Raw genomic sequence first — 137,424 nt, 5'->3', positions numbered from 1 at the left:
GTCTCCGGTTCCGACCAAGGCCACGCCCTGTCCAAGCCAACTGGAGGAGGTGGCTTAACAGGCTGGAACCCGAGTTGAGGGTGAAGCTCCTCCCCAAAGCCAGAGAGAAATGTTGAACTCCCACAAACGCATTGCGGCTGCGCCGGCAGACGCAGGAATGTCGGGTTCGACCCATCATGGCTGTCCAGCCAAAAAGAGAATTTATGGTTTGGTATAAGATGAAGTTAAAATGTCCAGTTTGTGACATCATGCATCCGGATTCCTGAAGCGGTCAGAAGCACAAAGACGCTTCACGTAGGAAATGGCTTCAAAGAAGTTGTGCTAATTATTCCGGTGGAGGCTCATCACAGATACAGAAATATCAGCTTCTGACCAGCAGATAACCTCCCCCCCCCCCCCCTTCTCCCCGCCCACAGCGCCTCGTTTGACTCGACGGTGCGTCTCTGGGACGTCGAGCGTGGCGTTTGCATCCACACGCTGACCAAGCACCAGGAGCCCGTCTACAGCGTGGCGTTCAGCCCCGACGGCCGCCACCTGGCCAGCGGATCCTTCGATAAGTGCGTCCACATCTGGAACACGACGGTAAGCCTCTGCTTTAAACGGGAGCCGGCTCGTGACGATGGAAGCTAAGTGGCGGCGGCCATTGGTGTGTCTGTGCAGACCGGAGCCCTGGTGTACAGCTACAGGGGCACCGGGGGCATCTTCGAGGTGTGCTGGAACAGCATCGGGGACAAAGTCGGTGCGAGCGCGTCGGATGGCTCGGTAAGCAACGCTTCGTTACTCTGTACCCGGGAGGACTGAATACACAAACGGCTGCGTGTCGTTCATGCTGCTTCGCTCTTTACCTCCAGGTTTGTGTTCTTGATCTCCGGAAATAGCAGACCGGAGGCTCGTTGGTGAATCCTGGAATGTGCAGCAACTTGCCTGCTTCTGACGTCAGCAGACAAACTCGTTGTTCAAGAAGGAAACCCCCTTCCCCGGGGTGGGGGGGGGGCGGGCTGCAGCAGCTGCTGACTTCAGTGCAGTTTGTCCATGTGTGGGGGTTTTATTTTTATGATACACATGTTTGAAACTCTGGAATCCGGCTAAGAAGACTGGACCGAATCCAACGCCCTGGGTGCATCCATGTTTTAAAAGGTTTCTAATGAGGAAGTGGCGTCATCCTCCGGACCACCGCCCCCCCTCCCCCCGCCCCTCCTCCCGCTGTTAACACAGTGATGGGTTTTACACAGAGGAAAGCGTTAATGAGACGCACGTGTTTGGCTGTGAAAAGGTGACGGATTCCTCTGAACCAGTGTTGCGGGATGCTGAGCCTCCGGGCGTCGCCTGGCGACGGGATGCTGAACCTCCGGGCGTCGCCTGGCGACGGGATGCTGAGCCTCCGGGCGTCGCCTGGCGACGGGATGCTGAACCTCCGGGCGTCGCCCGGCGACGGGATGCTGAGCCTCCGAGCGGAGAATAGTGTGAAGAGCACTTTCTTTCTCCACAGAAGAACTGTTTAAAATCACATTTGAATGTGCCGCGAAAAGATTAGTGCTCAGCTCGCGTTTAAAAGCGAACGAGAAGCTGGCTCACGAACTGTCCTCCTCCGACCTGCTCCATCCACTCAAGGTCACAAAAGGTCATCTTGTAGACGAGATGTGAAAAGTGTTGTTTACGAAGAGAATATTCTCCCTTTCGGATGTAAATTTAACAATGTAAAGATATGTAAATTAGATTAATACACAGACGTATATACTGTGTATATGTGTTTCTATACACTTTATTGCCACCCTGAAGGGGCTCATTAACGGCCGGCGCTGCCGCGCCTCTGCTGACGATGCGCCCGGAGACCGCTCTGCATCAAGCGTGCGTCTGGTCAGCTGTTTGTGCCGTTTCTTCGTGTTCTTCAGTGAAAAGGGTGAATTCTCTGGTGAACTTCAGACGCAGGAGGGGAAAGTCATCGGGCCAGATAACCGCTCCAGTAAAAATTAACTTCATGTTTTCTCTTTGGTTCTTTCCTCTGAACAAGTTTCTTAAAATTCAGTCCGGACTTTGTCCCGAGGGTGACCAGCTGATCGGATGTGACGTCATCCAGGTCGTCTCCTGCCTTCCTCCGCTAAGACAAAGGCGGAATCTTCAGACGCTCACCACCGCTTTGATTTGATTTTTGTGCACTTTTCGTAATTGGCCATCAAGCAAATTTTGCTGAAAGTGAAGGGCCTCTTTTTATTTTTTAATAATGACTGCTTTTGTAGCCGCTGATTGATCCTTTCACATCAACAGAGGGAGCCGGTCCTCTTCCAGAGTCGGCCATCTTTTGATAGCAGCTCGGAATGCACAAAAACACAGTTTTTGGCCCCTGCAAGTTCTCCTACACCTTAGGAAGGAGGGGTGTTCAGTTGGTTGCGGTCTTAGCAGCTCGAGGCCACTAAATCCCAAACGCTGGACCTTCTAATGGATGGTTTGTTATTTTCTGACTTCGGTTGAGAGCCATTATTGTCTGTGTCAGACTGAGGCCTTTCTTGGCATGCGGAGGAGACCAGTACGGAGCAGGCGCTGGGACGGCTTCTGTCTCTCCTGCGCCCTGGTCCAGGGTGGGGGTCACATGTTTCGGGGAAGTCATTCAGTGGCTCAATAATAAATCACTCTATTTTGATATCAGAAAGTGTCTGAAATTGTGTTTGTCTGAAAATGTTCTATACACCTTGGCAGTAAGAATGACGGTGACAAAATATATTTCAATATTGTGTCTTTAATATCGAATTTTTCTTTTGCAAAAATATGAACAGGTAGAATTGCATTAACGTTAAATCACATACAGTTGTGCTTATAAAGCGCTTTATAGCGTGTGCATCACAAACCAGCATCTAATTCAATGACTTTACCAGGAGACCCTTTCAAGCGTCAACCTAGAAGAACATTTCTGTTTAATTCCAACTAACGACTTTGCGGCTGCACGTTTGATCCGATGCTGATAGCGTTTAAATGTGGAAATGACAGGAAAAGAAAGGGTTTAAAGAAAGAAATGAAATCAAAAGGCCAGTTCGGATCTGAGAAAATCTCCACAGGTCAGAGGAGACAATGTAAAAAGTAACTCGTAGGGAACATTGTCACCAAACGAAGGTGGAGGATCAGCCTTCCGAGTGCTTCACCGAGTTCTCCAGGGACTCGTCATCAGCGTCGTCCCGTAGCTCGCCGGAAATGTGGAGTTCAACTGTGCTCGACTCTGAACCTGGCAGGACAAGATAAGTGAAAGTCACTGGTGATCATGCTGTTTGTTACTCCATTGATAAGCCTGTCCTTTTTTGTGCACTGATTGACAGATAAATGGTCATTTCTGCAGGGTGGACATTTTTCAGTGCAGAAGGTCACAATTTGCACACATTCTGAAGCTGTTCAGTAAAAAAAAAAAAAAAAAACACCATGTTACTGTGCATTCTGGAATATGCAGAAGGATAGCAATAAAAGAAACACACCTGATGCAGAATGTGATTTCATGCTACTATACTTCAGAGCAGCAAAGAGAAACTAGATTAAAGACGATTCTGCATGGCTTTCCCATAATGCGTGTCATTGATTCATTTTCCATTGTGATCTATCATCCAAAAGGACTCAGAGGAGGGCCTCCATGATCAGACGGCCCCACACATATTATAGGATGCTGATGGGGGGGGTGAACTCCAGAGCCTCACCAGCCACTGAAAGCCCCGTTACCTTCCGAGAGGGCACTGACCCCGTCCGAGTGGGGCTGCCCGTTGCCCACGGAGCTCTTCTTGGCTTCCTGGACGTGACTCTGGTAGAGCAGAGTCGACCCCACCAGGGGGTTCTGTCCCGCAGCATTAGGCCCTGAAGTGGTAACCGAGTCCCAGGCCAGCTCCCGCCTCCGCTGCAGGCTGAAGTCCACATCAAAGCCCGTCCAGCCGTGAAAGGCCAGCGTGTTGAGGAAAGCCTGCATCGGGTTCAGAATCGCCTGAAGGAGTCCAGATGGAGAGGAGCGTAAGGCATGCAGGCATTTCTACAACGAGAGCTCTTCATCCTGCACGATGAAAGCTTCCACCCACCATGATGAACCATGTGATGAGGGCTACGTTTCTGATGTCCCTGAAACCGGGGCCGCTGATATCCGCCTGCATCTCCAGGTAGAAGAGCAGACTCTCGTTGACGATGTTGGGAATCCAGCTAAACATAAGCGACGCAAATCAGCCCGTTTTAAATCCATTCGGCAACGATTCGCTCCCGTGAAATAAAGAAATCCATTCAAGTCGAGTTTGAATCTAGAACAGGGAATGTCACATGCAAAACTTAAAGCGCTGCGAAAATTCGATTGCTCTCGGTCGGCGTTACCATTTTTTGTTTTTTTTTTCATTTCATTTTCTAACCGCTTATTCCGCTATCGGGTCACGGGCCAAGCTGGAGCCAATCCCAGCAGTCAATGGGCGAGAGGCAGGGGACACCCTGGACAAGCCGCCAGTTCATCGCAGGGCAACACAGAGACAGACAACCAGCCACACACACACTCACACCTATGGGCAATTTAGCGTCACCAATCAGCCTAGGCTGCATGTTTTTTGGAGGTGGGAGGAAGCCGGAGAACCCGGAGAGAACCCACGCAGACACGGGGAGAACATGCAAACTCCTCACAGAATGGCCACAAGCCGGAGACGAACCTGCGACCATCTCGCTGTGAGGCAACAGTGCTTACCACTGCGCCACCGAGCCGCCTCGGCGCTACCATTTAGTACCAAAATGAATACAGCCCAGATGTTTAAGTCAAACTAAACCTGCGTTCACACTGTGGTCCTGTAAAGACGTTGCATCCCACAAAGAAGTGTCAAAACAACATGTGGCTTTCCTCCCGGATGTCTTCTTGTCACCGTGAAGCCGCCACGCAAGCAACAAACTAAATGAACCGAGGCTGGCCTGGAGACGGTTGGGAACAAGGCACCTCGTGAAAGCGCAGCATGATCAAACCGATTATAACATGCTACTCAGTGCGCTTCAGTACGTGGAGTAAAGTGGTTCCAATCTTCTGAAGAAAACAACGTCTTTAATGAGATCATTCTGGGTGACGTACCAAATAGAGAACACCAGCATGATTTTAAAGAAGCGTATTTTTATCTCGTTGGCCAGACGCCGCTCGTTTTCCGTGTAGATTCCTTGTCGTCCTTTTAGCAAAGACGTCACTGCGTTGGAAGGAGGAGAGACATGTTGGGGACATTCCAGCGCACGTACAGTTCATGTCTGACCTGACGCACAACTTCCTGTTTGAGAGATTGGAGACCTGACCTGCAGACAAGGTCCGGTTGAAGAAGATGGGATTGGCCAGGAAGACGAGCAGCATCGGTGCGTAGGTGGTGACGTAGTGCGGGACGGCGTGCTCGAGGCCTCGCTCGCAGCTGCATCAGAAGCAACAGCAGAACAGCATGCAGTGGGAGTCGCGTTGACACGGACGTGCACGGACGTGCACAGACGAGCTGTCCTCGTGTGGAGGAACAAAGAGTCTTACTCTGAGATGGACGGGTAGTACAGCATGGTCACGCCTTCGATGCACAGCAGCACGGCCAGACCCCATGTGATCGTGTGGTAGAGGATAATGGTGCTGGCGAGAGAAACGAGTCATGAGGCCGAGCTCACGGCCTCAGTTCTGTGTGTGAAAGATGATATCTGCAAGGAATGTAGCGTCGGGGGGGGGGGGGGCTCGAAACACAAGACGTGAACCGTGGCGATCCGACTTTCAGACCACCGTGTTGTAAATGGAGTTGTGGAAGAAGCATCAGACTCGACAGTTTAAAGCCCTGTGCTACATATTTGTGTGTGTGTGTGTGTGTGTGTGTGTGTGTGTGTGTGGCGCCAAATGGCATGTGAGGTTCAGAGCACCTGAGTCCTGCAGATGTCTTCACCACCAGGAAGACGTCAACGGCGTAAAAGAACGTCCACCAAAACGAGGCACTGACAAACAGCTGGATCCACATCTGGAACAGAAAAACAACACTAGAATCATTAAACATGGAGTAATGGGGGAGTCTCCGCCCGTCCATGTCTTCATGCAGGTACGTCCATGTCTTCGTGCATCACAGCAGCTGAATCAGAACGTCTTCAGGACCAGACAGGACGACTGGCTGCCCTCCACGTACCGCCGTGCTGACGCAGAAGGCCTCTGGCCCGACGTCGGTGCCGTTGGCCGCTGAGATGCGGTCGGCAACGTTTGGCAGGCCCAGCCACACGGATGACCTCACAATAATACCTGAGAGAGAGAGACAACACACGGATGACCTCACAATGATACCTGAGAGAGAGAGAGAGAGAGAGAGAGACAACACACGGATGACCTCACAATGATACCTGAGAGAGAGAGAGAGAGAGAGAGAGAGACAACACACGGATGCAGGAAGAGGACAAAGTGAGTAATGCGTGCAAAAAGGCTGCACTTTGTTTGTTTATATCCTTTGAATAGCAGGTTATGTCATGGTAATACCCCCCCCCCCCCCCCCCCACCAGGTGCGTTTCATGAGGGTGTTTCCATTTCCTACTACTTCACTGCCACATGGGGAAATAGCCCCCCCAGAATGTTAATGTGATGCAGATTTCCCTCCGTTAAGCATTTTATTGGTTTGAAGTGTTTCATATAGCTCACTGGGCGCTAAGTACACCTGACACGCGTGACGTCATCTGCCCTCACCGGGATGGGGGGGGGGGGGCAGCGAACCAAAGATGAACGCAATTAAAACTGTAACTACTGCTTTAACGATGCTGCGTTCAAATCCACATGTGCCTGCAGGAAAAAGAAAAACGGGGTTCCGTTATTATGAGTCATTTCAGCTTTCACGCAACGCAAGATCCCCGTGACTCATTCTTTTGTGTAGCAATGAGCTAATTCACGAGTGTGCGTGTCGAAAACACGCGAAGCTAACCGCGGGGGAGGCTTGTCTTTCTCGCGTTGCCGTTTAAAGTTTTACTGTCTCTGAGCAAGCAGCGGATGATTAAAACGAGGTTCTCTTCTCCGGCGGTGGATCACATTTAAATGCTGCCTAATGCTTTCCGGTTGGACAGCTGGATGTAGTTCAACGCAAAGAAAAGTTATACGTTACATATCTGCGTGCGTAATAAGCGCCAACATGCAAACAGTTAAATATCTGCGTGCGTAATAAGCGCCAACATGCAAACAGTTAAATATCTGCGTGCGTAATAAGCGCCAACATGCAAAAAGTTAAATATATGCGTGCGTAATAAGCGCCAACATGCAAAAAGTTAAATATCTGCGTGCGTAATAAGCGCCAACATGCAAAAAGTTAAATATCTGCGTGCGTAATAAGCGCCAACATGCAAAAAGTTAAATATCTGCGTGCGTAATAAGCGCCAACATGCAAAAAGTTAAATATCTGCGTGCGTAATAAGCGCCAACATGCAAAAAGTTAAATATCTGCGTGCGTAATAAGCGCCAACATGCAAAAAGTTAAATATCTGCGTGCGTAATAAGCGCCAACATGCAAAAAGTTAAATATCTGCGTGCGTAATAAGCGCCAACATGCAAAAAGTTAAATATCTGCGTGCGTAATAAGCGCCAACATGCAAACAGTTAAATATCTGCGTGCGTAATAAGCGCCAACATGCAAAAAGTTAAATATCTGCGTGCGTAATAAGCGCCAACGCGCAACGCCGCGTTGCAGCGACCGCCCGTCACACGTGTCAGGTGTTCGTTCTGTACCTGCGCATCCCATGACGTCACACAGGCTGATGATGAAGAGTATCCGCGAGGAGGACGCGGGCCTCGGCAGCGGGTACTGCCCGACCCGCCTGTACCCCCTGCGTTTGGGCAGAAGTTGTAAAAGCGCAAAGAAGAAGCTCAGAGCGGAACTCCCCAAACCCAACCCCGCGAACAGCTCTGGCTGGAACCGGACCACGAACTCGGTCGCCGGATCCCGGTTCGGGCAGCAGAACGTCTCCAGCCGGGGGGATGCCATGGAGACAGCGGGACGCGGCGATGGGAGGAAGACGAGGAAGACGAGGAGGAGAGGAAAGGACTCGGTGCACGGCCCAGCTCGGGGACATCACGGGGTCGGGCCGTCATGCGCTTCCATTTAATCCGCGCAGTTCTGGTTTCACTGAGCCGCAACGCAACGAGCCGACAAAGGAATGCTGTGTGACGTGGCGTGACGTGGAATCAGCGCCAGTTGCGTCAAGCTGCTGCGTGTTTTACGCAGTTTATACGCGATGCAGCGAATGGATTAAAAAAACAACAGAGAAGAGGAGGGAAGAGGAGAGGAGAGGAGAGGAGAGGAGAGGAGAGGAGAGGAGAGGAGACTAATCTGGATTGAGACAGACGTCTGGAGACGGTTTGGAGCTGGACCAGGTTGTCTCGTTAAGATCAGTCAGGCAGAAAGACCTGAAAGCAGCAGAGCGTTGCTCTAAAGCTCTAAAGCTCTAAAGCTCTAAGGCTCTAAAGCTCTACATGAAGCTCGTTGTCTTACAGCTCCTCTCTCTCCTCCATGACGGATCAACACGGCATCCTCGATGCTTGTCCCGCTCACAGTCGATGGTTCCAAGACCCCAAGATAAGACCTGAGGCTGTAACCCCCCCCCAACCAAAAGATCCATTCATGGCATACATAAAAGGCTTATTATCCACTGATCTATTTAGAGCCTCGATTTGGACCCTCTCAGGCCAGATGTTTCACAATCAGCAGCAAACGGCTCTGGTGCATCACTTAGTCAGCAGAACCATCAGCAGAGACACTCTCTGCCCAAACGGGGAACTCTCCTAGCCTTGGAGACGAGGGGGACAACCTGGGAGACGAGGGGGACAGCCTTGGGGACAAGGGGGACAGCCTTGGAGACAAGGGGGACATCTTTGGAGACAAGGGGGCAGCCTTGGAGACGAGGGAGACAGCCTTGGAGACAAGGGGGACATCTTTGGAGACGAGGGGGACAGCCTTGGAGATGAGGGGGACAGCCTTGGAGACAAGGGGGCAGCCTTGAAGACGAGGGGGACATCTTTGGAGACAAGGGGGACATCCTTGGAGATGCGGGGGGCAGCCTTGGAGACGAGGGGGACATCTTTGGAGACACGGGGGCAGCCTTGGAGACAGCCTTGGGGACGAGGGGGAGACGCAGGTAGTTGGACAAACATTTTTCATGAGAAAGGACACGCTACAAACACTTAAATGTGATTTTATTTGAGGACAGACCAGCTTGTCCCACGAGGAGCGTCCAGTCAGACGGGGACAGACTTCTGTTCTTAACTGGTGGAACTCGTTTCGAGCCACTAAACCAGTCAGGTCTCGGTTCTGTGTTTGAGCAGAGTCATTTCCCTTCGTCTGACTCGTCCCCGTCCGGACGCCGCCCGTCCCCTGCTGGAGAGGATGGGTGTGGATGCACAGTGTCAAATTACACACAAATTACAGACCTGCTGAACCGGCGGCTCCTCGTGACGCTCACGCAGCCCGTTTCCTGAATAGAGACGTTTTGTTCGGGAGGAAGTTGCATCACGGCAGCTCTATTGAAACCAGATGGGGGACGGACGGAGCGTCTTTAAGGTCTGAGGGACGGTCCGGACGGGGTCTCAGCACGGAGCCAAATCGACTGGGCGATAAAGCGACGTTTCTTTGTGTGTAACTTTCCACCGTGATGTTTGCTGAGGGCAACGAGCCGCCGCATGAGTCTCCATGTCAAAGTGGGACGGCTGTGTTCTTCTCCAACCCTTTGATGAGCGGTGAGTCTCTGATCCCGCTGCAGCTCTAGAGCTTCACAGAGCTTCAGTTTGTGTGACTGCCGGTTTAACTTCAGATGTGGAATCCGACTGGTCTCCGGTTCACGACGCCGCCTTTAATGGACGTCTCCTCGCCCTGCAGAGACTCATCGCACAGGTGAGGCGTCAAAGAACACACAATTACAGGAGAGGGGTTGTCGGTCTGAAGCCCGGTGTTTGAGCATGCAGCTCCGCTTGTGCTCCACTCTTTTTCACAGGGTGCATGCGTCAACCTGAGCACTCTGGACGGGGTGTCCCCCCTCCATGGAGCCTGCATGCAGGGACACGTGGCTTGTGCCAAACTTCTGGTGGAAAAGGGAGCAAATGTCAGTAAGAAAACGTCTTCTGGATATAAGATGAAGTTTTTACACGTTCCTGCTCTGATCATCTGCAAATCATTGTTGGGGGGTTTGCTTTGTGTTATTTCATGTTAGTTAGAGATTTACCAAACACACACAGACAGACACGCACAGTAACACATTAACAAACTAGAAAACGACAATCAGAGATTGCAGACCCCGCCTCCAATAGACTATTGGATCTTGTGAGACAGTAAACAGGGCTTCCGGATCAGAGGGGCCAAACCTGCTCTAGCTTGCTGCTCCGGAATGTACTACAAGCCATCTTCTGGACTCTTTTTCCCATCATGCCATTCGTGTCCCTCCCTCTTAACGTGGCAGTTTACAGCACAGGCACGATTCCAGATGTAAAAATAATTCTAGAATCTGGATCCAGATCTGGATCAACACCATTCTCGGGGAGGACCGAGCCATGGACAGAACCTTGCTTGTGTAAAAATTTCAAGTCGATTGGGTTACTAGTTTTTGAGTTATGCACTCGGACAGACAAACAGACAAACAGACAAACAGACAAACAGACAAACAGACTGACAAACAAACAGACAGACAAACAAACAAACAGACAGACAAACAAACAGACATACAAACAAACAGACAGACAAACAAACGCACCCAATTGCAATACCCTCGCCTCCGCTTCGGCGAGGGTAATGAAACGCTGCACAGACAGTGAGACTCGCCACAGGAGGACAGGACAGGACAGGACAGGACAGGACAGGACGTGGTTCCCTGCTCACGTATGACCCGGTTATATACGTCCCGCGGGTAAGATCGCTTTATGTCTGATTCCTGCTGATTTCACAAAACCCTCATGACCCGCAAGGTCGTGGTTCCCTGCTCTCCGGCATTGGTGGGTGGAGGACGGCAGCCATGACAGCTGAGAAAACGCTGTAATAAAAATCAGGCAGTCAGCACAGAGAACCATGCAGCAAGCGAACGCCTGCATCGCCTGATGTCTGTTAATTAACACAAATGTACCCCCCCCCCCCCCCCCCCCATCAGGCGAACAGCTCCACCGTGGGTGGAGAAACTCCTCTGTCAGAGGCGTGTGCCCGGGGACACGTGTCCTGCGTGTCCCTGATCCTTCAACACGGAGGGAGCCCGTCGGGAATCAGCCACTCCAGCTCTCCGATCCACAGGGCGGCAGAAAAAGGTGGGACCCCCCCCCCCCCAGGATTCAAAGCTCTGACCTCATCGTGATGTCACTCTGTCCAGGTCAAACCGAGTGCCTGGAGCCTCTCGTTCAGCACGGCGCAGACGTGGACCAGCACATCAGCCAATCAGGTGTCCCGCTTCATGTCGCCTGCTCCAATCAGCATCTGGGTACCGTGAAAAAGCTGCTCCGACTCGGTAAACAAACAAACACATTCATGCATCGCCTGCATAATGTGTAAAAGCTGAAACTTTGCATTTTGACAATTCGTCAATGCTCAGATTGTGCTAAGGGGAACGCTAGCGCCACCTGTTGAATAATATCATTTTCAACGCTGGACTGTTGCTTGTAATAGATTACTTCCATGCCAGAATACCAAAGGCTGCTGATTCAAGATTGCATGACCTGCAGCAGCGAAGACATGACTGACGCTCTGCGGGACAAAGTCCACAGCTCCTGGTGATGTGAGGACATCGTCTGTCTGTCCCTGCTCTTTCAGGTGCTAGTGTGAACAACTGTGCGTCTGGGGAGTCCCCGCTGCACACAGCGACTCGTCTGTCCAACCCCGAGTTGGTGTCCATCCTGCTGGACCACGGGGCCGCACCTTCCCTGAGGAACAACGAGGGCAAACACCCGCTGGACCTCGCCCCCCCTGACAGCCTGGTGGCGCGGCTGCTGAGACAAGGAGGTACTCAACAAGTATAGCATCGTCGTGAGGGCCCCCCCCCATTACTAAACACGTGCCGGTCGTGACTCCTGCTTCTCCGCTGCTACCTGCCCAGGAGTGTCTCCTCTGATGCAGCTCTGTCGGTTGCACATCAGGAAAACTTTGGGCAAGCAGAGGTTGGCTGAGATTCACAAGCTTCACCTTCCTGCAGAGGTGAAAGAATATCTTCTCTACCATTCAGAGCCACTGAGCAGCTGACGCGCAGGAAGCGTTTCCCTGCGCCGGCAGCAGGGGGCGCACTTGTACAGCGTTGCGAACAAAACCGCGGCTCATGGCTGAAATGGTATGATTAAGTCTCTTCTTCTTTTGTTATAATCCAATTCTCAATATCAATATTAACTTTTATGTGAGAACTTTAAAGTCTTTCAGCAACTTTTTTTTATCATTAAATATTCACAAACATTAAGATGTGCATTTTTTAAATCAGAATCTTTTCTCATAAGGTTTAATATACTTTGCAAAATGAATGTTTAATAAGATTTTATATGCTAAACTAATATTTTTCTTATTATACAAGCCTCTGCATTCATATACGCGTGTAGCTTTGCAGCAGCGCTGCTCTTCCTGATGCCGTGTGTTCATTATTTTAAATAAATGTGTCCTCTAGGACAAGGGACAATGATGATAATAGTAAATAATAGTTAAATCATGTTTTTTTTATATGAAATGTGATTTCTACTGTTTATAATGCACTCATTAAAAACTGGTAATACGCACTGTGTACATTGTATATATACATAAACCGTATATTTGCATGGCATTTGCATGGTTCTAAATGACTCAGCGCATTCATGTTCAAAGAAGAGACTCCTTTTCACCTGGATCCATGTTTTTGGAGGGGGAGAGCGAGCCGGAGAACCCGGGGGGAACCCACTCAGACACTGGGAGAACCCAAACACCCGACGCACCAGCTGAGACGCACCAGCTGAGACGCACCAGGCTCTCCCACTCCGTCTACCAACAGCCGTTACTGGGGATGCTCTCCCAGGACGAGGGAACCACGACGCTTCACTAGAATAGAATGAGCTCCAGAACAAACAACGAAAGGCCACCCTCCGGGAACGACCGGCTTGAGGCAACCAACAGGGTCCACTGTTCGGACCCTTAGATATGACTCGTCCTGGTTGCGTCGAGCAGGCTCCGCCTCCTGCAAACGGCGACGCTCGACAACCTTAGTTTACACATCAGAACAACAAGTTGTGATCATTCCCTGGCTCCGAGCAGGATCTAGTTACAGATAAGAGAACGAGGCCACAGTTGGGTTGTGTGCCCCCCCCTGCCCCCCCCCCCCCTCCCTTCTTCCTGCAGTAATTGCTTTGGTAATTTTAGTCTGCCAGCGTTGGGTTGAAACAAACGGACAGAGATTTCCTCTCGCTCCTTCTGGTCTGGGGGGGGGGGGGGGGGGTTCAGACACTTCCTTGTTTTCACATCGTACTACCGGTAATGAGTTTATTAAGAGAGCGCACGTTAGCGGAACAGGAGCCGCTGTAGTTTCTATTAATGCTCAAATAAAAACGACAAACTTTAATAAATTGGTGAGTATTTATTTACTGTTGTTTATATTACTGCAATGAAAAAAAACATACAATATGATCACAAAAATACTATCTTTTGCAATAAATACACTTTTATCGATCATCATCAGCCTTAACAAAAACAGTGTTGATTTGATGCCTCAGTCTTTAAAGTGTCTCTGTTGTACTCTCTGTTCCTATAGCGACGCCACAGCCACTCACAGGTCCCTAGCGGCAGCCCTCCTCGCCTCCGTAGCAGCAGCCTGTGAGGAGGAGGAAGAGGAGGAAGAGGAGGAAGAGGGGGTTCATGTCAGGCGTCCCTCTGCTGGTCAAGATGGCTGCTGGGAAGCCCCCAGCTGGAAGAGCCACAGCAGGTTGAGCATCACGAGGGTCAGCACCAAGCCGACGAGGACCTTCTGCTGCCACAGACACGCGTTCAGCTTCTCCTCCAGCCGGGAACTGCAGGCCATCACTCGCATGAGCTGGGGGGGGGGGGGGAACAAACACCGGTTCAGTGACTTATTGTCGTTTAATGAAAGCCAGCGACGGATCCCGTTCTCACGCAGAAGGACAACAAACTCATCTTAAGCACACAGACTCGACGTAAAACATCCACAGACACATATTCAGTAGATATTAAATGTGTTTCATGCAGAAACAAGTAAAACGATGACAACTGGTGCTTTTAAGCTTTTAAGGCTTCATTTCTGTAACCAGTAGCGAGTGGAGGACGGCTGGGATGTAATCAGGAGTTTCATGTCGGCAACGAAACGGAGCAGCTATTTGTTCAGGAATGATTTCAGCGAGTCGCTGCCAGGAAGCCAGTCTCACATTTATGCAGCGGAATGCTAAAGTCAGAGGCGAGAACGCGCCGGCGACGCTAAACAAAGGAGTGACGATAATTATGAGAAAGCTCATCCCAAGCATGACTGACCCGACGTGCAAACCACGACTCGTGAGGATCTCTGGTGAACATGCATTCATTGATGTTCACCCGACCGTGTTCAGGCATGACATCCTGGATCGAGGAGTATCCATGCGAACAGACGCCGCGTGAATGAGCGGCCGCGGCTCGTCCTCCGTGAACTCACCGCCGTGTTTAGTTCCTGTTGCTCGTTGGTCTCGGACTCCACAGAATTTTCTCTGAAAAGACTCGGTGCGGGTTTAGCCCTCTCCAGAACATGACAGCGCAACCTGAGGAAGGGGCACAGCCCGATGAATGCAGGTCTACAGACCCAGCAGTGAACAAAGAGAGCCCCCGCCCCCCCCCAGTGTCAGACGAGGGTGAAAGGTCAGCGCAGACACACCTGTGTTCCATGACCTTGGTTTTCGGTACTTCTCTCCAGAACTGTGCGAGCTCTTGCGATACGGCGCTTTCCATCTCAGCAGCCATAACCAAGAATCTGTCCTGGGGAGACGCCTGAGAACCTGCATGAAAAAAGAAAACGTTAATGGAAGCTATTATGTTATTATTGATAAATCCAAACTGTTAACAAATCTAGCGCAAGACAAGACATTAGTGGGGGAAAAGCAAGCATATAAAAGCTGGTGGGGGGGGGGGGCAATATAATCCTGATTCCTCTGAGTCATGTGCAGAACATCAGAACCGACAGCTGACTTTGAACTCGCATTCCGCCTGGCGGAGTTTATAAATCGCTCTTGAATTAAAGTGTCCCTTTGTGAGGGTTCGAGTCCGTTCCATGTGAGGGTTCGAGTCCGTTCCATGTGAGGGTTGGAGTCCGTTCCATGAGGGTTCGAGTCCGTTCCATGTGAGGGTTCGAGTCCGTTCCATGTGGCCGCTCGGACCAGAACCGTTTGCAGAGCTCTACTTTGTACCTCCATGTAGAGACACCACTATATCCACCGACGCCCCCGCTTCACAGCAGCTGCTGCTGGGCTTCACCCGGTACTTCTGCGGTGCGGTGGTGCGGACCTGTGGAGACACCAGAACAGAACCATCAGCCAAATCCTTGTAGCGGGTGCACCTTAAACGCAAGCGCAGGCACACACACACACACACACACACGCGCGCTACTCACCTTAAAGGCCACCTGATTTTTGGTCACATTGCTCAGAATAATGAGGCTTTTCTTCTCCATCTCCTCCGAGCCTAAGCTGAGCTCCTCTGCAGGGCTGCAGGGAGAAGAGGAGCATCGAGGGAGTTACGTGAGGAACGGGTCCGGATGGAAACTCGTGGATCGAGTCATTCTGTGCATTCATTGGCTTGCAGTCCTAGCATGCTTTGTTGTTTCCACCTTTCATGCCGTGCTGCTACACCTCTCGTCTCTGCGCGGTGCGATTATTCGGTGGCTTATAGCTCTTCCTTCACCGCTGATCTGCGTCAGCGAGTTCTTCCTGCAGGCTCTCGTGTGAACATTTCTCAGCCGTGGACCAGCTGTTTGCAGGGCTATCATTTTTCAGTTCAACAACAATGACTCCTCTACTCGACAGGCAACGGCGCTCGCCTTAAAGCTCTTCTCATTTTAGTTGGGAATGAGCTTTTGTGGCAGGAATAAGAGAACCACGAAACAGCAGGTAGAATTCTTGCGGAGCTGAATGAATATCTGATCAAAGAATCGACCCGTTGCCTTTACGACTGTCGGGTTTACTGCTTGTGTGACACGATCTCAGATGCTTTTTCTTGACCCTTGTGGATCCAGATCTTGACGCTGCATCTGGTTGCATTTCTAGTCGCAGCCTCTCGCATGCAAACAGGATTAATGACTTTTATAGTGGGGACAAAAACCGGGTCCTTGGGGCCTGATAGAGGGAACAGACAGACAGACAGACAGACAGACAGAGCTGTCGGTGCTCCAGAGGAGGCCGGACCACGCCAGCATCTGAATGGGTCACCGTGACATTTGCTGGTACCGGCATGTTTACACACCGCTGAAGGTGCTGCGGCCCACAAGCTGGTTAATTAACCATCCAGACAGCAACGTGACAACGGGGAACAGTTCCCTGCTGAATGTTTGCTTGGACTGTCTTCAAGTCAAAGACAAGACATTTATTCATGACGAAGACGGCAGTAAGAGGAAGAGGTTTGCATTTCATTGCTTCTGGACTTGGACCAATTAGAACACATTTATTACTTCTTACGATTCCTTTTGATGCAGCTCGGCTTTAAGAAGAACAACGATGCGTTGGTTTCTTCTTCTTCATGTGTTCCTTTCTACCGTAAAACAGCTGCTTTGTCTGGAGCGTAACATCAACAGTCTTTGAGCTCTGGGAACCTTTGACAGGCTCTACCCCTCCCCCAACCACAGCTCAGAAAGACTGCAGGCTCATTTAAATCTGTTTATCAGTAGAGCTCACAGTCCAGCGCTGTCAGAGCTGTCGCCCTCTAAAAACACAACTCAACATTATTCCTGAATGTGGTGGTTTGATGTTTGTAATGTTAGTGGATTTAGAAACAAGGAATCATCAGTAAGGTTCATCCTCTGGGTACCAGGAATGGTTGAATAAAGATTCACAGTAAATCATTTTAGCATTACTGCCAGCAGAAAGGGAGACTTTTTCTCAATACTGAAGTTGGAGTGGAGGGAAGGCGGGACGACCCACCTAACATCAAGCAGAGGCCCTCTGAAGGTGGTCAGAGGCTTCTTGAGTCCTCTGGTTCGGTTTTTCGTGTCTCCTTTATCGCTGTCCTCTGACCTCAAGCTGTCTTCCAGGAAATTCACCTGGAACAACAAAGAGCATTTATGATACTGATAAAGTAAGGACGCGACTCTTATCGCGCTCCTTCCCTGAACATGAAATGTTCGGCCTTCGCCCTTCACGTGGAGAAAACTATCAGTTAACGAGTCTCGACAGAAACCACCGTTATTAAAATAGACGCTTTGGTGAAGTCTTCATTTGGCTTTTGCAGAGTCCTCCCTGATGACTCATGCAGACACCGAAGGAAGAACGGGCAGTAGGTCTATAGAACCAAAAGAACCCATAAACTCGTGTCTTTGACCTGGAATAACCTTGACCTTGAGTAACTGAAGTCCAACCAGAGCAGAAGTTCTAGTTTTGTTCCTAAATGGCTTGGCTGCAGCTGAACTCCCACAAACTTTGACCCAAATCAACCAGACTGATCAGGAGACCATGAACACGCTGACGGCACGGAAGTCGTGAAATGTCAGCAAGAAGAGTCGACCGTAATAAAGCGGTTTCACAGCGACTGTGGCGCCGCAGATTGTGTTAGCAGAGGCTAACACAGGAGGAAATGGGGCAAAGGTGAGCAGACCTCGTGTGTCACGGGAACATTTATGACTCAGAAGGGAAGCGTGCCGTTTGCTGGACGAGCAACGAAACACGCCTTCTCTCTGAAACGTGTTGACTGCCATGCGACCGCCACAATGAAGACACCAAGAGATAATCAGCGGCTCTATTTATTCACCGTTTTAAAAAGAGAGGGCGACACAATTAGGTGCTCTTGTGACTGGACAATGTGAAGCACACTCAAGTGTTAGTGAAAAAGGTCTACTTGGTGTTACACAGATGTGGAATAAATTACAGAGGTTTGTTCGTTAGTGCTGATTTTGACACGTCTCATAAAATCACATTACAGATTAACAAAGAACAAACTAAATGGAGAGAAAATCATGCACAAACAAAAACATATTAGGCCACATTTAAACAACAACAACAACAAATTCTACACATTGCGTGTAAGATCTGAAATTAAAACACAAATGTTTTTTGAAGATTTGTATAAATCCTTGACGGAAGGATTAGTGAAATGTTCATTAACGAGTGTTTTCTGATTGCACCATATATTAAGACACAAGATACATAATCAGCTGTCCGGAGAGTCTCAGACCGGGTCCAGGACAATGTGAGGACACACGATGCTCGTTAAAACAAAGTTAGCTTGGCTAAGTATGCAGTACAAAGGGTTAATAACTTACTTTATTAAAATGGTAATAATCTTAGCAGCGTCTCATTTAGGGTTAAAAGACAATTGTTCAATGGCAGGAGTTCTCGCTGCTCTCTTTGAGGCAGTTAGAGGGAAATGCGACTCAGAGTTTACCTGATATAGTGCAGAAGCTAGGCTACTTCACTTAGCCTACGTCCCTTAAGAACAAAGTCGGAAATCGTGTGGTCTTTAAACAGCGCGTTGAAATTTGGAAGGTCAGATTGAAATGTGTTGGTCCGGGACAGGCCAAGCGATGAACATGGCCAGGTGTGGAGATGACATCTGGCATCAGCTGACGGAGAGGGACGTGCACTCGCTGTCATTTAAAGCCACGCGAGTGCACCTGCCTTTCCAGCCTGGTGAACTCTTCTGGACTCTGAGCTCCACGTATGGAGGAGATCCTACACTGCCTTACTTCCTCCAGCCCTTGTTTCAAAAGAGAGAAAGAGGAAATTAGCTTCCTGAAACCGCCAAGTCGCTCGGCAGCACCGTGGTGCCGGGAAACCGGAACAAGTCAGGTTCGGAATGAATGCAGGCAGTGGTGAGAAAGGGGAGGGGGGGGGGGGGGGGTGTGTAGATGGCTGAACGTAGAGTGACATGGAATGCACTCAGACAGGCTTGAATTCCCAGATTAATTCAATTCCACAGACACAACACAAGCGATGAGACAAAAAAAGTCGTATTCACTAGACCAGATGAAATGGGTTTGTGAAACTCAGGCAGCCCCCCCCCCCCCCCCCCCGTCCTTGCTTGTGAGTAACCGAGGCTTTCTGAGCATGCCCCCGTTCAACCATGATCCTAACACCCCTTCACAGACAAGCCGTTCACCTGGGAACTCTTTCAGGTGGTTTTTGGGTAGCAACTTCCCAGAGCGGTGTTAAATTCAGAATAAACACGTACTTACAAAATCGTTAAATGCATCGCCTTTGTGCTGTTTCACAACACACAAATGTTTCTGGAATAAGAAGACATTCAACAGCCTTCCGTTAACGTGTCGACAGGAAGTCACGGGAGGAACAGCGAAAGCTGGATCGGTTAACCATTACCTTTTAAACCTGAATACTCCTCAACTAGCCACAGAGGAGCTCTTGGTGGTTGTTTTTTTTATATTCTCACACATACTTAAACTCCCACATCCTCACTGTGTTTGCATTATTACTGTTGTTTGGCTAGTCGATCTGGTTAGACGGATGAATATTTACCGGATTCCTCTACGCAGTTAACAGAGTTTAATAATGAATCAAGCAAAAACAAAGAACTAAGAGGGAGATCTGCACTTTATGTCTCCAGACTTTGTGAGACTAAACTGCTGTGCATGAGCGTTGTGGTCACAACACAGGCTCTGCTTGCTTTAGGCTTGTGGGATCTAGTACACAAAGTTTTGTGTACTAGATCTCTCCATTGGATAGCGTTTGTGTACTAGGTCTCTCCAGCGGATACAGTTTGTGTACTAGACAGTGATTTTCAAAACCTGTCAATAGTTCCTATAAACTGCAGCTCAAGCGAGTCCTGGTTCTCATATCCAGTAAAAGTAAATAGCTATGCTTCTATAAAACATCAACACAATGATGATAACATCAATGCTGCTCTTTGAAATAGATCCCCTCAGATGACCCCTTTAATTCTCTTCCTCTCTCTCTGTATGGTGCAGGACAGAAAAGAAGCTGGATAGACTATAAGGCGAGGCTGGATCGTCCTGTGGGGAGCGAGTGGAATACAAACTTGAAGCAGGTACCTTTTTGGGCTTCACAGCAACATCAGAGTTGTAGCTGGACTCCAGGGCATCCTTGCTTTCCGTGTCCTCCTCTTTGCTCTCGGTGTCGTCCTCACTGAGGACCGGTCCGTTTTCACAGATGGGCGTCTGGAAGTCGTCATCAGGAAGAGGAGGGTAGCTGTACCTGAAGGAGTCCTGCAATGCAGGAAGAAACAATGTAAAAGCTTTAGAAAGTCACGACTTGCATTTGAATAAATATGTCGACACAGCTAGCGAAGAAATGAGAATTCATTTCTCACAAGAGCAAACACAACACAAACGTTCCATGTCCGGAAGGCAAGATGATGATCAGGACTTCATTTGTGAACAAGCACAGCAATGAACCTGACATCATTCATTAAAACAGTTTAACGCTTAATGTCCCAAACAAAGAAAGCCAGAACAACCTACCGTTCCACCCAAAGAAGGTGGGAGGTACTCGGCACCTATGAACGATTGGATCTCGGATTTGGATGCGAACTTGAGTTTGCTGATTGCTTCAGGGCCCAACCAGGACCTCACAATCTTCCACGCAGCTGAAATAAGAGCAGTGTTCAATAATTAAGGTCATATTGAAAATTGAATTGAGATGAATCACAGATTGACCTAAAACTCAACACGATTGTACACGCTGCCCCAAGAAGCTCCTCCTCACCATTCATGATCCAAGGCATATCCACGATGATCATTTTGGCTAAAAAGAAAAACGAAAAGAGAATAAAAACATTACAGCATCTGTAAATCGCTTCAGATTAATGAACACATGAATGTCAATCAACAAATGTTGGGTGCTCATGACAACCTTTGTTACTTACATAAAAACTTTGGATAATACACTTTGAAGCAATTGATTATGTACTTCACAAAATCCATGTCCTAAAATAAAGCAGAAACAGACGCCGATATTAAAAAAGAGGCGTCCTTCATTTATAAACGATGCGCTATGCATTTACAACAGGGCGAGTTCCTCTGAACAATGCACAAATATTCACCCTTGAATAATAACGCAGAGAATTGATCTGTAATTTTCTCATCATGCCATTGTGTGACTTTTTAACCATTTCATTGCATTCTGGATTAGACTGGCCACTCTAAGCGACCGTCGGATTTAAAGGCCACTTTAATCTCCAACGTGCAAAATCACTTAAGAGCATCACAGCTCCTGTGGAAAGACGAGGATATCGAAGTATTTTAACAACTAGAAAGTGCAAGCAAATGGTCTGTAAATAGCGTGAGAGTGCATCTTATTTAACAAGGATGGAATTCAAATCAACTTTTCTGACAGGTGCGTGAATCTGACTAGACAACGAGGTAGCAAGTCCTGATTCCGGTGCGACACGCTGAAATGGTGCTTCCTGTGAAGCGGCCTCGTCGGGTACTTACGATATTACTGATGCCGGACTCCGACATGTCGTACACAACAGTGAGAGGCAATCCCGGTTCTTTTTTCGCATAGCGCTCCAGCCAGAAGGCAACATACTTCTTCTTGTCTATAACACTTTTTGCATCCTTGACATGCAGCTTTACTCTAAACCAAACTAAACACAGAGATTAAAAAAAAGGATTACATATTAGTTGTTTTGTACAGTTTTAATGGAAACAATATTTTGTCTAGCTGTTTATAAGGACACAGTTCATATAACAGATCTGTTATAGAATGGGTACATACAGAGCTTGTTGCCCTCCTTGTCGTAACCGTGGAGATACAAGGCGCCTGATTCAAACATCCATCTGGGAATGACGCTCTCAGTCAGATCTGAAACATGCAGGCAGACACACATTACACTGTTAACGACTGTGTTATAATCTAATCTCTGGGTATACAAAACATGAAAGCGATGAATAAAAAAGGTGTAAATGAAACATTTTAAAATAGAAATGTATACTATCTTCTAGTTTTAACTCTTTTGCCACCACAAACACACAGTTGGAAGTACAGCGGATCAACAACAACAAACAGTATGAACCACAAATCTGCACAGATGTGCTTTTCCTATGTTTCTGCAGAAAGTCTTTCATTTGCTTTTAATTATGGGGTAGCGAAACGGCAGAGGGCTGCCACGTCCTGAAAACCTGAAATGTATTGATCTGACAAGAAACAACACCAAAAAGATCCACATCAAAAGACACAGACCCCGGCTACTAATGGTTTTAATAAATTAGATCACCTAAAAATAACATTTGTCGAGCCTGGTGAAAGAGAAACAGTGGGGACTGTCCTCATGGGCAGCTTATGAATGGCGGCCATTTAGATCTGATTAGCAGTGCAAAGTCGACCAACGCTCCGCGTCACATGATGGCAGCGTCAACACTCCTAATTTGAGCTGGAGGGGATTTTGAACTTCAATTGTATGTAGGATCAGGAAACTGAAACGTGTCAAACTCTTGCATTCAAGGACTGGCCAGATTCACAATCATGGTTACGAAGTACATAACAATGTAGCTCAAGAGTTTACTGAAAGTATATTTTTATGCAGAATAGCAATGCTTTTTGTTATTTATTTTCATGATGATTAGTTTGGTGCCAGTTACTTGTAGGGAGCGGATCAAAGAAAGCTCCCCTCCAGGCTTCCTACCATTCACACAGAACTCTTTTCTCCACTGAAAGCTTTCATTGATCATTTTCAAGGCATCGTCAACGACATAACTCCTCCATCTCAGATATCCTTCCGCCAGAGCGTCGTCGCTCTGCAGCCTCTCCACGTCTCTGGGGTCATACGAGTCTGGAGGCGGAACACAAACAGGTTCACTCACATGACGCTCAAAGGCTCAAAGGCACAAAGGCACAAAGGAAGTTTCGCTTTCAGCCGCATTCCTGCATCAGAACGCTCGCTGCCTCAGCCACGGTGGTTTTTGTTACTGTGACGTGAACGCAAATAAAGTCCACCTCGAGGCCATATTGTTTACTCACAATGTTTCCTCATCTAAAACTATTGATTGCCTTCGATGTGATAAAGAGCTAAAGTTAGCCGCTGAAGCTTATCTGAGCATTTAGGTCATGTCAAGTAGCGTTACCGGTGGTTATAACCAGTACACATTAAATGCAGAGTATTTAAACCTTAAATAACACAAAGTTCAGAGGAAAAAGTTCCCACTATCTTCTTTAAAGTAACCGGTTTACCTTGAAGGAACTCGTTTTTAAATCTCTGCCTCGTCTCCTGGATTTTCTTCTCAATGTCCTGCGAACATAGTTTCCTCAGATTAGACGGGCCGCTTTGAAGACGAGCGGGAACGCGTTCTAATTATAACACAATTATAAGCTCACCTGATCCCCTCCGTGCTCTTTGATTTCAGCCATCTTCCGCTGTCACCGGCTCTCTGTCCCCGTGTGGGAGTTCCTCGTTAGCGAGCTATTAGCCGACGCTTAGCTCGATGAATCAGGGCGAAGTGTGAAACTGACGTCCTGTCGCAGCCATTTTGGTTCCCGCCGTGACCACGCCTCTCCGCTGGAAGCGTTCTTTTATGATGGAGACCGACAGAAAGGCGTTTATCTCGTTGTCTGCGTACTTTGGTTCGTTTAGCAGAGAGCTCCACATAAGCTTTAGCTTGATGACGTCGACTCGCTGCTGTTTGTTTACTATCTCCCCCTACCCACAATGCACCCGGAGACCGGAAGTGTTTGACTGAGCTCGCGCGCAGAAGTGACATGCTGGAATATGGAGGCTCGCTGTCTGCTTCCGAACATTTTAGCTTCCTGAGCTGAAACAAGAACCCGAACGGGGCGGACTCGAACCGGACCGCGTCTCCGAGCGTCGCTCCCTGCGTAATGGAGGGCTCGCTCGGCGGAGGCGCCCATCAACCCCCCCATCGGCTCTCCCTCTCCGGAGGTCTGCTGTCATTTGACTGTAAACGAGCCAAACATGGCGCCGAGACTGTGCTGACGTTCCGCAGGCTTTCATTCAGACGGGAGGACGGCGGCTTTCTGCAGACCGCGACCGGAGCGGCCGCCATCGCCGGGAAGAGGTCATCAAACGTGACTATTGTAACGTGCCAGTGCGCCCTCCACGTCCAGAGGAGAGCCGTCACGCCGTGCGTGCTCGTGATGAAGAGCAGCGAGAAGATGGGCAGCTTCCGGTACAGCCTGCTCGCGCTGAGCGGCTCGCGGCTGGAGCCCTGCGTGGACTTTAAAGTCCCTTATCGGATCGTGGACGGCGTGTGGATCCTCCGGGGGCCCACGGTGCTGTGGAGCCACGCAGGTAAGACCTTCTACGTATCCCCGCAGGCCGGGGAGGTGAGGCAGACGCCCGGCCGGCTGCCCCACGCCGTTGTTGGAGAGCTGCCCCTTGACGGGGCGGGGGTGTTCGTCCTCGGACTGCCACCCCCGTCCGGACCGCGGCCCCAGAGCCGGGTCCTGGGCTGCCTGGTCGACGGGGGCCACACGTTCGACGGGGCCATGCTGTTGCCTCACGCCTACGTGCGCATCACGACGTGCACGCTGGTGCTCTCGGCCGAAATGGACGGCGACGGCGGTTTGCTGAGGTCTGCCGTGGTCGCCGCCACCTCTCTCCAGCAGCTGGTTTATTTTGAGGATGGCGTCGTCAAGGCGATCGGCCACCTTCCGTTTGAGCAGCCTGAGGATGTTCAGGTTGTCGACACGGGCAGAACCGGCTGCCTGCTCGTCGTATCCTTCCGCCGGGGCCGCGCGTGCGCCGTGTGGAAGGAGACGTTTCAGGTAGGCAACGATGAATGTCGCCGCCGAGTCCAGCTGCGACGTTCACTCGTGAACCTTTAAACTCTCAGGTTGCCGCCCGCTGGTCGGATGTCGGCTCGGTCCACGTGGGTGACTTCCTGGGATGTGGATCCGACCAGATTCTGTTGCTTTTTACGGATGACGGCGTGACGTCAGGTCCGCCGGGCAGGTTCCTCCTCACAGACCTCTGTGGCGTTTCACACACGGTGAGACGGAACCGCCTGTCACCGTTTGCTTTCGCGACGGATGTGAGATTCACGAATGGATTCTGTCTTTAACTCCAGCATTGCCGGGATAAAGACGCACCGAAGACGCCGCCTCCTCCGCTGGAGAACTATCGCCTCACCCTTCAGGCATTGGAGTCGAGGCTGCAGGTGAGCGTTGATAAACCGAGGGCTCGTGTTGTGTTTAATATTTGTAGAAAGCTGTGACTGATGAGGCAGAACTGGACGTCGAGTGTTTCACTTTAATGCAGCGTTCCTTTACGTCTTAGCTTTTATTTTACCCGCGTGTTTCGTGTCAGGAGTTGTTTAAAGTTACTTTCCATGCTCATTTTCTGGCAGCATCGTGCATTCCAGGTGATCTGACATCTCCCGATGTGTCGGGATCTTGTGCGCTTCCTATTCATACGACTTCCTCCGGGTTTCGTCGTGTACCGATGGATTTATTTTTTCCTGCACCTTCCGTGATGCTCAGGTACGATGATCTCTTTTAGAGCGGGCTGAGTGTGCTGCAGGAGCTGCAGAGGGAAGCGCGGGTGACGGAGGCGGTCCTCCAGCAGGCGCTTGGCGTCCTGACTGATGCGGCTTCAGAGACGACGCCCACTCTCCCTCAGCCTGAGCAGGTAACGCTTCCTGCTATTTCTAGACACCTGGGTCTGAATAGGATTTACATTTATTCAACTTTTCTCTCCTCGAAACACTGAGCTGTGTTCCTGTTGCCCCCCTCCCACACACCCCCCCCCTCAGTTCGACTTTGCTCCAGCAGCTGTCACTCACGTTAGTCGTCATGTTTTAGAATGGCAGCTGACAGGAGGCCGAGGCTCTCGGCGTTTCTCAGAGAAAACAGGAGGCAAATATATGGAATAAAAAGTTTCCCATCGCTTCAGTTTGTTGCTCGCCGTGACATTTCAGTATTTTTATTTCCTATTTATATGATTTAAAATCCCTTTGTTGCCCCGTCCACTGGCATTTCCTTGAAAGGCTTTAGCAGTCAGTCAGACATCCTTACTGGCTGCGCAAACACCCAACAAAATAAAAGTTTTACGTGTCATGAGAGGAGCCGTTTATAAAAGCAAATAGCGAGATAATTATGCTGCATTTTGACAGGACGTTTCCCTGCAGAGAGCATTTACAGCAACAAATGAGCCGTTGTTCAAACCGAAGCGTCTGAGATGAAGTGCTGCTGCTGTCAAAGCTGTCACACACTTGTCACTGCTAATATAGACATTTTACTTTCTGTCCAGGAAGGCCTCGTCGCTCTGTGGGACAGCGATGACGAGTCGAAGCCGGAAGCCTCGGACGGCGAGGCTCGAAACACGCCAGCGGCGCCTTCAAAAGCCCGAGTGGAGAAGCTGTGGCAACGCTTTGCCGAGGACCAAATGGTTGTGGGCGTGACGCTGACGACCGAGAGCTCTGCGTAAAGATGACTTTGTTTTTAACACAAGTGGCGTCTAACGCGTTCTTATCTGAACACTGGGCTGTGAACCGTCTGTGAGGCTTATCAGGTCGAAGTGTTGGAGGTAAAAATGAATGTTTCATCCGACAGACTGCATCACTGACGCCTGATATCGTAAATCAGAACTAAAACATCACGCCATTTTGTTGAGGTGGATCACATTTCGACTGGATTTGGTAGAAGCGCCGGGGTTGCGTTTCCTTCCTGATAAACCCGACGCCTGCGCAGACTAATTAAAGATGCATCTTTGCTTTCCCCGTGTGTCTGACCTTCACCAGGAGACGGCAGGGCAGCTAGGTGGTCACCATGGAAACTATATTTTAAATGATAGTCCAAGGTCACCGACATGCCCATCCACCTGTTGTAGCTCTTTACAGAAGGGACAGAGAGGCCATGTTAATCTCGCCTTTTTAAACGTGCACGTTCGCTCACACACGTTGTGTTTTACATCGTATTGCCTCCTGTCCCTGTGATATCGGATTGCTGGTGATGCTTTATTTTTGTTCCAGACCAGTGGCCAGTGTGAGGTTATCCATTCTGACGGAGACGGGCCAGAGCTCAACGCCTGCAGTCACACAAACTCGGAGCCAAGTATTCTGGCTCCCTGCGCCCTGCTCCTCGTCATCCTCATCCTCCTCCTCCTCCTCCTCCTCCTCCTCATCCGTCTCCGTGCTCCCGGAGCCTGCAGCCAAAAGAAGCAGGCAGCACACTGATCCCAACGCGTGCAGGCTGGCCGTGACTGCGGCCACCAGGCTAACACCTCTGTTGAACTCTGGCTGTGTCAAGTGCTGCGTCATGCTTCATTACACCCAGAACGAAGATGCCTGTGCCTTCGTGAGCAGCCCGACACCAGTCGTGCTGCATTGTGGTCAGTTTGCTTTCGACATCCACAGCAGCCTCCAAACTCCACTTTTGAAAAGCCCTGAGGTGAAAACAGGTAAAAATCACTCATGCTCATTTCTTGAGATTTAAATTCAGACGCACAGATCTCCACGTTGGTCTAATTTCTGTGCCCAGATGAGGCGAAGGAGGACTTGCTGTGTCTGATGGCGGTTCTGGACCACTGGGTCTTCCGTATAGACTCTCCAGATCACAGCTTAGGTGACGTACATGGATGGATTCAGAAAAGATTGGGCTGCAAGAGAGTAGAAGTGAGTCCCCAGTATCTACTAGTGGATCCTCCAGGACCTGCTGCTGGCATGCTGCTACACTGGCAACCGATGACTCCTTTCCAGGGGGAGCTGTCTGTCTACTCCAGGTAAATCAGGCTGTCTGTCTGCTCCAGGTAAATCAGGCTGTCTGTCTGCTCCAGATAAATCAGGCTGTCTGTCTGCTCCAGGTAAATCAGGCTGTCTGTCTGCTCCAGATAAATCAGACTGTCTGTCTGCTCCAGGTAATTCAGGCTGTCTGTCTACGCCAGGTAAATCAGGCTAATCTAACAGATGTTGAACTTCCATTTCCTTCCTTTTTAAAATATGAACATTTTACATTTTCTTTATATATTCCGCACCTTTGATGGAATCAGAATCTCGTGGAACAGTGTGAACCCACATGCTCGTGCGTGTGGGAGGTGAGTCGTCGTGCAAAGGAACAAACAAAGCAGGAGCCGTTGCTTCACGGAGAAGCGCTTTAATCACTCTTAATCTGCCCTTTTATATTCTGCTGCCTTAATGCCACCTTCATGGATATTTTATGAAGGCGTCTCCTTGGCTTGCATAATTTCATGGTTATGTAAAGTGAGGAGAAGCAGAATAATTGACGAGATGGCGAGGTTCTCTATTAACTTTCTAGCTGTGATTTTTATTCTTTGTATTGGTTCTAATTATTTTCTCAGAGATTCTTCTGAACTCGTCCGCTTCTATTTAAAACATCTGACAATGTGCTCCATTTATATTAATGAATTCAAAGTTGACGAGGTTTTGAAGCTGACAAGGCTGCGTGTCGGTGTGATAGTCCACTAAATATCAGAGTGATTAGGCAGGCACGGTGCTTAGAATGACAAATTCTGCGAGCAGACCGAACAGTTCGGCAGGCAGCAAGCTGAGAAATGACAAAGTGGGACGTTTTGAAGCTTTGTCCACCATGTTTTAGTTGAACGTAATGTTTATAATGATTAAGTCGAGCTTCTGTTTCTTTGCAGCGAGTTACAAATGCTCCAGTTCCTGGACTCGCTTTTATCCTACCTCTCCGTGTCCTGCTCCATCCATCCTGTGAAAGGTAGAAGAGGAAAGGGCGCGGCTCAACTGTTATCTTTGGCATTGGAGAAAGAAGTGGTGACGCTGGGGAAGCTGTGTTGTGAAAGAGAGGAAGAGGAAGAGGAAGGGGCGGAGGAGGAGAGGAAGAGCCTTGGACACGAGGAGCCCCCTGAGCCGGCTTCTGTGACGGGCCTCCAGAGGTGCAGGGAGGCCTGGCAGGCGGAGGTGGAGCGGAGCAGGAAGCGGCTGAGCCCCCTGGTGGAGCTAGGGAGGTACCGTAGGCTGGCCCAAAGCCTGTCCCAGGTCCAGCTGGATGTGGATCTGGCAGCTCTCTTAGAGACTCAGAGAATGTTTCTCAAGTAACGCATGCGTGCTGCGTGTGTGCGTGCGTGCTGCGTGTGTGCATGCGTGCTGCGTGTGTGTGTGCGTGCGTGCTGCGTGCGTGCTGCGTGTGTGCATGCGTGCTGGACAAACAGGTTGTATCAACGGTTAATAGTGCACCGTGACACGGGTAATCAATAAAAACACGTATTATCATCTGTTAACCTGCCCGTCTCTTTGCGTTTATGTTAGTGTCTGAGTGTCAGTCGATTCCCGTCGGACCGGATCCTGATGCTTCCGGCGATTGGAAATAAAGTCCTGAATTCAGTTTCATCTGTGAAGCTGACCTGACTCCGCTCTGCTCGGTGAAATAACATTTGTCTTGGCAGGATCTACGTTTTGCTGAATATCTAAGGTCGGTGGCGACTTGTCTTTTATTGCTGGTGGATTTATTTTATTTTATTTCATTGATGTTTTGCACCTTTAATGACCATCTCTGGACCTGCTGCCACACGACTCCCATTAAACAGGTTCATTCAGATTTTATTCTATCGGCTCCAGTGATTCCCGGTTCATGATGGCTCCGAAGTCACGAGGTCAATTCAGCCATCATGTAAATGTGAAAAAGAAAATGACATTTCGTTGGTGTTCCCTTCGAGCCCTGTCTGCCAGAGTAAAATATGTGGTTTGCCCGTTTACTTCCGTTCGCTCTGAGTGGCGGCAGATGGCTGTAGGGTCTCTGCCCTTTGCTGAAGTCCACTCACTTTAATGTGGAATAGAAATGTGACAGATGTGCAAAGTTGCTGCTTCCATGAAATGACTCGGAGTCTGAAGATGGCAATAATCTTCTCTTCGTATGCTAATCTATTTCCATTTTTATGAATTCAAAAGTCATTTCAATTTACAATTATATTGTAATTATACAATACTGTCAGTGTTTCGTTTTGATTATTACCTTAACAGAAATGTTTTTATCTCACGACTGCTGAGCTCACGGGAGTTATCTACGTTATTCAACACCCATTCTGTCTGATGGTGACTCAGACTGAAATGTTCAGAGGAGGAAAGTTTTAGTCATATTAACAGATTCTATCTCTTTCTGACATAACTGTTGCTCAGTATTTAAAGAAACAAGTATTGCACCACTGTAGTATTTGCATGCTTGCTTGGTTGTCCTGCAAACCCTGCGACCTTCTAACCCTGCTATCATGTTTTGTGAAGGCTCTTCTTTTCTAACATGGTTAAGCAGCGCTTTAAAAAACGAGGTTCTAATTAAGTCAAATGAACATTTATTAACAGATTATTAATATTATGTTAATACAATAAATTATTATATTGGTTTGACTTTGTATTTCTTATTTGTATTAAATCAATCAATCCACTTGTGCTGCTGTTGTGTTGCTATGGTGATATAAGGGCCACCATCCTGTTGTAGTGCAGAGTGTAAACTCATCCCACAAGAGGACGCTTCAGAAGATGCTCTTGTCACAAATTAAATGTGCAAATACTTTTACTTCATGAACCAGTAAAGCATCAGATCTGACACAGTTTTAGTTTTCTTCTAACAATTTTGAATGTATATTATCGATAATATTTATTTAGTGTTTTGATTTTTTTCTGAAAGTGTGAAATGTTTGGAACATGTAGGTTTGTTCATGAGAGTATTTCTGAAACCTGGATGGAATGGCAGCTTCTTTCTGAAGACCTGAATCCCAGAGTGTCTTTGCAAGCATCCTGTTGGAACCATAATCCTCTGCAGAAAAGCAGCCTTTGCGTTAGCACAGTGTTCATGTTCAGGCAAAGTCATGCAACAGTGTTCTTAATTTCCCGCTTTTCTCTCACACTGGTCCTCTCACTCGCTGTGTAGTTGCCATGGCAACCATCCTTTCTCGCTTCTCTCTCCCAGACCTCGCAAAAGAGCCTCGGTAAAACCTAACGAATGACGGAAAGTTGCTTCCCTCTGAAACCCAATTATAAGACGCAAATAATTTCCCTTTCATATGCAGAGTCATTTCACAGAGACCTCTTGCCTCTTCCTTGTGCAGTAATAAAGGGCAGAGATGCGAGGCTGTGTTGTTGAAATGGAAGGTGCTGCCATGTGAGGATCTGTGTTATTGATTTGTTTATAATCCCCATGTTTAATGCCAGAGCTTTTTGATTTGGTCACGTTTGTGTCTGTAAGAATGATGGGGCTGCTTATTTGTGGCTTTTGTCTGAGCTCGCATGCTGCAGCGTGAAATAACTGTTTCTGTATGTGAGCTCAGTAAATCTGATACCATGCATTAAAAGAAACTCAACGTCAGATTAAATCCAGGGTCACCCCCAGATACCCAGAGATCATGTCGTTCCTCTCGCCCGCTCTGGGATATTTTCATCATCTTCATTTCCAACATTTTCCAACGGGAATCTCATGAGAAAGATGATTCAAGATGACTGGAGTAGTAGAGATAATGTAAATATGGTGCAGTCAACTTTATTGATGTACAGATCAGTAAATAATCGCATTCGGCGACAGAATTCAACAAAGGAGTTCTTCACGACAGGATATCGAGGGTGTGATGATGATTAGCTGCTCTGTACCATGCCTGCTCGTCACACCTTCAAAGCAACGCTGGCGTCCTTCAAACAAACATGGCGAGTGAAAGGAAACAGTCCACATCAGAGGTTGAGGAATTAAAAAAAATCTTCTTTTTTTATAAACATAGCATTTCCTCCATGACAATAAATGGCTCATCTGACAAAATCTATAAATTCTCAAACCGTAACGCCTGTAGTGTCGTGGAAACCGACAAATGACAACGCTGAGTAATGCAATGCACGTTTTCACAATCTCGAGACGATGCATTAGCTCAGCTTTGGTCTATACTTTGATATCTGGAATATATGAGCTTTTAAACAAAAATATGACATTTCAATAAAACCACATTGATATTAAATAACATCAATTTTGTTATATAGCACATGAAACAAATTAAGAGATAAAGGAAACAACAATAATCACCGCCGGGTGTTGGCCTCTGGTAAAAAGATGCAATGATGACCTCTAAACGAGAGACGTTTGAAAAACTGGAAAGCACTCAGAGTAAAAACCTCAGAAAAAAAGACTCCCGTGTGTTGATGAATTATTCATGCATTTTATCTGTGGCACGCCATCTTCTTCTAAACAATTATGTAATGGAGCTGACATCCAGGGAATCTGGTACCCTGCATCCTGGAGGGAGAGCAGGAGGCTTCGACTCTAATCTCAATGATGGACAGTTCATTTTGGAACTTTGACCAACACCAGATTTGATGTGATGGTTCCTTGGACTGTAGCCAACCTCTCTAGAAAATATCACTAAAACATGAACAATGGATGTACAGTTTCCAGACTAAATCAATCCTGGAATAAATGTTTACTGAAGATGACACCGCTTTACTCGCTCTGCCTCACGCCTCATTCCCTTTGACTCTGGAAGCCAAGAGTTTTAAACTAAAGTGTTATTTTGCATAATGGAAAATCTAGATCTCACCTTTTACTGCGACGCAAAATGAATGTCAATTCTTTATCTACACCGCTATGCTGAAGGCAGTCTCGTGTTTCTACCGCTTTCAGATACATTGCAGAGAGCAAATGCATCTTGCCCCCCCCCCCCCCCCTCCAAATAGGCTACATGCATTAATCTCCCTGATTTGGATTAAGATTCAGCTCTGGATCCAATGACAGCGGGTGGTGGATTGTAATGCGTTGCCCGTGCCGAGGGATTTTTATTTTTGATTAGCTAAAAGAAAAGAGGAAGGCCATATGATGCCATAATGTGAAGCAGAAAGTGAAAAAGTGATCCAGGATCTGCATTTGTACCCTGATCAACCTTAAAATGCTTTAAAGTCCAAGACTCACAGTCCACATCTGAGCAAAACACACACAAACTGAGATATCCTTCAGAAACACAAACAGACAAACAAGCAAATCTGGGCGATCACATCCGACTCAGGAAGTAACAGGAGCGGCAGAGCGCCGATCTCATCAGACACGTGAAATCTAAGGCCTCTGGTATTTTGTGAATATCCAGTATCCAGTTTCACATCTGAATTTTCATTCCTGAAACGCGAGCTGCCTGCCTGATATCTGAAGGAAGCATCTGCATGTGCTTTCTGCCTGTATACTTCATATGCTCGTTGTACAAACAGAGATAATGCCGTCACAATAGCACAATAAAAAAAAGGGCAGTGCCGTTGATAGGAAACAACCTTTCAATCACAAACGTCCTTGAGGGTCCGGTGAAGCGACTTTACAGCTAGGAATCCAAATAGAGTCCGTCTTTGTTCATTCACAGACGTCTTCTCCAGCACGTTGCTCATATTCATAAACATTTCTACACGCAGTACAACAAAACAAAGAAACCCTCCGTCGCAGGAGCTTGTTGGCGGGATCGCGACGCCTCATCCCTGAAAGAACCCCGCGTGGCTCACGCCGAGGCCTCGCCGCTCCTCTTACTCCACGTTTCTCAGTCGGAGAAACGAAAACGGATGGTATTCGTTCAGGGTGCGCTTCTTCAGTCGCTGTGGATGTCCTCGTGCCTGATGATCTTGTAGGTGACCCAGTAGAAGACATTGAAGATGAGGAACGCCAGCGGGAAGGCGGCCCTGGAGATGGTGTCTATCCTCTTGGCTCTGTCCACAAACTTCTTCCTCATGGCGTCCACGTCTCTGGAGACAGGCGGCTGAGAGCTGGGAGCTGGAGCGGCGTTCTTAACAGCTGAGCCGTCGCTCTTTGGCAGACACTGGCTCATGTTGTAGCCAGCAAAACTGAAGCGGCCTTCGCGCATCTCATCATCCTGAAAAACACAGGCATGGATAAAGTTCATTCAAGTTCAAATTCTGCAGCTCAATAACGTCCGCCAAGGCGAGGCGGAGCTTATGGAACCGCCGGCGTCTGTCTGTCGGTCTGTCCGTTAGCAAGATAAAGAATCAAGATCTTGATGTTGGAAATGTTGGGAATGTTACCAGGAATAGATGTTTACATTTTGGTGATGATCCAGAAGAGATCCCGGAATCTGGATCAATTTGAATTTTTTTTAAAAGTTACAGTAAATGGAGCTTCAAGATTTGTTCCTCAATATCTCGGTTGATTATTGACCGATGTTTATGGAATTTGACGCAGTCATGTAGGGTGGGGGGCCTCTATCTCACCACCGAATCTCATCTGGATCTGATCCAGAATTAGCTGGATGAGACGCCAGCTCATCGCGGAGAAACTATTTCCAGCTAAAAGGATCAACAGAAAAGCTGGATATTGAAAGCCTACCTTTTGAGTCCTCCTTTGTCTTCGCCTCAGGCGAAGGAACTCTTTCTGTTGCCTGGAGACAAAATTAACCCCAGCATATTCCAGCAACGCAGCAAATACGAAGAGCAGACACACGGCCATCCAGATATCAATGGCCTTCACGTACGAAACCTGAGAGGGAGCACAGAGTCGGCCGTTAGGTCTCCCAACAGATGCAACATGAATGATCTACCTGTTGATCGCCCTCCCTCCCTCTCTCTTCTCATTAACTGTGATTCGTAAATGACTGTAATTACAGGTAACGTATATCACGGCTGCTTGTAATGGCAGTAATTGCAGAGGCATAAATGGCTGCTAGAAAAACTGGCTGCCGTATTAGTCTGTTCCTTTAGAGCTGATTTAGATGGGGGGGGGGGGTAAAGCTGACAGCCAGTTCTGCTCATAAATTTGCCTAACTTCATGACAGCTGATTAGCATGCGGGAAAAAACAACTCTTAGGGTGCTTAAGGCGTCGCAAGTTATTCGTTTTCTTGATTTGAAGCTCTCAAGGGCTCCTCTTTAAATATTTATCAGTATTCCTGTCTTTTATGTAACATTCCCTGACGTGGTGCCGATTGATGTACGGAGCGATTGATCCTCAAGAGCCGACTGTCGGTGTGTGCAGCATCCTTCATCGCATGGAAACATGTCTTAATTATTCATAGCTTATAATACAATAGGATATTATTATTATTATGTTTCATTACATGCTTATGTTCAGTAAAGTTCTGACGTGTAATATAACCACTATGACGAAATACCTTCATTAAAACATCCTTATGACTTAAAATAATTACTGAAACATATTTTTTCCGGTCCCTGGGGTGGGTGATATCACAACTCTCTAGACATTTTTAATTAAGAAAAATAAAATACCTCTAATAATAAAACCGTATTAAGAGTCACGCCAACAAGAACTCATGCATAATTAATTAATGTTTAAACATCTGAGTATCCATAACGGCCATATTCTATTTGTTATTCCAAAGCTTCAAATGAGTGCACACACTCAGTTCCTCACTAAGGCTCTGAATACAGACATTATCTCACGCCTTTACATTTGTCTTTTTCAAATATATTCCCTCTGCGTGCGTTTCCCGACTGCCCGCCTTGTATTTGTCACAAATATGCATTACTCATGCACAGAGCGGTGCACCTTTGGAAGAGACGCCCTGGAGCCGGAGCTTTGGGTTGTCATGGTGAGCACAGTGGTGATGCCCAGCGCCACTCTGGCGGGAGCGGCATCCATATTGATCCAAAAGGATACCCAAGAGAGGATGACGATGAGGAGGGACGGTATGTACATCTGGATCAGGTAGTATCCCATCTGACGCTCCAGGTGAAATTTGACTTCTATGCAGGTGAATTTACCTGTTCAAGAGCAAAATAAATACAAATGCTGATGGGTTTCAGTCACCATTTAAATGTGGGTGTGTTTTTGACCTCTGACCCGTGTTGTAGTGTTTGGTGCAGTAGCCCAGCTCCTTCTCTTCGCTCATGATGAACTGCGGCAGCGTGAGGCCGTCTGACACCTGAACCGCTCCGTTCTCCAGCCACTCGAAGATCAAGTCATTCATGGTGTAGCCAACTAGGGACGGGAAAGAACCGACAGGTCACAGTTCAGACCTCCAGCCCACGCCCGAAAGAGCAGCGACGACTCGGAGGAAAACAATCCAGTGCTCACAGCTTTCCAGTTGCATCGTGCAAGTCTGGACGTCCATGGGAAAGTTCTTCAGGTCCATCGGGCAGGACAGGATGAGAGTCAACCTGAGGAGGAAGGGCAGACACAAAGAGCGATGAATGTCGAATGCAGTTGGTTGTTTTTGGTGCTATCTGTGCGCTTCTTTCTGCTGTTTGACAGAGTGCCACGCGTCCTCCAGCGGGTTCCCATCACACGTCCATGACTGCAGTCTCTCTGAAGCGTCGTGCTCTGCAGCCCTCGCGCTGTCATTTTCTCGGGAATGGAGCGAGTGGCTAACCACCGCTCACCTCTCCCGCTGACCCGGCGCCGCTCAGTCTCCAGCTGCTCCCCAGATGGACTCAGAATCAATCTGCTTCTGATTGCATCACTTCAGAGAAAATCAAATGCTATGTGGGATTGACGTTGTACTGAAATGGAACCCAACACGTTTTTATATCTTGTATTTAGTTCTGCTCACATTCTGGTTCTGGCAGACCTTTGAAATGTCGCTTAAGCCATTTGGGTTGTGGATCTTAGAGTCCACCGAGATGCTACCAGATCTCCAGGATGAATGAATGATGAACATGAAGAAAAAGCCCTGTTTTTAATTCTCATGTCAGATTCTGAACAAAAACCCTGAGATCAGCTCGCCCTATTCAGAATGTTACTTTATAAAAAAAATAAAACCTACATGGCACATGGAGAGGTTCTGTCGTTCTGTGAATTACACCGTTTCAAAGGAGCGACCATAATGAGGAAAATCTATTTAAAACTGTCTTGTGTCCCGGCAGTCTTTGATGTTTAGGAGGAAATTGTCGGCCGTGTCCTGCGGTGATCCATTCAGAGCGTTTTTCACTCAGGAACGGACCCACACCCGGACAAAGGCAAACTGGGTGCTGTAATTGTTTTTAGAATTTTCTCTTTTAATCCCAAACCACCAACAGCAACACGTGACCATCAAAGCTCCCAGAGCCCACTGTGATGTCTTACATAATGTCTGGTTTTGGGTGACAGTCCAAAACGCACCGATTTTAGGTTTTGTATTACAAGAGACAAAGAAAACTGGAATACAGTATATTCACTTTTCATGAGATAAAAGGCGTAAAACGGCTCGTTAGCCTTCATCTTCTTTTCTAACTGATCATGACAAACCCTTCATTGTTGGCTTTTCACCTCAGCTGTAAACTCTTGGGTGATTTTTAAGGTAGTCGTTTATGACAGCCGGTCACCTGATGCTGTAGAGGACAGTACCATCCTTGAAGATCCGCAGCAGCTTGTTGTCTGTGGTGACGTCATGGAAGTTGGCTCCTTTCTCATTGGCAAAGAAGAGATCAGGCTTCCATATGGAGTCCAGCATGGACGGGTCCAGGTCCAGAGAGGAGTCTGGGTATTTGCTGTACGCCAGCCGAGGGTCGTTCCACTTCTGCCGCAGGAAGATGTTCACTCTGTAATCCTGCAGAGATGACAAGCAGCTTTGTATTTTCAGGGTTATGAGAATGTTTAATGCATTCAATATTTAAATTTGTTATTTCTTAATAATCATTCTAATGTACAAACACAGACATCTCAGCATAGCAAATATACTCATTTCCACAAATTGCTATTAAAAATGGTGATATACGATTTCCAGACAAAGTTTGCAAGTCAATAGATGCACATTAAATGTTATAATACAATGAAATGCCCATTATACATAATAATCATAATCAATACTTTCCCTTTTATACTGTAAACACATTTTACTTTTTTTTTTACAATTTACATTCAATAATGAATAAAATAATAACAATATGCTTAAAAAATAATAATAATCCATGACCAAGAATGGTTTTGCAATATAAAAACATTCAGTTTGACAAATTAAATGACGTTTGATGAGTGAAAAAGAAATGCATTGTACATTTGACTAAACGTCTATCACCCTGCTTTCATCGGCAACACAGTATATAACATTTTTAAATGGTTCAGATGTGCAGCTTGATGATGATCAATTATTGGAAGTTGCATTGACAAATCACTGACAGATTGCCAGATTGGGTCCTAAAGATGGACGTGACAGTGCAGTTAGCACTACCGTGCTAAGTTGCTCAGGCTAATTGTTGTGTCATGATGATGAGAAACCCTTATGTTGACATTTCCTCAGCATATAGGCGGTTCCAAAATATTTGCATGTGTAATTTCTCTGCCAGTCTTTTGAGCTCCGACTCCTGCTCAGATTATCATCCTCCATTCATAATCTAAATCGTCATTAACACTCGTTATGCGTCCTTTGATCCGGATGCATTACTGCGCAGCCTTGCAGGTTTTAGATTTGCACCCACAAGGCAGAGGGATGCCTTCACATCAGCTTGTTTGAAAGCCTCGGCCTTGCAGAGGATAAAGACAGGAATCAATATCAACGTCGATAGTTTAATAGAAAAATACCAGCAATGAAGAACATCTGCATTCCTCGTGGACCCGCCAATACGCCTTGATGTCAAAAATAAGGTATGAATACGAAGGCACAGGAATGGAAAAATGTCTTTTTCTAAAGGTAGAAAAGGTAGGCATGAATAAAATGATGATGATTCAGCCTTAACTCCTCAGGAAGGGTCAACGCTCGACTCACCATTGTAGTTTCTGCTATTGAACCAAAGCTGTTGATAAATATGTTGCAGGTAACGTTAACTGGTGGACCTGCAGGTTGAGGGACAGATAACACATCAGCGAAGAGCGGAACGCACCACGGCTGTCACTGCATGCAGCGTTTACGGGGTGACCCGTGAAATGGGATGACAATAACAGGAGAGGAAACAGCCGTCAACTGGGCTGGGGTTTGGAGAGATTCAGGGAAAGGTACATTTGTTGCTTCCCAAGCTGCTCTCTCGCTCTGTATGTCAACATGCATGAGTACCGACGAGCGCTGCTTTTCATTTTTAACATTTGGTGGGCGCGCCAGGATTGGGCGGTGACACGCTGCACCCACAAACGATCAGGTAAAGCGTGAGAGGCGTCTGGTCGGACTGAGGAAGAGGCTGAAGAGGCCGCTATATGAATTAGGCTTCTTTACACATTTTCTATTGTTGAGTCTATCAATCAATTAAACATGAATTGATCGTGAAAATGCTCAGTTTGCAGCCAGTCACCACATTTTTACATCCAAAATTGAATGGGAACGTTTTGCTATCCAGCTGTGAGAGTAGCAGAGCCCACATCTCTAATGAGGAGTGTCGTTTTTACGCCAGAGTGCCTCCAACTGGAAGCTCTTTGCACGCCTCTGCAGGTTTTAACATTTAAAGTCGCAGCAAATCATTTTCCTCCGTCTCCGACTGAAAATTGACGCTGTAAACTCTTCCCAGTGCCTTCCCCCTTTGCTGTCCTCATCAATATTGCATGACACTTGGTATTAATATCAGCCTCGGCTTGTCTTCAGGTAGCTGCAAGTTAACTGCACAGGCAGAAAAACAAACGCACAACAAAGTGAGCACAGGAATCTAGGTCAGCCTTCAGAAACGCGCAGTTCAACTCGCTTTTCAAAGTACATGACTTGCAGGTTTGCAGCCATCATCTTCTGTGTACATCACGGCAGATTCAGCAAACGTGTTTGTTTCCTGCCTGCCGGGCAGTGAGCAAGGCAGGAGACAAGATTTAAAAGGGGATAAGCATTAAATATCCTCACGCCTTCATTCTCAGCGAGCAGCCGCCTTCCCTGCATCCCAACTGGTATCAAACAGGCTGCCCTGCTCCCACCTGAGGTCCGTCTCAGTGTCCAATCAAGTGTCTCTTTCTCTGGGACGGAGAAGACAGGATAACTCCTATCGATCAACCCTCTGCCATGCTGCTCTGATCTGCTGCTTCAATGACTGAAATGCCCACCCCCCGCCATCGACAGCCCCCCCCCGACCCGGACGGCTTGGCCTGAGCCTCATTGGGTCCGGCCTCTTCCTCACTCAGCTTGGCTTCAGTAACAGACGCTGTGTCTGTCCTCGGCATCACACAACGTCAACAGAGGAAGCAGGCAGCCTGCAGCTCCGCCACGGGGGCTCCATCCATCATTGGGCCTGTCACGCTGACATCCCTGCTTGCAACGGTGTATTTGTTTGTTTTCCACATTAATATTTAATGGCGATGTGGCATAATCTGACCAAATGCAAGCGAGCGTGTGATTTTAGCTGTGAGGACAAACCGCGTAACCGTCCGGGGAGGAGACGGATGGCTGTTATCAAAGGACAGAAGCACGGGAAACCAGATAACAGTCGCTGGATCTCCAACACGGTGTGTTTTCAGATCGAATGGAAGTTTTTTGGGGGGTGGGGAGCATGTTCTGCTGACACTTCACTGCACGTGCATTAAACGTGGAGTGAAGTGAGTTGTGTGAGGATCTCCAAAATACAGTGATAAACAAACCTTTAAAATTCGGTCTTATTCGTGCGTCATACCCGGACGTGCGCCCCATGAGGGAGTCCAGGAAGTCTGATGGAGACATGCTGGAGGAGAGTCTGGAATCGAGCTCCTTGGCATCCGCAGCTCTGGAAGAAGAAGAAGAAGAAGAAACAACCTCTTTATCAGACAGAAGTCGTGGCTGAAAAGCCGGATGAGAACCTTATCGGTCGCCTAGCAGCTGCCTGGGAGTGATGGGCAAACTGGGACGCGCGCTAGAGCGCACGCACGCACGCACGCACGTATCAGACGGATCTGGCGTCGTGCGCAGCTCCCTTAAACCAGTAATATCTATATTTCTGTCTCATCATGCAAAGATGAGGGTATTTATTTTTACCAATTTGTACTTGTAATTTTAACTTTCCACATTTCTAATTTTAGAATGACTTCAACAATCAGTTTAGTCGGTACAGGAAAGAAGCAACCAAACAGTGCTTATTCTCTTTCATCATAATTACCTGGATTACAGCATTTTCACGATTTAAGAACGTGAGATTATCTGCCCATCGGCCTACCTGAAGTTGTTTGTCTCCATGAAAGACGCAAATAAAGCTGCCAGAAGCTTCACGAAGGAGCGACTCATTCCTGGTGGCTTTCCCATGTGCTCACTTTTTCATTTCTTCCATATGTTTCCATTGGTCAAACGCGTAATCCAAATAGGTGCGCCGCTTTCCTCCTGACCAAACCGTGCGCGCGTTGACGTTCTGCTGTCAAACGAAAATCCCGGAGACATTCCTCGACGCGCACACTGAACATACTTTCATCCAACTACGCTCAACAGCAGATCTCTGGGAGCGAAGGCGCGGAGACGCGTTAAAACTCCCGCACGCGTAAGGTTGCGCGTAATCTCTGAGGTGGCGCACCTCGCTCCGTGAACCCGCCCGGAGCTGCTGCTACTTTTGAAGTGGCGTCTTTCGCAGGTGGAGGAATGGGAGAGGAGCGCCTTTCCTAATTCCAGCGCTTTAAACAGGTCCCGGTTTCCGTGACGCGCAAGCGCGAGGTTTATAAGAGGCGTGCGTGAGTTGGCGTTTAATAAATCCAATAAATGAGATGGGGGGGGGGTAATTATGAGAAACACAACCAAACCGAAGCGAGGCGCGGTTCAAGTTTTAAATAAATTACAGATGAAAATGAGAGTAATCTGAAGCTAATCTGCATCCTTTAAAGCAAAATAGCAATAGCCCTGCATTGTAATAAAACACCATCATCATCATTCATCATTCATCATCATCATCATTCATCATCATCATCATCATTAAGATGAAATCACAACCCCCCCCCCCCCCCATTTCTACTGTGCGTGAATGACTTGTGGCACTGATTGACTGTTTTCCTCTGACGTCATCACTCGCTGTGCGTGACGTGGGCTTCTGTTTGTTTAGACCAGCCCACATCCTCAAAGAGGTATGAAAAGTGTAAACAAAGGATGCGCCAGCGAGGCGCCGCTGGGAGACGATTTGGTACCCCGGTTGCCCTGGAAACAGATTTCTGAGGCACATTACTGGAAACGCTGAGAGGTTGGCCTCCCAGAGCGAGACGGCAGCGAGCTGACTGACAGACGCAGACGGAGGGCGAGGAGCAGAGGTTCATAGGCCGCCACACAGATTCAGCCATTACCATTCAATACATGCGTTATAAGCGCTTGCTATTGATACTGGGAGCCTCCATGGACCAAAGGCATGTGGAGGATTCACGTGGAATCCGTTCTCAAAGGGATTCCTTTCACGTCAGGCATCAGGGGTTGTGAGACTGCCCCCCCCCCACATTACACCTCGGTCTGACACTTGGTTCCTGCCCAGATCTCGGCCTGACGCAGCCCCAGGACCAGCCCAAAGTGTCGCTTTGCGTTTCTCACTTTGCATGGGTTCATCTCGGCTGGGGATTTAAGCAGGAATGTGTCATCAGGGGTTTTGGGCATGTTTTGTTTTGTTCAGCATGTTGGGCTCCATAAATACTGAATACCGTGTGTGAATTTTTTACCAGCAGGCCTGTGCTCTGCCGTAACGAGTTTATTATTAACAAAGAGCAACAAACAATCCCAGCGTTGTCTCGGGATCATCCAGATTCATGTGACTGTGTCTGATCCAAGGCAAAAACATCGCCTATAGATGGTCCCGTATTTTAACAATAACACATTCTCTCTCCTGAAATCAAGTCATTTCTTTTCCGTCTGTGAGACGGCTCCTGTTAGCTTCAGCCTAATGACCAACCAGAGCTTCACTTGACTGAATCCATGCTGAAGAGACTCGAGGCTCGTAAAGTCGTTTAATTAAAGAACGACCTGTCGGATCTGTGCATCACGAAGGGCTGAGACAGATGCTCTCTCTCTCTCTCTCTCTCTCTCTCTCGCTCCCCCTCTCTCTGTGAAAGGACAGGATAAAGCAGAACAATCTTCTTGACAAGATCTGTCTGCCTTCCTCATCCAACAGTTTCCACACAGCTATTAAAATGACTGGCTCAAGACGAGCGAGGCTCCATCCTGGCGCCGCCCACGCTCAACACAGACGTGTCGATAATTCGGCTGCTTTTCTGCGGCTGTTAATGTCACCTCTCTAGTATCTATGTTTGTGTGCAGAAGTATTTCATAGGAGGGGTTGAAAGACGCCCCCCCCCCCCTCAGTGTGGCTCCGCTGTTTTCATCGATCCTCCTCAATAGCCGAGGAGTTGTGGAGCGACTGGGGGGCTCACCTGGAAACAACACGCAGGCTTTTCCAGCCACGCTGCTTATGTGCACTGGAGTGGAGACAGAATATCTACGGCCCCATCGATTCCTCGTTTCTTTATCTCACTTAATGACATTTTCGCTCTATAACTCAACTCCCGGGGGCACTTCCGGAGTCCAGCAGGGACGCAGACCTTGGTGTGAGCTTCTGTGATGAGACGGTGCAACACGCAGCGTGAGGAGTGTGAGGAATTTAATGAGGGGATTCTGCATTGCTCTGGTGCCAGTCCACGACACACTGAAGCTATTTTAAGAGCCTGTGTGGCATACAAGAAAAAAATGCACATCATACACACAGCCACGATGCAACACACACATGCACACATGTTGCACTACTTCCTAGGTGCAGTATGCGAACCATGGGTGGATGAGCAGCGTAAATGCCCACGAGGATGGATGCTGCTCTTCAGCTCGGGGCATCTGTCAATCACAGCCACCCTTCATCAGAGAGAGCAACCTGATGGGCGTGGAGCCTTTCTCCATCAATGAGCGCTGAAAACGCACCGATCCCCAGTCGAGAGCCCGGCATGCCCCACAGTCACTTCATCTGCACACACTTAAATAAAATGGCTCTTGCCGGCTATATGCATCGTATTAAACACTTAAGACTGCGTGCAGTTTGTTAAGCAATTCCTCTTCAAGCGAACGGTGCACCCATCATGCTTTGCCTCAGATCTCCATGTCAGGATGTCTCCCCCCCCCCAAGTTCCCCTTGGTGTGCACTCACCCAAACCCTGCACGGCGCACATACTGTTCCCGTCCGGCTCCTCGGTGACGCTGGCTCACAGTCCCAGCTCTCACAGGCGCGTCTGACTGAATGTTGAAGCCACAGTTGTGCAGCTGTCAAAATGATGCAAGAATGGATTCAAGATTGAATGCAAATGGTTTATCAGTTTTATTCCTTTTTAGTGCAATTTGGATGCATGTTCCAACAGGAGGGGGGACACCGGCAGAGCAGGAATGCTTTTACTCTGAGATATTTATGCAGGAAACTAATCTCTTACTATCTCGGGGGCTCGTGCGGAAAATGAACGCGTGATTGTGTTGATACGTCAGTGAAATATCGGAATTTTCAAACCGCGTTTGTAAAAATCCCTTTTGAGATGTGGGCAGACGTGACCGGTTGCATCAGACCAGACACAGATTACGGCTCATTGATAGGATATAAGACAGGATGTGCGTGCACAAACACGGCTTCATAAAAATGACTAGCATGCAGTCTGTCAGGTTGAAGAACACGTTAAAGTAAAGCTACACACAAAATGGGTCCAGTTCTGTAGCAGGGTTAGCATTGAGCTAAATTCGGGTCATCGTTTAAACTTAAATGCCTCTCGCAGGAAAACGTCACATGTTTGGTTGGGTTTTATTCTAACATAAAGAATGAGTGACAGAAACATGCTCTCATTGGAAAGCATCTTCTTCACTGGTCACAGCATATCTCTCCTCAGACCCATCATGCTGTGTTGAAAGTGTCCCATAGCATTGGTGGCTGTCTTTTATTCACAGCTGCGCCGTAGTCGGAGCTACTTTGACATTTTCTCTGAATTTTTCTTCTTCCATTTTTAACCCGAGCTGTTTTTGGCACATTTGTCGTTTTTCTCAAGTTAATCTACAGTTACAGTAAAACATGGCCTGAAAACAGAATCATTATTTAAAATACTATTTTAATGAATGGAACATGACCTGTATTTACTGTAACTTGTTCTTTTAAAGAAGACATTTTGGAAACAGTGTCAATGCCCTCAGAACATGTTTATGCATTTCCTTCTTTTGCTCTGGAACGTTTGTCATATTTAATCACATACCTTATATATATAGATAGATCGATAGAAAGAAAGAAATAAATAAAAAAGAAAGAAAGAAAGAACTGACTAATTAATAAGATAGCAGAGCCTCACTGAAACTCAACCTTCCCCCAGTGATGTCAAATCCTACTTGATGAATGCAAAGTTATTTCCTCCAAACGGATCGCCATGGGAACGGCGCTGTAGCTATCTCCTCTGTATGAGAGTGTGTCTCCCACAAAATACATCAGCTAGGATTCACAGAGAGACATAAAACTACCGTGATAATAGAGCACAGCAGTGGCTAGATAATTATGAGGAGTGTTTTGTTTATCATTCCAGTCGTGTCTTTTTCACTTTGAGTTAATACGCAGATGGATATATTCAGCAGCTCGGACTGAGGAGACAACAGACGATGGAAAGTCAGACTCAAGATGTGGTCATAGCTTTAAGGGATATATCTTTACTGTGTGAATAATGTAGGGAAAAATAAAACAAGCAAACAAATGCATGCTATTCTCACTGTGCATAGATTGCCACAAGGTCAAACTCAGTTTTAAATTTGTCTAAATCCAAATTGTGCCCGTTAGCTATAATATATTCAACACCTTTTCAGGGCAGCCACAAATCCTGCTGAAAAGATGCTAGAATAAATATCGGGGAGCAGAGGAGGGGGGGGGGGGGGGGGGGGGGGTCATTGACTCTTTTTTCAGAGCTGAAAATAATCAGAAGGATGAAAATGGCCAAACAATTTGATTATCTTAAGTTAAATAGAAACCTGTGCGTACGTTCTACACACGTGTGTAAGCTTCACGCCAGTGATTTCCATTGTCCATCACATGTTTGCACTGCCTTCATTCAGCTGCCGCTGTTATCACTTTGGAACCATTTTTAGAACTCTGTGGGGCAGTAAACACAGTTTCCATGGTAACAACGCTGAGACACACATTGATAAGCGGATTGAAGCAGCTGTATTTCTCTGATGATAAATCCAACCTCAAAAACTGAGAGGTTTCTGAGGGAGAGCACAATTAATTGCTGCCAATATATTTGGAAAGTGGGATCCACATGGTAAGAGCACCCTTTGATTTCTCGTTATGACGCACATAACTAATGACTCTCCTCTGCGTGTGTGCCAAAACCACACGCTCAGCATGAGAGCAGGCACAAGTGAGCAACAATTTCCAATTAGATTTTACTTTACAAATATACACATTAATCTGCTGCAGCTGCACTCATCACGCAGGAGAGAAAAACACGAGGCACGGTTTAATTTAGCATCAGTTAATTGTCTAAAGCAGTGAAAGGAGAAGCGACGTAAAGAAAAAGGTCACAAATAATCACCCAGAGACTCACAAAATGGACGTTTTTAAACAAATGGTGAATAAGATTCAATGTTTAAACAATTTCCTTATTTGATTGCTTTTTTTTAAAGAAGCAGACACACAAATATGCCATTGAAAGCTTGACCTTCGATGTACGCGTTATTAACTCTTGCAAATATCTTTAGTCCAAAAGTTACGCTTTTTGAAACAGCATTCTTATTGACTGGAACCACATATTTAATGCTTTAAACTTGGGAACATTTGAGCAGGAGTCTACATTTGCAATGTGTCCCAAAGCTTCCAGGGTTATGAGCTGACACTGAGCTGTTGGGACACACAGAGACTAATGGTGTCACGTAAGAGAGCAGCACGTCGCCCCTCCATGGGCGTCTCTGTCCTAAGAGGGCAGCACGGCAAAAACAAGAGCACTGACCTAAAAAAACGACACACTTTAACCCACAAAGCAATGAGGATGGCCGAATCATCGAATGCACGTTGATGCAGGTGAACCAGATGCAGGTGAACCAGATGGTGAAATACCCCGCCAACAGCCATGAACTGGCCAGCCTTAGGTAGAAGAGTAAAATTAAGCACACACACACACACACATACACCTCAGATGCTTCTTTCTACATTGGTCATTCTTTGGCTGTGTTTGTGGATCGATGTGGACGAAGCTCAGTGAGACTCATTCCCGGATGCGTCTGTTTTCTTATGAAACGCCGCCTCGGGGGACAATAATGGCACGGCTGGCCTCTGTCTGTGACCCGGCCATGCTCCTCTCGTCTTCCGGGACGGGGCCGCAAGCAGAGAATGCACCAGTAATTCTTTTTTATTTATTTTATTTTATTAAATTGACACGTCTAAAGAAACTATTTGGGGGGTTGCTCCAATGTGCTATATACTGTGATCAGGTAAATGTTCAATGGCTTCAATAAGACTTTGGTAAAGTAACTGAAGGTGGTGATGAATCCGTTAAAAGAAAACTGTTCTCAATATAAAAAAAAGACCAATCTCCTTTTATAGAGCGCAGCCACATGCAGGAATCCCATAAACACTAACACTTACCGGACATGAATATATATAACAAACCTGAAGAGCACATGAAATGTATTTTATAGTGATTCAAAATAACTTCCTGTCTGTGTCCCTTTTACAGCCGGTAAATGTGAGTGAACAAATGGTTCGCCTCGTCTGCGCTTTCCAGTGGAGAGCGAGAACTGTGTCAGCACCGGGGACATGTAGATAAAATCCATTTGGAAAACGAGTAATTAATTGAAACAGTGCAATGAGCAATTGGTGCAGCATTAATGTGCAACTGCAAATGTCCTCCTGAGAATCCTGTTTGCTGGCGTGAATTGAAAACCACATTGAAACGTCGCCATTTAGAGGTCACCAAGCCTCCAAGTGAGAGAGCTGTAAGAACAGGCATTTATCTCTAATTAAAATCGGCATTGTGTTCGCAAACCACACGGCAGGGAAATGATGATCAAGGTTGGTGGGGAGTAATCGACCTGCAAATAGACGTGACAATTCACTGCTAAATACAAACTTGAGGGATGCTACCATTTAATTTGACACAGTTGCCTTCAGGAATGCTGATGATTATAAAGATAGCGAATCGTTTTATAAAATGTATTGAAAGTTAAATGCAATCATTTGCACACAGTAAAAAGAAATGGACCCCCTTCTTAATTCTGCTATTCTGTTTGTGCCTCATATTTAACAGTTTTGGATTGTCAGACAAAAAGTGAATCGGGGGTTGATTTGTATTTTTACTGATTTTTGAAGCCATAAATGGGTTTTAAGATTAAAATTTCATGTTTTTTTTTCCCTGACCTCGTTCTGGATCAGATCCAGAAGACATTTTTCATGATAGTTCAAATCGGAGCCCTTTATGATGTTTGGTGAGTGAATTGAATGCAGATTTTACAAGATAGGATTTTTGGAAAACGCCTCCATTATAAGTAAATGGCAAAATACTTCATATTCCAGTAAATTAATACTTACACCTTGGATCGAAAAATTATTGATCGATCGATTGATTGATTGATTATTTATTTATTTAATAAATAACAGCGACATACAGCAGAGATTCAGAGTCAGCAGGAGAGCAGCTGCCTTTCAGATCATCAAGTCTCTTGTCATCCAACAACTGGATGATTTCCCTCAGGTAAACTCAAGCACACCTTTCTCTTAATCTGTCACACAACATAACAGCAGACCTCTGGAGAAATATGACTTTCAACATCAGTGATACAAAAAAAGAAATCACATTAATGGCAGTGGTTAATTCAACATATCTACTAATAACTCATCTGTGCATGGACCAACAGCTCAGGCTTTGTGAGGCACTTGAACATGCAAATGTTTAATCCATCAAGGCTGATCCAAAACCATCTGATGTGTGATGTCAATCTGGAGAAGATTCTGATTAATTTAGAATCACAGTATACCAATCGGCCTTCGGTCTGCTGTGCAGAACAAGTGTGGATTTAATCAGCACCTTTCATCTCGTGGGTTTAATTATCAAAACACTGAATTCTGAGTCATGAGGGATAGCAAATATGACAACACTGCAAATACAGTAATACATTACCCTTTATACACATACACAATTTAGCAAAAATAATAAATAAATAAATGTAATTGCTTAATGGATAAACATCTTCATCTTCATATGAGATATTACTTTTGTAAGGGGTGCGAGGCGTAGAAAAGTACATTTCAAGTAAAACAATAGTGCTTGAATATACTTTTGCAGAATAAACTGATATTCCTGAATCGACTTTGGAATACTTAATTTTCTTTTATATGAAATTATGATAAATCACACATTATATTCATCAGCGTGTGTTTCTACTTATTCTTCTCTCTCTCATGTCGCATGTTGATAAGAACTTATTTGGAACAACACAGACCATAAAGGGCCTCAAGAAAATACTGTCAGGTCTGCATTGTGAGGACACAACAGGCATGTGAACAAAGACGGGCCACCATAGATGGAACCACAAGATGGCAGCAGAGTATAGATCGGTGCCAAAGTGTCAAGCTTTCACTTCAGTTAGGGAGAAAAGGTTTTTTGGTCTCACAAAATCACATTCATGAGTGAAAACTAAAATGAACCATCAAATGTGACTTTGATGGGCGTGAGTGACTGATTTGCTCCCTGCCTGTGAACATTCCTGCCAGCCAGCAGGAGATGGGAGCGGTGCAGGAATCTAGCAGCCGCTCACGTCACAGTCAGGGCAGAAAAAGAATCGGGTCAACATGAATCAGGTCTACATCACTGTAGTCTCCTTATGGTCGCGATGCATCCGCTACGCAACGCTGCAATGACCCAGCTGTCTCCGGAGGCCGAGTCACAAGGCCGTCCACAGTGGCTCTTTGTTTTCCTGTCAAGTTCCCTCCCAAATCTTTCCAGTTTACATCACCAGGAGTCAGAAGGCACAGGATGCAACACAGCTTATGCTCGTCTCCCCGCTTTGACCTGTTCACAGCTTCTTCTCAGACATGGAGCAGCGGCGATGCACCCTGGTGGTGACTTCCTGGATATTTCCAAATCCAAATAGGAGGGGGATGAGCTGCTTGACGGAGGTCTGCGCTCTCTTGCTTTTCTGGTTTTACCTAATTTGCTCATCTCTAAAGTTCACAAAGTGTCAATGATCTACGTTTTTTTTTTAAAGTATTAACTAACCCTTCAGCTTGACCTCAAACATGAAAGTCAAGTTGTAGATCCACAGATTGTCCTTGCAGTCAATAAAACCTTTCTGCGTTAAGACGTATGTGTAGATGTTTCATTTGGATATTTCCATGCTGAGCTGTAACTTTTATTTGCTGAACCATGTCTGTTCTGGGAAAACCATCCCGTGTGTGGACAATAATGGTCCACAGCTTTAGCCATAAAACACAAAGCACCGGATGTTTGCTTGTTACTGAACATGTGTTTACCCCAACAAAGATACTTGGAATGCCATGGAAAACAAACCCAGGAATTTTAATGGAGATGTTTTGTGTGATTTTGCTAATTTGACCAGAGGCTTTTATTCCCTGAACGTCTGACGCAGTATCACGAGCCGACGCCTTGCAGGCCGGCGCTCTCCCACCAAGTCATGCAGGATTCGATCTGAAGCAAGAGGTGTTTTAGAAGGTCTCTCGTTTTGAGCCCGTTTGGGGCGTCTGTCTTCGTCTCAGCTGTTGGTAACCATGGCAGCTGCCCTGTTCGGTGCAGCTCCTCAGCAGCGTCTTTATACGTGCGATTAGACGCTGCAGGATTCTCTCAGTCGTTCTGAACTGCCTGACTTCTTGCCAAGTAGCATTAGTAGAGCAAAAACGGCTTCCACAAATGTTCCGGTCTTCGGCTGAAAGTCCTGACATTCCTTCTTCAGCAAGAACAACACACAGTTCTACTCCGTCTGATACGTTACCCACATGTGACGCTGTTCGTTTTCACGAGTCGACCACTCGATAAATCACCGGGTCGAAACCTGGCAGGCTTCAGCACGTCTTTCTGATTCACAAATCTTTTCCAGAATGTATTTCAAATGGAAATTTCCAGTATTTTATTTCACCTGGATGGCATTTTAATTCCACGAGAAACTCGAGTGCACAGTCACAGAATCGCCCGCGACAGCAAAAGCTCTGCTTGCACCAGAACCTCTAGCATGACTCACACTTGACTTTTTAGCGAGGGGAAACGCGTAGAACATCCCTCCTTTCACAGCTGAGCCATGGCAGCTCTTCTTGATGTGCTCCGTTTTGTTGTGGTCCACAATGGTAACAGTTGCATACCTGCTGTCTGTCGGCTGCAACAGCCTGCACAGTGCTGGGATGTTCCGACGCGGATCGCTGTTCACGCACAGACAGGAAGTCATGAAGCACACCGTCCAGCTCCATCTTATGGAGAGGAAGACTTCTAATCGGTGCACGGATAGGAAATAAGAGATGCTCAGATCAGACCGGCGTATGCAGGGGAAGATTTATTTTTCCACGGCGCAGATGTGAGACTGTTTTTACTTTCATCAAACCACCAGAAGACGATCTCAATTATTCCAGGCTCAGTATTTGTTTCACATTTATTATCATTAAGGGCAGCATGGTGGCGCAGCGAGTCGTGCTGAAGCCTCACAGCAAGAAGGTCAGAGGTTCAAATCCAACTCGGGGCCTCTCTGCGAGGCGTTTGTATGTTCTCCTCGTGTCTGCATGGGTTCTCTCCGGGTTCTCCGGCTCCCTCACACCACCAAACCCTGCAGCTCAGGAGGATTGGTGATGCTAAATTGTAGGTGTGAGTGTGAGTGATTGTCTGTCGGCCCTGCAGTAAACTGGCGGCTTGTCCAGGGTGTACCCCACCTCGCGCCGTAGACTGCTGGGATTGGCTCCGGTAGATCCTATGACCTGGATTTCGGGTAAGAAGATGAATGAATGAATGATCATTAAATTCTACGCAGTAAACTAACCCCAGCTATGATTGAAAGAATTATTGCAACAAAATAATTCATCTTTTTCTAAAAATGATTTTCCACCCATTTCCTAAGTTGCAGATTATTTATTTATTTAGCACCTAATTATTACATTATGTTACTTTATTGTTTATTTCTTAATTTTGCTGAACAAACCTTCAGAACTAAAGAAAAGATCAGAGCTCGGATGGCTTTCTGGTAAACGAACCACCAAACTGACCTCTGACCTCTGATAAGACTTCCTTTAGCCGTCGTCAGCCTGTTGCAGCTGACCTGATCACGTGTTATCTGGTGATCGATAACGCACAGAAACCTCGCTTGGCTTGCATTTTGAATTTGGACCCTTTTATTTGCTTACATTCCTGACATGAGATGATCTGAACGGTCTGGGAGGGAGGATCAGAGCGGGGGGAGTCCTCCCATGTAATCCCCTCTGTGGTGACGTCACGCAGGCTGCCTCCGAAGGGACGCGGTGTTGAATGTTTGCGCAGCCGGGCGGCCAGTTTGCATCCGAGGACGCAGCAGCATCGTCGCTGGGGGGTCAACGTTCACCGCAGCGCTTAACTTCGGACGCTCTGAACAATGGGTGAGTCTAAAGCGACGCGTGAGACAGTTTGGACATGTTGGACATGTTGGACAGGTTGGACAGTTGGACCGACACGAGGACGCGTCACACTTTGTTTTTGCGGCTCCAACTTTCGTTGCGCACCGATCATCCGGGTTTATTTTAGCGTTAAAGTTGCGGCTGCAGCAGCGCGCCGTTGACCGGACCCGGTTTCACGAGGCTCCGTGCTGGATTAGGGAGATTAGGCCGATCGGGATTCCGACCTGTCGACTCTTTTGAGGTGTTAAATCCGGATCAATTCCAGCTGAATCTGTTGCGATGAGCAGAACCAGTTCTCAGTTATTTCAGGACTCACTGGTGGAAAAACAAAACTCGGAGACGACGCGTTTCATGACTCAGACGCGCCACCGCTGCGTTCGTGCGCGTCAAACAGTGTTCCTAACCTGCGTGTGAGCCACTCATCATCGTGCGTGTTTAGAAACAGCCTTGAGCCTGTAAAGGAGCAGCAACCTGCGGACCAGATGGGACGGCACACTGGGAATAACGCCCCCCCCCCCCCCCCAAAGCACCCCCAGCGCGTCCTCCTCCTGCGCTGGGATGGACGGCGAGAAGGAAAGTTTCCAGCTCTGGCCGTTCAGCGGGTCTGAGTTCTGTTTTGTGTATTTGCTTGTCTGTCTGTGCAGCCGAGGCGATGGACGAACGCTTCATCAACGCTCATTAATTCACCCCGAAGCTCCTCACAGAGGCGTCTTTGTGCTCCTTTGTGCCGCTCCAGCGGCTCTGAATGTGCAGAGGGAAGTTCTCGGAGCAGATACCGTGTGAACCCCCCCCCCCCCCCCCACTCCCCACAGTCCCCTCCGAGGATATCGGTCTGCGTGGCAATCGACTGAAGCTCCTGTTTTATAATCAAAGCATCCCCGCGGCCGCGTCAGAGTAAAACGATGCAGCTTGTTGTTGTCGTTGTGAATCAGCTGCAGGAAACGTGTGTTTTATGTGTCGGGGAAGCTTCGGCCGCCTTCGTGCGACTCTTTGGCCCAAAATAAACCGGATGTCTTGAAGCTCGTGGATCTGAAGATGTCTGACTGGATTTTGCAGCGACCTTCGCCTCTCAGAGGGCCCAAATGGTTCTGAGAGCTTCTGCTCCGTCCTCGCGGTGAACGCTTCAACAGTGGGAGGGATGTGGGAGGGTAACTTGGCGTGCGTCTGCTGAGCTCGACTCAGAGCGAGTCATTCTCCAAGAATATCTCATTCTTAGAGTTATTCCTGTGACACTTTCCCAACAACTTTCCCAACAGGCGACATTTGGTTGTCGGGGAGCCGATCGATGAGCGAACAGATCTGAAGTGAGAATGTTGGCCCGGTGATAAACGATCGTTGCATGTGACGATCATCCCCCCTTTTAACGATGAAAAGCGTGACGTGGATCTGCGATGCGAGCTCGATTGATTTTCCTTGCTGCAGTTTGTGCTTGAGAAGAAGAAAGAGGAAAGAAATCAAACAGATTGAGTTTCAGACGCATTTGAAAAAGAAAAAAACAAACGTTCAGCCTCTGGAAAATGAACCATCATGCAGGTTATCTGCCTCAGGTACCGTTGAGTTATGTTCCCGACGTGCAGATCTGCCCCGGGTCGGCGAGCAAACGCTCTGACCGCCGCGTCCGCTCCGCTTCGAGCCAGATCCTGATTGTGAAAAGGGGAAGATTGTTTTTCCTTCTGGAAACTCCTGAGCCTTCTCCTCGGAGTGACTCGGAGTGTTTTGCGTTCAGCGGGGTGGTCTCGTGGAAAAAGATCGCAGCGGATCCAAGTGTTGCATCATTGTTTTTGAATAGTTCAGGAGAACTGGAGTAAATCTCATCTGACAGCGGTGAAAGTGCCTTTTAGACGCATCGGCCGTTACTGACTCGGGATCTGCTCAACTGGAGATGAAAACCCGGCGCCCAATGCCGCGATCGAACCTCCTGACTGGTCAGAGATCGACCAACGGGAGCTGGACCGCGTCCTTCTTGAGGATGTTGGTTTTTCTTCTGTACTGGAGTGCTTTGCATTCCTCTTCCATCTGACTTGGGATGTCTGGACGGTGTCTGATTGTGCAGCCCCTCCCCCTCCCCCATCAGCAGGGATGGCTGTCACCGACACACGAGGTTGTCTGCATGCGCTCTGACCCTGTCCTGACTCCCAGGAGAGGAAAGGTCCTTGACAGCAAATGCTGTGCAAGCGGAGGCATTTCTTTTGCTCTTGAAATCAACAAGTTGTCAACTAATGGCCGAGCAATAACAAAGACCCAGATAAGTTCCTCGCTGTTTTAGTTGACGCGTTGTGATTCTGTCCTCGGAGGTCAAACTGCAGGTCGTGAACGCGCTTCTGTTTCCGAGAGGAAAAACGCAAGACTGCAAAAATGAGTCACCGATGGTCGAAGGGTGCCCCAAACGAAATTCACTCTGGTTCGTGTTTAATTGTCTGAATAAAGAAATCCCCCGAGTCTAAATTGGTTTTTCATTTCCTGTTTTCATTTATTAATTACACCAAATATGCTCTCTGATGTAGCTGTTGCCATAGTTACATAATTTCTTGGCCTCCATTTGGCATAACATATGATGCAGCCTCACCAGTAATTATACAGTAGGCAAGGCTCCCATAGTACTTATTGCAAATGTGCGTCTTTATAAAGAAGACCCCCCCCCCCATCCCTTGCTTCCATTGCAGTACCTCTGGGTATCCTGAGAAATCTCCCTCGTCTTTCTCTCTGGGTCTCCTTTCCTTTCTTTGTTTCTCTCAGGCCTTTCTAGTCTTCCAGAAGAGTCTTTTTAAGTAGTCGAGCTTAATAACTCCTCCGACAACAAGGGGGCCATTGAGCGTTGTGACATGAAATGATTGGAATAGATGCTTCAAGCATGTGCCCTGGCCGTCACTTTAACTACAGACGCCTATTCACTGTGGAAGAGAAAGGATGTGTGTGCGTGTGTGTGTGTGTGTGTGTGTGTGTGTGTGTCACGTGGTGGAATCAGGATGGCATTTAAATGCCTGAAAATACCTTTTATATGCAGAAGACTTTGGGATATGCGAATGCAGCTGGACCCTGGATACAATGTGGTCTTTATCTTATCAGACAACCACCCACCATCCTCAAGGTTAAACTGTCAAATACATGCATAATAAGGTCTTGAACATGCACACGGAGGTCAGGGGTGATATTTGCGGGCCGAGCACCATCCTGTATCCATGTTTTGTTAACAGTCAGATGATTGTTCCGGATGGCATCTGAGAAATCATCGGTTCACGAAGCGAAGCGGCCTCCAGCTGATGAACGTTCAGCCACTCATTCAACAGGCGTTCGGCCCCAGTGCGGGACTTTCTACCCCCCCCCCCTCACATGGGCTGTGGTCATTGATCAAAAAGTCAATCAGGTTTTCCCTGAATGACCTGAATTCTCCTGACCGGAAGCAGGCAGATGGATCGTAATGGAGTCATTGAGCAGCAAGACCAGAGTCACAGACGGCCCCCGGAATTGGCTGTTAAAGATTCCAAGTAGATTTTTGATTTCTTTCCTTACCCTATAATCAGAGAGGAAGGGGGGGGGGGGGGGGGGGGGGGTTCTCAGCTGCGTTTAGTTCTGTCGGGGTGGTCAATTCAGTTTTCCTCTTTGGGAGAATGTGCATAAATGCAAGTATTGTTTCTATTTATTTCCACAAGTCATTTAAGTTTTGTCGGCGCTTGACGTGACCACATAGCAGATGTGAAATAAGAAGCATCCAACTAACGTCCGATCATGTGTGAGGAGTGGGAGCCGAGTGCATCCGACTGCTTTTCACTGTGGGAGCCTGGAGGATTCAGCTGTTGGCTGTCTGCCCGCTGAATTTATTCAAACCTCCACAGATACGTCTTTGTCCTCGCCGCTTTATACGCAGCTGCTAAACAACCATAAGACAAAAGCATCGGGGGGAACGCTCGCACCCCAATGAGACACGATCACCATATGAACAGCCTCGCCAGGCAGCCGGAGAACATTTGGAGGCGGCGACACAACACTGCTGCGCTTGGGAATTTCAATGACCGCTTACCCCAACTTTATATTTGCGTCTATTAATTTTTACGTGAAAAGTCATATCAGTATGTTTTCACAGTTTGCCGAGTTGCTTCTCTAAGGAGGAGACGCACAGGACTGTTCGTCGCCTGCGTGCTTGTAATGCGGTTCTGCATACAAACCACATAAACCAGAGTAAGAGGCCTCTGGAATCACACTCTCTTCTGCCAGGAATCACTTTCCTGCCCAATTACAACGGGAGAGCTTTCATCGTCTGCTTATTCTCCAGAGAAAGGCTTGATGGGCAGGAAGAGGCACTTCTGCCAAGCGGATGAGAATCCCAAATAGCTGAGCTTTAATAAAGTGACAGCTGCAGGAAACCAAATAGCTGAGGGAGGGTGTTTGCGCGGCTGCTGGGGGGGGGGCGGGGGGGGGGGTTGAGAAGATGGATTTCAATTTGATCAGATTTTTAAAAAAGTAACCTGTAATAGTTTAAAGGGAGACGGCAGCATCTGTCGGTATCGCGTGAGGCACCTTTGATGTTTTGAGCCACTCATCATGAGTTTTAGGTAAATGCAGCTCTGAGGGAGAGGAAATCCCAGATGTGTCCGTCTGTAGAACAGCTTGAACCTGTAACCGCATACAGGCCAGGGGGGAGATCCGTTCCGAGTGTTGATATCACAGCTTCACCACCGAGAAACCGCATCAGTCATCTTAGCTTCTGACCTTTTCTCTATGGGAAAACGATATTACAGCTGTACGTACAACGCAAAGAGGGGAAGCGAGCATCTGGAATGTACAGACCAGGTGTGTGACAGCTTGTGTGCATTGTGCATTGTGTTATTTATATTCACGGGATGCAAACTGGAGTGCTTGCATCTTAATTTCAGCAGTGCTTTTATTATTTTTGCTATCGGCGCAGCGTTTGTGAGCCGCGTGGATCGCACGCTTCCTTCTACGGAGACGTCGGCATCGTGTGAATGATGGCGTTTGCTCGGAATGCATTCCTGAAAGTGTAAATGTTTAGACACCGATAATGATGGAGAGACTGCGTTGCATCAGATGCTGCCATAAATAGATTCTGCTCTGCGTAGCTGTTGCTTCATAATGTGCAGTGTGATGGTCATTACAGTTCCTGCTGTTTGAAGCTGTGCTTAAAGCAATAATGGACTGACCCACTGTCACTAATATCTGGGGTGGGGGGGTGGGGTCTGACCACCAGAGATTAGCTTCCGTGTTTCTCTCATGAACTGTTTTTTCTCCACTTTTGTTAAGCACTTAGTTCCCATTTTCCCTGCTTCCATTGTGAATCTGAGGACAAACGGGACTCTGCAGGGGTGGAAGTGTCAGGTTCAGGTTACAGCGAACTCTGCCCTCCCAGGACCCCCGCCACAGGATGCAGCGCTTTGGGGCAGGAGAGGAGAGCCCCCCCCGTGGAACAATGGCGTTAAAGCCATCTCCGTGTCCTCTGTTCTGTTGTCATAGTGCTGGTGATGAATCCTGACTCGCTGGGGTCTGGCTGGCTGGTCTATGGAGGAGCACAGTCTGGCGCTGAAAGGAGGACTTTCTCGCTCCATCTAATGAGACAGTGTTGGAATCTCCGAAGAGGGTCAGAGGTTGGCAGCGTGAGAACAATGGGATCAGCGGGAGCGGTTCACAGAAAGAAACAGAGGAGGGAGGGGGCTCTTCATGGGAAGCAACTCCAAAATTAGCTGGAAGTCTGGTGCGTCCGTGCCTCTGTGCTAGTTAGGTCTCTGTTTAGCATGTGTGCGTTCACAAGCTTGTGCGCTTCAAGTGTGAGAAAGTTGTGGCGATCCTCATCGCTGTGTAAGAACGACATCAAATTACAGATCTGACTTCACACCAGGTTTATTACTTCTGGTATTTTTAACATTTGCATTGTCGAACTGTTACGGGTTTTACACCGGATGACCTTCCTGATGCAACTCTCGCCAGGCCTCTGCACCCCCAGCGGCTGCGCTAAGAAGGAAAAACGATATTTAAAATCTCCAAGTTTTATACAGAAAACCTCTCCAGGGGTGTGTTCTATTTATTTAGCAGGATAATGCACAATGCCGGGTTCATTGGCTCTATAATAGTGTGGCAGGCCACAAAGCTTCTTGCAGACTTATATCATTAAAATATTTAGTACACTATGAAGAGAAAAACAAACAATTATGCAGACCTTCACTCTTCTCCAAAATGGCAGCGGTTCATGGCTTGAATGAGGAGTTGTGGGCTACAAATACTAAAAACATCTCCCTTTCTGCGCTTTACTTTTTCTTTCACTGTCTTGCAGGTTTCTCTGTCCTCACACTGATTTGCATAAACTTGTTGTCTCCAGTTTTATATAATGCTTCGGTTTTGTCGTACGGCCAGGCGATGGTGGAAGTTTCCAAGGTGCTGTACGCCAGAAGGCCGAGCTAATGTGAAGCATCTGTGGCTGGCTCGCTCGCTCTCTGCAGCCACGGTGGCTATGGAGATGCTCGGGAGGCAGAACGTGGCTGCCAGGCATCCCAGAGTGTGTGTTTCTCACTTTCCAGATCTGGCAGGATAGCATGTAATTACAGAAGTGCTGAGTCGGATAATGTGGGTATTGTCTGGTTGACATTTGTAATTACAATGTGGAGAAAAATACAATCCTAAAAATGTACCACGTAAGATGCACCAGCCCAGAGGAGAATCCTATCAGAGCTAGTTGGATTTGAATCGGGGTTGTGGATCTAAACTCCACGCTGATGTTGACCAATCAAATGTAATAATTGAGAGAAGAGCCAGAAGATGAATTGATAATAACATTTGTCATCAGTATTCAACACGACCATCATTAATTATAGCCCAAAACTTTAATCTCCTTAGGGTTTACGTTCTATCAGTTGACGCAGCAATATGTGTTTTATTGCTGCGTCAATACGGTTGGAGTTTCCTCCTGTGATTTCCAGTAATGATGCTGAGAGAAAGGAATTTCTCTTCGTCCACAGCTTTTGACGGAGCACAGCGCTCATTATAAGCCGGCCTGACTGTTTCCCTCTTCGCTGTCCGCATATCTTTGCTGTGATGATTGAAGACAGATGGCATGTTCAGAAGAAGATTTCTCTTCTTCGGAAAAAGCAGCGCCGAGCAGAAAGTCATGTTGGTTTGATCGTTAAAGGATGAGCTCTTCTGACGCGATTATTTTGAGGAATGCAGTTTGGTACCAGATTATTATCATTATGAATAATTAAGATGATACTGGAATGAATTTGTGATGCTGTCGACGGGGCCTCTCCGTCCGTCCGTCCGTCCTCCACTGCTCTGGTGTGGTGAGGCTGCTTTCCGAGGCTGTTGTGAGTGTCTTTACGTCCCAAAGGGACCCTTCCTCGGTGGGAATCCAGCAGGGTGCAGGTCTTCACGGGTGACTAAACACTGCATTTCGGGCCCCCCGAGTCTCACAGCTTGAAAGGTTGACCCACAATGAAGCCTCCTTTTATTTGTATGCGCTTCATCATCATTCAGACTGTGTGCTCAAGTACGGGCGTGTCAGTGTCAAGCATGCAGCACTCGGGCACTCCTCCTGCGTTCACATGATCATTCCCACAATTAGATTAGATAATAATAAATCCATTTGTGGAGTCCAAGCTCTGATGAGGGTGGAGGTGGCCGATGACCCTGCTGAGACTGACGCGATGTTGAAGTTTGAGAATCTTCCGAGTCGTGACGGCGTGAATAACAACGAAAGCTACAGAGAGAATCGTGTTGAAATGGACCACAGCGTAGGCTAACTGACTCTGAAGTTTGATCCATAGAGATTCAGCAGCATAATTAGCCCAGAATCGGATGCATGCTCCCATTCACAGGGTTCGGACGGCCATTGCTGCTGCATTATGGGATGGCGTCTCGGTGCACCAGTTCTCCTGGCGTTTCACAGCGCTGACGGTGAAGAAGCACACGGATTAGCGCCCCGTTTGTTGTTGTGGGATCCCTGCTAAGTTCACTTCCCTGACCCCTGAGGCTCTCCGGCCCTGCTGACCCCCCCCCCTCTCTCTCTGAGGTCTGGTATCCGTGAGAAGAGCCCACTCAGGCTCTCACACACACACACACACACTGCTGAAAGCCCCTCTCATTAGCATGTCCCTCGGGCTCCTTGGCCTGCTGTTGCCAAACAAACACAGCCAAGATCTTCTTCCCCGTCTCCCTCGCCGTTTCCCTGCTCATCTCTCGATGTCCGTCTTCCTCTGTGCCGTTTCTCACCGGGTCGTCCTCCGAGCGTTCTTTCATGTCTCCCTCCTTTATCAGCTTCTTGACCCATCTCAAAGTCTTCTTGGTTAGGCAATGTTTTGTGCTTTCCTGTACTGATGTCAGTGTCCCTATCCCAATGGATGGACAAACGGATGTCCCTCAAATTAAATCCGAAAATAGTGGCTGCAAATTCAACTTTGACCTGCAAGTGATATGGCCAGGGGCAATTGCTGCGCTCAACCAAATGCTTTACGACAAGGTCTCTGCATTTTGGAAAGTGATGCACTTTCATCAGGCAGGATGAGATGAAAAGAGCACATGTGGAGGTGAGAGAGAGAGGGAGGGAGGGAGAGTAGAAACATACAGGAAGACGAGTGGCTGAATTAGGCAGCAAGTCAGGAGAGAGAGGAAGAGGAAGAAAGGAAAAGAGAATTTGCTGAAAGGAAACATTTTTGTTTCATTGGAGAAAAACAACCATGGAAACTCTGACACAAGAAAACCAAGACCAGAAGCAGGACGCCAGCGGTACCGGTGAGTTCTGGGAAAGTGCCGGTTCTGTGTTTACTGGGGCTTTAATGTTACGCTACACATGATAATTGGGTACATTCTGCTCCACAAGATTTTTAAATGCCGCTTCAAACACCTTTTGTTTGTAGCGCTATTGATAACCCGGTTGTGGCTTGTGCATGACCACCTCTGCAGGAGCGCCGTCTCTGTCATGCTTCCAGCGCGTCGATTCTTCCTGTAGCGTTTTGCTTTGGGCTCATTTCTATGATCTTATGTTTCCAGGGGGGGCGGATGCTGCATTGCCTTCAGTCGTCTTCGTACGTTTTAGGACGATGAGCCTGCTGCAGAATCGATCAGTCAAACCCCAGCGTGCATTTGGGTTGTTTATGGGGGGGGGGGGCGATGATGATGATGATGGAGGTGAATGAGGGGCATCCCCTAAATGATCTCCGTTGCTTTAAAGTAATAATTAGAACATTTAATTTAGGTTTTTTTATTGGATCAGTCCTACACTCAGGCTACTACCAGTCCAGAGAAGTAATCAGCCTTTAGCATATAGAGATGCTCTAATGATATTTTAGAGCGCTCAAGATAAACGTTTTGTTGTTGTTGTTGTTGAAAATGTCTCTTTTTCTCAGAAATGCATTTGAAAAGACTTTCAATTGAATGGATAAGTTAAATTCCTTCTGCTTTTCCTGATTGAAATGCACACGCGGCTGGTCTAGGGTGGTCATTCTCATTAAAACAGGCTCTATTTACCGGAGGCCATGTTTCAGTGAGAGCTCTCCCTCTTGATATAATGCTGAGGAACTCGTGAGCCTGTAGAATCCATTAAGGCACTGTGCTGGTTTCCTCTTGCATCACCCGTTCTCATATTTACCTCTGTCCTGTACCCCAACATGGCTGTCGGTGCTTTTCCATCCAACCACGGCCCTCGGCTTCTCTCACACGGCGATGGATGAGCTGCGTCCAACAGCTATTAGCTCACTTAGTACGTCTTTCCAGTGTTTCCAGTGAAACCACTTGTGTTGAATTTGCAGGCTCAGATCTCCCCCGGTGCCTTCAGGACGGCCATTATAGCCATTATGGCATTTTTAAGTATCACTCCTCTGAGTGTGGAAAAAAGACAGATTCTCCTAAATGATGCTTTGGCAGCTTGCCGCCGTGAAGCAACAAACAACAACACCGAGCTGTAAGCGACATGTGAGGCTGGATGCTGCATTAAAGCGGGATGGAGGTCCGTGGACGGTTTAGGACTCGGTGATGAGAGGACAAAGTTAGTGTCTTCCTCACAAATTGTGTGTCTGTGTGTGTTTGTTTGTGTGAGTGCTGTTTGCATCCGATATTAAAACACGACTGTGTGGAGCCTGGTTTTAAACCTGCCCGCTGTCCTCTGCCCGTTGTCCTCTGCCCGTTGTCCTCTCCCCGCTGTCCTCTCCCCGCTGTCCGCCTTGATCATCCGGCTGGTATTTCTCGACGCACTCGGAGGTGAAGTTTTATTCCCACTATTTCTTCTCGTTGAGGTTCCCAGCTGTTGGGAGATTTCAGCTTTGTGCGGTCGACACACGATGCCTGCTGTTGAAGGATGGGGGGGGGGGGGGGGGCATTGATGAAGTAGAGCCAGCTGGAGGTGATCATTATGAGCTCATGTAAACTGGACTGATGCTTGTCTGGATTAACCTGATTTGGGACACACACACACATCCCTGCACACATACACGCATGCACGCACGCACACACACACACACACACACACACACACACACTTTCTGCACCTTAAACCCCTGAAATGTAGTTGGTAATAATAGATGGTGACTTATGGTAGATGAAAGGATGACTTGTGCTGATAGAAGTAGTTCTGCTTGGCCTTACGTTGTTGTACGTCCCTCATTTACTCCACCTATCTTTATGTCTCAAATGAAGGTAAACTAAAGTAAAAAACCCTGGAGGTGTCGGGCTTCTGTCTGGCGTCCAGCACCCCGAGGATGAAGACGCACCCCTGGTGTTTCTGGCTTGTTTGTGGAGCGGTGCCTCTTTCTGTTCGCATGCTGATCCGTTTTCCTGCCTGCGTTGACGAGCAGGTCAGGATCCTCGTGAACCGTGAAGGGGCCGCTGTGGCCCATTGTGGCTGAGCTATCTGCAGTGCTGGACGGGGACACAGGATGGAGCTCAGCAGCGGTCTTGTTCTGGACCGGAAGCGCTGGACTGTGGTTCTGAATGGCCCCTGAGAGTCCGTGTGATGGACAGCCTCGGGCTGCACACACTGGCTCTTTGTGTTGGCCGTTCTTGGACTCCATCTGTCTCTGTTTTTCTGTCTCACACAATGTTATACATGCAGACACACACACTCACACAAGCGCCCCCCCCTCCCCCCCGTGATCCCAACGTTGCAAATCTATCTTGTTCTCTGCAGCCTGATCATGTCGCAACAAACCGTTGCTAACTGTCCTTCCTCTTCATAGATGTGCTGTTGCGTTCTTTCAGAGTGTTGAAGTGTTTGGAGGTGTAACCATTAGCAAGCAACTTGGGAGCATGTGAAAGTCATCAGAGGAGGGGGTGGGGTGGGGTGGGGGGGGCTTTCATTTATAGAGCTCCGCTCAAAGGACAATGGTCACCATCTTCACCACAGCTCTTTTGTGATTTCCTGTGAAGGAGGATTTGAGCTAAACTATCCAGCAATATCCTGTATCCTAGAGGTCCAAGAGGTCCAGTAAGTCCCGCCCCCTCCTCTCCTGAGGTTAGGGACGGAGGTCTGAGTCCCCTGACCCCCAAAAGTATAAGGACCCTTGGGGTTCGAGCGGGGGTCACTTGGGCGAGACTCAGTGCTTGATAAAAATGCAATCATTCTAATCCCTTTGATTAAATGTTAATAACAGGCTTAATAAGCAGCAACATTTTTGTTGCCATTGGCAGCACGGATGAACCCTCCCAGGGAACGTCTGCCAGCTGGTTCCCCCCCCCCCCCCCCCTTATCTGGATACTTAGATTACTGATGCCGTCTATCAGAGATTCATATTGCAGAACCCACGTGCTGGTTCATCAGCAAACGATCACATTTAAGTATTTTCATCCACAAAGCAGTAAAAAATGTGCTGCTTTGTGGATGTGTGACGAATGCTCAGAAGCACTTCACATGGCTGCAGACGTCCTTAATCTGCGCTCTCACATTAACGTCTCGTCCGGTTCATTGAGATTCAGTCAATCCTGCAGCTTGTCATGATGTCTCGGCGTGCAGCACGGCGCGAGCGGCTGTCAGACAGCTGATCTAATGGGGGCAGCCATTAGACCGAACAGACACTTGATGAGACGGGCATGTTGATTTTCATGTCACATTTGGTTTCACTCAAACAATAAACCAGCGTGACTCTTTCTTATTGGCTCCGTCGGTCGTTGCACATTGAATTTGAGAGCTACGATAACGGGCATCGGTCTGAGGTGCGGTTGTAAACCCTTAAAATGCTTTTCATATGGAAACATTTGATTGCTTTGCTGCGACGGTTGATTTAAAGCACGCGTCCTGCACCTCAGTGACTCCCAGCAGCTCGCTCATCCTCCCCTGCATTATCATCAGATAGATGCAGCCTGCGGTAGAGGTTAGTTGCTCAGCTGTGGGTAGCATGCTGCCATGGCAACGCCTGTCCACTCACCACGGGACAAACATGTTTTTATCCCGCTCTGTGTGCTCACTGCTCAAACAGCCCCGATGAAGCGTCCGACTGCATGAGAACTGGCCCAGCAGGGCAAACAACACGAACACCCGTGAACATTTAGAGCGCTCACCTCATGGAAGTAAGAAAAAAAAAAAGTTCATGTTCAATTTATGTAGATTGTTATTTTTTTCCTTTATTAACATGAAAAATAACTTTTGTTTTCATATTTGTGACACAGTTTGGGTCCGTTTCTTCGTCTGCAGGCTTATCTGTGAGGAAGAGCATCAAGTTATCACACAATGATTTCATAAAAAATAGTTTGCACTTTATTTATTGTTTCTGCAGACGTTAGATATGCATATTTCTGATGAGGCACTGCATGAATTCTCAAATCCACCCCATGCATCTGGGGATGGGGGGGGGGGGCAGTAGAGTCGCTTGGCCTCTTTGGGTTTCGTCGGTTACATGTTTGAGCCATCATTTGTATGAAGCATTGATAAAAGCAGATTAAAATACCCTCGGCGTGTCATTGAGGTCTCAGAGCTTACAAGCCGTTGAGCCGAGTGTCCTGTGACTCAGCAACATCCGTTAGCCACATGTGAGTCTGATTGGAAACGCACTGCGGTTTGATCACATGCACCCTCGGGCCTGGCGGTGACTCTCTCTCACAAAGCATGACACATTTCATGACTCTTCTGGGCCGCTTCATTCCTTCATTCTGAGTTGCCTCTCATTTCCATTTTAACCTGTGACCTGCCCGACGCCTCAGGGCGCCAGTGACGGGACGGGATGACGAGTCGCCAGATGAAACGTTAAAGGCTGTAAAAGCTCAGCCTCACAAAGCAAACTGCTTCACGTAGGACGAGTCGGTTCTTTAAAAGTCAGTCCTGCGCTCTTTGGAGAGTGACGGAATACTCCAGGATAGAGATTGAAATGTGCACCGTGAGCCCTGCCTCTTTCCTGTGGCAACATTAGATGGATGAATGGATGAATTATATCATGCATAATTCCCCTGTGATCATTTGCTGTTCTGCAAGTTAAAACAATCCCTTATATGGAATCGAAGCCTGATTTTTTTTTTTTTTTTATCACAGAATTTACTGCGTGGCCTTTTAAAGTCAAGGTATTTGTTCTAAAACACTGAATGCCCAAATGTTCTCTTGTGTTTTCTCAGGTTGCTTTGAGTGCTGCATCAAATGTTTAGGCGGGGTGCCTTACGCGTCGCTGGTGGCTACGATCCTCTGCTTCTCTGGCGTGGCCCTGTTTTGCGGATGCGGCCATGTGGCTCTGACGGGCACCGTGGCCATCCTGGAAAGTCACTTCTCCACAGTTGCCAGTGACCACGCCATGCTGACTGACGTGTGAGTGTCCCCGCATCGTGCTGCGTGGCTGCGTGTGTTATTTCACATATCCATTACACATTATACACTGGAAATGTATCCATAAAACCCGCCCAAAGCAAAGAGGGGCTTAGATTTAAGAGATGGCGTTTTTAATGGTCGTAAAGCCCAACTTTATGTGGGCTATTTTTAGCTGATCCCGTCTCCCACATTCACTTGATCCTGGAGAACGGTCCTAATATAGACATTTTTTTTTTTATAGTGCATCTGTTTTTCTCGACAATAAAAGAGGAATGACAGAGACAGGCCTGCACATAATTAATGTTGCCGTAGATTAGGAGTGCACTGTTTAATCCAAGATGTCTAAAGAGTCGGGCTGTTTCTTGGCAGATGATTTCCAGAGACATGAACCACCTGTTATCTCCACTTTTGGGCTTGGCGCCCGTCTTCATCTGCACCCTAGAGAAGCTGAATCACCATCACAAATACAAACATCTGTTCACGATTACTCTCGTTTTACAGACGGCATGCAAAAATGCTCACACTGTTGTTGGGAGGTATTTTCCACAGCGTCCTGCTTGCGGCCCATTTTAAAATGTGCTGTACGTGACTTCTCCTCTTCAATAGAATACAGCTGATGCAGTACGTCATCTACGGCATCGCGTCATTCTTCTTCCTGTACGGGATCATTCTCCTGGCCGAGGGCTTTTATACAACCAGTGCCGTCAAGGAGCTGCACAGCGAGTTTAAGACCACCATCTGTGGCCGCTGCATCAGTGGACTGGTACGTTAATGCAGCCTTCCTAACGACGCTCTGTCATGAATGTAAAAGACACCTGAAAGGAACGCGGCTAACATTGTGCCGTCTCGGCGCCCTCAGTTTGTCTTCCTGACGTACATCCTGGGCGTGGCTTGGCTCGGCGTGTTCGGCTTCTCGGCTGTTCCAGTCTTCCTTTTCTACAACATGTGGTCCACCTGTGCCGCCATGAGGTCCTCCGTGGTCAACGTCACCAGCATCGACTCCATCTGTGTGGATGTCCGTCAGTACGGTGAGAGGATCGCACCGAGTCCAGGAATGCATCTTATTCGTTCCCGCTTCCCCGTCACCTGTTAAATGTGTGTTTTCTGATCGGTTCAACCAAAGTGAAGTTATTTAAATGATGGAAAAATAAAATCTCAAAGATGAAATAGTTTACTAGATAATAATCAGTGAAAGTGGGTAAATAAATCAGCTTTTATGAAAGTCGGGCATGTTTTTCTTATTTCCTAATTTTCTAACGCTTTGATTGAACATTATTCTTCAGGTTTGGAAACCTTAATCTGACAAAATAAAACTGCCTCGCCTGTTTTATTGGTCGGGACTCAGCTCTTGACAGGTGTCTTAACTATTCCCATTGTCTAATGACGATAAATGTACGTGAAATCAATTGTACAGGAATCATCCCATGGAACGCCACACCGGGCAAGGCCTGTGGAGCTGCGCTAGGTGACATCTGCAACACTAGCGAGGTGAGCTCTTGTCTTCATTCAAATGCCATGCTAACATTAGCGCACATGGAGCAGATTAGCTTTACATGCAAATGTAAGGTGCTTTTTATAACTAAGCTGCAATGGCTGCTGCCTGTGTTTTGCAGTTCTACCTGTCTTACCACCTGTACATCGTAGCATGCGCCGGGGCTGGAGCCACTGTGATCGCTCTGGTAAGCTTCCCTCCAGTCCAGTTTGTATCTCAGATCACTTCTCTTCTCATTCCCGTACGGTTTATGTAAACACACCAAGGAAGATTTACATAAAGGCTCCGATTCCAGTTGCCGTTTGACCGTCTGCTTAGATGCGCACGGCCCTCTGCTCTGTTTTAGGATGGATGGAGGAAGGTGTCATGGGACGCCTTTTTTGTGTGTCATAAATAAGTGCAGTTCTAAAAATCACAAATGTTTCTAATTGAGTTTGACCCACAAAGTAGTTTTGTTTTATTTATCGCCTCACTAACTCGACGTCACCGCAGCATCAGCGACGAGGAGAATCGCCTGCATGTTCGCTTACAACCTTTTCTGTTTTCTTCCACCAGCTGATCTACATGATGGCTACTACTTATAACTTTGCCGTTTTGAAGTTTAAGAGTCGAGAAGACTGCTGCACTAAGTTTTAAACCGCTTGTCAGAGCACAGTGTGGCGTTTGAGGCTGCGCCGAGTAGAGGCAGGTGCCACTGACAACAGAGGAACTAAAACTGAGAATAGAAAAATCAAACTGGTGTAAATAGCTGGTTGCACGCCTCTTTTGCATTTGGCATCCTGCGGCCACCAGTTGCCATTCGATTTGGGTTTGTTCCGCTTTCCTTTGGATTCACTTAGACATGTCCCCGTCAGATTCTATAGAAATGTGCGCAGCTAGAAATCCGTAACAGTGTTATTTATATACTCAATTTGTGAAGTACGGTAGATTTCTTTGACCTTTGCGAAGTGCAGAAGTATTTCAGATTAGAGCCGATAAAAAGGAAGCGTCCGTATTTAGCATGCGGCACCTCACGTAGCAGGACGAGCTTCAGCTGCATCCGGGCTGTTTGTGCACAAACTACATAAATGTAAACCACACGTTTAAAATAATCTACAATGGAAATAAGAGGAATAAAAAAAAAAGCCTGATCCAAACTGTTGTCGGTGTCGATGCCCAGAATAGAGCTCTGAAACGAACCCATGTTCTCAGGCGTTCGGTTTCTGATCGCCAGATGATCACGTTTTGGTGAAGATGAATTCCAGTGATACATTTGTAACCCGTGGTCAAGCACAGTACGTCCTTCCTTTTTATTTGTCCTTTGGTCCCCCCCCCATTCTGATACGATCCAAGAGGCCACAAAGTGTTACATGAAAACTTTCAGTATTATTTCTCTTTGTCTCGAGTTGGCTCCTCGACTCGACTAAAAACCTTTCCTCACCTGTCTAATGCTGAGGAGCCTGAAGATGACCAGTGGCGTTTAGAGTCGAGTTGGGCGTGTTGCATAGCACCTATGGAAGGTTAGGCCAGTACCAGGCGTGCACGAGGCCCTAAGCCTCCCTTTCATTCCATGTCTCTATACAAATGTCTAATTTTAGAGTAGCATAAAGTAATTCTTCTTCAATGAGTGCTGAAGCTATACTACACCGCTGTAGCTCTGAAGTTGTTTTGTCATATACTTTCCTTTATTCCTTCTCAAAGTGCCATTAAAGAGCCGTTTGTCTTATCTTAACACGGCGCCTTACATGCTTACAGTTTCCGGAATCTTCAATGTTTAGTTACTTATACTTTATATTTCATGTATTTAATTCTCGCCTACGTTTTCAGGACTGTAGCTTTGACTTTCGATATAAAATAAACCACCTTTGTTACAAAAGTATCCCTACTTTGTCTGTTTCTTTAAGTTCTGTGGCGATTTATGAAGTGAATCAGGGTCAGCTTCACAAAATAACTCGGCTCATGCTTTGCACTAACCTCGAGCTTTTTGCACAGCTTGCAGTGACCTTGCATGCTCGCTTTTCTTCCATTCTCATTCCTTTAAAATGCTATTTCTCTCATACTGTAGGAGGATAGCAGCCTAACTCCAGTGGTGATCGTAACGATGTTAGAATAATTATTTTCAGCGATCTTTGTGCGTGCGTCTGTGAAGTACCTCCGACTCCTGTAGCTTGCTTTGCATCTCTGACATGCTCACCTGCCATCCACCTCACCCTTCTCTTCCAGATCCACTTCCTCATGATTCTCTCAGCAAACTGGGCCTACCTTAAGGATGCCAGTCAAATGCATGCCTACCAAGACATCAAAATGAAGGAGGAGCGGGAGCTGGAGGACATCACCTCACGCCCCAAGGATTGCCTCAATTCCTACACATAAGGACATTTCCCACTCACAGTCCACGCACACACACACACACACTGTGGCCCCTCTGGACCAAGACGATGTTCAGCTAAACTAACCTTGCAGTTCGCTCTGATGCATTACTAACCAAGCTCCTAACAGACTAATGCATCTTCGCTGCTTTCTGTTTTAACTCACCAAGTGTTTTGAAAATGCAATTCCAAATTTTATCTGTGCTGTTTTTTTTTCTTTCTCAAGGACTTTTTTTTTTGCGCTGGTGCAGCTTGAGACGTTGCACTGATCTTCTACCAAGGGTAACAATGGCAGTTTGTTTTTTGTCTGGCTATTTCTAGTTGAGCGGTGGCACCAGTTTTCATCACGGGAATGTTATTTCTTGCTTTTCTATAATTAAACTGTAGATTAATTATACACAAGCATGCAAGGCCTTAGAGCTACTCGGTTAGTGCAGCACTTGTAAAAGGCATCCATTTGTCATGTACTGATGGAAGAAGGTGTGTCACATGACTTCAGTCAGGAAGGAGCTAATCTAGTGTTTAACCGAATCTTAATCCTAGTAATAAGAATCCATAATTGGTTGTAGATTCTAATGTTGATGATGAAGCTACTTAGAAGTCACTACATTAATTCTACCTCAGATGTGCACAAGCACCTATGGGGAGGACAGACAGACAGACAGAGAGTAACAGGAACAAACAACTTACACTTTATTGAAATGCATTTTAATTCTAAACGACGCCACGCCTCAGACTTACAGCATGTTAATGTAGCTGCATGTAAAGCCAAACACACACATCTGGAGCCCCTCACTGCAATCATTTACAATTCAATTTGTATGCGATATTCCACAAGAATAACTTTCTTGCTCGAAGCAGACTGCAGCCAACAAGTATTTAACCTTAAATGCCTGGTTCATGTTTATTCATTTATGCAAATTAAAACAGATGGAGGCTTGCCAGCAGAGAGAACTCTGAACCTGCATACGTGTTTTTCATCCCATCTGAGAGTATGATCATCTCTGCAACGGTACTACAAAGAAGAAAAATACTACAGCTGGTAGTGTGTAAGTGTTAACTTGTTAAAAGTGAAGATTTTTGTTTTATTATTTGAGATCAAACCAGTCACTTCTCTTAATTTTCTATATTTGCACCCATTTTTGTTGTGCGGTTGTTCAAATGCTGACGTAATTACTGTAATCTTGTTTCCGTTAGTTGCGTTAGAGCGATTCTTTGATGCATGAAGAACCGTTTGCTACAGTCCTGTATGCTGACATCAGTGGTGGGCGGCGTTTGCCCGTTTCCTTTCTTACTGAATGAGTTCATCGACTCGATGTAGCTTAGCTATAGCGGTCTAATCGAAATGGTACATTTAACCAAAGTATCGATGGAGGTCTCTGCCTAGTGTTTTTACATGCCTGCACAGTTCTCTGCAGGACAAATGATCAGATGTCCATGAAGGTAATGTTCATCCAATCCCACCTTTGTATGCTGCATTTCCTGTTGAACCAAAAACCCAAGAACAAAGGCTACCGGTCAATCACCAGGACAGCGATCCAGCATCCTGTTAGGACGTCGCTCGACTGGCCTGTTGACTGTTTTTATTAAATATAAAATGAGAAACTTGTTCCCCTCCATTTTATTTTTATTGATTAGTTTGGTGAGGGCGTTGTATACATCACAGCTGATCCAACAGTAAATCAATCTAGTGTAATTTATTCAAATAAAAAAAATGGTATAAAACATACACATGGAAAATACATTCTGAAAACTTGGTAAAGTAGTAGCGAAGCCTCAAACTGGAATGTGGCGGTTTATGGTTGTACTGGAGCCCAGCCAGCTCACCAGAAGTCATCATCATCATCTTCGTCCTTGTGTGAATATCCTGCAATGCTGGGAAAACCAAATCATGTCAATAAGCGAAAGCCTCAAGGGACGGAAAAAGCCAAAAACAGACGGTACTCCTTAAACTCAAACCCTTAACCAAAGTTCTATTCCTTTATGAAGACACTGATCTCTCTTCGTCTGTCTGGACGAGTCGACAGTTTTTGGTTACCTGCCGTCTTTCTCTCCAAACAAACTCTTTGCTTCTGGGCTCGTTTGTCCTTCGTCTCTTGCAGGTGCCTGAAACGGATGCTACAAATCAGGCCCAGCTTGCAGCGCACATTCAAACGTGTGTGTGTGTGTGTGTGTGACTCACCTGTGTTTGCTGCTTCTCTCTTGATTCCAGAACCATCTTCATGTATTTCTCTAACGGATTTTCCTCTTTAGACCCACGATTGTCCACCTGTTCCTTCTGCACTTCTATTTTAGCTGCACTTTCTTCCTCTTCCTCCTGGACTGGTTGCTCCTCTTCTTTGAGAAGCTGGTTAGATACAGATACTGTCAACTTCCATCAGAGGCGTGTTCTGGAAGTCGTTGCACGATAATCATTACCATCTCTATTTCCAGCCTTTCAAGTTCTTGCTGCTCCCTCTCTCTGGCCTCCTCTCGCTCTCTTTCCCTTTGTTCTTGCCTTTCCTTGTGCTCCCTTTCCCACCTCTGCTCCTCATCTTCATCTTCTCCTCGGGGTGATTTTCCTGAGGCTTGTGGGACTTCTATAGAAACGTGGAATGAGAAGAGCCTCATCGGTCAGTTTATGACGAAAAGCGCGAGAGACAATCAAACATTTGGACTCAAAGGGGGGGGGGGGACCAGAGACTCACCTTCCCGGACATGGAAGTCCGCCCCACCAAAGTCTCCTGGAAGTCTGCTTTGGTGGGGGCTAGCAGGGCCATTGGGGGCCTCCTCAGAGAGAGGGACGGCAGTGTCCAGGAGAAGCTCTGGAATGTGGCTGGGCTCTGGAGGGACACACAAAGAGATCTTTTATGCTCCACAATAATGCAACAGGGCCAGAGAACCGGCACAGAATACATAATCATCTCCAGCATGAAAGGAGGCCGGTCACACACTCATTACAAAACAGCTTTTACAAAGTCCAAACACATCCAAGCTGCTTGTGTGTGTGTGTGAGTGTGAGTGTGTGTTTGAAAACTGAAAGCAACATTACACGCAACAAAGCAGCACCAACCTGCCACTGCTACGAGGATGCGATGCAGCTTTAGGACTTCAATCTAGCAACTAAAACCGATAATAAAAACGGGAATTTACCAAAAACATTTTAAATTGAAGTGATTTATACTCATTATATAAAGGTCAAGTCATAACAAACGTGGTTTCCTGGAACAAAAATGTGAAGAATTTAGCAAGAAGTCTTGGAGTAATCGTTGACGTTCATACTGAAACAAGTTTTTATTGTTTTTAATCTGAAAATGTCTGAAGTCAGATATTTCCAGTCTCCCCCTGGTTGACTGGTCTTCTGTACTCCTGCTCTGTCTGAGGTTAGGCAGGCTACATAAAAAGGTCCCCACTGATCCCAGTTCTGTTCTTATTCTGCACAGTTGATCAGCCTTATCCAGTATGCAGCTAAATCACTAATCACTTCCATGTTGCGTCTACAAACATCAGAAGATCTGCAGCGCATTAAAGACTAGTTTAGAGCACCTGGACAAATCCCTGTGAGATCTTCGAGGCTTATTTTCTCAGGCTGCGGGGACGACTCTGCCGTGGAGAGAACGGGCTGCAGCTCCGCTGCACTGGAAAAGGAATGGAAGCAAAGCATGAGGGAATTAGGACTCAGCAGGAACATGGCGTGGGCTCTGATGCTCTGGGGCCGCTTTGCCCTGTCAGGTGCTGGAAACCTGCAGCGTTTAGGGGGTCAGATGGATTCCAGTACACTTTGAACGATGTCTGTTCTATTGAGCTCTACAGACTTGCTCTTGTTTGATCTGCTTGATCTGATAAACAAAGTGGCTTGAATATTTCTGTCCCGCTGCGTGGCCCGGTTCTTTCTAATGATGGTACCTGGACCGGTCTCGTGTTGTGCTCTTCATTCGAGGACTCTGAGGTGAACTGAGCTCAGAGGAGAAGTCATCAGAGTTCACCGCTTCGGCGTGGGAGGCACACGGGAGCCTTCTGTCAGGCGCCATCGGAGACGCATCTGCTTCTGCCATTTAACGAAGGCTTCGTGTTAGACAGACATAAAAATGTGCCGTCTGTTTCTACAGACTGAGGCGTTAATACAATTATTCATGTGTAGATTATGAAAGCTGCTAAAGTAAAATATTTAATCACATTTAAGATGGTGCATCTAATCTGGATTTACGTATTTTCACATTGTGTGTGCTTTTTTTAAGGTACCTTCTGAAATTTCCCTGCGAAGGTCGTTCCTGGGTGACGAGGGGTGTGTGGGCGGAGCTTTGCGTTGTCCGTCTCTTCGAAGCAGAGGCTCAATGAATGGGTGCAGACTGTAGTCAGCTAAAACGCCGTCCTTCTGGGGCTGGTGATTGTCTTGTGAGAGTGTCACCCCGAGTTGTGCGGGGGGTGCGGTGCTGCTGGGGGCTCTGGCAGTTTGTGGAGACAGCGGTCTGAGTGAGATCTTTGATTTGTGAGACAAACGGGAGGGTGGAAGGCGAGACTTGTGCTTTCTTAGAGGCGACTCGGGGCGATATGAAGGACGTGCTTGTTGGGGTGAGAGCGGTCTCGTGGCGAGCTTGTGAGCGGCTGCCCTCTGCTGGTAATCCCTGTAGGCTTCCTCCAAGGTTTCAGCCTCCTGCTGAAGCTCCTGGAAGCGTGTCTTGCTGTGTGGAGCGATGAACCAAGGCCCACCTGCCTCACACGCCGCCCCGGCCTTCAGCAGAGCTCTATTCACATAGATGTCAGGAGGAACCAGCTCGTTACCGCTCAGCTCCAACACTGAGCGGTCGACAAGCGAAGGCTTGGGGTTACGCAGCACTTCATTCTCTAGAGCTGCCGTTATCGGGTGGGTTGGACAAAAGAAAGGGAGGGAAAGGGGAACAATGGGAGAGTTGAACACAAAAGAAGACCGACCAATCCAGGAAAGAGAAAGGAAGGAAAGGAAAGGTTGCTAGTACTCAAAACAAGGACAAGGATCTACGACAAGGTCCTAGTATAAAGAGAATCCCTTCCCTTTTTGGCTATTATATGAATTTAATAATGAAAAAAAGGGTTTTGATGGTCAGTGGATTTTCATGATCCAGGGGCGGAAGTCCAAGTATAAATATATAACCGCGTACAGAAAACTGTCTGATTCAAAGTGACTAATCAAACCAAGACGTCCAGTCGTCGTGTACCTTGTTGAGTTTGGCGAAGCTGCATCTTAATCTCTTGCATGTGTTTATCCATCCACTGTGAATTCTCCTCATACTCTATCAGCTGAGTGCTGAGCTGAGCGCACCGCTCTACCTGCAGGAAACAACAGACAACAAGGACTTCTGCAAAGAGAGCCGAGATCTCATGGGGGGGGGAAGGAAAAGCTGAGCGCATAGTTTCCCACAGTCACCGAGTGGGCGTGATGTGGCTGACCTCACTCTGGAGCTGGGCCTGCAGCAGCTGCTTGTGGTTGTCCAGCTCGTCCATTTCCAGCCTGCGAGCACTCTGCAGCCTCCGTAGCTCCATCTGCAGGGCCAGCTGCTCCTTGGACGGCTTACCCAAATCTGAAAGCATCAAAACACCATCGAAAAGTGAATCAGTGGGAAAGTCATCGGACGAAAAAGCACCAAAGCTGTTCTGATTTCGGCTGTAAATTTTAATGTGTTCCATTTGATGATTTAGAGCCGCACGGATCTGACCAGTAGGAGAGCACAAGAAAGATCCAAACCAATTAAAAGGCTTATCGTTCCAGGAATAAAACACAGATGCCATCATCCGTCATATTAAACTTCTAGGAGGTGCCTGACGCCAGCAGGAGGCCCCCTCACCTTCACGAAGAAGCCCAGTTGTTTCTTGGGCCTCCTCCAGTTGTTTCCTCAGCAGCCGCAGCTCTCCCTGTTGCTCTGCTTTCTCACTTTTCAAAGTGGAATAGTCGCTCATGGCCTCCAGTCTTTCCCTTAACAGCTCCTTCTGCTGAGTCAGCAGAGAAGCTTGTTGTTGTGCCGTATCTAGCTCAACCTGGAAGACAGCAGAGGGGACAGGAAACATTAAACTGGAGACGTAGTCAACGCTATCTGAAAACTCATTAAAGATTAAGTTGGACTGAATTATTCTGCTTCGTGCCGATCTAAAAGTGTGGAATACACACTGCTGGGATATTTACCTGCAGCCGTCTCAGCTCTGAGGAAGCTCTTTTCTGCTCCTCTAACTTGACATCAATTACAGCCGACTCTTTTTGGATGCGAGCAGTTTCCACTGGAAGAAGAGGGTGTGGGTGTAAACAGGGGAAGTCGTATTTAGAATAAACTTGGATTACCGGTACTCGAAATACCGACCTTTGTTTCGGTTCTCATTCTCTGTAAGGTCTTCTGTCCTCTTGATGTAATCCTCCTTCAACTCAAGCTGATACCTGAATTCATGAGAAGGTAAAAATCAAACATCCAAAAGTGCCATGAAACTAAATAAACTCCAGATATCCTTACAACCATTTACCATTACAGGGTGCTTCGGGACAGAGACGATCCTGCTGCCGACTCGGACTTGATAAAAGCAATGAATCGTTTGATCAGGTCTGTGATAAAGTATTCTGTTGTAGGATGTTTCATGACTGCTGCTACTGAATTCAGCCAAACAGGCCACGAATCAAGGATTTGAAGCAACAGAAATAAATGCATTTCTGACTGGAGATGTTAAGAAACTTCTCACTTTCAACGTGCATGGGACATGCTGGATCTAGTTTCAGCTTAAACCTGCAGAACAGCGACATCCTCTGGACACACAATGCCAACATCTCTACAGGCAAATGTCTTTGAGGTCGTGCGACTCTAATCTCGGGTCTGTTCATCCTGGTCCTGGAGAACCTGTCGTCCAGCGTGTTACAGACATTTCACTGCTCAGATGGGTCATTTTGAAGCTTCTGCAGAGTTTGATGTTGACCTCACTGAATTAGCAAACATAAAAGACGGAGAGCAGGGAGATGCAGAAACCACAGATGGCTTCACACGATAGCAGATGTGACGTAAAGGCTAATTTAAAATTACTGTCATAAAGTCATTTTCTTAATCTCAGACGTCTGTAATTCATGTTTACGAGTGATTGCTGCACGTGTGAGAAACGATGCTTAAAGATGCCCTTTTGGCCGTGAACAGCGATAATTTACACAGAATTATGAAAACAACCAGCATTTATTTTTTAAACACGAGTCTAAAGTTTAACGCACAATCTTATTTTACTCATGAATTCTGATCCATTTAATATAAATTGTTGATAATTCCTTGTAAATGCATGGAATGCTAAATTTGAATGTTCATATTGAAAATGAAGACAGTTGCTGTAACGCCATCATCAGGACCATTATTGAGTGTGGGATCTAATAATAACCAGAACATGCTGAAGGGATTAAAAAAGAGGACTACATGTGTGTAACCAACGGAATGTATCTAACTGGTGGTGACAACCTGATCCAAAAACAAAGGAGAGACCTGCTGCATACTTTGAAAGTTCATTCTTCAGCCTTTGGTCATGCGTGTTTTCCACAGTCTTCACTGCCAGTTCTCTCCTCCTCAGAAACTCTTCAATGTTCTTGACCTTCTCCTCGTGGATTTGATATGTCCTGACGCCAAACAAATGATCATTCTCTGTCAGACAGTGGCCATGGCGATAAAAATGTAAACACAATTTACTAACGTACATGGTTAAAAAAAAAAAGCTCTCACTTTTCAAAAGATTCCTTTCTAATCCTGAGCTCGTTTTCTCGGTTCCGTAATATCTCAATTTCTTTTAGGACCGATTGTCTCTGCATGTAAACGTTCTTTTCTTCAATCTGACAACATGAGAAAGAAAAATATCCTGGTGAATTTACAGAAGTGGAAGTGACGCCGAGGAATGATATCAGGAAACAGCAACAGATCAGCAGAAACCTACCTCTTGCTGCTTCTGTAACCGATCAATGGCATTCTTCTCCCGCTCCATCAAAGCTTTTGCTTTCCTTTCATAAATCCTCTCCAGCTCTTGCTTCATTGCATCAAATTCTTTACGAAATGTAGCTTTTTCTTCCATCCTAACTTTGGCAATTTCAACATCTTTAAAATGCTGCATCTTAAGAAATAAAAGACGTGATGATGAAGTCGCGTAAACAAGATCAAACGTAAGCCATCCATGAGTCTTGCAGCTTTTTTGATCCATTAATTTTCATTTACCTTTGTGTTCATCTCGGCTTGCACTCGTACCTCAATCTCTTTTCTGTGTGCAGCCACTTTTGATTCAAAGGAACACCACCTGTCCCCGCTGTAACTGAAGTTCTCATATGCCTCATCAATCATTTTCATCTTCTCAACTGTTAATGGAAGACAAATATATCAAAACGACAACAAAAGCTGGACTGAAAAGCACGTCCAACACACGACCAATACATTTCCTCCTACCAAGAGACTCTCCGTAACTTGCTTCGCTGGTTGTCTGAGTGTCGGCATCACGGCACAACTTGTGAGCAGAATGGTGTGTTAACCGAGTTAGAAGGTTGAGGAGGAGTCCTGCAAAAAGGCAAAGAGGAAACATGTCAAACCCAATGTTGTTTACAAAGCAAACAAAAGCCCATTACTGAACATACCTTTATCGTCTTTATTTGAAGACTGCAAAAGATATGACACCATTATTACTAACAAGATGGATTTATTGGTTCTCCTTTCAATAATCAACAGTTTTTTCAAGCCAAACTACAAAATGAATTACCAAGCATCGGTGCAGGGCGGATTCAGGAGGAATTTCAAGAAGCTGAAGAAGGTCTTTGATGGCAACCTGCCAAAAATAGATCAGACACAACATATAAATCCGGAATGAAGTTTGTTTTGTTTGACCTCAACCTGGATTTGCTCACCTTGTCCCTGCGTAAACCGCTTTCAGGGTAGAATACAGAAAGCGTGTACTCGTACTCGGAGGTGCGCAGATGATCCGCCACGATGTTGTTGCAGGCCAAGACCAGATTAGGTGCAGAATGGATCGGAACTGGTCTGGGAACCTGTTCTGCTCCAGTTAAGGATGGCTGGTTTAACTCGTGGATGAGCTGATTGCGCAGCTGAGTCTGCATCAGATCAAAGGCGTGAAGGAGAACAGAAGAGAGGAGTTGACAACAGCAGACAGACTTACTTTGAGTGCATCGAGCACTCCTTTGCTCTTGAAGGTTTGGTAGAGTCTTTTCCTCAGTTCGTCCGGGGTTAAGGCGTCTTCCTTTGTCGAGGACATAACTGCTCAGCGTTGTGTCTGGATCCCCGGCAGAAAACTAGAGCTAACAAGCTACAGAGAAAAGAAACTCAAACAGTTTTCGACCACTTTTAAACGTAATTACGTCGTAATACACTTCCACGTCGCAGAAAACATGAATGGTTTGTGTTTTTGTGTAATAACCAGCGCAGGAACGGCGTCTCCTTCCAGGAGGCGTGTCTAAAACGTTTAAATCCGTCAACGAAAACTCTCAGGGCAGTCCCATATTTATGACGTAAACGACAACGCCATGTCGTCATCAACCTGCGACTGATCTCGCCGCTGTCCAGGAAGTAGCATTCACAGGTAGAAAGACGCCAGTAATTCATGGAATCTCAGTGTTTTATGTTATTTCTTCTTCGAACGCGTCTCGTTCGACTCACAAAAGAGGTTGAGGAATTTAACGACACTAAGATCCCGTTGATTGCTACGGCTAATATTTGCTTGCTAGCTTAAACCTTGTAAAATTGTGTTGGTGATATTGAGACATTGTTGAAGGTGTTTTTGTTCTGGATTCTATTTAGAACACTTTAGGTTTGCTGAGAAGAAGGGAGGACAATGTCTGGAAGTTTCTATTTCGTCATGGTTGGTCATAAAGACAATCCTGTTTTTGAGATGGAGTTTTTGCCCACTGGGAAGCCTGAATCAAAGGTATGGCTTTATTAATAACGCCAGGATTCAGCCCACTACGCACTGACTGGCCCAGTAACGGCGGCAAATAAAGAGAGTGCATTGTTGGATGTGACTGAATAGCTGCCAATACTTTTACAATTACTTATGGGAAAGTTGATGTCTTGAATGTTATGTTTGATCACATCTTCGCGTTGACAGGATGACCATCGGCACCTGAACCAGTTCATCGCTCACGCATCTCTAGACTTGGTGGATGAAAACATGTGGCTGTCCAACAACATGTACTTGAAAACTGTGGACAAATTCAACGAGTGGTTTGTGTCTGCCTTCGTCACTGCAGGACATATCCTTTATTTTCTATTCCATTTAAATCTTGTCTAAGTTTTTCCTTAGGTAATAGTTGTCTGTGGATTTTAATAATCACTTGCGTACTGTCAGGACAGACAAAAGAGCCAACATGGCTTGTCTATAGAATTTAACAAGTACATTTCAAGTTTCTGCCGATGATATAGTTTGAATGCTGACAGTTGAACTAAATTGTGTTTCCCATCTGTATCTGAAAATGCAGAATCAATCATTTCATTTAATGTTTATTTAACCAGGTAAGTCAGTTGAGAATTAATTATCTTTCAATAACGACCTGGACCTAAGTTGCGTGTTTTGCGGTGGCGGGAGGAAGCCGGAGAACCCAGAGAACCCACGCAGACGTGGGGAGAACATGCAAACTTAACACAGCAAGTTGGATTTGAACCCGCGACCTTCTTGCTGTGAGGCAACGGTGCTAACCACTGTGCCACCGTGCTGCCTAAACAAATAAATTGGCAATAAATAAAAAAGCTGAAATGCCAAAAAATCTAATTATCATTAAAACAAACCCAAAGTAGACACGAAACTGCAATATAGAAAGAAAATAAGGTTTGGAACACACTACTAGAAAAACTGGAAGCTGTTAGTTTGTAATAGTAACTGCTGCGGTAGTTTGAAGGGTATTAGTGCTGAGTAATAAAAACTGCAATAAACATGGCACTAATACGAGTAACCGTAGTAAAAGAAGTTCATTCCCATTGTGTTCTTTAATTATTTGCTGTACATATAAGATTCATCATGTTACACGACGTGAGACAAGAAGACGGAATCAAAAACTTCTTTAATGACGTGTATGATTTATACATTAAGGTAAGATCTCTTCCGTTTGATTATAATGTACAAAGGTTTAAATGTAACCTTTCCTGTTTCTTCTTTCCATGTCAGTGTTTGACATAATCATTCTTTCTTGCAGTTTGCAATGAATCCATTCTATGAAATCAATGCACCGATACGCTCCACAGCTTTGGAGAGGAAAGTCCAGTTTCTTGGAAAGAAACATCTCCTAAGTTAATTACTTCACATGCAAGAAGGATTTAAATGCATCTTGTCGATTTGTTTATATATGGTAAAATCATATGCTTGTTTGTATCTTTTCCTCTTTTGCACATGTAAACTATTCAACGCGTGTTCTTGTCTGACAGCTTTTGCTTGAAATGTGCTGCATGCTCTTCGAACTTTACCAGATTAGGCATTACAGCGGCTCGAAAGCACAGACTGGTACTACTGTTTAGTTAAAAATAAACAGGGTACACAACATGCTTTGAGATCATTGTCTGGTTATCAATTGACAAAACAGAACGACAAATTTGAACATAAAATGAAATCTGAGTAAGAAACAGTTCTGTAAATAAAATAAAAACATTTTTAAAAAGACAAAAAAAAAATTAACTGATCTAGATGAATGTTGATTTAAAAATGAAAGTTGTTTCAAGAAACCCAAACCAATAGTTATATTATAGCTGCAGTTTATTATATTGGCATCAGGGAAATGAATAAGTGGTTTTTGTGGTTAAACAGTTTAAATAAATGCAAAATTCCTGAATGTAAAACAATGACACGCATCATAACTTTGCTTTAATGCGGGTCTTTCTCCTCAGTGATTTCAGCACTCATTCTGTGATATTTGCAGCATGTGCTCAACCGAGAACTAAATGTGCAATAATGACAAGCCTCAATTTGCTAGTTAGTGCGTTAGCTACTTTATAATTCTCGGGAATAAGGTTACTGGGCTATCTATATTTTAAGATTCATACAACAGAATTTATATTCATGTGAGAGAAGTGAAAAATATCAAACACATTCTGTTGACATCGTAAGCTCCCCAAAGGCAGTCATGCCAACACAAACCGTTTATTTTTCCGTAACCCCTCCAAAGACCGATTCTTCAACTAGCTGGCAAACTGAAATATCCTGCGATTAAACTGGTTAACTAGTAATTCTAATCCAAAATGATTAACATTATTAAACTTTCAACAGTGAATCAAAGAAGTAGCTTCATCTGGTCAAAACAAAACGTCACTACAATGTGCACCTAAAGTCTCCTCGCATAACAGGTGTTACAGCGAGTTAATGTTAGCGATAACTCCTGGATGTTAAGAACAGCACATGGTAGCCGGCCGAGGCTTTTTATGGAGCTTGATTGTGTCTGTGGGGATGAGGTGGTCCGTTCTGTCTTCCGACGCCAACACCCTGCGAACCGCCTCCTCAAAGGCCACGGCTACATTTGTGGCATCCTTGGCACTGGTCTCATAATAGGGGTAGTCACCATTCTCCTGGCACCACTGCTGAGCCTCTTCAGCGGACACCTGCCTCTCCGTCACATCCAGTTTGTTGCCCAAGACTACAAATGGGAACTTCTCTGGCTCCTTGACGTCTGCGTAGTAGATGAACTCCTTCCTCCAGTTGCCCAAGTTGAAAAAACTCTGCGCATCATCAACGCTGAAGGTGAGCAAGCAGCAGTCGGAGCCGCGGTAGAAAGGAGTCCTCAGGCTGCGGAAGCGTTCCTGGCCAGCCGTGTCCCAGATCTGGAGAGTAACTTGGTGGCCGTCGACCTCCAGTTCCTTGTTGAGGAACTCGACACCGATAGTGTGGAAAAGGTGTGCATCGAACTTGTTGGTAACGTAACGGTTCATGAGGGAGCTTTTTCCAACACCGCCATCCCCCAGCAGAATGACTTTCAGCAGCGATGTCTTTGTCGTCATGGCTTTTCAGTCTCGACTGACCACTTAGATGTATTACCTAATGGAGAGATGTGACGGGCAGACTTTATTTTCATATTCCGTACAAGAGCACTTTGAAATCTTCTTTAGGTAATCATTTAAAAATCTACTGGCTCCTAACAAAATGCTATTTTTTTATTTTTAACTCACCCCTCGTTGATTTTGGACTCCTCCGATTTGTCTGAATCATGTGCTGAAGTCCCTGGTCACGTGCTCGTTTGGTGGATGTTGATGTTAGCAGCCATTTAGGTAATGTTCAACCGGCTGTAACAGGGCGACATGAAACATGTTTCCTGATTAACGGATAGCCAGAGAAGTCTAAAAACAATAGAGTATATTCTTTTACGAAACAATGGGGGGAGGGGTAGCATATGGCTTTACTTTAACCTTAGTGTTAACGGTACAGCTGCTGGCAAACAGTTAACCAGTGTTAGCCAAATTATGCTAACGTGGAAGAAGAAAACAAGAAGCTAAAAAACAGTACATTAAATGAGCTAGCCGTGGCTAACAGTGTTAGTCACCTACCGTATGAACCAGGCTAGGTCGTTGCAGAATGGACGACAAGTGCGGAAAAAAATAAGAAATAACCGGACTGATATCGACGCATATGTTTGACTTCGTTCCGCTTTGGCGTGGTTCAAGATGACGTCAGGTCGCACCGCTTCCTGGTTGACCCCGAACGCTCGGCGTTAATGCAGCAAGTTGCTAACAAGCTAACGACATTGGCAGACTCGGATCACGTGATCTGCCAGCGAAAAGTCACGACCGAAGAGCGCCGAGGTTCGGCTGTCACAATTAGAAAATTCGTTTATTATATATTTTAATCAGACATCTAATTTTCCGACGTTAATTATAAAACGTTAAGTTATCGGTACATCTTTGTATTAGTCTTATTCTGCCACCAGGGAGAGACATTCTGCATCATTTAATGTTCCATGTTGCATTCAGACGTAGATGGTAATTATTATTTTTTAACAGGGTCAGAATTTGATTAAATTTATCGAGGTACACAAATATAAAACCAGGTTCTACTGGGATTTTAGGGTTTTGCTCCTGTTTTTGTTTTTGTTTTTCTAATCAACACCTCTTCGCTCATTATTTTTTACAGTTTGTTTTTCTCTTAACTGAATTCCTTTTTAATTTTTAATGTAACTCTGCATTAATTGAAATAAACCACACTGTGCAAATTGCAGTTACCGTACTAATGTTTTTTTGGAATGAGATTTCCACTGAAGGTAAGAACAGAATTTTACACCACAAAGTAAAGTCTTACCACAATGTGAAAAAAAAAAAGTTTTAATGATTGATTCCTGGTGTGTCATTAAGTCTTATTGTGAATACTATTAGGTATTATTTACAACCATAAATGAACAATCAGTCACATATCACCTTGCATCCATGCATTTTGATTAATTTGTGGTTGAATGTCTCCATTCAGCAAATGGACTTTCCTAAGCAATACCTGGGCATGGAGCCATGTGGTATGAACAGAAAAAAAGAATGATTCTCGGAAGTAAAAAAAACCAAACAAACAGATTTTAGGCATTGATACAATATGAGAAAGCAAAGTTTACATCACCGATAATCATATTTTTTCCATTTAAAGTAATCAGCCTTCAAATATCTGATTTATCTAAGACTGCATTTCAGATAGGCGCATAAGAATTCACATTACATGTCATAGATTATTTTCAGTTAACTTCACGAATCCACTATCACATACATAAAAAAAGAAATGAGAGCAATACTGTCAAAACTAACAAAGAAACAATTCTAGCATTTCCACATATTCCTGAGGTCTTTGTTTTCTTAAGGGACGAATTTGAATCATAAGAGCGAATTCAGGAGGATGTATAAATGGGCAACATGCTGAATAAACATACGTGACCTAATTGATTATAATCTTCCCTTCATGTAGCTGAATATTTACATGACTATCCTGTAGATAAGCAATTTTGTTTCATGTTAAGAAACTTCACAGGGAAGAGATCATAGTGTGAACAGGAAACAGGAGCAAAGCAGATTTGCAAGTTGTAAATCCTGGTTGGGAATTCTCAAAAGATGAGGTCGGCATCCTCTTGACAAGGGCCTGAGGTCAGCACGACATTGTCCAGACCAATTTCTCCTCCAACTCCTCTCCCACGCCGAGCTTCAAAGACAATCTAAAATACATCCAATGATATCATTGCATCTTAATGTGAGGGGAAAAAAATATCCAGTATCATTAGCATTGTTCTCGATGAGTGACTCACAGATTCTGGGGCCTCCTCTTCCCAAGCCACAGTGAGGAACTCTGTCTGCCAGCGCTGGTCTCTGCTTTGGCTTTGCTCCCACACTGGGTAAACACTGTTATCCAGCAGCACCCTGAGGGTTCCCACATAACGATCCGTCACCAGGTAGTCGAAGGTGAGGCAGAAGCTGCCCTGCTGGACCCGGTCGCCGAGGAGCAGCTTCAGCTTGGCTACGTCCTCCTGGTCCCCAATGAGCCCACTCATGGCCATGTAATACTCAGTACCTGAACGAGGTTATGGTCGTGGATGCATGAAACAAATCTAACTTTGAAGAAATCTATTAATAATTATCTTACCATCGTCATGGTAAGCTACGCTCCAGTCCATGTTGTCAGCCCTGTCTTGGAGCCACTCACATTCTCCCTGGTCAAAGTTACAATCCATTAAAAAGTCTAAAAGGTAAAACAAGAGGATCACATCAACAAATGAGCCACTCAGACATTCAATATATGATCAAGTCACATGCAGTAAGTACTGGTAGATGTTTTATTACCTTCCTGAACTGGCGTTATTTGGATTTCTTTGACTTCTGTGACTGGGCCAAACACCGATTCAAAGTCCTCTGGTGCTGTTTGGAAGTAGAAAAAAAGGAAATCAGCATCTGTTCATTGATTTTCAGCTAAATAATAGAAAGCCAGTCATTAGGTACATGATCTATCATAAACTGTTTAAAACTCTTGCAGTAAACCTGTCAAGAGAGTTGAATGTCAAGATTCAACAAGAACTAAAGTCATTAGTGAAAGTAAAATATCCTGAGTAATTGGGCAACTGAGAAAATGAAACTGCTAAATGTTATAGACACCAAATGAGCGAAAGCAGACATATTAATTATTTTGTTTTTATTTAGTTCCTCGTTTTTAGGAGCATTTTGTCAATGAATGGGTCTAAATGTGTGTGCTCTTATTAAACATTTTAAAATTACATAGTAAAGAGATTTTCCACAATGAAGCAGAAGCCAGAAATAGGCTTTCAACCGACATGTGTAGACTTGCCCTGCTGTCACTCACGTCTTCAAGAAACAACCTCCCACTAGTTTAAAGGTCTTGCAGCACCCAAGTGACGGCTGTGGCTAATGAACCTGCTTGGCCATAGTGGGTTAGTGCCATAGAGGTCCAGCCTGCTGATGACAGACTATCCCACGGGAATCAAGCCTGTTGGCACAACATCTGTTATGGGGTAAATATAATAAAGGGCTTGGAGACTCCGTTGCCTCAGGAGATTGGACGCCAGCCCAGGATGCGTTGCATCACTTTGCTCTCACATGCCATCAAACGAAGATTCCTCCCCGGAGGTGATGGATGTCTCGGGGCCTGTCTCCTCTTGCTACCTTACCCCCCCCTATAAATATCAAGATCAGTGATGACATGTAACCTCATTCGTGGGGCTTCTCGCTGAGGTGCATACCGGTATATGGCCACACTATCCACACTTCACTGCAGCCACAATGTCTTCTAATCAATAGAGTAACTGATATTCCTTTCTTTATTTAGTGAAGGCTACATCTATTGTCCAGTAACAAGATTGATTGACATATAAGGAGAATTATGCAGGTCTTATAGAAGAACCTGATCTTTCCAAGGACATGATGCAACAAGTCCTCTCAGACGAAGGTCTTAGACTGATCTGCTGATCTAATCACAACATATTGTGTTTGTCCAGCTGATTTTCTGTCTGTGGTTTATACATCAAGGCAGCTAAACGAAAGAACGCTTACTGAAAACATCTCCTCTTGGATTGAGCTGGTTGTCCTCCTCCTCCTCTTCTCCCTCTTCCTCTTCATCAGGAAATTCCTCTCCCTGTCTGTCTTCAGTCGTGCTGCCAATGTATACGTCTCTGTCATAGTCAAAAGGCTGCTGGAGGACCCCCGGGGGTGGGGTCGCGACTGGATCGGGGATAGCGTTTTTGATGTCCTCGTCCTCGTCCAGCTTACCTCCCAGAATCACAGACCCGAACTGAGAGTCTGGAATGGCTGCAGGCAGGAAGAGGAACCTCATCAGACAGGTGGAAAAACAATCATGGCTGGGACATGGCTTATTTTACCAGGCTGCATTTGATGTTGTTTAGCTCAGGGGTGGGCAAACTTTTTGACTCGCGCGCCACAATGGGTTCTAAAGTTAGCCAGAGGGGCCGGGCCAGGAACAGATGGATGGAGTATTTGTGTAAGCTAATATAAATGACCTGCAAAAGCCATTACATGAAAGGATTTGGCCTTTTACAGGTAGCATTAGAGGGAAAAGGTCAAAGATTGCGGTTTAATTATAATAACACTTAATTTAATGATATAATTTGGACAAGTTCGGCGGGCCGGATTAAATAGCCCAACGTGCCGCATATGGCCCCCGGGCCTTAGTTTGCCCATGCCTGGTTTAGCTGCTGCTGTCTGAGTTCTACTCCATGCAACTGAGGCATGGCAGCAACAATGATTGAATGTAATTATAACGTATATATGTAAAGGAAGGCCATGCACAGGATTCAGGTTCTCAAATCAAGCTGCGTGTGCTGACGACATGCAGCATTTTCAGCCATGCGTGAGGGAAGGCGTTTGAGGAGGGGCTGTTGCATGGCAGGGAGGTAGCGGTGAAAGCACAGTCTCAGATTCCACACCATCTCACCATTGATGAAATCATCTGCACTGCCCTTGTCGCCATTCCATGACCTCAGATAAAAAGGCTTTACTATAAAAAAGAGATTAAAGGCATCTTCATTGAGGCTGAAACCTCTGGCAAATTTTCTTCATGCCATTTGGCGAGACAAGGCGTCACCTGCTATCTGGGTCCAAAGAGGACAACACAACTCGTCCTGCTCATTCTAGAGAAGGGTTGGCTACCTATCAACATTATATTTATACAGCTGTGTTTCCAGGTTGTGGCTTTCTGCAAAGATAACTCGCGGCCGGAAGCAGGAAGCTAGACGTAGTCGAGTGACTCTTCTCACCTGGGAAATTAATTCATAACTCGGGGTAGCAATTCTTGGACCTCACCAGAACATTCAAAGCCATTGCCTCTGAAGCCGGACTTGCACCTGCACTTGTAGGCTCCTCGAGTATTCAGGCAGTCAGCATGGTGGCTGCACGTGTGCGTTCCAGCTGCACACTCATCGTGGTCTGGAAGTGGAAGAAGCCTATTTGCACCTTTGGATTTGAATTGAATGTAAAGATTCCCTCACCTTGAATACCTTACCTACACAGTCATATTTCCCGTTAACATATTTCAGATCGTAGCCCTCCTGACATTTGCAGTAGAAGCTTCCAAAGGTGTTCACGCACTGTCTGTTGTACGGGCAGAGGCTCTTCTCAGCTGCACATTCATCAATATCTGAAAGGAAAGTTAAAGATGTTTTGATTTTGTTTCGTTTAGATTATCTACATAGAGAAAAAAATATCGGGAGCTTCGCCGTCCAGGTGCTCATGACCCCTCCCTGTCTTCCATTAGCCATCACTGCTGATCTGTGTTTGATGGAGAGCTGGGCGAGGCAAGAAGCATAGCTCTACCTGGTGAGTGGTGTAATTAGCTGCTTAACACAAGGGCAAATGTGCACAATAATATGACAAGATAATATTAAAGTTACCGTTTGTAAGTCACCTGTCATGTGTTCTATACATGTACTGTGTGTATAAATATATATATCGACCTCCAATCATGTCTCATCTATGAACTGAGTTCTCTGTTTGACACTTAATGCTGCTCACCTACACAAGTCCTCTCATCCTGGCCAAGCTGCAGCCCCACGGACGGGCAGATGCAACGAATCTCCCCATGAACGTCCTCACAGCCGTACTGACAGTGAGCGAGAGAACATGTCCTGGAATCTACACACAAAAAACACATTTGAGTATGCAATTCTTCATAAATGTGTCTGCTTAGGTCTGTGTGGATAGTAGCACAGCATTACTCACTGGCGCAAGCTCCATCAGGCATTAGCGTGTAACCGTTGAGACAGTAGCACTTATAACTTCCATAGCTGTTCATGCAGCGATGCTCACAGGGGCGAGGTTTAAGGCCGCACTCATTCAGATCTGGAACAAGACATGGGTCGCACCTTTTCTAGCAGCCTGTTAATAATTTCATGGAATTTGTTTTTTACCATGAAGTGTTTGGCAAAGTGAGATATCAGCTGGAAATGAAATGATCCTAGACCCACGTTGACCCACATTTTTCAGACCCACTTCATCGAATCCGTAATCCCTACCTTGATTACACGTTTTTCCGGTGTATCCTGGGAAACACTTGCATTTGTTGGGGCCAACACATTCTCCGTGCCTGCAGCCGTGCTCACATTGAGCTGGTAAAACATTTAACATGGAGAAAACACCGCCAGAATGTCAGGAGCGTGATAATGATGGAGCATAGAGTAACCACACATCTCTGTTATGCAGGCTTTTCGATCTGGAATAACTTCTTCCAGATTTTTGGGGTTAGGAATATGCCTTTCATGAAAGGAATAACAGTTGCTAGGGCATTGTGTATTATACAGCAGGCTTCCACTGCAATTAATTTTTATAGCTATCATAAAGCGGCCTTTGAATCAAGCTTACCCTCACACTGCCCTTTGCTGTTTTTCTTCCAGCCATAGCAGCACTCCAGCCTCCTGCCATAGCGACACACGCCCGCCTGGTTTCCAGTAAGGACTTGTCTGTAATGCCTTTGTAGAAAAGCAGAGAAGTAAAGGGTGACATCTGTAATTTCACTTTCTGAGCAAAGTTTATATCCCACCCTGTGCAATGCATGAATGCATTTTCCAGATGACAATCAAACATTGATGCATATAACACATGTAGTATAGATATTCCCAATTTATACCTATCCTCTGCTTCCATGCTTGTCTTGTATATCTTTTGTGTATTTCTAATATTTGAGCCAACGATGGTAATCTGCTAAAATAATAATGTCATCTCGTGGGCTTGCTTAGTTATAAAAGTGAGGCTCCCTGTGGAACAACAGCCGGCTGACAGGATGTAGGATGCAAATGGGGAAAGACACACAATCACACACTTCCTGCCCTGCACACTGATTCCTCATATTCAACCACTTGTCATTCTTTTAACCTTGATCTTCAGCTGACTCTGACTGACTGATAATCCCTGAAGTCCGAGCAATGGTAAAGTTATTGTCAGTCGTGGTTAACATGTCAGCTTTGCATTTAAAATAGCCTGCAGTGCAGAGCTGTGCAGGAAATGAAGATTTTATTTGCTGCTTTTAGCATTATTGGGTATGTTGAGCTCAGTGCTCTTATATATGTTTAGGGGTCGCGGGGTAAAATCCCAACGTCAGCTCCAGGGGGGCTGGAGGAATCTGAGACCTGGTAGAAATCAACCAGAATAGTTCACAGGAGAGGCTCCAGAGTGTGACAGGTGCTGCGCTACATTTAGCTGAGGTGCAGCAGTGCCTGCATGCCATTTAAAAACAACAGTTTTTACAGTTAAGTATTAAAATGCAATTCAAGGCAAAGTAACAGCAGCTTCGTGTTACTCATCGAGCTGCTCTTAAAATAAAACCAAGTGAAGGAACGATTCAAATGGAACCAACGTTTGCTTTGGACAGGACGTTGGCCAAACTTTATATTAGCCAAATATTGTTGGTGACACTTAAATCAAGTTCATTTTACACTTGCTGTGAAATATGTCAGAAGAGTTCTACTCAATACATGATAACAAATGTAAAAGATCAGTCAGTATCAACAGTTACGCCTTCCTCAGAACATCTGGTAGAACCCAACCGTACAAAAACAACACTGTCGTAGTATTTTGACTTACCTCTGAGCATCCGTGGCTCCAGAGCAGATGTGGAGCAGGAGACAAAGAGCCCAGGCTAAGGTGAACGGCTGCATGTCTGTGACTGGGAACAGCTTTGCTTCCCACGGGGCTGACTTGGGTTGATGGGAGTTCTGATTTCACCTCCTGGGGGCTTATGCTCATTAAAATGCAGACAGGAACTGGTTTCACGAGACACGTCGGATTTCATGTAATTCCAGAGCACAAAGACAAAACGAAATCTCATCCAGGGGGAAAGAATTATTGCGCTCAATAAAGTCCAATAATTTGCTTCCTTTTCTTCTTCTTTGAAATCCCGGAGGTGGGTTGATACTGAAATGACACTACGGAGTTAGGGATAGGTTGTGGTGGGTAGGAGTGGGCTTGGAAGAGGGGTGGGAGTTATGTTTAGGGGGGCTCCCTTCTCTTCACTGAAACTCTGTACAAGACCACATGGTGGAGGAAAACACACACACACACACATAGGCTGGTAAATTTGATCATCCCCTTAAAACCTTTATAGATTTTTGCTAATGAGTAATTTTTAAGAAATATTTTTTTTAACCTTAGCAAAGTCCCCTCAACAAGCATCGCAAGTCCGGTTTATGGATGCTGAGCAGTTCAAAGATGTTTCTAGGCGGTATTACTCTATGATGAATCATTAGTTCATCATAGGTGCAGAGGGTAGTTGTCATGGATACGGCCCAAATAGGTCTTGAACCTTAGAACCTTTAGGCACTTTGTTGGCCCCCATGTGGTTGTTTTCACCGTGCTGACCTAGTTTTTGGAGCTACGCCGCTGGTGTAGTATGGGTTATGTAGTATGTGACATCTGAGGGGTACTAAATGTCTTTGCATGATGAATTCCTACTTTAAGAAGTAAACATGGCTGATTTGAATATTCTTTTATGCTTTGGGATGACGACTTTTAGGAGCAACCAACCAAGGGTTGCAGGCTTTCTTCACAGCTGACATTTTGGAATGAAACTGTAGAAAGACGAGTGTCACTTATAACGTTAACAACGTGACAGGGAGCCAGCAGGAACAATACCACGGCCATGAAACTAAATCAGATGCACGGAATTCAGCCGTCAGTGTTTGGATTATTCACACCCCCTATGGCGACATGAAAAATGTTTCCACAAGGGTAAGAAGTTATAGAAATAACTTCTAGACGATGCCATGCCAACTTTTTAAAAACCTTATATAAAAATAAAACAGGAGTATGCTTCTGTAATTAATTATGTGTTATAATAAGCTAAATGCAGAACTAAAATGACATAACATGTAAACTGTATTCTCATAAAACAATGAGGACAACGTGTCAACTGCCTGTAAGTTGTTTTGTCAGCTGTGTTTTTGCAGTCAGCTTGATCGTAGCTGTTTGAGGGCAGCACAGTGTAACGGAGCTGCTTTCTAGCATCATGCATGTCGTTTGTTTCATCGTAGGCTGTCTTGGATGTCATCTGTACCCCGTGGCTCTGTGTGACGCAGCATCGGTGTGGTGGAGTCGTTGGGCTCCATGCTGATGAATTCTTGCTGCAACAGCTCCATCTTCTGCTCACGAGGAAGCTCTGACATTTTCATCACCGCTCCAACTTCCAACATTGTTTCTGTGCAGCTCAATGGCGTTTATGTGAGCATAAATCAGAATATTCCCATCTGAAATACAAGGAAATATTTTAATTCTTTATTTTTAGAGCTAATAAATGTAAGGATTGTTTCATTTATGATAGTTATGATGCAATAGTTACAGTATTTGAAGTAGCTAGAGATCACCCCCGCAGTGGGCGGAGCCAACTGAAGTGGGTTGGGCCTTGGGAGGAGACCCAGGGGCAGATAGGTGTGTGTGTGTGTGTGTGTGTATACACGTGGCAGAACATCAGAATCTTATCTGTGTCAAAGTGTGCATAAAATATCTCTCAGTGACCTCAGAAATGAAAATCTGCCTTCTTTACATTTGCTCGATTCTCTTTTCCTCCAGGAGGGGAAGACATAGTTCAGTACAAGTTAACATGTAAGTCAGACAAAGGCAATAATAATAATAATTAGTAGTAGTAGTATGTTTCTAATGATAAACTAAAACTAAATGTCCTCTCACTGGATAGCCGATGTGCCCCAGTGACCCAGCTGGTCTGACTTATCGGGACTGGTTTCATACACTCTGTATAGATCTGAAGTATTTGCCAATGGAATTTTACAGCAGTTGTGTTTTGTTGTGGGCTTTGTCTCATCCTGTCTGCCTCCTTATATTCGGTTTTGGCGCCATGCTCTGAATGCTCTCAGGGTACAAGTTGAGGCGTGCCGTAAAGAGAGGTGGCTGTTGCTGGCTGGGAGTCTTACTGGCTGTTTCATGGTTACGTTTTGAGAGCAAGCAGTTTGTTTCATCACCCGAGGGCCAGTTTCAGGTCAAGACTTGACTCGGATAGATCGTATCTGCTGCTGCTCCTCCGGCTCCTGGTTGTTAAACTGAATGCAGGCAGTGCAGCGCTGCCTCGATGCATGTGCAGCAAGAGGGCTTGCCAACATTTTGATATTTACTCATGCTCATTCGTAAACTACAAGACTGCACCCGGAAGGTGATAAACTTAAACCGAGGCCTGTCTGTGTCAACAGAATGATCTCTTTTTTTTTTTACAGTGGTGGATCCTGTGACATGGAAGAGCTGATTATAATGTTGAGGTGGATCCGGATGCAGATCAGGAATCTTTTTTCCAACATTGTGAAATAGAGCCTCTTTTTCATTCAGTTCAAGTCATTCATAGAAGATAATAAAGCCTCCAACAACATTAAAATAACAATTGTGCATAAGTTAATATGATCTAACTGCCCAAATGCAGCTAGAGCAGGCATGGGCAAACCCAGGCCATATACGGCCCGTTGGGCTATTTAATCCGGCCCGCCAAACTTGTCCAAATTATATCATTAAATTAAATTTTATTATAATTAAACCTCATTCATTTGACCCTTTCCCTAATGATACCTGTAAAATGCCAAACATTTCATTAAATGTCTTTTACATGTAATTTATATTAGTTCACACAAACACGCCATCCATCTGTTTGTCGCCCGGCCCCTCTGCCAAATTTTAGAACCCATTCTGGCCCGCGAGTCAAAATGTTTGCCCACCTCTGAGCTAGAGAGTTCAGGAGATCATTTATTCATCAGTTCCGGCTCAGCCCTGCTGGGAGGAACTGAAAAGTCTTGTGACCCGTGGGACAAAAGGACTTCCTCCGTCTGTCTGCAGAGCAGAATAGAGACAGCAGTACGCGACCGAAAAGCTCTGGCTGGCGAATAAGAGGGTCAAACCAAAATCACCAACCCACTGAGGGCTAGATCCAGAATCACACCTTCATCACAAACGGATCCAACTCTCATCACAGCAACTCGTGCGGCTCAGTGTTGTGTCATATTTGCCTTCTTCAGTTGTTGAGGTTTATGGGACGATGCCATTGGCTGAGGAGAGCGGCTTCTAGTTCGATGATGTCATCGTTTCTGTGATCAGCAACGCTCCTTCTCAAAATACCCTCTGAGGACATTCATACCCTCTGATGCCCTCACCGTGCTCCCTGAGACAATGGGCCAAGACTTTACTATAAAAGGAGAAACAAGACTGTTGAGAAGTTATTTTGAAACTGATCCGTGTACACAACCACTTCCTGCCAACGCTCCCTCTAAGCTGATGCAGTCTTCGCGCAGCGAAAATCTCTGCAGCGCACAAAAACAAAATCCAACCTGAATTGAAAAAAAAACAAACACGTAAAAATTCATGCTGTGCTACTTTTCAATGTGAGCCAGTCAGTGGCCGCTGACCGGCTGCTGCAGCCAACGATGAGTCGTGTGCGTTTTTACGCAGCTAATCCACGTCCGCCGCCACAGGTGTTTGAGCGAACACAGCGGCGTGGCCGATGTGGAGGGAAGACGCTCTTAAGATGCGACCCTTTATAATGATGACAAGGCGAACGGGCGGTGACGTCATCTCAGCACGCCAGAGTGAAAAGGAGATGCGACTCTTTAACACTAGAACTACCAAGGCATCCATTTTGACTGCTTTATAACTTGGTTTAAAAAAAACTATGTACCAATGGGATCCTAACTTTTCCTAAATGTGTGTATATATTATTATAACATTGTTTTATTACTACCTCGAATGACCATAGCAGTCAGATTGACTGCATGCGTTTTACGGGGCGTCATGTGTCACTCTTTGCTGCATTGTCCTGCCTTTCACCTGCTCTATTGTCTGTTTGTTTTTTAGGCTCTGTGAAGCTAAAACTTATAGCTTCACTCTTAACCCAAAAGAGACGAAAATGACAAGTAGAAATAAAACAAAAGTTATGGAGGCTTCAGCCTTGCTTCAGAGCCTTGGTGAGGAAGACTCTGATGCACGGTGACCAGTCGTCCCGCATCGTGTGGGATTGCACAGCATTTTTATCTCAAATCCGGCATCACGCAAATAAGCAAAGCAAATTGGCATCGCAACAGCAGAGTGTCTTCAGTAGGCTGGCCGCCCCCTCAGCATTTTGTAAAGTTCATAATAGTTAATAATTGTCATTGTAAAGGTCTAATGATGATACAAACATGTTTTAAATGTTTATAATAGTTAATAATTATCACTGTTAAGGTCCAAAGATGACACCAACCTGTTTTGAAAGCAGGATACATTGAAAGATAACTTAGTTTAATGAACTGTATTAAAATAGCATCCAGAAATGGTCTTGAAGTGTTTGAACCAGCCGATGCGTATAAAGTCAAAGCTGCAGGCAGGCGAGGACGTCAACCTGGACAACGTGTCCAACCGTTGGAGACGTGAGAAGGACACAGAACAAATTTGGTTATATGCTGTATTTTGCAGACGAGGAGTTCCACATGAATGAATGAATGAATTTTATTTTCTAACATGTATAAAAAGATGTAAGTATTTGCACATACAAAAGAAAGAAATACTGATAAAAAAAACAAAAGACATAACAAAACGCAGCACATAGTTTGAAAAAGGAGTCGGAATAAGTGGAATATTTAAAAATAATTCCTACCCCTTTGTAACTATTATTCAGTTTAGAGCAAAATAGTTAACATAAATACTCATATTAATAAACTATAAAATACTATCATATACAAAGAAAAACATATACTCCTCATCATCCACAGTTAACACCCTTCCTCCTTATACAAAAAGAAATTGTACCTCCCTTGCTTGTTAATTTTATCTGATTTATTTGTTGATTTTATCTCTCATTTTTATGTTTTTTTATACTATTGTGCACTTTGAGGTTTGCTTTCAAATATAAAGTGCTTTCAACATAAAATGTATTATTATGATGTTGCTCACATTTTTCCGAGGGTCCGCTCAGGGACTTTGTGTGTTTGCTCAAACACATGAAAATTTAGAGGGAACATTGCTTCCTGCCCTAGGAGATTAGACAAGCAATGACTGTTCTGCAAACAACACTGGCTGCTGTGAAAATGGGAACTTCATAGATACTGAAGTAAAGTGCTAAAATGCACGTGAACGCTGCCATCAGAGATCATGAAGTTTTAAAAGGAATGTCGGGAGACTACTTCCTGTCTTAATTCACACTTCATTCTCTGTCTGCTGCTTTTGAAATCCAATGTGAGTGACCGGACTAGAATCCGCTCTACAATAATAGATGTGACCTTGAGACATGCGTTTGACTCCAGCCCTGACGAGACTCATCTTTCATACCTGTCCACGGACAGGAAATCCCTCTCCTCGCTGTGCAGCTTTCTGATATTTATACTATCCAACACACATTTTAATCCTTTCATAGCTTCGTACATCCAGATGTATCTACTGCACACGGATTACACAATGACAGCATGACAGCTGATAAGTGATGCTGAACCAGGACCTCCAGAGAGACGGACCGTGGGGGGGGATCCAGAGGGAGATCACACACACAGACACAAACGCAGGCTGTGGTCTCAGCTGCTGTCCCACCATTAACACTCATTACCCTCGCCGAAGCGGAAGCGAGGGTATTGCAATTGGGTGCGTTTGTCTGTCTGTTTGTCTGTTTGTTTGTTTGTCTTTGATCCGGATCTGGATCCAGATTCTAGAATTATTTTTACATCTGGAATCGTGCCTGTGCTGTAAACTGCCACTTTAAGAGGGAGGGACACGAATGGCATGATGGGAAAAAGAGTCCAGAAGGAGTCTTGTAGTACATTCCGGAGCAGCAAGCTAGAGCAGGTTTGGCCCCTCTGATCCGGAGGCCCTGTTTACTGTCTCACAAGATCCAATAGTCTTTTGGAGGCGGGGTCTGCAATCTCTGATTGTCTTTCTAGTTAGTAATGCAGCAGCAGGCACAGGTGAGCCACGCTGTGAGGGTGGCTCCATTGGCATTGATGCAAATGTTTCAATAATATAAGCGATTGATTATCACACCAGTCCAACCAACCATCATATTTATTGCATACATATAAAATACACATACGTGTACTGAGTATGTTATGGTATTTTGCTGTCAACTATTTAGAAGAAATCTCAGTTTTAATCTCAGATAAAGAGAGAGGCTCTTAACAATACCTTTAAAGTGTCGCTGTTGTTACGGCAAACTGGGGTGGCTCTTTGTGTTACTGAAACGAACAAGGTTTCAATCTCCCAGATTCATCATTGCAGGGACTCAAAAGTCAGGTGTGAAACATGTAGATGAATACGACAAGTTTCTATGCATGTGTCCTCTTTGTGTCGCCTGAATTGACATGTACGTTTTCTCCATTTATAAATGGGCCCTATAAGTGAGCAAACTACAATGTGGTCTGATTGTTAACGTTTGTGCTGCTTCGGACTCTCCTTCTGCTTGTTCACACACACACACATGCACATACATGTGAAAAACACTCACCCATTTATTGCCAGGTCACCTATTCTCGGACTTAACGAAGGCCGCAGCTTTCGTTGCCACGCTTTGCAGCAGCCGCTGCCAGAACAGATGCAGATGCGGTGGGAGTGTGCCTGATCTGGTGATAGCATCGCAAATGCAAACACAGCTACAGGTCTGTGCGGAGGAACAAACTCCACACTGTTGAGACCTGCTGAATGTGGCTGCTGGGACAATGAAGCACTGAGCGAAGGGCATTCCTCGGATGCTGTTCTTCAAGCCTCGCCAGGTGTTTGGCAGAAGAGATCATCTACCTTCAGATAACTTCACTCTGCTCCATGTCGCCTCTTACTGCGAGATACAAATGCAAAGAGACAGAATATTGTGTGTAGTGTTTACTGCCACGTTAGTCATTTTGTTGTGAATGTTTGCCGTAATGCAAAAATAGTTCCTGACAGTTATATTCACATAACGAGTGTGGAAATGTTGACACAGTCAATAGAATCGTGGCGTCATCATTATTGTGCCTTTTGTCTCGACATGAACGTGCTCTACGTTCATTTTGCATGTGTTGAGCACACACGAATGCATGCTGCGTTCCTGCACGACAATAATCTGCAGCGTTATTTAATGCTTAAAGTGCTCCTTTTATGATCGTGACTTGCCTTAAACAAGAAGTGAGCTTTATTCGGGCACTTCGGTCTCTGTTGCTCCGCCGGCACACGATTTAACTGTGGAGTTCTGTCTCTGCTGCTGTTGGACCACATCCTGTTTCTCACGTTTGAAACTTCTCTCTGCAGTCAGACGGATTCCCAAACAAGCTTCTGCAGCAAACAGCAACTGTGCATCCCACTGTCGACAGCACAGGCTGCGACGGAACGGAGCTTCATCAGGTGTAGACTGATGACAACACTGTGTGATCATCAGTGTTTATATCATCATGAGGACCATTGCATGATCAACACTTTAATAAAATGTAAAAGTTATTTTGCACGTGTCAAAGAGATGCTAACATGCAGTCTAGAACGCTGCTTTGTAAGAGAGAGAAAAATCAATGTGACTTCACAAGCTTCATTATCCTGCAACTCTGAGGATTAATCAGACGCATTATCCTGCTCTGGTGCAATAGCAGACACCCTTTGGAGATTTGAAATGTGTGTAAAAGTGTTTGCTTAGAAATGTGTGTGAATGGTTTGTGAAGAACCTGTATTTTGTTCCTCATTCATTTGATATAATCATCTTCATTTATGTGGTAATAAAAACAAAGTGCCGTGAATACCTCCGGGGAGTAAACAACATTTTACATGGATGTCCAATAGCAGTAAATGGTAACTGTGTACAGAAACATTCTAAAAAAAGTGTACATTTTTTAAACTTCAGACTAAATCTGTGACAAAGCACCTCAATATGAATGTAAACACCAGAGGACACAGAAGAAACAGCCGAATAAAAAGTCATATATCCTCACACGTCAGTGCCCATGTTGTCAAACTCTACCCTTCAATCGCATTTAACTGTTGGCTTCAGCTTTTGCTAGGAAAATATATTCAAAACACAGATCTATCATGTTACAGATTTTCATAACTCTCTAATTACGGCATCTGCTTCATCGTCAAACTGAAAACACTCACTTCCAGTTTGTCACCACATGATCGGCCTCACAAAATGACTATATTCCCCTTTGAACTCATGCACTGACATCTTACTTCACACTTCCTGTGTCTTTATCTCTACTAGCATGCAACACGCAATTCTTCCTGTGCACCCAGACACACTGTAAGCACTGTGTGTGTGTGTGTCTCTGTGTGTGTGTGTGCCATGCTCACAGCTAGTGAACTACAGAGCTACCGAAGTTGCATGCACACGTCACATTAAATCTTATCAGCAAAGTTGGGTCGTGGTGATTGTGAATCGCACAAAGTATTTGCGGAAGTGGAAAGCTCTTCTCTCTTTGAATGTGTTGGCTTTGTGCTGTGAAGACTGTCCAACGTTTCACTTCCTCATATTGTGTGTGGTGTCACGGTGTATTCACTGAGGGAAGAAGCTCGAACACAACATTCCTTCTTGACTTTTTTCTCTTGACTGTTCCAAGAATTTGAGAAGAAGTTTTGTAATTGACATTTTACCCATTTATCTGTATTTGACTCACTTCTGTTTCGCGTATAGCTTCCTTGGCTGCAACCCTTGCGATGTAACTCTGTTGGACGGGGCTTTGTCTACTAGTTTGTTTTTGATGGACACGACTCTAACTCAAATGTAGCAGCTCTCCTACAATTAGAAACCTCTCAGGCAACTCTGTGTTTACGCTGCCTTTTTATTATTATATTGCAGGTTCCAGATACGTTTTTAGAATGTTCTTATCTGTGAGAGGTTCGCTTTAAATATTTGTGCGTTCCTGTTAATTTGCTAGCTTGTTAGTCAGGTAGATAAATATCCCCCCTCAGTGAGCAATAGTAGCTTCTGAATAGCCTCGTTTTCCTTGTGCATTTATCAGAAAGACCAATCAAAAATATGTTTTATTCCCTTGAAGAATTGAGGAAGTGATTGTCTCACAACAGTAAACGGCTGGCTAGCTGGGATGGCCGTGCTCCATGTAAGATGAAGTCCCATTAATGCATTATGTCTTCCATTAGAGCTAACACTGGCCACATTGCTCAACACTGTGTGAGCTGAGTAGCATTCTTATCTACCAAAGAAGAATGCAAGGCTCTGTGCAGACCTGGCAAACATGCTCTGGCAGGTCAACACTTTTTCCAGCGGGTGTGATGCATCCTGTTGACTTGCATAAAGTGAAGGAAACAACTTAAAATCAATCTCTACTTTCCTTCTTTAAATTATGCATTTATTTATTTACCCCCCCCCCCCCCACCCCCTCCGCCTGGGGATAAAAAGTAACAATTACCTGCAAGGGTATCAATATTATTCCCTGAAGCAAAGTAAATGCATTTATGTTCTGAACAATCCTGCAATCCCTCTGATCATGTGTTGAAATGCTCCGGTCTGCTACCATGGAAACGATGTCCACGGAAGATGAATCAGGCATTTATGTTTTTGCCTGAACTTGAGGAGGAATGAGTTTCGCCGTGCTGCTGCGAGCGGCTGAGAGCTCCTGTCACGTCCTCCTTCGTGTTAGACTCCTGACCTGTAGGAACAAGCCTTACTTTCCTGCAGGAGTTCCTGTAAGACAGTTTTATATGAACCTGTTTCTATTTTATGGTGCACTTCAAGTACTGTATTTGAATAAGCAGCACTGCTTGTATTTGTAAATATGCTTTTATAAATTGGTTGGATCCAGGGCTTCTATGACTACACGACATGTATGGAGAGATGATGTTTCTCGGCTGGCCTGGGAACGCCTCGGGATCCCCCTGGAAGAGCCGAAGGAGGTGTCTGGGGGGGGGGGGGGGGGGGGGGGGAGTCTGCAAATCCCTGCTCAGACTGTTGCCTGTTGACTGTTTCACCAGGTTAAAATTGACTTTAGGTTAAGGAGACGAGTGAGAGTCTGAGCAACAAGCTCTTCTGCTGATATTAAAGTGCAGCTGTTCTGTTCTGGAGAACAAACTAGCGTTGTAACTCCCGCCCTTTTCTTCTTCTTCTATTCCTGTACTTCAGAATGAGACGGAACCAGTTTGACCTTTTTCCATATTTAAATAGTTAATTTGCCGGTGAACAAACAGTGCAGCTCTTTGGGGGCTGTGACTCTCCTGCAGTCTGGACATTTACATGCCATCAGTTATTTATGTAAAGCCGACCATTTGATTTGTATTTTGACACAGCTTCACAGGTTGTGCTGCGTGCGGAGCCGTGACCTGAATCCAGTACGGATTATAGCTGGCACCTACCTGCCGCCCAGCAGGGGAAATTACCCGTACAAACGGGGTGGGGTCGAGGTTACGTGATCAATCTTGCTTGTTTGTGCACAAGATATGTAGAAAATGTTATTAACGCCTGGCAGGGCCGTGATTAGCAGTGCCACCGCACAGCAGAAAATGCAGCGTTCAAATGTGCAAAAAGTATTTGAGCCCCTCCTGATTTCTTCTACAGTCGTGCATCTAAAATGTGTCAAATTTCACTTTAAACAAAGGCAACCTCAGTAAAGACAAAATATGAATTTGATGATAATTCTACTTAACTATTCTGCATTGTGAAGCTAAATCCAAAAACTGCATTAATAGCTGGTGTGTTCAAATCTAGAAGATATGAGGAAGGAAGTGCGTAAACCAGTCTACTAATGGCTCCGTGCAAACACCGAGACCCACCGATAGACAGTGGATGTTGCCATGTAACTTGTTTTGTATGGGTACTTCCACATAAGTTACTTTTGAGAGTGTTTACTGGCATTAAATGTTTGCTTTGTTGTATCTCTGAATCTGGCTTTGTTGTGGCTTGACCTGGAAACTACTTCCTGGTAGAGAGATGTTGGCAGCGGTTTGTGTTTTCACCCGTATCAGGTTGTTGGGATTATCAGATGAAGGAGCAGAAACTGCTGCACACATTTCCAGAATGGAATTTAGGAGAGGCCATAAAAAATAACGCTTTAATCTTGAATGCAGATCCAGTATTTAACAAACAAATACAGGATCAGGTGCATCTCATACTTCCTTCAGTTTCCCCCGGGAGCAACGCACGTCTCTTAGGAAGCAGCTTCAGGATTCGCGTGTTTTGGACTCAACATTCAGTGACCTGCGGTTCTGAACTTAAGCACACTGTTGGGAAGGATTCGTACTTCCACGTGCAATTAAAGCTTTCAACTATAACCCGTCATTAATTCTGATTTACCTGCAGAGCACGTCGCTGCGGGTCTGAGACACGCCCCTTTGAGGAACGCCCTGGACGGGCTGCGAGTACGACCACTCCCCCAACATGCGGAGATTGTGCAACAGAACAAACCCAGTTCCACGAGGACAAAGTTTCCCCCCCCCCCAGCGTGACGCACAGCTCGGCGTTCGGTAAATTTATCCCGGGTGATTCTACTGGGCCGGTGTTTCTCCCAAGGCAAGTCCAGAACCAGTTAGCTTTCCAGGACACGCCAGGATTATCACAAACACTTTCCCTGCAAAACCACCGGAACCGGACGGCTGCCTCAGATTACGAACCCGGAGTTGGTACTCAGTGGGTTCTTATCAACGAAGTGGGAACACAAACGGAGTCAGAACACAAGAACATTTTAAAGTTTTATTTTGCATACAACTTGTGCAGCGAAGATTTACAAGACTGCCCCCTTTCTGGATCCTCAGCCAGCCCGGATCGGACTGCCCCGGCTGGACTCATGATTCCTTCTCCTGCTGAATAGCTACGAAACAAAGAAAAAAGATTTAGTAATTAGCACCGAAGTTCGAGAATAGAAGCAGTTTCGCTCAGGCGCACGACTCACTCTCTTTCGTCGGCAGCGTGTTCTTCTCCTCAGTTTTGGTAGGCTTCATTTTGGACTTGTCGAACGCCGTGACTTCTTTCAGGTCAGGTTTGTCACTCATTTTTGATCAGGCTCTAAAAAGACAAAACAGTTTAAAGCACTCAGGACCCACCCGGGCTTCCAATTAAGCCCCGAACAGCTTCGTTTTCAGTAAACATGGCGACTCGCGAACATCCTTGTGTCGGAGAAAGAAGCGGAGGAACCACCGCCCTGAAAAAACAGCTTCCCCTCCCCGCCATTGGCGAGACTTCAGGGGGAAACGCAGCTGGAACCCAAATTAAACGTCGTGCAAATACTGAACCGACATTATTCAGGTTTCAGACTGAGCCTGAACAGAACGTCGTGATAAAGTTATTAATCTGACGGCTTTCAGGCGCGCCTCTGACGCAGCACGATGAAACTCCGGAAAACTAGTTCCTCACATTTCATCATGGTTCAGACCATTTTAACACAATCCGACAACTGAGGCTTCAAACAGCCGCTACGATTAAACACGAAACGTTCTACACGCGAGCAAACAGTCAGAGGATCACTCACCGGAGTTCTGGAAACTACGGTGTCGGTAAAGTCAACGTCTCCTTAGCGCAGGAACACGGCGACCGTCGTGGCGCAAATCCCAGATTAAATACTGCGCAGTATGCAAACGAGCATCTGACGTCACACGGGCGGCTCCTAAAACCGCCCACGACCGGCGAGTTCAGGGAGGTATTCGACTATTTAATAGGAATGTTCGCGTTATTTGGTTCAAAGCGACCAGAATGTAAACTTGTGGTTTTGAGTCAAAATAAAAAAAATGAAAATGTTATCTCAGGTTAAAACTGTATCAAGGGCGACACCGTGTGGCCAAAATAAGGTAGTAACCCGGACCAGGTCAGACTGGACTGAAACATTGAAGGAGTTTATGTTTTTACCGGCGTTTATCTGTCTGGCTCTTAGCAAGGTAAAAATAAATTAATTAATCGGAGTTTATTTTTAAGTGATTTTTGAATCCATATCCAAATATTTTATCTTTACCTCATTCTGCATCAGATCCAGAAGGCATGTTGCACGGCAGTTCATATCGGACCCCTTTACGACTGTGATTTTTGGTGAGTGAATTGAATGCATATTTTACAAGTAAATGGGAAAAGCCATATATATATATATATATATATATTGTATCCAGATGGGTATCTGGGTTGCTCTCAAAATTTAAGTTAGGCCAAAACCCAAAAGCAGTTTTTCCGTCATCCTGCTAACAAACAGACAGACAGACAGACACTGTAAAAAGAAATAACCTCCTTGGAGGAGGTAACAAATCTGTTGACATGATCCGATGCAGAATTGACTCAGCTATAATATGATGCTTGTTAGAAACAGGCCGAAACACTAGTGTGTACCCTCTCGATATCTGCAATCCGGATCCAGATGAAATCTGGTAAAATAGAGGTCTCTGAAATTTTCATCAAGATCCATCGGTAACCTTCTGAGTTATCTTTGTAACAGACAGACAAACAGACAGCGGCAGAAAAAGGTTCAAAATATTGAAATATTTATTTCTAAGACATTAAAAATATTCTGCCGTGATTTAATAGAAGTTACTGATTCGACAAGAGTTCCACAGACGGTTCAGTCAGCATCTGAAGGAGATCCGCTACAAACACTTCAACGGCAGAATCCCCCGCTGTGGACCGGCCTGATGTGTTCAGGGTTCAGAGCACAGGCCACTAAAACCGGTTCAAATATCTATCTGAAATATCCAATAGACAGAGGGGAAGTGTTCTTTCAATACTCTGCAGATGGATGATGATGATGTTGTTGCGTTTCCTGGAAGTCAGGTAAGAATCATTGATACTGATATTTGATATGACAAATTTATAACCTGGAAAAAAATCCCAAACAATCAGAGAAACTAATGAGATGTTTAATTATTGTAATAAATCACATTCAATATTACAGTAAACAAATATGAAATGATTTTTTTTTCTCATTGTAAGCAGAATGATAAAGGCTCCAGGTATTATTGCCCACATTGTAAAGCTATAAACGATTCACAGGCAGCTGATATTGATCTGCAGTACTTCAGTTGTTGCTGAAGTACTTTGAGTACGTCTTGTTGCACATGAACTTGTTGTCGACCCTGATCACATTTCTCAGGTTTTGCCAGAACCAGGGCTGTGCGGCGGGCGTTCTCGGCCACTCCACCACGCTTGCGCCACACACCCTCTTCCTCAGGCGGAGGAAGTGAGAGTACTGCAGCACTGGATCCAGCAACAGCACCACGATCACGTCCACATTTTCATCAAGCAGTCTTTGGTGGGCCAGATACATTGCCAGCTTGAAAGTCCCGGTCTTGACATAGCCCTCTGTCAAGACGAACAGAGTCTTGCGACTGCATCGGATGCTCCTGGTGAGGTTATCCACCAGCGGCACGCCGAGCGGCCAATCCCTCTCCTCCAGACACAGAGGCAGATGCCTCTCTCCCTCCTCCTCCAGCTTCACTCGTAGATTCTTCATCACCCACTCACAGACGTGTGGGTCGCTGTTGTCGTAGGTCACAAAGACATCATAGATGCTGTCTGACGAGCTCAACGGGCCGTAGCCGCTCAGCTTTGCTTTCACATAGTGCAGGACATACGAAGCGTCCCAGTAAAATAGGTGAGCGACGGTTGCTGCGAGCATAAAAGCAACAACGAAGGAATACGTGAGAATGTAGACTAACAAAGCCTGATTGTCATTCACACACTGGTTGATGTCGAAGTATATCAGGGCGTGGCCCTTCTGGTTGGCTGGTGTGTCGCAGGTCACCTGAGTAATCAGTCCAGGGATCTTTACATTCCGCTTCTCGAGCCACAGAATGAAATCCAAAGAATCACAAGTACACTGGAATGGGTTTCCCTGCAAGAGCAAAGTCTGGAGCGCGCTCGCGGGTCTTGGTTGGAAGGTGGATTGATTGATGGTGGTCAATAAGTTCTTGTCAAGACTGAGAGTGTGAAGACTCTTTGCGTTGTTCAGAAATCCATTGTCCAAGTGGAATATGGAATTGTGACTCAGATCGAGGAAAGCCAGGGCGTTGATGGTGTTTGGGTTTATAACTGCCACTTTGTGTAAAGAGTTGAAGCTCAGATCTAAAGACTGAAGCTGATGGAAGAACTTCAGCTGGTCCCATGTGAAATCCGTGAGCTTGTTGTGACTCACGCAAAGTGTGGTGAGGTTGCGTGGCAAATATTGGTAGACATCATTTGGAATCTTTGCGATGCCGTTGTAGGAAATATCTAAAATGGTCAAGTTTGTGAGATTCCTAAAGAGCATCTTATACAATAAGTCTGTTTCTTTCCAAAGCTTCCCGAGGTGATTATGTGCAAACCGGAGTTCTGCTAATGAAGCGCTGCACATCTGTTTTGTCGTTAGCGTGTGAATGAAGTTGTAACTCATATTCAGCACCCTCAGGGCAGGCAGATTTTTCATGAAATTTAAATTATGAGTTATCCCAAAGGCTTCAAAGTAGTGAGGATTGTGACTGAGGTCCAGCACTTGCAGGTTCTCCAACTCTCTGAAGGCATAGTCGTAGGCCAGATCAATCCTGTTGAACGACAGGTCCAGGTATGTCAGATTTGGCAACAGGGAGAACTCTGTTCCATTCAGGGCTGCAGAAAATCCATTTCCCGAGAGGTTGAGACATGCAATATTTCCGTAGCCTTGGAATTGATTTGGAGAAATGAAGAAAAGGTTATTTGAACTGAGGATTAGCGCCCGCCCGGCGTTCAAGCACTCCTGCTTGATAAGTTGGTGAAATATCTCATAAACCAAGCTGTTCGGATTGATTCTGTGGAGTGGTGAAACAGGAAGGCGTGACATCTGATGGAATACCTCACCGAGATGCAGGGAACTTTTCACTGGCGCTGGATACAGCCTGTTTTCTGCAAGGTAAGTAATTTTCAAATGGGACAAATTGTGGAATATGGTGGAATCGGAGTGAATAATGAAGTTTGTCCCCAAGTTTAGCGTCGTCAGATTTCTGAGCTGGTACAGAGGACTGAGTGTGTCTGGGCCGATGTTTTTGAAGACCAAACCCTGTAAATGCAAAGTTTTGAGTGACACAAGATATTGAAAGTCTTTCGAAAGATTTAATGTCTGAGGATAGTACTGCAGTTCAAAGTTAAATGAAATATCGATGTTTTCCAGCTTGGGAAGGTTCCTTAGAAATGGTGCTTCTTGGCTAACTGTTTTAAGCAAGAGGTTGAATGGCAGTAGCAATTCTCGAAGCTTGCTCATCCGCTCAAACCAGGGGGCTTTCATGTGTTTCAGGGAATTCCCTCCCATGTTCAGCACCTCAAGCTCTGTCAAACTTTGAAATGCTTGAGAGTGGATGCGAAGAGAAATGTTTTGACAAGGGACACACGGATATGGGGCGTTTCCACATCTTGGACAATTACCTTGTATTTTTAGGATTTTTAAATTTTTTAGCCCGAGCAAATCGTCTTCATTAATGTACTCTATTTGGTTACAAGCCAACTGCAGAACGAGCAACGACTGAGGCAATCCTTTTGGAACGTGAGTTAAGTTGTTGAAAGACAAGTCCAGTTCCTGAAGTTTTTTCATGACCATGAACGTGCCGTCGACGATGGTAACGGATCTGCGGCAAGGATGCCCGGAGTAGCAGTTCTTCGTCAGCCATAAATGTGTCATGCTCGATAAACCAGCAAAGCTTCTGTTATCCAGCCACGTAATTTTGTTAGAGTTTAGTTCCAGGATTTCCACACTGGAAGGGAGATTGCTGGGAATTTGATCCAGTTGATTGCCAGACAGTCTCAGTTTCTGCAGGTTCACCAGTTTCTTGAAAGCGTTCGTTTTAATGATTATCGGTCTGCATTTGTTTGCGCAGTTGAGACTGAGACGGGTCAGATTCAGGAGGTTAGAAAACGAACTGACTGAAATATTGCCAATGAAATTATATGACAAGTTGAGCTCCGTTGCATTGCTGGTTATCCCGCGAGGAACTTCACGCAGGTGACGTCCTTTACAGTCAAACAGGATGGTGGAGTCGTTGGAGGCCGTGACATCACACGGGAACTGAGCTGACATCCATTCAGGCTTGCATGCAACAGTCTGGATCCCACAATGGCAACACAGACCGAACAGCAGCAAGTGCATCCAACATTTGAGAGTCTGTAGATAAAACTAAAATTAGTCACATGACATAAATATCACAATATGTTCTAAGCAGGCTGTGGAAACAGATATTTTCTCATAAGCAGTCGCCGTACATTTGGTATTCTCTTAAATGACATTACACTGTTTTACAAAACACTTTCTGTCAACAGCTACTGATAATTAAAACCTCTAATCCTAGAGGAGACAATGACTCTTTAGAAATATACCACAGTCCTCCAGCAGGTGGCGGTAGTCTCCAAGTTAAGCCACAGCCCTTCCGTGTACAGCCTGTTCATTCACAAACATAGGTCGTTTAAAGTGTTTCATTATTCAATATACAGTCTGTATCTATCCGGCTTCTCATTGGAGCCCTGAGCTTTACTGCGAGTTAAATATGACTATTGCAATTAATAAATGGATTACGTTACAATATTTCAGTCACGCACATTACGACACCTTTCAATAATTTAAAACAAGCTTATATCTGTTTGAGCGAAGTGTGGCTGCACATCGAGATCTTGTGAAGACCAGTCCAGCAGCAGGCGACTGCTTATTAAGTGAATAATACTCTAATGGGGGACAATATAAACAAATGAAATAAAGATATATGACATAATGTTTCACCCACACGGATGCAAGGGAAGTTTAATTTGCTATATTTCCTGCTGGATCCACACAACGAAAACAATTCAAACAAATCAAGTCAAGGAAACGAATACATATTTGAGCCACATGTACAGAAAAACAAGTAAACACAAAATAATAAAGGATCCAAACACCCAATTAAAAGAACACACCGATGATCCCTGACACATGTTGATGCTGCGCACTGAGCAAAGCGGGAAGCGTTCAGAGACACTCACCATTGCGGATGAGGTGCATTGATTTCTTGTCCAGTACAGTAATCGCTGCGTTCCTCATCTAAACAATCTAAAAATGAATTCTCTCTGCTTCTGAAGTCAATCATGGCGTCTTTGAACCGACTAAGTCCCACAGAAAGGCAGCGAAACAGAAGTAGCATTTGAATTGAAGAAGTACATCAATTTCACTTCCCTATTTCATGACATGGCAGAAATGCTGTGACTGAGGGCAACAAGGGAAGCTACAATTCATTAGTGCTACAGAATGCCCTTGTTCCTACATTGACATGCACAGATGCAGTAGGCCTGTGTCCGGGGGCATTTACAGCGTCTCTTTGAAGAGATTGCTGTACTGTTTGTGGCTTTCTGTTGCCAACACGTTAGTCAGACTGAACCAGAAGTACGGCTGGGCCTGCGGGTTGGCTGGCCACTCCAGCACAGACCGCTTATAGAGCCTCTTCCTTAATCTCAGGTACCTCGAGTTGCAAGGCACTTTCTCCAGGAAGATGAGCACGATGACATCGTTCTTCTCATCCATTAGCCTTTGGTGGGCCATGTAGAAGGCTGTCGTGAAGTTGCCGCTTTTGATATATTTGTTGGTGAGAATGAACACAGTCCTTTTGCTCTTGTGGATGCTCCGGGAGAGGTTGTCGATCAGGGGACATCCAGGGATCCAGTCTCGTTCGTCCACACACAGCCTCAGCTGGCGCTCCCCAGGCCGCTCCAGGTGAGCGCACATCTCCTTCATCACCCACTCTGTGACCGCGGGATCCTCCTTGTCATATATCACAAAGGCGTCATAGACAGAGCTTTGGGAGTGCAGGCGGCCATAGCCCTTCATCTTGGCTCTGCAGAAGTGATAGATGTACCAGACGTCCCACATGAAGAGGTGGCTGGAGATGGACAAGGTGAGGACACTCAGGGTGATGGAAGTCGTGAGAATGAAAATGATAATTGAGATGTATCTGTGCTGGCACGCCAGCAGGTCTACCGAGACCACCGGGTGACCTCTTTGTGCCCCTGGCGAGGCACAGGTGACATCGGTGGCCAGTCTGGGGATAGTCACGGTGGTCCAGTTGAGCCACGAGACAAACCAAGCGGCATTGCAACTGCACATGAATTTGTTGTTGTGCAGAAGCAGCATCTCCATCTGGTTGACCACATCGTCTGGGAAGCTGGATTTCTCAACGTGCCCGATGCGATTAAAACTAAGATCCAGATACTTTAAGCTGTAAGCATCCTTCAGGAAATCTGGCGTGAGTTTTAGGATTTGGTTGTTATGTAAAATGAGCTCCCGAATAGATTTGGTGCAGTTTGCCAGCATGTGTGGAACCGTAGTTAGGCTGTTTCCACTGAGATCCAATACTTTTAAATTATGAAGAAATTGCAGTTTCCCCCAAGCGAAGGCTTTCAGCTTGTTGCTTCTGATGTAGAGCGTCTCCAGTTTGTCAGGCAGGCCGCTGAACACTTGCTGCGGAATGAAGTTGAGGTTGTTGTAAGAGATATCAAGGACAGTCAGATTAAGTAATTTCTTGAAATAGTTGACGTATCTGGTGTCGCCATCTCTCCACAGCATATCTAAACGGTTATGCCTGAACTCTAACCTCTCCAGGGACCCGCTCTCCATCTCAGTGTTAGTGGAAGTCGAGATCTGGTTGTTGTTCATCAGCAATATTTTGAGGTTCTTCATGTTTCGAGTGAAGTTCAGCATGTGGGTCAAACCCTCAGATTCAAAATAATGGTTGTTACTGCTGATGTCCAAAACCACCAGACTCTTTAACTCTTGAAACGCCGTGGAGTAGAGCAGGTCCAGGCGATTGGAGGAGAAGTCCAGATATTGTAAATTGGTCAAAAAGGTGAATTCAGAGCCATTCAGACTTTGACTCATTGCATTTCCAGACAAATTGAGGCAACCTAACTCTGTGAGATTTAAAAATCTGGAGTGCAAGAAGAATATGTTATTCCTACTCATGTCCAGGGCTTTACCAAACTGGCTGCATCTCCCATTGATGAAGGATGTGATGACTCCAAGTTCTTTGTCTTTGTCTTTGCAGCTGCGTGCATATTCATCATATCTGAAGTAATGGATCTCTCTCACTTCCTCACTGCTGTACTGAGTAGCACCTGACATGGGAGACCAGTGCAAAGGTTCCCCTCCTGGAAAACCGACAGCGTCTTGTCCATCGGAGGGGGACGATATTTTGTTGTTGGACAGATTTATTATTTTAAAACTTTTTAGTTCCATTAGAATGCTCAGATCTGTCATTTTAATGAAGTTTGTGCCGAGATCGATGACCTCCAAGTTTGTGAGCGCCTTCAGAGGAGCAATGCTCACCGCCTTTAGCTGCTGGAACACGAAGCCCTGCAGTCTGAAAATTTTAAGAGACCTGAGGGAGGAGAAGCTGTGGCTGAGTCTCAGTGTTTGCGGATATCGCTGCAGCTCGTAGTTGAATGAGAGGTCCAGCTCTTCCAGTTTCCCAAGGAAATGTGGGAAGGCAGCCACGCCTATTTCGCTCGCCAAAAAGTTTGAGGAAAGATCGAGAACTCTGAGCTCTGCTGTGCTGGCAAACCATTCGGGTTCTACTCGTTTCAGAGAGTTGCTGTGCAGGCGGAGCGTCTTCAGCTTTGTCAGCATTTTGAAAGCTGTCCTACTAATTTTAAGCGGTGAATTATTTGGACATGGGTTGCACGGAAAAGGAGCATTGTAACAGCGAGGACAGTTTCCGCTGATGTCCAGAATCTCAAGGTCCGTCAGGGTTTGGAAATCTTCATCGGTGACTTCTTGGATGTTGTTGTTGTACAGATACAGTTCCTTCAGACTTGTGGGAAGTTGATGCGGAATGAAGGACAAGTTGTTAGACTTGAGACTCAACAGTTTTAAATTGTTAAGCTGCAAGAATGCACCGTCTTCTATCTCATAGGAAACGTTGCACGGGTTGCGATAATAGCAGTTTTGGCCAAGATAAAGCATCTCGACATTTCTGATCTCCGAGAAGTTTGCTTCAGAAATGCAATAAATGTGATTCACTTCCAAACTCAGCAGAATCAGGTTGGAGGGCAGGCCTTTGGGGATACTGGAAAGCTGATTGCCATCAAGGTAGAGCGCTCTCAGACCCCGCAGGCTGCTGAAGGCGTTCTCCTCGATTGTCACACTCTCTGTACATACGTGGTCCTTGGGGCCGATTTTAATGGGCACGCAGTTGCATCGCATGTCAATCTCAGTCAGGTTATCCAGCCCCAGGAAAGAGGTAGAGTTTAATCTGGGAATATGGTTGATGGTGAGCGTCAGATTGGTGGCGCCCCTGGGAATGCCCCGGGGGATAGCTTTGAGGCTGCTCTCGGTGCAGTCCACTTTCACCATACTCCCGTTGTTGGACTCGCTAACGTTGCATGGCAGAGTTTTAGGGTAATAAATGCTAGCTGTCGACATGGAGAGGCAGCAGCACAGGCTCAGCAGTGCCACGCACATCTGCACAGAAACAGAGGTTCAGTGAGAAGGCCAATGATGCAGATGTATGAGAAAACAAAGCACGCATGAAGGATATACTAAGCAAAACTACATGCAAAGAAAACACAACATTGTTTTCCATGAGGTTTTCGACAGGATGTTAGAAAACTGTACATGCTAGAGTTTCATTTTCCACCTCGTCATGTGGTTTAAAGCCAACGTTTCATTTCACTACTTACATAGTATGCCTGTGATTATAATACAATTCACTGAGAACAAAGGTAATAATTGACACTCACCAGGTGGAAGAACATTTTTCACGTGGGAGATGAAAGAGTCCTGAAATAAGCCCTGCTATGAAATTGATCTGAGCTCTGCGAGGACATGGCATCAATACGACGGCGCTTTGGGCGATGTGATGAGAGCGGCAGGTGGCAGGGGTCGAGAATTGCTCTCAGAATCACTTCCCTCTTATGACACGTGACGCACCCAAAGTAGATGCCTTTTACAATGTTTGTGAAGTAACGGATGTTTGTTACATAACGATGTGAACATGCCGTCGGAGGAGAGTGCATGTGTGATGAAGAGGTGTGTCTTTTGGGATGGAAAGGTCAAGGAATGAAGCCTCTTGTTGTCAGCGTGCACCAAACAGGGCTTTGGTGGGCTGAAGAGTTTTTGCCCTTAGGGGACAGAATAGTTTCATATCTGTTTTACTCTGCAGAGGAAAATGAAACTAAATGAAAGCTTGAAATGAGGTTTACCACTGATATGCTTAATGCAGATTCTATTTATTAGTTGAAATATCTTAAAACATCAAAAAATACGTCCAGTTGCTTTTTATCTTTGCATAAACACGATGCTCTGGCACTTGGTAGCCGTGTGGCTCAGTAACACCATAACCCAGCATCTGTTTGAAGGGTTTGTATGTTTGGTCCCTTATTAGAGAAAACTTAAGAATTAATATACATTTATATATAAAAAAAACATCTACCAGGATCGTTTTGTGTGAAATTGTGCCCCAATTGTGGCTCATGAAGCAGACCTTCAGGTCACCGGGCCGTCTGCAGCCCATGAACCGGACCTCCAGGACTTCCACTCTGCAGCTGGAAAATACAAATGAGCTACTTGAAAGAGCTTGAATAGAAATAGTTTCACCGGCTCTTCCTGTTTCAGCAATTCCATTAGGAGGCGCTGTTGTCTAGCAACATCACCAGCCTGAGTTGTCAGACTGATAAAATAAAACTCCTTCCAAAGCAGAAATAAGGGTTTGGAAAATACCTGTAGACATTGTAGCTCATTAATTCACGGGTTGGAAAATAAGTGCATTTTCATGATCACATGAAAGAGGAGCTGAAGAGAGTTGAACCAGCAACCGTTCAATCCCCAGACCAGCACCACTACAAGCTGAGCTACAGCAGGTGCGGACCCGCAATGCCGCGTCAAACACCAGACGCGTAAAACCCGTTTCCTGCCGGCGCCTCCATCGGACCGATCTTCCTCTCTCTGGTCGGCAGCATCCTCCAGCGCTGAAGATGGCTCAGCGGATAAAGATAACGACTCGACGCCGTGGGACGTTGGATTGAATCCTGCCCTGGCATCGGGTAGGAAGCGAAACGGTGTGTGTGTCAGGTGGTCAAACAAAAAACCAAAAACCAAACAAACCAAAATCCAAATATCAAAACAAACAACTTCAAAAACTAAAAACCAAGAATGAAACCAAACAAAACCGATTTCCGCGCATTTCCGAATTTCACGTTGCGTCTGCCAACTTCAACACGATGGACTTTGTGGGAACCAAGAACACAGAAGGTAAGTGGAATTAATTATTTTTGTCTGTGACAATAATAAGAATTTAAATGTTACAATTTAGACTTTCTGTCTATTTTAGGTGAAAAACAAAACTCCTACAAATTTAAAACTCTACTTTTTTATTTATTCTATCTGAACTGGTCCTGGTTCTATTGGTCATGGTCTTGATCCTTTAGTCCCTGGTGGTTCAAAGCTAATCTTTCATGTGGGAATTTTCTGTTTTTCTTTCAATTTGGAAACACGATGCTCTGGCACTTGGTAGCCGTGTGGCTCAGGAACACCATAACCCAGCATCTGTTTGAAGGGTTTGTATGTTTGGTCCCTTATTAGAGAAAACTTAAGAATTAATATACATTTATAAAAAAAAAAAAACATCTACCAGGATCGTTTTGGTGAAATTGTGCCCCAATTGTGGCTCATGAAGCGGACCTCCAGAACTTCCACTCTGCAGCTGGAAAATAAAAATGAGCTACTTGAAAGAGCTTGAATGGAAATAGTTTCACCGGCTCTTCCTGTTTCAGGAATTCCATTAGGAGGTGCTGTTTTCTAGCAACATCACAAGCCTGAGTTTTCAGACTGATAAAATAAAACTCCTTCCAAAGCAGAAATAAGGGTTGGAAAATACCTGTAGACATTGTAGCTCGTTAATTCACGGGTTGGAAAATAAGTGCATTTTCATGATCACATGAAAAAGGAGCTGAAGAGACTTGAACCAGCAATCTTTCAATCGCCAGACCAGCGTCACCACGAGCCGAGCTACAGCGGGTGCAGACCTCCAATGCCGCATCAAACACCAGACGCGTAAAACCCGTTTCCTGCCGGCGCCTCCATCGGACCGATCTTCCTCTCTCTGGTCGGGAGCATCCTCCAGCGCAGGAGATGGCTCAGCGGATAAAGATAAGGGCTCGGCGCCGCGGGGCGTTGGATCGAGTCCTGCCCTGGCATCAGGTAGGAAATGAAACGGTGTGTGTTGGGGGGTCAACCAAACAAACCAAAAATCAAAACAAACCAAACAAAACTGCTTTCTGCGCATTTCCGAATTTCACGTTGCGTCTGCCAATTTCAACACGATGGACTTCGTGGGAACCAAGAACACAGAAGGTAAGTGGAATTAATTATTTTTGTCTGTGACAATAATAAGAATTTAAATGTTACAATTTAGACTTTCTGTCTATTTTAGGTGAAAAACAAAACTCCTACAAATTTAAAAGTCTACTTTTTTATTTATTCTATCTGAACTGGTCCTGGTTCTATTGGTCATGGTCTTGATCCTCTAGTCCCTGGTGGTTCAAAGCTAATCTTTCATTTGGGAATTTTCTGTTTTTCTTTCAATTTGGAAACACGATGCTCTGGCACTTGGTAGCCGTGTGGCTCAGGAACACCATAACCCAGCATCTGTTTGAAGGGTTTGTATGTTTGGTCCCTTATTAGAGAAAACTTAAGAATTAATATACATTTATATATAAAAAAAACATCTACCAGGATCGTTTTGTGTGAAATGTGCCCCAATTGTGGCTCATGAAGCAGACCTCCAGGTCACCGGGCCGTCTGCGGCCCATGAAGCGGACCTCCAGAACTTCCACTCTGCAGCTGGAAAATACAAATGAGCTACTTGAAAGAGCTTGAATGGAAATAGTTTCACCGGCTCTTCCTGTTTCAGCAATTCCATTAGGAGGCGCTGTTGTCTAGCAACATCACAAGCCTGAGTTTTCAGACTGATAAAATAAAACTCCTTCCAAAGCAGCAATAAGGGTTGGAAAATACCTGTAGACATTGTAGCTCATTAATTCACGGGTTGGAAAATAAGTGTATTTTTCTTGATCACATGAAAAAGGAGCTGAAGAGACTTGAACCAGCAACCGTTCAATCCGCAGACCAGCGTCACTACGAGCTGAGCTACAGCGGGTGCAGACCTGCAATGCCGCGTCAAACACCAGACGCGTAAAACCCGTTTCATGCAGGCGCCTCCATCGGACCGATCTTCCTCTCTCTGGTCGGCAGCATCCCCCAGCGCTGAAGATGGCTCAGCGGATAAAGATAACGACTCTACGCCGTGGGACGTCAGATCGAATCCTGCCCTGGCGTCAGGTAGGAAGCGAAACGGTGTGTGTGTCGGGTGGTCAAACAAAAAACCAAAAACCAAACAAACCAAAATCCGAATATCAAAACAAACAACTTCAAAAACCAAAAATCAAAACAAACAACTTCAAAAACTAAAAACCAAAAATGAAACCAAACAAAACCGATTTCCGCGCATTTCTGAATTTCACGTTGCGTCTGCCAATTTCAACACGATGGACTTTGTGGGAACCAAGAACACAGAAGGTAAGTGGAATTAATTATTTTTGTCTGTGACAATAATAAGAATTTAAATGTTACAATTTAGACTTTCTGTCTATTTTAGGTGAAAAACAAAACTCCTACAAATTTAAAACTCTACTTTTTTATTTATTCTATCTGAACTGGTCCTGGTTCTATTGGTCATGGTCTTGATCCTCTAGTCCCTGGTGGTTCAAAGCTAATCTTTCATGTGGGAATTTTCTGTTTTTCTTTCAATTTGGAAACACGATGCTCTGGCACTTGGTAGCCGTGTGGCTCAGGAACACCATAACCCAGCATCTGTTTGAAGGGTTTGTATGTTTGGTCCCTTATTAGAGAAAACTTAAGAATTAATATACATTTATAAAAAAAAAAACCCATCTACCAGGATCGTTTTGGTGAAATTGTGCCCCAATTGTGGCTCATGAAGCGGACCTCCAGAACTTCCACTCTGCAGCTGGAAAATAAAAATGAGCTACTTGAAAGAGCTTGAATGGAAATAGTTTCACCGGCTCTTCCTGTTTCAGCAATTCCATTAGGAGGTGCTGTTTTCTAGCAACATCACAAGCCTGAGTTTTCAGACTGATAAAATAAAACTCCTTCCAAAGCAGAAATAAGGGTTGGAAAAAACCTGTAGACATTGTAGCTCGTTAATTCACGGGTTGGAAAATAAGTGCATTTTCATGATCACATGAAAAAGGAGCTGAAGAGACTTGAACCGGCAACCATTCGATCCCCAGACCAGCGTCACTACGAGCTGAGCTACAGCAGGTACAGACCTGCAATGCCGCGTCAAACACCAGACGTGTAAAACCCGTTTCATGCAGGCGCCTCCATCGGACCGATCTTCCTCTCTCTGGTCGGCAGCATCCCCCAGCGCTGAAGATGGCTCAGCAGATAAAGATAACGACTCGACGCCGTGGGACGTCAGATCGAATCCTGCCCTGGCGTCAGGTAGGAAGCGAAACGGTGTGTGTGTCGGGTGGTCAAACAAAAAGCCAAAAACCAAACAAACCAAAATCCAAATATCAAAACAAACAACTTCGAAAACTAAAAACCAAAAATGAAACCAAACAAAACCGATTTCCGCGCATTTCCGAATTTCACGTTGCGTCTGCCAATTTCAACACGATGGACTTTGTGGGAACCAAGAACACAGAAGGTAAGTGGAATTAATTATTTTTGTCTGTGACAATAATAAGAATTTAAATGTTACAATTTAGACTTTCTGTCTATTTTAGGTGAAAAACAAAACTCCTACAAATTTAAAACTCTACTTTTTTATTTATTCTATCTGTACTGGTCCTGGTTCTATTGGTCATGGTCTTGATCCTTTAGTCCCTGGTGGTTCAAAGCTAATCTTTCATGTGGGACTTTTCTGTTTTTCTTTCAATTTGGAAACACGATGCTCTGGCACTTGGTAGCCGTGTGGCTCAGGAACACCATAACCCAGCATCTGTTTGAAGGGTTTGTATGTTTGGTCCCTTATTAGAGAAAACTTAAGAATTAATATACATTTATATATAAAAAAAACATCTACCAGGATCGTTTTGTGTGAAATGTGCCCCAATTGTGGCTCATGAAGCAGACCTCCAGGTCACCGGGCCGTCTGCGGCCCATGAAGCAGACCTCCAGAACTTCCACTCTGCAGCTGGAAAATACAAATGAGCTACTTGAAAGAGCTTGAATAGAAATAGTTTCACCGGCTCTTCCTGTTTCAGGAATTCCATTAGGAGGCGCTGTTGTCTAGCAACATCACAAGCCTGAGTTGTCAGACTGATAAAATAAAACTCCTTCCAAAGCAGAAATAAGGGTTTGGAAAATACCTGTAGACATTGTAGCTCATTAATTCACGGGTTGGAAAATAAGTGCATTTTCATGATCACATGAAAGAGGAGCTGAAGAGAGTTGAACCAGCAACCGTTCAATCCCCAGACCAGCACCACTACAAGCTGAGCTACAGCAGGTGCGGACCCGCAATGCCGCGTCAAACACCAGACGCGTAAAACCCGTTTCCTGCCGGCGCCTCCATCGGACCGATCTTCCTCTCTCTGGTCGGCAGCATCCTCCAGCGCTGAAGATGGCTCAGCGGATAAAGATAACGACTCGACGCCGTGGGACGTTGGATTGAATCCTGCCCTGGCATCGGGTAGGAAGCGAAACGGTGTGTGTGTCAGGTGGTCAAACAAAAAACCAAAAACCAAACAAACCAAAATCCAAATATCAAAACAAACAACTTCAAAAACTAAAAACCAAGAATGAAACCAAACAAAACCGATTTCCGCGCATTTCCGAATTTCACGTTGCGTCTGCCAACTTCAACACGATGGACTTTGTGGGAACCAAGAACACAGAAGGTAAGTGGAATTAATTATTTTTGTCTGTGACAATAATAAGAATTTAAATGTTACAATTTAGACTTTCTGTCTATTTTAGGTGAAAAACAAAACTCCTACAAATTTAAAACTCTACTTTTTTATTTATTCTATCTGAACTGGTCCTGGTTCTATTGGTCATGGTCTTGATCCTTTAGTCCCTGGTGGTTCAAAGCTAAACTTTCATGTGGGAATTTTCTGTTTTTCTTTCAATTTGGAAACACGATGCTCTGGCACTTGGTAGCCGTGTGGCTCAGGAACACCATAACCCAGCATCTGTTTGAAGGGTTTGTATGTTTGGTCCCTTATTAGAGAAAACTTAAGAATTAATATACATTTATAAAAAAAAAAAAACATCTACCAGGATCGTTTTGGTGAAATTGTGCCCCAATTGTGGCTCATGAAGCAGACCTCCAGAACTTCCACTCTGCAGCTGGAAAATAAAAATGAGCTACTTGAAAGAGCTTGAATGGAAATAGTTTCACCGGCTCTTCCTGTTTCAGCAATTCCATTAGGAGGCGCTGTTTTCTAGCAACATCACAAGCCTGAGTTTTCAGACTGATAAAATAAAACTCCTTCCAAAGCAGAAATAAGGGTTGGAAAATACCTGTAGACATTGTAGCTCGTTAATTCACGGGTTGGAAAATAAGTGCATTTTCATGATCACATGAAAAAGGAGCTGAAGAGACTTGAACCAGCAATCTTTCAATTGCCAGACCAGCGCCACTACGAGCCGAGCTACAGCGGGTGCAGACCTCCAATGCCGCATCAAACACCAGACGCGTAAAACCCGTTTCCTGCCGGCGCCTCCATCGGACCGATCTTCCTCTCTCTGGTCGGGAGCATCCTCCAGCGCAGGAGATGGCTCAGCGGATAAAGATAAGGGCTCGGCGCCGCGGGGCGTTGGATCGAGTCCTGCCCTGGCATCAGGTAGGAAACGAAACGGTGTGTGTTGGGGGGTCAACCAAACAAACCAAAAATCAAAACAAACCAAACAAAACTGCTTTCTGCGCATTTCCGAATTTCACGTTGCGTCTGCCAATTTCAACGCGATGGGCTTCGTGGGAACCAAGAACACAGAAGGTAAGTGGAATTAATTATTTTTGTCTGTGACAATAATAAGAATTTAAATGTTACAATTTAGACTTTCTGTCTATTTTAGGTGAAAAACAAAACTCCTACAAATTTAAAACTCTACTTTTTTTTTTATTCTATCTGAACTGGTCCTGGTTCTATTGGTCATGGTCTTGATCCTCTAGTCCCTGGTGGTTCAAAGCTAATCTTTCATGTGGGAATTTTCTGTTTTTCTTTCAATTTGGAAACACGATGCTCTGGCACTTGGTAGCCGTGTGGCTCAGGAACACCATAACCCAGCATCTGTTTGAAGGGTTTGTATGTTTGGTCCCTTATTAGAGAAAACTTAAGAATTAATATACATTTATATATAAAAAAAACATCTACCAGGATCGTTTTGTGTGAAATGTGCCCCAATTGTGGCTCATGAAGCAGACCTCCAGGTCACCGGGCCGTCTGCGGCCCATGAAGCAGACCTCCAGAACTTCCACTCTGCAGCTGGAAAATAAAAATGAGCTACTTGAAAGAGCTTGAATAGAAATAGTTTCACCGGCTCTTCCTGTTTCAGGAATTCCATTAGGAGGCGCTGTTGTCTAGCAACATCACAAGCCTGAGTTTTCAGACTGATAAAATAAAACTCCTTCCAAAGCAGCAATAAGGGTTGGAAAATACCTGTAGACATTGTAGCTCATTAATTCACGGGTTGGAAAATAAGTGTATTTTTCTTGATCACATGAAAAAGGAGCTGAAGAGACTTGAACCAGCAACCGTTCAATCCCCAGACCAGCGTCACTACGAGCTGAGCTACAGCGGGTGCAGACCTGCAATGCCGCGTCAAATACCAGACGCGTAAAACCCGTTTCATGCAGGCGCCTCCATCGGACCGATCTTCCTCTCTCTGGTCGGCCACATCCTCCAGCGCTGAAGATGGCTCAGCGGATAAAGATAACGACTCGACGCCGTGGGACGTCAGATCGAATCCTGCCCTGGCGTCAGGTAGGAAGCGAAACGGTGTGTGTGTCGGGTGGTCAAACAAAAAACCAAAAACCAAGCAAACCAAAATCCAAATATCAAAACGAACAACTTCAAAAACCAAAAATCAAAACAAACAACTTCAAAAGCCAAAAATCAAAACAAATAACTTCAAAAACTAAAAACCAAAAATGAAACCAAACAAAACCGATTTCCGCGCATTTCCGAATTTCACGTTGCGTCTGCCAATTTCGACGCGATGGACTTCGTGGGAACCAAGAACACAGAAGGTAAGTGGAATTAATTATTTTTGTCTGTGACAATAATAAGAATTTAAATGTTACAATTTAGACTTTCTGTCTATTTTAGGTGAAAAACAAAACTCCTACAAATTTAAAACTCTACTTTTTTATTTATTCTATCTGAACTGGTCCTGGTTCTATTGGTCATGGTCTTGATCCTCTAGTCCCTGGTGGTTCAAAGCTAATCTTTCATGTGGGAATTTTCTGTTTTTCTTTCAATTTGGAAACACGATGCTCTGGCACTTGGTAGCCGTGTGGCTCAGGAACACCATAACCCAGCATCTGTTTGAAGGGTTTGTATGTTTGGTCCCTTATTAGAGAAAACTTAAGAATTAATATACATTTATAAAAAAAAAAAAACATCTACCAGGATCGTTTTGGTGAAATTGTGCCCCAATTGTGGCTCATGAAGCGGACCTCCAGAACTTCCACTCTGCAGCTGGAAAATACAAATGAGCTACTTGAAAGAGCTTGAATGGAAATAGTTTCACCGGCTCTTCCTGTTTCAGCAATTCCATTAGGAGGCGCTGTTGTCTAGCAACATCACAAGCCTGAGTTTTCAGACTGATAAAATAAAACTCCTTCCAAAGCAGCAATAAGGGTTGGAAAATACCTGTAGACATTGTAGCTCGTTAATTCACGGGTTGGAAAATAAGTGCATTTTTCTTGATCACATGAAAAAGTAGCTGAAGAGACTTGAACCAGCAACCGTTCGATCCCCAGACCAGCATCACTACGAGCTGAGCTACAGCAGGTGCTGACCTGCAATGCCACGTCAAACACCAGACGTGTAAAACCCGTTTCATGCAGGCGCCTCCATCGGACCGATCTTCCTCTCTCTGGTCGGCGTCATCCCCCGACGCTGAAGATGGCTCAGCGGATAAAGATAACGACTCAACGCCGTGGGACGGCAGATCGAATCCTGCCCTGGCGTCAGGTAGGAAGCGAAACGGTGTGTGTGTCGGGTGGTCAAACAAAAAACCAAAAACCAAACAAACCAAAATCCAAATATCAAAACAAACAACTTCAAAAACCAAAAATCAAAACAAACAACTTCAAAAACTAAAAACCAAAAATGAAACCAAACAAAACCGATTTCGGCGCATTTCCGAATTTCACGTTGCGTCTGCCAATTTCAACACGATGGACTTCGTGGGAACCAAGAACACAGAAGGTAAGTGGAATTAATTATTTTTGTCTGTGACAATAATAAGAATTTAAATGTTACAATTTAGACTTTCTGTCTATTTTAGGTGAAAAACAAAACTCCTACAAATTTAAAACTCTACTTTTTTATTTATTCTATCTGAACTGGTCCTGGTTTTATTGGTCATGGTCTTGATCCTCTAGTCCCTGGTGGTTCAAAGCTAATCTTTCATGTGGGAATTTTCTGTTTTTCTTTCAATTTGGAAACACGATGCTCTGGCACTTGGTAGCCGTGTGGCTCAGGAACACCATAACCCAGCATCTGTTTGAAGGGTTTGTATGTTTGGTCCCTTATTAGAGAAAACTTAAGAATTAATATACATTTATATATAAAAAAAACATCTACCAGGATCGTTTTGTGTGAAATGTGCCCCAATTGTGGCTCATGAAGCAGACCTCCAGGTCACCGGGCCGTCTGCGGCCCATGAAGCAGACCTCCAGAACTTCCACTCTGCAGCTGGAAAATACAAATGAGCTACTTGAAAGAGCTTGAATAGAAATAGTTTCACCGGCTCTTCCTGTTTCAGGAATTCCATTAGGAGGCGCTGTTGTCTAGCAACATCACAAGCCTGAGTTTTCAGACTGATAAAATAAAACTCCTTCCAAAGCAGCAATAAGGGTTGGAAAATACCTGTAGACATTGTAGCTCATTAATTCACGGGTTGGAAAATAAGTGTATTTTTCTTGATCACATGAAAAAGGAGCTGAAGAGACTTGAACCAGCAACCGTTCAATCCCCAGACCAGCGTCACTACGAGCTGAGCTACAGCGGGTGCAGACCTGCAATGCCGCGTCAAATACCAGACGCGTAAAACCCGTTTCATGCAGGCGCCTCCATCGGACCGATCTTCCTCTCTCTGGTCGGCCGCATCCTCCAGCGCTGAAGATGGCTCAGCGGATAAAGATAACGACTCGACGCCGTGGGACGTCAGATCGAATCCTGCCCTGGCGTCAGGTAGGAAGCGAAACGGTGTGTGTGTCGGGTGGTCAAACAAAAAACCAAAAACCAAACAAACCAAAATCCAAATATCAAAACAAACAACTTCAAAAACCAAAAATCAAAACAAACAACTTCAAAAACCAAAAATCAAAACAAACAACTTCAAAAACTAAAAACCAAAAATGAAACCAAACAAAACCGATTTCCGCGCATTTCTGAATTTCACGTTGCGTCTGCCAATTTCAACACGATGGACTTTGTGGGAACCAAGAACACAGAAGGTAAGTGGAATTAATTATTTTTGTCTGTGACAATAATAAGAATTTAAATGTTACAATTTAGACTTTCTGTCTATTTTAGGTGAAAAACAAAACTCCTACAAATTTAAAACTCTACTTTTTTATTTATTCTATCTGAACTGGTCCTGGTTCTATTGGTCATGGTCTTGATCCTCTAGTCCCTGGTGGTTCAAAGCTAATCTTTCATGTGGGAATTTTCTGTTTTTCTTTTAATTTGGAAACACGATGCTCTGGCACTTGGTAGCCGTGTGGCTCAGGAACACCATAACCCAGCATCTGTTTGAAGGGTTTGTATGTTTGGTCCCTTATTAGAGAAAACTTAAGAATTAATATACATTTATAAAAAAAAAAAACCATCTACCAGGATCGTTTTGGTGAAATTGTGCCCCAATTGTGGCTCATGAAGCGGACCTCCAGAACTTCCACTCTGCAGCTGGAAAATAAAAATGAGCTACTTGAAAGAGCTTGAATGGAAATAGTTTCACCGGCTCTTCCTGTTTCAGCAAATCCATTAGGAGGTGCTGTTTTCTAGCAACATCACAAGCCTGAGTTTTCAGACTGATAAAATAAAACTCCTTCCAAAGCAGAAATAAGGGTTGGAAAATACCTGTAGACATTGTAGCTCGTTAATTCACGGGTTGGAAAATAAGTGCATTTTCATGATCACATGAAAAAGGAGCTGAAGAGACTTGAACCAGCAACCGTTCAATCCCCAGACCAGCGTCACTACGAGCTGAGCTACAGCAGGTACAGACCTGCAATGCCGCGTCAAACACCAGACGTGTAAAACCCGTTTCATGCAGGCGCCTCCATCGGACCGATCTTCCTCTCTCTGGTCGGCAGCATCCCCCGGCGCTGAAGATGGCTCAGCGGATAAAGATAACGACTCGACGCCGTGGGACGTCAGATCGAATCCTGCCCTGGCGTCAGATAGGAAGCGAAACGGTGTGTGTGTCGGGTGGTCAAACAAAAAACCAAAAACCAAACAAACCAAAATCCAAATATCAAAACAAACAACTTCGAAAACTAAAAACCAAAAATGAGACCAAACAAAACCGATTTCCGCGCATTTCCGAATTTCACGTTGCGTCTGCCAATTTCAACACGATGGACTTTGTGGGAACCAAGAACACAGAGGGTAAGTGGAATTAATTATTTTTGTCTGTGACAATAATAAGAATTTAAATGTTACAATTTAGACTTTCTGTCTATTTTAGGTGAAAAACAAAACTCCTACAAATTTAAAACTCTACTTTTTTATTTATTCTATCTGAACTGGTCCTGGTTTTATTGGTCATGGTCTTGATCCTCTAGTCCCTGGTGGTTCAAAGCTAATCTTTCATGTGGGAATTTTCTGTTTTTCTTTCAATTTGGAAACACGATGCTCTGGCACTTGGTAGCCGTGTGGCTCAGGAACACCATAACCCAGCATCTGTTTGAAGGGTTTGTATGTTTGGTCCCTTATTAGAGAAAACTTAAGAATTAATATACATTTATATATAAAAAAAACATCTACCAGGATCGTTTTGTGTGAAATGTGCCCCAATTGTGGCTCATGAAGCAGACCTCCAGGTCACCGGGCCGTCTGCGGCCCATGAACCGGACCTCCAGAACTTCCACTCTGCAGCTGGAAAATACAAATGAGCTACTTGAAAGAGCTTGAATAGAAATAGTTTCACCGGCTCTTCCTGTTTCAGGAATTCCATTAGGAGGCGCTGTTGTCTAGCAACATCACAAGCCTGAGTTTTCAGACTGATAAAATAAAACTCCTTCCAAAGCAGCAATAAGGGTTGGAAAATACCTGTAGACATTGTAGCTCGTTAATTCACGGGTTGGAAAATAAGTGCATTTTTCTTGATCACATGAAAAAGGAGCTGAAGAGACTTGAACCAGCAACCGTCCGATCCCCAGACCAGCGTCACTACGAGCTGAGCTACAGCAGGTACAGACCTGCAATGCCGCGTCAAATACCAGACGTGTAAAGCCCGTTTCATGCAGGCGCCTCCATCGGACCGATCTTCCTCTCTCTGGTCGGCGGCATCCCCCAGCGCTGAAGATGGCTCAGCGGATAAAGATAACGACTCGACGCCGTGGGATGTCAGATCGAATCCTGCCCTGGCGTCAGGTAGGAAGCGAAACGGTGTGTGTGTCGGGTGGTCAAACAAAAAACCAAAATCCAAATATCAAAACAAACAACTTCAAAAACCAAAAATCAAAACAAACAACTTCAAAAACTATAAACCAAAAATGAAACCAAACAAAACCGATTTCCGCGCATTTCCGAATTTCACGTTGCGTCTGCCAATTTCAACACGATGGACTTCGTGGGAACCAAGAACACAGAAGGTAAGTGGAATTAATTATTTTTGTCTGTGACAATAATAAGAATTTAAATGTTACAATTTAGACTTTCTGTCTATTTTAGGTGAAAAACAAAACTCCTACAAATTTAAAACTCTACTTTATTTTTTATTCTATCTGAACTGGTCCTGGTTCTATTGGTCATGGTCTTGATCCTCTAGTCCCTGGTGGTTCAAAGCTAATCTTTCATGTGGGAATTTTCTGTTTTTCTTTCAATTTGGAAACACGATGCTCTGGCACTTGGTAGCCGTGTGGCTCAGGAACACCATAACCCAGCATCTGTTTGAAGGGTTTGTATGTTTGGTCCCTTATTAGAGAAAACTTAAGAATTAATATACATTTATATATAAAAAAAACATCTACCAGGATCGTTTATTGTGAAATTGTGCCCCAATTGTGGCTCATGAAGCGGACCTCCAGAACTTCCACTCTGCAGCTGGAAAATACAAATGAGCTACTTGAAAGAGCGTGAATGGAAATAGTTTCACCGGCTCTTCCTGTTTCAGCAATTCCATTAGGAGGCGCTGTTGTCTAGCAACATCACAAGCCTGAGTTTTCAGACTGATAAAATAAAACTCCTTCCAAAGCAGCAATAAGGGTTGGAAAATACCTGTAGACATTGTAGCTCGTTAATTCACGGGTTGGAAAATAAGTGCATTTTTCTTGATCACATGAAAAAGGAGCTGAAGAGACTTGAACCAGCAACCGTTCGATCCCCAGACCAGCATCACTACGAGCTGAGCTACAGCAGGTGCTGACCTGCAATGCCGCGTCAAACACCAGACGTGTAAAACCCGTTTCATGCAGGCGCCTCCATCGGACCGATCTTCCTCTCTCTGGTCGGCAGCATCCCCCAGCGCTGAAGATGGCTCAGCAGATAAAGATAACGACTCGACGCCGTGGGACGTCAGATCGAATCCTGCCCTGGCGTCAGGTAGGAAGCGAAACGGTGTGTGTGTCGGGTGGTCAAACAAAAAACCAAAAACCAAACAAACCAAAATCCAAATATCAAAACAAACAACTTCAAAAACCAAAAATCAAAACAAACAACTTCAAAAGCCAAAAATCAAAACAAATAACTTCAAAAACTAAAAACCAAAAATGAAACCAAACAAAACCGATTTCCGCGCATTTCCGAATTTCACGTTGCGTCTGCCAATTTCAACGCGATGGACTTCGTGGGAACCAAGAACACAGAAGGTAAGTGGAATTAATTATTTTTGTCTGTGACAATAATAAGAATTTAAATGTTACAATTTAGACTTTCTGTCTATTTTAGGTGAAAAACAAAACTCCTACAAATTTAAAACTCTACTTTTTTATTTATTCTATCTGAACTGGTCCTGGTTCTATTGGTCATGGTCTTGATCCTCTAGTCCCTGGTGGTTCAAAGCTAATCTTTCATGTGGGAATTTTCTGTTTTTCTTTCAATTTGGAAACACGATGCTCTGGCACTTGGTAGCCGTGTGGCTCAGGAACACCATAACCCAGCATCTGTTTGAAGGGTTTGTATGTTTGGTCCCTTATTAGAGAAAACTTAAGAATTAATATACATTTATAAAAAAAAAAAAACATCTACCAGGATCGTTTTGGTGAAATTGTGCCCCAATTGTGGCTCATGAAGCGGACCTCCAGAACTTCCACTCTGCAGCTGGAAAATACAAATGAGCTACTTGAAAGAGCTTGAATGGAAATAGTTTCACCGGCTCTTCCTGTTTCAGCAATTCCATTAGGAGGCGCTGTTGTCTAGCAACATCACAAGCCTGAGTTTTCAGACTGATAAAATAAAACTCCTTCCAAAGCAGCAATAAGGGTTGGAAAATACCTGTAGACATTGTAGCTCGTTAATTCACGGGTTGGAAAATAAGTGCATTTTTCTTGATCACATGAAAAAGTAGCTGAAGAGACTTGAACCAGCAACCGTTCGATCCCCAGACCAGCATCACTACGAGCTGAGCTACAGCAGGTGCTGACCTGCAATGCCACGTCAAACACCAGACGTGTAAAACCCGTTTCATGCAGGCGCCTCCATCGGACCGATCTTCCTCTCTCTGGTCGGCGTCATCCCCCGACGCTGAAGATGGCTCAGCGGATAAAGATAACGACTCAACGCCGTGGGACGGCAGATCGAATCCTGCCCTGGCGTCAGGTAGGAAGCGAAACGGTGTGTGTGTCGGGTGGTCAAACAAAAAACCAAAAACCAAACAAACCAAAATCCAAATATCAAAACAAACAACTTCAAAAACCAAAAATCAAAACAAACAACTTCAAAAACTAAAAACCAAAAATGAAACCAAACAAAACCGATTTCGGCGCATTTCCGAATTTCACGTTGCGTCTGCCAATTTCAACACGATGGACTTCGTGGGAACCAAGAACACAGAAGGTAAGTGGAATTAATTATTTTTGTCTGTGACAATAATAAGAATTTAAATGTTACAATTTAGACTTTCTGTCTATTTTAGGTGAAAAACAAAACTCCTACAAATTTAAAACTCTACTTTTTTATTTATTCTATCTGAACTGGTCCTGGTTCTATTGGTCATGGTCTTGATCCTCTAGTCCCTGGTGGTTCAAAGCTAATCTTTCATGTGGGAATTTTCTGTTTTTCTTTCAATTTGGAAACACGATGCTCTGGCACTTGGTAGCCGTGTGGCTCAGGAACACCATAACCCAGCATCTGTTTGAAGGGTTTGTATGTTTGGTCCCTTATTAGAGAAAACTTAAGAATTAATATACATTTATATATAAAAAAAACATCTACCAGGATCGTTTTGTGTGAAATGTGCCCCAATTGTGGCTCATGAAGCAGACCTCCAGGTCACCGGGCCGTCTGCGGCCCATGAAGCAGACCTCCAGAACTTCCACTCTGCAGCTGGAAAATACAAATGAGCTACTTGAAAGAGCTTGAATAGAAATAGTTTCACCGGCTCTTCCTGTTTCAGGAATTCCATTAGGAGGCGCTGTTGTCTAGCAACATCACAAGCCTGAGTTTTCAGACTGATAAAATAAAACTCCTTCCAAAGCAGCAATAAGGGTTGGAAAATACCTGTAGACATTGTAGCTCATTAATTCACGGGTTGGAAAATAAGTGTATTTTTCTTGATCACATGAAAAAGGAGCTGAAGAGACTTGAACCAGCAACCGTTCAATCCCCAGACCAGCGTCACTACGAGCTGAGCTACAGCGGGTGCAGACCTGCAATGCCGCGTCAAATACCAGACGCGTAAAACCCGTTTCATGCAGGCGCCTCCATCGGACCGATCTTCCTCTCTCTGGTCGGCCGCATCCTCCAGCGCTGAAGATGGCTCAGCGGATAAAGATAACGACTCGACGCCGTGGGACGTCAGATCGAATCCTGCCCTGGCGTCAGGTAGGAAGCGAAACGGTGTGTGTGTCGGGTGGTCAAACAAAAAACCAAAAACCAAACAAACCAAAATCCGAATATCAAAACAAACAACTTCAAAAACCAAAAATCAAAACAAACAACTTCAAAAACCAAAAATCAAAACAAACAACTTCAAAAACTAAAAACCAAAAATGAAACCAAACAAAACCGATTTCCGCGCATTTCTGAATTTCACGTTGCGTCTGCCAATTTCAACACGATGGACTTTGTGGGAACCAAGAACACAGAAGGTAAGTGGAATTAATTATTTTTGTCTGTGACAATAATAAGAATTTAAATGTTACAATTTAGACTTTCTGTCTATTTTAGGTGAAAAACAAAACTCCTACAAATTTAAAACTCTACTTTTTTATTTATTCTATCTGAACTGGTCCTGGTTCTATTGGTCATGGTCTTGATCCTCTAGTCCCTGGTGGTTCAAAGCTAATCTTTCATGTGGGAATTTTCTGTTTTTCTTTTAATTTGGAAACACGATGCTCTGGCACTTGGTAGCCGTGTGGCTCAGGAACACCATAACCCAGCATCTGTTTGAAGGGTTTGTATGTTTGGTCCCTTATTAGAGAAAACTTAAGAATTAATATACATTTATAAAAAAAAAAAACCATCTACCAGGATCGTTTTGGTGAAATTGTGCCCCAATTGTGGCTCATGAAGCGGACCTCCAGAACTTCCACTCTGCAGCTGGAAAATAAAAATGAGCTACTTGAAAGAGCTTGAATGGAAATAGTTTCACCGGCTCTTCCTGTTTCAGCAAATCCATTAGGAGGTGCTGTTTTCTAGCAACATCACAAGCCTGAGTTTTCAGACTGATAAAATAAAACTCCTTCCAAAGCAGAAATAAGGGTTGGAAAATACCTGTAGACATTGTAGCTCGTTAATTCACGGGTTGGAAAATAAGTGCATTTTCATGATCACATGAAAAAGGAGCCGAAGAGACTTGAACCAGCAACCGTTCAATCCCCAGACCAGCGTCACTACGAGCTGAGCTACAGCAGGTACAGACCTGCAATGCCGCGTCAAACACCAGACGTGTAAAACCCGTTTCATGCAGGCGCCTCCATCGGACCGATCTTCCTCTCTCTGGTCGGCAGCATCCCCCGGCGCTGAAGATGGCTCAGCGGATAAAGATAACGACTCGACGCCGTGGGACGTCAGATCGAATCCTGCCCTGGCGTCAGATAGGAAGCGAAACGGTGTGTGTGTCGGGTGGTCAAACAAAAAACCAAAAACCAAACAAACCAAAATCCAAATATCAAAACAAACAACTTCGAAAACTAAAAACCAGAAATGAGACCAAACAAAACCGATTTCCGCGCATTTCCGAATTTCACGTTGCGTCTGCCAATTTCAACACGATGGACTTTGTGGGAACCAAGAACACAGAGGGTAAGTGGAATTAATTATTTTTGTCTGTGACAATAATAAGAATTTAAATGTTACAATTTAGACTTTCTGTCTATTTTAGGTGAAAAACAAAACTCCTACAAATTTAAAACTCTACTTTTTTATTTATTCTATCTGAACTGGTCCTGGTTTTATTGGTCATGGTCTTGATCCTCTAGTCCCTGGTGGTTCAAAGCTAATCTTTCATGTGGGAATTTTCTGTTTTTCTTTCAATTTGGAAACACGATGCTCTGGCACTTGGTAGCCGTGTGGCTCAGGAACACCATAACCCAGCATCTGTTTGAAGGGTTTGTATGTTTGGTCCCTTATTAGAGAAAACTTAAGAATTAATATACATTTATATATAAAAAAAACATCTACCAGGATCGTTTTGTGTGAAATGTGCCCCAATTGTGGCTCATGAAGCAGACCTCCAGGTCACCGGGCCGTCTGCGGCCCATGAACCGGACCTCCAGAACTTCCACTCTGCAGCTGGAAAATACAAATGAGCTACTTGAAAGAGCTTGAATAGAAATAGTTTCACCGGCTCTTCCTGTTTCAGGAATTCCATTAGGAGGCGCTGTTGTCTAGCAACATCACAAGCCTGAGTTTTCAGACTGATAAAATAAAACTCCTTCCAAAGCAGCAATAAGGGTTGGAAAATACCTGTAGACATTGTAGCTCGTTAATTCACGGGTTGGAAAATAAGTGCATTTTTCTTGATCACATGAAAAAGGAGCTGAAGAGACTTGAACCAGCAACCGTCCGATCCCCAGACCAGCGTCACTACGAGCTGAGCTACAGCAGGTACAGACCTGCAATGCCGCGTCAAATACCAGACGTGTAAAGCCCGTTTCATGCAGGCGCCTCCATCGGACCGATCTTCCTCTCTCTGGTCGGCGGCATCCCCCAGCGCTGAAGATGGCTCAGCGGATAAAGATAACGACTCGACGCCGTGGGATGTCAGATCGAATCCTGCCCTGGCGTCAGGTAGGAAGCGAAACGGTGTGTGTGTCGGGTGGTCAAACAAAAAACCAAAATCCAAATATCAAAACAAACAACTTCAAAAACCAAAAATCAAAACAAACAACTTCAAAAACTATAAACCAAAAATGAAACCAAACAAAACCGATTTCCGCGCATTTCCGAATTTCACGTTGCGTCTGCCAATTTCAACACGATGGACTTCGTGGGAACCAAGAACACAGAAGGTAAGTGGAATTAATTATTTTTGTCTGTGACAATAATAAGAATTTAAATGTTACAATTTAGACTTTCTGTCTATTTTAGGTGAAAAACAAAACTCCTACAAATTTAAAACTCTACTTTATTTTTTATTCTATCTGAACTGGTCCTGGTTCTATTGGTCATGGTCTTGATCCTCTAGTCCCTGGTGGTTCAAAGCTAATCTTTCATGTGGGAATTTTCTGTTTTTCTTTCAATTTGGAAACACGATGCTCTGGCACTTGGTAGCCGTGTGGCTCAGGAACACCATAACCCAGCATCTGTTTGAAGGGTTTGTATGTTTGGTCCCTTATTAGAGAAAACTTAAGAATTAATATACATTTATATATAAAAAAAACATCTACCAGGATCGTTTATTGTGAAATTGTGCCCCAATTGTGGCTCATGAAGCGGACCTCCAGAACTTCCACTCTGCAGCTGGAAAATACAAATGAGCTACTTGAAAGAGCGTGAATGGAAATAGTTTCACCGGCTCTTCCTGTTTCAGCAATTCCATTAGGAGGCGCTGTTGTCTAGCAACATCACAAGCCTGAGTTTTCAGACTGATAAAATAAAACTCCTTCCAAAGCAGCAATAAGGGTTGGAAAATACCTGTAGACATTGTAGCTCGTTAATTCACGGGTTGGAAAATAAGTGCATTTTTCTTGATCACATGAAAAAGTAGCTGAAGAGACTTGAACCAGCAACCGTTCGATCCCCAGACCAGCATCACTACGAGCTGAGCTACAGCAGGTGCTGACCTGCAATGCCACGTCAAACACCAGACGTGTAAAACCCGTTTCATGCAGGCGCCTCCATCGGACCGATCTTCCTCTCTCTGGTCGGCGTCATCCCCCGACGCTGAAGATGGCTCAGCGGATAAAGATAACGACTCAACGCCGTGGGACGTCAGATCGAATCCTGCCCTGGCGTCAGGTAGGAAGCGAAACGGTGTGTGTGTCGGGTGGTCAAACAAAAAACCAAAAACCAAACAAACCAAAATCCAAATATCAAAACAAACAACTTCAAAAACCAAAAATCAAAACAAACAACTTCAAAAACTAAAAACCAAAAATGAAACCAAACAAAACCGATTTCGGCGCATTTCCGAATTTCACGTTGCGTCTGCCAATTTCAACACGATGGACTTCGTGGGAACCAAGAACACAGAAGGTAAGTGGAATTAATTATTTTTGTCTGTGACAATAATAAGAATTTAAATGTTACAATTTAGACTTTCTGTCTATTTTAGGTGAAAAACAAAACTCCTACAAATTTAAAACTCTACTTTTTTATTTATTCTATCTGAACTGGTCCTGGTTCTATTGGTCATGGTCTTGATCCTCTAGTCCCTGGTGGTTCAAAGCTAATCTTTCATGTGGGAATTTTCTGTTTTTCTTTCAATTTGGAAACACGATGCTCTGGCACTTGGTAGCCGTGTGGCTCAGGAACACCATAACCCAGCATCTGTTTGAAGGGTTTGTATGTTTGGTCCCTTATTAGAGAAAACTTAAGAATTAATATACATTTATATATAAAAAAAACATCTACCAGGATCGTTTTGTGTGAAATGTGCCCCAATTGTGGCTCATGAAGCAGACCTCCAGGTCACCGGGCCGTCTGCGGCCCATGAAGCAGACCTCCAGAACTTCCACTCTGCAGCTGGAAAATACAAATGAGCTACTTGAAAGAGCTTGAATAGAAATAGTTTCACCGGCTCTTCCTGTTTCAGGAATTCCATTAGGAGGCGCTGTTGTCTAGCAACATCACAAGCCTGAGTTTTCAGACTGATAAAATAAAACTCCTTCCAAAGCAGCAATAAGGGTTGGAAAATACCTGTAGACATTGTAGCTCATTAATTCACGGGTTGGAAAATAAGTGTATTTTTCTTGATCACATGAAAAAGGAGCTGAAGAGACTTGAACCAGCAACCGTTCAATCCCCAGACCAGCGTCACTACGAGCTGAGCTACAGCGGGTGCAGACCTGCAATGCCGCGTCAAATACCAGACGCGTAAAACCCGTTTCATGCAGGCGCCTCCATCGGACCGATCTTCCTCTCTCTGGTCGGCCGCATCCTCCAGCGCTGAAGATGGCTCAGCGGATAAAGATAACGACTCGACGCCGTGGGACGTCAGATCGAATCCTGCCCTGGCGTCAGGTAGGAAGCGAAACGGTGTGTGTGTCGGGTGGTCAAACAAAAAACCAAAAACCAAACAAACCAAAATCCAAATATCAAAACAAACAACTTCAAAAACCAAAAATCAAAACAAACAACTTCAAAAACCAAAAATCAAAACAAACAACTTCAAAAACTAAAAACCAAAAATGAAACCAAACAAAACCGATTTCCGCGCATTTCCGAATTTCACGTTGCGTCTGCCGATTTCAACGCGATGGACTTCGTGGGAACCAAGAACACAGAAGGTAAGTGGAATTAATTATTTTTGTCTGTGACAATAATAAGAATTTAAATGTTACAATTTAGACTTTCTGTCTATTTTAGGTGAAAAACAAAACTCCTACAAATTTAAAACTCTACTTTTTTATTTATTCTATCTGAACTGGTCCTGGTTTTATTGGTCATGGTCTTGATCCTCTAGTCCCTGGTGGTTCAAAGCTAATCTTTCATGTGGGAATTTTCTGTTTTTCTTTCAATTTGGAAACACGATGCTCTGGCACTTGGTAGCCGTGTGGCTCAGGAACACCATAACCCAGCATCTGTTTGAAGGGTTTGTATGTTTGGTCCCTTATTAGAGAAAACTTAAGAATTAATATACATTTATATATAAAAAAAACATCTACCAGGATCGTTTTGTGTGAAATGTGCCCCAATTGTGGCTCATGAAGCAGACCTCCAGGTCACCGGGCCGTCTGCGGCCCATGAACCGGACCTCCAGAACTTCCACTCTGCAGCTGGAAAATACAAATGAGCTACTTGAAAGAGCTTGAATAGAAATAGTTTCACCGGCTCTTCCTGTTTCAGGAATTCCATTAGGAGGCGCTGTTGTCTAGCAACATCACAAGCCTGAGTTTTCAGACTGATAAAATAAAACTCCTTCCAAAGCAGCAATAAGGGTTGGAAAATACCTGTAGACATTGTAGCTCGTTAATTCACGGGTTGGAAAATAAGTGCATTTTTCTTGATCACATGAAAAAGGAGCTGAGGAGACTTGAACCAGCAACCGTCCGATCCCCAGACCAGCGTCACTACGAGCTGAGCTACAGCAGGTACAGACCTGCAATGCCGCGTCAAATACCAGACGTGTAAAGCCCGTTTCATGCAGGCGCCTCCATCGGACCGATCTTCCTCTCTCTGGTCGGCGGCATCCCCCAGCGCTGAAGATGGCTCAGCGGATAAAGATAACGACTCGACGCCGTGGGATGTCAGATCGAATCCTGCCCTGGCGTCAGGTAGGAAGCGAAACGGTGTGTGTGTCGGGTGGTCAAACAAAAAACCAAAATCCAAATATCAAAACAAACAACTTCAAAAACCAAAAATCAAAACAAACAACTTCAAAAACTATAAACCAAAAATGAAACCAAACAGAACCGATTTCCGCGCATTTCCGAATTTCACGTTGCGTCTGCCAATTTCAACACGATGGACTTCGTGGGAACCAAGAACACAGAAGGTAAGTGGAATTAATTATTTTTGTCTGTGACAATAATAAGAATTTAAATGTTACAATTTAGACTTTCTGTCTATTTTAGGTGAAAAACAAAACTCCTACAAATTTAAAACTCTACTTTTTTTTTTATTCTATCTGAACTGGTCCTGGTTCTATTGGTCATGGTCTTGATCCTCTAGTCCCTGGTGGTTCAAAGCTAATCTTTCATGTGGGAATTTTCTGTTTTTCTTTCAATTTGGAAACACGATGCTCTGGCACTTGGTAGCCGTGTGGCTCAGGAACACCATAACCCAGCATCTGTTTGAAGGGTTTGTATGTTTGGTCCCTTATTAGAGAAAACTTAAGAATTAATATACATTTATATATAAAAAAAACATCTACCAGGATCGTTTATTGTGAAATTGTGCCCCAATTGTGGCTCATGAAGCGGACCTCCAGAACTTCCACTCTGCAGCTGGAAAATACAAATGAGCTACTTGAAAGAGCTTGAATGGAAATAGTTTCACCGGCTCTTCCTGTTTCAGCAATTCCATTAGGAGGCGCTGTTGTCTAGCAACATCACCAGCCTGAGTTTTCAGACTGATAAAATAAAACTCCTTCCAAAGCAGCAATAAGGGTTGGAAAATACCTGTAGACATTGTAGCTCGTTAATTCACGGGTTGGAAAATAAGTGCATTTTCTTGATCACATGAAAAAGGAGCTGAAGAGACTCGAACCAGCAACCATTCAATCCCCAGACCGGCGCCACTACAAGCCGAGCTACAGCAGGTGCTGACCTGCAATGCCACGTCAAACACCAGACGCGTAAAACCCGTTTCCTGCCGGCGCCTCCATCGGACCGATCTTCCTCTCTCTGGTCGGCAGCATCCTCCAGCGCTGAAGATGGCTCAGCGGATAAAGATAAAGACTTGACGCCATGGGACGTCGGATCGAATCCCGCCCTGGCATCAGGTAGGAAACGAAACGGTGTGTGTGTTGGGGGGTCAAACAAAAAACAAAAAACCAAACAAAACCAAAGATCAAAACAAGCAGCTTCAAGAACTAAAAACCAAAAATCAAAACATACCAAGAATGAGACCAAACAAAACCGATTTCCGTGCATTTCCGAATTTCACGTTGCGTCTGCCAATTTCAACACAATGGACTTCGTGGGAACCAAGAACACAGAAGGTAAGTGGAATTAACTATTCTTATCTGTGACCATAATAAGAATTTAAATTACAAATGAGACTTTCTGTCTATTTTAGGTGAAGAAAAAACTTACAAATGTAAAACCATACATTATAAAATATTTTTTCTGTATGAGTAATGTAATTGAAGGAGAAAACTGTCAGAATAAAATATGATGTCAGCCTGTTATTCTATTCTTTGCTTCAAACAGCGTTAATGAATCTACATGCTCACTGAATCAAAACGTGATACTGTGTTACAGCGACGCTCATTAAAGACAGACGTTCTGTGAGATCAGAGGTTTTTCAAGTTTTAATATTTTTCATGACATTGACATTAAGCAACAGGAAAGTACAGAATATTTGTGTGTAAAGTATTCATTAAATG

The 137,424-nt window shown here is 45.2% G+C and overlaps 12 protein-coding genes across 14 annotated transcripts; 4 read left to right on the top strand and 8 right to left on the bottom strand.

Annotated features, from left to right (window-relative positions):
• Positions 1-2,733: 2,733 nt before the first annotated feature.
• gpr143 (G protein-coupled receptor 143) lies at positions 2,734-7,943 on the bottom strand. The gene is made up of 9 exons (XM_068746641.1): positions 7,688-7,943; positions 6,117-6,226; positions 5,860-5,954; positions 5,489-5,581; positions 5,269-5,378; positions 5,057-5,165; positions 4,044-4,161; positions 3,697-3,952; positions 2,734-3,214 (listed from the first exon to the last, which is right to left on the bottom strand). Exons 1-9 carry the CDS (start codon positions 7,941-7,943, stop codon positions 3,114-3,116), a joined length of 1,248 nt encoding a protein of 415 aa, XP_068602742.1. The 3' UTR covers positions 2,734-3,113.
• Positions 7,944-9,395: 1,452 nt separating this feature from the next.
• Positions 9,396-12,682, top strand: LOC137902281 (ankyrin repeat and SOCS box protein 9-like). 2 transcript variants are annotated; one of them, XM_068746361.1, is made up of 7 exons: positions 9,396-9,691; positions 9,766-9,845; positions 9,946-10,053; positions 11,089-11,239; positions 11,302-11,436; positions 11,739-11,927; positions 12,022-12,682. In XM_068746361.1, exons 1-7 carry the CDS (start codon positions 9,607-9,609, stop codon positions 12,162-12,164), a joined length of 891 nt encoding a protein of 296 aa, XP_068602462.1. In that variant the 5' UTR covers positions 9,396-9,606; the 3' UTR covers positions 12,165-12,682. The 2 variants fall into 2 exon arrangements, with proteins under 2 accessions (XP_068602462.1, XP_068602463.1); XM_068746362.1 differs by lacking the exon at positions 9,946-10,053.
• A 677-nt stretch (positions 12,683-13,359) lies between these two features.
• Positions 13,360-23,479, bottom strand: mospd2 (motile sperm domain containing 2). Its single transcript, XM_068746168.1, has 15 exons — positions 23,402-23,479; positions 23,258-23,315; positions 22,713-22,859; positions 21,806-21,892; positions 21,520-21,674; positions 20,952-21,012; positions 20,792-20,830; positions 20,548-20,672; positions 20,119-20,292; positions 17,042-17,160; positions 15,520-15,613; positions 15,317-15,413; positions 14,788-14,908; positions 14,572-14,674; positions 13,360-13,962 (listed from the first exon to the last, which is right to left on the bottom strand). The coding sequence occupies exons 1-15, from the start codon at positions 23,432-23,434 to the stop codon at positions 13,810-13,812; spliced, it is 1,566 nt and encodes a 521-aa protein (XP_068602269.1). The 5' UTR covers positions 23,435-23,479; the 3' UTR covers positions 13,360-13,809.
• Positions 23,480-23,902: 423 nt separating this feature from the next.
• fancb (FA complementation group B) lies at positions 23,903-29,204 on the top strand. The gene is made up of 8 exons (XM_068746465.1): positions 23,903-24,808; positions 24,877-25,032; positions 25,111-25,200; positions 25,542-25,670; positions 26,292-26,464; positions 27,013-27,440; positions 27,521-27,761; positions 28,644-29,204. Exons 1-8 carry the CDS (start codon positions 23,903-23,905, stop codon positions 29,059-29,061), a joined length of 2,541 nt encoding a protein of 846 aa, XP_068602566.1. The 3' UTR covers positions 29,062-29,204.
• A 4,350-nt stretch (positions 29,205-33,554) lies between these two features.
• On the bottom strand, positions 33,555-41,025 carry glra2 (glycine receptor, alpha 2). The gene is made up of 9 exons (XM_068746026.1): positions 40,940-41,025; positions 40,392-40,513; positions 38,614-38,681; positions 37,235-37,458; positions 36,009-36,091; positions 35,775-35,912; positions 35,481-35,695; positions 34,307-34,456; positions 33,555-33,836 (listed from the first exon to the last, which is right to left on the bottom strand). Exons 1-9 carry the CDS (start codon positions 41,023-41,025, stop codon positions 33,555-33,557), a joined length of 1,368 nt encoding a protein of 455 aa, XP_068602127.1.
• Positions 41,026-60,993: 19,968 nt separating this feature from the next.
• Positions 60,994-70,099, top strand: gpm6bb (glycoprotein M6Bb). The gene is made up of 7 exons (XM_068746023.1): positions 60,994-61,042; positions 65,849-66,035; positions 66,642-66,798; positions 66,895-67,063; positions 67,450-67,523; positions 67,649-67,714; positions 69,730-70,099. Exons 1-7 carry the CDS (start codon positions 60,994-60,996, stop codon positions 69,877-69,879), a joined length of 852 nt encoding a protein of 283 aa, XP_068602124.1. The 3' UTR covers positions 69,880-70,099.
• Positions 70,100-70,389: 290 nt separating this feature from the next.
• ofd1 (OFD1 centriole and centriolar satellite protein) lies at positions 70,390-79,088 on the bottom strand. Its single transcript, XM_068746284.1, has 22 exons — positions 78,993-79,088; positions 78,724-78,927; positions 78,579-78,644; positions 78,457-78,478; positions 78,272-78,379; positions 78,047-78,183; positions 77,772-77,945; positions 77,564-77,670; positions 77,341-77,460; positions 76,184-76,257; positions 76,012-76,103; positions 75,677-75,866; positions 75,282-75,412; positions 75,050-75,161; positions 74,097-74,705; positions 73,761-73,902; positions 73,401-73,492; positions 72,563-72,697; positions 72,294-72,454; positions 72,058-72,222; positions 71,914-71,981; positions 70,390-71,750 (listed from the first exon to the last, which is right to left on the bottom strand). Exons 1-22 carry the CDS (start codon positions 79,086-79,088, stop codon positions 71,699-71,701), a joined length of 3,057 nt encoding a protein of 1,018 aa, XP_068602385.1. The 3' UTR covers positions 70,390-71,698.
• On the top strand, positions 75,358-81,233 carry trappc2 (trafficking protein particle complex subunit 2). Of its 2 annotated transcripts, none has more exons than XM_068746288.1 (5): positions 75,358-75,376; positions 79,657-79,757; positions 79,938-80,082; positions 80,830-80,915; positions 81,019-81,233. In XM_068746288.1, the coding sequence occupies exons 2-5, from the start codon at positions 79,665-79,667 to the stop codon at positions 81,115-81,117; spliced, it is 423 nt and encodes a 140-aa protein (XP_068602389.1). In that variant the 5' UTR covers positions 75,358-75,376; positions 79,657-79,664; the 3' UTR covers positions 81,118-81,233. The 2 variants fall into 2 exon arrangements, with proteins under 2 accessions (XP_068602389.1, XP_068602388.1); XM_068746287.1 differs by lacking the exon at positions 75,358-75,376 and adding an exon at positions 79,362-79,412 and having other exon boundaries at positions 79,631-79,757.
• A 91-nt stretch (positions 81,234-81,324) lies between these two features.
• rab9a (RAB9A, member RAS oncogene family) lies at positions 81,325-83,478 on the bottom strand. Its single transcript, XM_068746286.1, has 3 exons — positions 83,351-83,478; positions 82,976-83,089; positions 81,325-82,844 (listed from the first exon to the last, which is right to left on the bottom strand). The coding sequence occupies exon 3, from the start codon at positions 82,805-82,807 to the stop codon at positions 82,199-82,201; it is 609 nt and encodes a 202-aa protein (XP_068602387.1). The 5' UTR covers positions 82,808-82,844; positions 82,976-83,089; positions 83,351-83,478; the 3' UTR covers positions 81,325-82,198.
• A 1,401-nt stretch (positions 83,479-84,879) lies between these two features.
• LOC137902212 (toll-like receptor 8) lies at positions 84,880-108,255 on the bottom strand. Its single transcript, XM_068746283.1, has 13 exons — positions 105,195-108,255; positions 93,994-94,000; positions 89,651-89,757; positions 89,305-89,397; positions 89,012-89,131; positions 88,805-88,924; positions 88,296-88,430; positions 88,097-88,219; positions 86,831-87,085; positions 85,610-85,684; positions 85,413-85,508; positions 85,078-85,340; positions 84,880-84,987 (listed from the first exon to the last, which is right to left on the bottom strand). Exons 1-13 carry the CDS (start codon positions 108,253-108,255, stop codon positions 84,880-84,882), a joined length of 4,563 nt encoding a protein of 1,520 aa, XP_068602384.1.
• tmsb4x (thymosin beta 4 X-linked) lies at positions 102,871-103,762 on the bottom strand. Its single transcript, XM_068746289.1, has 3 exons — positions 103,660-103,762; positions 103,084-103,196; positions 102,871-103,002 (listed from the first exon to the last, which is right to left on the bottom strand). The coding sequence occupies exons 2-3, from the start codon at positions 103,181-103,183 to the stop codon at positions 102,977-102,979; spliced, it is 126 nt and encodes a 41-aa protein (XP_068602390.1). The 5' UTR covers positions 103,184-103,196; positions 103,660-103,762; the 3' UTR covers positions 102,871-102,976.
• Positions 108,256-109,437: 1,182 nt separating the features above from the next.
• On the bottom strand, positions 109,438-112,877 carry LOC137902022 (toll-like receptor 7). Its single transcript, XM_068746065.1, has 2 exons — positions 112,863-112,877; positions 109,438-112,584 (listed from the first exon to the last, which is right to left on the bottom strand). The coding sequence occupies exons 1-2, from the start codon at positions 112,875-112,877 to the stop codon at positions 109,438-109,440; spliced, it is 3,162 nt and encodes a 1,053-aa protein (XP_068602166.1).
• Positions 112,878-137,424: the final 24,547 nt, after the last annotated feature.

The sequence above is a fragment of the Brachionichthys hirsutus genome, chromosome 12 (assembly GCF_040956055.1).
Source record: "Brachionichthys hirsutus isolate HB-005 chromosome 12, CSIRO-AGI_Bhir_v1, whole genome shotgun sequence".
Taxonomy (NCBI): Eukaryota; Metazoa; Chordata; class Actinopteri; order Lophiiformes; family Brachionichthyidae; genus Brachionichthys; species Brachionichthys hirsutus.
The sequence above is the reverse complement of the archived record's forward strand: the minus strand, read 5'-3'. Positions and strand labels throughout refer to the sequence as shown.

Bases quoted from the DNA above. Each gene is read 5' to 3' on its own strand.
- gpr143 (XM_068746641.1), bottom strand. From the start codon at position 7,943: ATGGCATCCCCCCGGCTGGAGACGTTCTGCTGCCCGAACCGGGATCCG. The intron at 5,955-6,116 runs GTACGTGGAGGG...TTTCTGTTCCAG, and splicing joins CCTTCTGCGTCAGCACGGCG to ATGTGGATCCAGCTGTTTGT. The intron at 5,582-5,859 runs GTGCTCTGAACC...TTCTCTCGCCAG, and splicing joins AAGACATCTGCAGGACTCAG to CACCATTATCCTCTACCACA.
- LOC137902281 (XM_068746361.1), top strand. From the start codon at position 9,607: ATGTTTGCTGAGGGCAACGAGCCGCCGCATGAGTCTCCATGTCAAAGT. The intron at 10,054-11,088 runs GTCAGTAAGAAA...CCCCCCCATCAG, and splicing joins TGGTGGAAAAGGGAGCAAAT to GCGAACAGCTCCACCGTGGG. The intron at 11,437-11,738 runs GTAAACAAACAA...CTGCTCTTTCAG, and splicing joins GAAAAAGCTGCTCCGACTCG to GTGCTAGTGTGAACAACTGT.
- mospd2 (XM_068746168.1), bottom strand. From the start codon at position 23,434: ATGGCTGAAATCAAAGAGCACGGAGGGGATCAG. The intron at 20,673-20,791 runs GTGAGGAGGAGC...CTCTTATTTCAG, and splicing joins TATGCCTTGGATCATGAATG to CTGCGTGGAAGATTGTGAGG. The intron at 20,293-20,547 runs GTAGGTTGTTCT...CCTGCATTGCAG, and splicing joins CACCTTCTTTGGGTGGAACG to GACTCCTTCAGGTACAGCTA.
- fancb (XM_068746465.1), top strand. From the start codon at position 23,903: ATGGAGGGCTCGCTCGGCGGAGGCGCCCATCAACCCCCCCATCGGCTC. The intron at 24,809-24,876 runs GTAGGCAACGAT...TTAAACTCTCAG, and splicing joins TGTGGAAGGAGACGTTTCAG to GTTGCCGCCCGCTGGTCGGA. The intron at 25,671-26,291 runs GTAACGCTTCCT...CTTTCTGTCCAG, and splicing joins CTCTCCCTCAGCCTGAGCAG to GAAGGCCTCGTCGCTCTGTG.
- glra2 (XM_068746026.1), bottom strand. From the start codon at position 41,025: ATGGGAAAGCCACCAGGAATGAGTCGCTCCTTCGTGAAGCTTCTGGCA. The intron at 40,514-40,939 runs GTAGGCCGATGG...TTCTTCTTCCAG, and splicing joins ATGGAGACAAACAACTTCAG to AGCTGCGGATGCCAAGGAGC. The intron at 35,913-36,008 runs GTGAGCACTGGA...TCCCGTCCCTAG, and splicing joins CACGATGCAACTGGAAAGCT to TTGGCTACACCATGAATGAC.
- gpm6bb (XM_068746023.1), top strand. From the start codon at position 60,994: ATGGAAACTCTGACACAAGAAAACCAAGACCAGAAGCAGGACGCCAGC. The intron at 61,043-65,848 runs GTACCGGTGAGT...GTGTTTTCTCAG, and splicing joins CCAGAAGCAGGACGCCAGCG to GTTGCTTTGAGTGCTGCATC. The intron at 66,799-66,894 runs GTACGTTAATGC...CGGCGCCCTCAG, and splicing joins GCCGCTGCATCAGTGGACTG to TTTGTCTTCCTGACGTACAT.
- ofd1 (XM_068746284.1), bottom strand. From the start codon at position 79,088: ATGTCCTCGACAAAGGAAGACGCCTTAACCCCGGACGAACTGAGGAAA. The intron at 76,258-77,340 runs GTATGCAGCAGG...TCATGAATTCAG, and splicing joins CTGAAGAATGAACTTTCAAA to GTATCAGCTTGAGTTGAAGG. The intron at 71,982-72,057 runs GTGAGTCACACA...CATCCGTTTCAG, and splicing joins GAGAGAAGCAGCAAACACAG to GCACCTGCAAGAGACGAAGG.
- trappc2 (XM_068746288.1), top strand. From the start codon at position 79,665: ATGTCTGGAAGTTTCTATTTCGTCATGGTTGGTCATAAAGACAATCCT. The intron at 80,083-80,829 runs ATATCCTTTATT...TATTTGCTGTAC, and splicing joins TGCCTTCGTCACTGCAGGAC to ATATAAGATTCATCATGTTA. The intron at 80,916-81,018 runs GTAAGATCTCTT...TCTTTCTTGCAG, and splicing joins TGTATGATTTATACATTAAG to TTTGCAATGAATCCATTCTA.
- rab9a (XM_068746286.1), bottom strand. From the start codon at position 82,807: ATGACGACAAAGACATCGCTGCTGAAAGTCATTCTGCTGGGGGATGGC.
- tmsb4x (XM_068746289.1), bottom strand. From the start codon at position 103,183: ATGAGTGACAAACCTGACCTGAAAGAAGTCACGGCGTTCGACAAGTCC. The intron at 103,003-103,083 runs GTGAGTCGTGCG...TTTGTTTCGTAG, and splicing joins CACGCTGCCGACGAAAGAGA to CTATTCAGCAGGAGAAGGAA.
- LOC137902212 (XM_068746283.1), bottom strand. From the start codon at position 108,255: ATGCACTTGCTGCTGTTCGGTCTGTGTTGCCATTGTGGGATCCAGACT. The intron at 87,086-88,096 runs GTGAGGTCCAAG...TCCTGCCTGCAG, and splicing joins CAATGGCTTTGAATGTTCTG to CCATTCCAGACTCTCAGTTC. The intron at 85,509-85,609 runs GTAATAAAACAT...TTTACCTTTTAG, and splicing joins AATAACGCCAGTTCAGGAAG to ACTTTTTAATGGATTGTAAC.